Here is a 144,179-nt window from a genome sequence, read left to right as displayed (position 1 = left end):
TTTAATTAAAAATGTGATCACTGATAATTTCAGGATACTTAGACAACATTGAAGGTGTGGTACTGGGAAAGTGTCAATCAACAAACATCTTTTGGGTTGGGACTGTAAGAGATTGGAACTTGGAAGAATATACATGGTGCACATTAAAAACAATTTCACTTTGAAAATACAGATTGAAGTTTCCTCAAGAAATTTAGGTTTCTCAACACCATCATTGCTAGTGATATTTATTACCTTTATTACTAGATTTTTTTAAAGTAACAGACATAAGGGGCAGCTGGGTGGCTCAGTCTGTTAAGCCTCCAACTTCAGTTCCAGTTGTGATCTCACAGTTCATGAGTTCTAGCCCCAGGTAGGGCTCTGTGCTGACAGTTCAGAGCCTGAAGCCTACTTTGAATTCTGTGTCTCCACCTCTCCCTGCCCTGCCCTTCTTACACTCTGCATCTCTCTCTCTCTCTCTCTCTCTCTCTCTCTCTCTCTCTCAAAAATAAACATTAAAAAATTATTTTAAAAAATAGACATAAAACCTTAGGTCTAAGTACAGTGTATATTTTCAAGACCACACCACTAATTTTGAAAATAAAGCTAGAAATCTCAAATAGCATATTACATCAAGTTGCTGAATCTAGTGTAAGCTAAAGCTTGCCTTGTTAGTTATCATTAGCCATTTACAGCCATTAGTTAGCATTAGCCATTTACAATAATCAGCAAGTAAGTGATAAAGGGCTTAGTGTAATAACTAGTCTTTTCTTAGAAATTTAACAAAGATTCTTTATTAAACTGGAAAAACTTGAAAATTGTCATGAAATCAAGAATTAAGAACAAGAGTCCCTAACAGCCTTGTGTTTACAATAGCTTTACAATTAAGTAGGCCTTTCCCTGTTAGTTGCAAGGGTGAATAGCTGTACACTTTTCCCTGGAGAAAAAGAAGGAGATGGGAAAATACTGAGAGCTTCTACCCTGGCAGAATCACCTTCATGGAATTACACTTAATGCTAATAACATAGGCTTATAACTAGAACAGGGTTGGCAAACTACAGCCTGTGTGAATTTGCCTATATCAGGAGATAAGAATGGTTTTTACATGTTTAAAGGGCTGCAACAGAAAAGATAAGAATATACAATAGAGGCCACTTGTGGCCCACAAAACTTAAAATATTTTCTCTCCAGCTCTTTAGAGAAAAATGATACTCCTCCTCTGTAAGTAATAACAACCATACGAAAACTGCATTAAATGATATAAAAAGCAATGGAATTAATGGAATACACCATTTACTTTGTCGCACAACCTTCCTGTAGAAGGCAAGTTCAGATATTTTATTTAGATGCTATTCCAGGAAAGTGTTCCTTTTAAGCTATAGTTCATAGGCTGCGTGTTGAGGTGCTCTGGGGTGCCTCAGGAACTCATGAGGATTCTATGGGAGATTTTAACTTTTTGAGGGAAACACAGTGCCATCTGTTGGACTCTATTAACAACTGTAACTATTAAGCTGACTGGATCTATCTACTTAAATGGAAATTTGGGATATTTCTTTGGGCCTGAGGCACCATGAAAAAGTTATTTAGACAAGAGGTTCTGTGAACCCCTGCCTTTAGTTATGGTTTTCCAAACTTTACTAATAAGGAGAAGCATCTGGTAATGGTTGTAAAAATATGCATTCTTGGTCTCCATCACAGACCTGCCAAATGAGAATCATTAGGGAAGGAGCTAGTGATCTGTATCCAACAAGAATCTCAGGTTAAATGGTGAGACATTTTGAAGAAATACTGATCTTAAGAAATCCGTAAGCTTTCTCCTTTGAAATATAATTGAGTAATTTACCTTTTTTCCCCTTTTTGAATACCAGGACCCAGATCAAATCTGATGCCTGTAGCATTTTTCCTCTTCCATAATCTGATTTTCTATGATGTGCTTAAATTAAGCAAACACACACCGTAGCTAATGTCCTTCATGACCTTTGCACACTGTTTTCTAGGATACCTCACTTAGGCTTATAACTAGAACAGGGTTGGGTTTTCTAGGATACCTCACATAGGCTTATAACTAGTACATATTTACTCGAATCTCCCAAGTTTGAAGGTCTGGGTAAACAGAAGGCATGGGCTATGGTGGAAGGAATTGGTTCAGTGGAGGCAATAGACACACAGCACATAATTGCTATGATATACAATAGGACTTCTGAGTGGTAAAATAGAACTTATTATCAAGTCATATACTTGTACAAACTTTATTTGACAGAGTCAAGGTCAGGAAAAAATGTAATTTTAAAACTGAGTATTAAAAGAACTCAACACCAGACAAAGTGTAGGGGAAAAGAATTGCAGCTAGAAGCAACAGTACACAGAGCACGGAAACATAACGTCTATGATATGCTCAAACACATCCAAAAAGAGGAGATTATAATTTCCCATAGGAAAAAAAAAAAAAAGATGTGCTAGGGGGACTTTAATCCTCCATTCTCAACAATAGCTAAATCATCCAGGCAGAAAATCAATGAGGAAACAGCAGTTGAACAACACCACAGACCAAATAGACCTAACAGACATATACAGAACAGTTCATCCAACAGCAGTAGAATACACATTCTTCTCAAACCCATATGGAACATGAGTCAAGACAGATCATATGTTAGATCACAAAACAAGTCTCAATAAATTCAGGAAGATTCAAAATACATCAAGTATCTTTTCTGACCACAATGGGATAAAATTATAAATCACTAACAGGAGAAATATTGGAAACTGCACAAATACATGGAAATTAAATAGCATACTCTGGAACAAATAACAGATCAAAGAAGAATAAAAAAATCTAAAAAATTATGAGACAAATGAAAATAGAAACAACAGAACAAAACTTCTTAGATGCAGCAAAAGCAATTTTAAGAGGAAAGTTTATAGCTATAAATACCTACTTTAAGAAAAAATAAAAATGTCAAGTAACATTTTAACACCTCAAGTTTGGTTCAAAATATGCAAATCAATAAATTTGATATACCACATTAATAGAATTAAGAATGCAAAAAAAAAAAAAAAAAAGGTGGGGCACCTGGGTGGCTCAGTCAGTTAAGTGTCTGACTTGGGCTCAGGTCATGATCTCAAGGCTTGTGGGTTTCAGTCCCGCATCAGGCTTTGTGCTGACAGTTCAGAGCCTGGAGCCTGCTTTGGATTCTCTGTCTCCCTCTCTCTCTGTCCATACCCTGCTCGTGCTCTCTTTCTCTCAAAAATAAAATAAACATTAAAAAAAAAAAAAGAATGCAAGTCATATGATCACCTCAAAAGATTCAGAAAAAGCATTTGAAAAATTTAACATCCTTTTTGATAAAAACTCTCAATAAACTGAGTATGAAGAAATGTATGTCAGCATAATAAAGGTCATATAAGACAAGCCCACAGATATACCCAATGGTGAAAGGTTCAAAGCTTTTCCTCTTAAAACAGAAACAAGACAAAAGTGCCCACTCCCATTCACCATTGCTATTCAACATAGTACTGGAAGTTCTAGACACAGCAATTAAGCAAGAAAAAGAAATAAAAGTCATCTAAATCAGAAAAGAAGAAATAAAATTGTCACGGTTTGCAGATATGATCTTATATATAGAAAACACTAAAGACTCCAGAAAAAAACCTTGCATCTAATAAGCAAATTCAGTAAAGTTGTAGGATACAAAATCAACATAAAAAATCAGCTGTGTTTTTATACACTAACAAACTATATAAACAAAATAAATAATCCCACTTACAATAACACCAGAAAAATAGAATATGTAGGAATAAATTCAACTAAGAAAGCAAAAGATCTGTACACTGGGCACCTGGATGGCTCAGTCAGTTGAGCATCCAACTCTTTTTTTTTTTTTTTTTAATTTTTTTTCTTTTAGTGTTTATTTATTTTTTTTTTTATTTTTTCAACGTTTATTTATTTTTGGGACAGAGAGAGACAGAGCATGAACGGGGGAGGGGCAGAGAGAGAGGGAGACACAGAATCGGAAACAGGCTCCAGGCTCTGAGCTGTCAGCACAGAGCCGGACGCGGGGCTGAAACTCATGGACCGCGAGATCATGACCTGGGCCGAAGTCGGCCGCTTAACCAAGGCCGCCCAGGCACCCCGAGCATCCAACTCTTGATTCACACTCAGGTCATGATCCCAGGGTCTCATGCATGAGCCCGGCGTTCTGCTAGTGGGCTAGTGTCAGGCTCCACACTGAACATGGAGCCTGCTTAGGATTTTATGTCTCTTCCCCTTTGCCTCTCTCCCCTGCTTGTGTGCTCTGTCTCTAAAATAAAATAGAATAGAATAGAATAGAATAGAATAGAATAAATAGTAAAATAATAAAAAAGATCTATACACTGAAAAGTATAAAGCACTGATGAAAGAAATTAAAGAGGACACAAATAAATGAAAAGATATTCTGTGCCTGTGGATCTCAAGAATTTATATTGTTAAACTGTTCATATTAACCCAAGCAATCAATAGACTGACTGCAATCTCTCCCCAAATTCCAATGATCTTTTTCACAAAAATAGTAAAAATAATCCTAAAATCCATATGAAGCCACAAAAGACCCCAAATAACCAAAGCAATCTTGAGAAAGAACAAAGCTTGAGGCATCACACTTTCTGTCTTCAAAGTATATTATAAAACTATAGTAATTACATGAGTTTGGCAATGCTATGAATACAGACATACAGAACACCTGTATAGAATAGAACTGAGATCCCAGAAATTGTCATGCATATGTGCTCAACTAATCTATGACAGACATGCCAAGAATACTCAATAGGAAAAGGACAGTCTCTTCAACAGAAGGGGATAGGAAAATTGGATATTCATTGGCTAAGAATGAAATTGGACTCCTATCCTTAAAGACTTAAATGTAAGACATGAAACCATGAAACTTCTACAAGAAAATAGAAGAGTCTCCTTGACATTGGTCTTGGCAATAATGTTTTAAATCTGACACTAAAATCACAAGCAACAAAAGCAAATATCAATGAATGGGACTACATCAAACTAAAAAGCCTCAGCACAGAAAAAGAAACAATCAACAAAATGAGAAGAAAACCTATGGAATAAGAGAAAATATTTGAAAAGTATCTATCTGATAATAGATAGACATGTGGTTAATATCCAAAATATATAAAGAACTCATACAACTCAATAGAAAAAACAAAACAAAACAAAACAAACAAACAAAAAACCAAAAACAAACAAAAAAACCCACCATAAAACAATATAAACATTAAATTAAAATTCAATTCAATTAAAAGTGGGTAAAGGACCTGACTGGATATTTTTCCAGAGAAGACACACTAATAGCCAACTGATACACCACAAGGTGCTCAACATCACTAGTCACCAGGGAAATGTAAATCAAACTACAATGAGATATCACCTCACACTTGTTAGAATGGCTATTATGAAGACAAGAGAAAACCTGTTGGTTTGGATGGATAGAAAAGGGAACACTTATGCACTGTTAGTGGGAATGTGAATTGGTGCAGCCACTATGGAAAAGAGTATGGAGGTTCCTCAAAAAATTAAAAATAGAACTATTACATGATCCAGCAATACATTGAAATCACTGTCTTGAAGAGATATCCCCACCCCTATGTTTATTGCAGTATTATTCACAATATTAAGACACGGAAACAACCTAAGTATCGGTTGATGAATGGATAAAGAAAATGTGGTATATGTATACAATTGAATATTATTCATCATAAAAAAAAAAAAAGAAGCAAATTCTGCCATTTGCAACATGAACAAACTTGGTGGGCAATATGCTAAGTGAAATAAACCAGACAGAAAGAAGAATAGTGTATGATACCATTTATCTGTGAATCTTAAAAAGTTGAACCCTACAGGGACTCCTGGGTGGCTCAGTCAGTAGGGTGTCCGACTTCAGCTCAGTCATCTCGCAGTTTGTGAGTTTGAGCTGTGCTGACAGCTCAGAGCCTGAAACCTGCTTCAGATTCTGTATCTCCCTCTCTCTCTGCCCCTCCCCCGCTTGTGCTGTCTCTCTCTCAAAAATAAAAACATTAAAAAAAAAATTTTTAATAAAAAATGTTGAACCATAGAAAAAGAGGGTACAATGGTGGTTGCTAAGCATTGGTAGGAAGGAAAAAAAGGGGAGATATTGGTCAAGGATACAAACTTCTAGTTATAAGTTCTAAGGATCTAATGTACAGCATGGGGACTATAATTAACAATAATGTATTGTTGCTTGAAACATGCTAAGAAAGTAGATCAGAATGTTATTACCACACACACATGCACACACACACAGGAATGGGAACCTTGTGAGATGATGGATATTTTTGCTAACTTTATTGTAGTAATCGTTTCACAATATAACAAAACCATCACATTGTACACATTAAACTTACATGATGCTACCTGTCAATTATATCTCAATAAAGCTGAAGGAAAAAAGATGTGCCAGCAAAAGGATATTTTCCTGAACATCAACTGATAGAATAAAAATGGATACATTTTATGTTTCTAAAGTGTGTCAATATCATTCATATTCATGATAAACTATTCATGTTTCATAACCTTATATCAGAAAGTTTTTTTCAGCTAAACTCCATTTTGAATTGTCTCTTGAACTTCTCTACCAAAGACCCAGAATGTTCAAAACTTAATTATCACCTTATTATTACTGTTGCTGAAATATGACCCTTCTCTTTTCGTCCTTGTTTTGGCTTACAGGAGTTCATTTAAGAGCCGCAAGTAAAATCTCAGAGCCATTTAAAACATTCTCCTTTGTCCCACGTACAATTAGCCACCTGTCTCTTTAATCCATTTCTTTCTTTACATTCCATTTCCAGTACTTACATCTGGTTCTTATAATGTCTCTCCTAACCTAGTTAATTTACCTCCTAACTGATTTTTCGGTTAACAGGCAGTGGCACTGGGATTTGTCCCCTATGTCTGGCACCAGTGTCTTTTCTTCTTCATTATGCTCTAGGGAGTCCTAATTTAGGCTAATTCACTTTGATCCACTACAGCACAAAGCCATGGTACAATTTTGACAAGACTTTAAAAAGAAAATGTCAGAAGTACAACCTCAGATTTACATAGAATGACTCCTAGATAGGAATTCATCAGGCCCATGGGTCCAAAACTCTCCTCATGAACTTCTTTTATGGGCAGCTTCAAGGACGAGTTTCACCAGGTTTTAAGTCATGAGACAGGTTGCCATTTCTTCTGAGAGGGCCATCACATGCCTCTAGACACCTAGTCAAGACCCAGCTGCCCAAAGGCACAGTGGTGGAAAGTTATCATGCCATAACACAAACAAGATCTACTCTCTGTGTCCCTCTGGCCTTGGACCTGTCCCTTTGGGTATGACTGACAGTGAGAATGTCCAGTGTGACAGCACCCCGGTAAGGCCATCACATCAGAACAGATGTGTCCTGATTCTGCTCTTTTTAACAAGCCCTGTGTGTTATATCTGATTTCAACACTCCAGTCCTGTCCAGCCATTTTTACATTTCTACCCTCTGTCATGAGCATTGTGATCCTCTCCGTCACATTCACATTCTCTTGTTGGAACGCTCCAAAGCTCAGTCTTTAGGTAATCTCATCTAGCACCAGGACTTTAAACACCCTTTATTCTGCCAAATTTGTTTCCAACCCGGACCTATTCCCTGAAATCCACAACTGAGATGAATATAAACATCTCAAACAATTCCTAAACCTACTCCTCAGACTGAGCATATCCCACCCTATACATTAGCACCCAATTTACCTACTTTCTCAGAGCAAGGACTTAGGAGTCATCCTCATATACCATATCTAACCCATCCAGGGATATATACATCCTAACCAAATTACTTCATACCACCCCACTGCTGCCTTACCACCCCACACTCCAGTCCATGTCCGGTGTGTTTCTGGTCCTCTCGTGTGGTCTCTCTGCTTCTGGGGGAAGGTTCTCCCCTCAGGCTCAAATGACACCTCCTGAGAAAGGCCATCCCAAATATCTCATGTATCTGCCCAGAACTCCCTTCCATCTCTGCCACCATTTTCTATTCTTTACTCTGCTTTATTTCTTCTTCCTAGAATTTGTATTTGTTTACTGTGTGCCCTCACTATCTGTCCCCTTTTCCATTATAACTTCCCACAGGCAAGGAGAATGTCAATGTCATGTGCCACTCCACCCCTAGTGTCTACTGCAGTGTCTGGCACTTAGTAGGAGGTCAGAATTTATTGAATGAATGTTTCACATCCTAAGAATAATTGCTCAAGCAGGAGCCAGCTGATCTCCATAAAAACAAGTGATAATCTTAAAGGCACAACTCTACACAGAGAAAAAAACAAAACAAATAACTTACACGTACTGATTCTTAATCAGGCAACAGACCCTAGAGAAACAGCTTCGAATGCACCATTATGACAAAACAGAATGCTTAGCTTCCCCATTTAAAATATCTCCATTAAGTTTAGTAGTTACTTCAGTACTCCCGAAACTAGTCACCAGGTACTTGCTGTAACCAATGCAACTCATGGAGCCCTTCCAGTGGTTTTCTCAGTCCCAAGAGCAGGGGGACCCAAAGTAGTGTTCAGATCCTTACAACTTTTGAGGCAGTAACTAATTATGATTTTGAGAATAATAATTTCCTCTACCTTCAAACCATCCGCATTTCAAATATCTTAGCTCAATTTCCAGCCAGATTTTATCTGTTTTCAGCTTTTCCATTTCTTTCTTTTCACCCAGTATTTGCTTCTTTGTTTTGCTAGTGGTAGTTATCCTGTGGTGGGGGTAGGGGGACAGTATCAGAGTGCAGGTGGTCACACTGTGCAGGAACTGTCACACTGTTCCTCTTAGATAAGGAGTAAAAAAACATTATTACCACGAGTCAAGAATGGGCAGATATTCCCCTTTTCAATTCTTCAGAATGTATCCTTACACTTTTAATTTCAAGGACTCATATGTGCCTGGTACAAAATATATGACACTTTTTTTTTTTTACGTTTATTTATTTTTGAGAGACAAAGACAGAGCATGAGCAGGTGGAGGGTCAGACAGAGAGGGAGACACAGAATCTGAAACAGGCTCCAGGCTCTGAGCTGTCAGTACAGAGCCCAATGCGGGGCTCAAACCCACGAGCCATGAGATCATGACCTGAGCCAAAGTCGGACGCTTAACTGACTGAGCCACCCAGGTGCCCCTGTGGCAATCACTCTTAAAATGACTCTTTATTTTATTTAAAATATTTTCTTTTTTAATATTTATGTATTTTTGAGGGATGGGGAGGGGCAGAGAGACGGAGACAGAAGATTTAAAGCAGGATCCGTGCTCTCAGCACAGAGCCCGACATGGGGCCAAACTCATGAGCTGTGAGTACGTGATCTGATCCAAAGTCAGACACTTAGCCGACTGAGACACCCGGGCGCCCCTTGAAATGACTGTTTAGAACAACCATGTATAATTAAAGTGCTTCTCCTTTTGCCAAACACAGAATAAGGGATTTAGATAACTAATTTCAAATTCTCTAATCTAAACTGGACCTCTGTGTAGTTAGGAAAATTAGTTATTACCCAGAATAGAATTGATATCATAGCACTTTGGGGTATTTTAATTAAGACAAAACAACACTTTAATATCTAATGAAAGGATACATAGCAGAAATATTGCCTCATATCCTCCCCCATTATTGAAGAATTCCTAACAGTTTAAGGTATCTTTAAATGAGTTTTATGAATATACATAAAACAAACAATAGATTAGTTCTCTTTGCAAGAAACCATCTAGTAAGTAATTTTATTAGGACAATTTAGAAAAACTATGGCCTAATATCCTAGAGAAAATGAGAAGAGAAAATTCTGTTACATTACTCTTGAGCCCATTTTTATTTGTTTATTAATTCCCTTACTAAAACACCAATTTCATAAACAGTTTTTAGAGCAGTAGTCTAGTACTAGAATAGATATTTAGAAAACCACAGTTGATCTTTGCCCTAATGTGTATGTACGAGTGTGTGTGTGTGTGTGTGTGTGTGTGTGTGCATGTGAGTATATCCGTGTGAGTGTGTGTGAGTGGGTATATGTGAGTTTGTATAACAGCATTAGAGTAGTTGACCGGGTGAGGCAAGTTATAATGTGGAAGGGAGGCAACAAAGAAGTCAAGTAATCAAATATGATTTATAATCCTGAGGAAGGAATGAGTTATTTACGATGCAATTTTTCATTGTCTTACATTTAGCATTTAAGGGAAGATTGAAGTGTGGTTTATTTTAAAATTATAAGTCAAGTAGAATCTTTGCTTCCTTTCTTTGCATTCTCATGTACTAATGAAAAACAAAATGCTTTACTAGGAACTTTGTTGTTGACGGATGAAAAGAAAATATTTTTTAATCAGGAAAAAGATAATGATTGGGGCACCTGGGTGGCTCAGTCAGTTGAGCGGCTGACTTCAGCTTAGGTCATGATCTCATGGTTCATGAGCTGAAGCCATGAGTGGGCTCTGTGCTGACAACTTGGAGCCTGGAGCCTGCTTCAGATTCTGGGTCTCCCTCTGTCTGTGCACCTCTCCCACCTCTGTCTGTCTCTCGAGAATAAAAATAAACATTAAAAACAATTAAATTTCTACTCCCTTTTTTATTTTACATTCCAAGTTTACATTGAGGAAATCTTTGATCACATCTGAGATGTATATTGAATGCTTCCGTGCTACCCTATGTACATCAGTTATTTTACTTTGATGTTCACGTTGCTGAGCATAGAAAACTTTTTTATGGTTTAAAATATAAGTGATGAAAGCTCACTGGTTTAAAATATAAGTGATATAAGCTCAGTCGGTGAAGCGTCTGATTTCGGCTCAGGTCATGATCTCACAGTTCATGGGTTCAAGCCCCGCGTTGGGCTCTGTGCCAATGGCTCAGAGCCTGGAGCCTGCTTCGTATTCTGTGTACCCCTCTCTCTCTGCCCCTCCACCACTCATGCTTTGTCTCTGGCTCTGTCTCTCTTTCAAAAATAAACAAACATTAACAAAAATTTAAACAATATAAGTGATGGCTGATAAAACGACATGTGTACAAAGTACCATGGTTAATCTTTCGAGATGGTATTTTAAGAATAAGTCAATGCAAAATGATAAAATGATACACAATGGATATAAAATGAAGATAATAATCCAATGTAGAAAAAGATAAGGGCTATAGCAGGATACACACAATGTTGTGAGAACGTCTGAAGATGCGGACTTACCTGCAGTCGGGAAGAACTGTCACACACCGCTGAAAAGGTGTTGTTGAAATGGAGTCCCACAAGAAGGCTTTGAGCCTGCATGTGCTGGGGGAGGGCAGGACAGAGAAACAGACCAGGAGAAGGAGCTGTGCTCCCAGAAGAAGAAGGAACAGCATGAGCAAAGGCACCAGAGAGAACTAGGGTGTGTTCCAAGGAAACAGCAAGTAATTTATCAGCTAAGAACAACATAGGGCTCTGTGGCATGAGGCAAATTCAGAAAGTAAAAAAGAAAAAAAAAAAAAAAAGGACCCTGATGGTGGATAGTCTTTACATCTTGGTAAAGGAAGTTGGATTTCAGCCATTGAGGACTCCTTAATATTATCATGCCACACCCAGTCAGTTCCCAAATCTATATACAACACTTAGTAGAGCGAGTGCCTGGCCAGGGCAGTCACTCCTTAAAAGTAGACAATACTGTTCTATTTCTTCATAGTAGTTACATAGATGTGTTCACTTTCTTATAGGTTGCCAAGCTGCACATTTATGATTTTTGTTTTTTCTTGTATGCATTTTATGCTTTTTTAAAAAGTAAGAATGAAAAAGAAAAATGAATATAAGGTGTTACAAAAGAATGATATTGGATTGGGGCAGAACTAAATTGGGGCAGGTACAAAAGTGCCTTTGTACTTTTTATACAATGCCCACAATGTCCCATACCCATCCCCTGCCCAGCCGTGCACTACCCCTTGTCGCCTTGGAGATCTATTTATTGTTCAATACAAGGTTCCAGAGCCTGCACTTTGGTGCGGCTTTCCTCAGTTTCCCAACCAGAGTAACTTGCTGTTCTCTTTGCACCACTTCCATTTCATGTATCTACCCCTACTTAAGCGCCAATCCCTTTGAAATTCTGTTTTCGTGTCTAATTCTCCTGCTAGACTCTTTGATCTCCGATGTCTTGAGCAATGCCGGTACAGAATTTATCACAGCCAGGTGAGCTATTAGACTGATTATTTTTTAAATCCAGACACATCTGCCATATAAAAGTTGCCAGCTGCCTCTCTGACTGGGAGTGAGTGTAAGTCTCATTGAGGCGTATCTTTGGTTGTAAAGAAGCAGCTTAAATGTCCTTTTTAGTTAAATAAATGCGAGGCAATTAGGTAAAGATTGCCTGGGGAAGAAGACAGAATGGGTCCTTTTTTTTTGTAAACAGTACTGCCACCCTGAATGGAATTGCTAGCTAGGAAAAGGTACAAAACCTTGTCTAAAGCCAAGGAACATCTTGGTTGCAGAAGGAATAAAAGACATGTATCTGATTGAATCTTTTTTTTTTTTTTTTTTTTTTTTTTTTTTTAGATTGACATGGCCTCAGCTAAGGTCTATAGCAGGAAGAGGCTTCCAGTGGGAACTTGTGTAAGAGAAGTTAGGGGAAGGTCCGCCCTGGAGACCTGGTCTCAACAACAGGGTTTGAACAGTCGTGGGAGAAAGGCCTGGTTCTGGTGTGTACCATGGATGAGTGCAACAGCCTGCCCTCATCCTGTCTTCCTAGCATGGTGGACTTCTGCCACAGGTAAGCTCACTCTTCCTTTATGTCAGAACTACGGCAGTCTTTGAAGAAATCTCAACCAATCATCACATGATGATAGTAAGTCTTGTTCAGAACGACAACACTACAGGACAGATGGAGATAAAGTGGCTGAAAACCAGGCCACTAGGAGTCTGGTCATATGGTCATATTATCCTCAACTCTATCGTCAAAAAGTATTTAAAAAGAAGGCTGCTTCTTTAAATTCAGTTCCTATGGTTATGAGATCCTTCACGGAAAGGTGAGAGGCCCCAAGAGGAAGATACCGGTCTTCCTGCTAACCTAATATTTGATTCTGAGGTGGTTTTATTTTGTGTATTTATTTTGAGAAAGAGAGAGAGAGAGAGACAAGGAGAGCGAAAGAATTCCAAGCAGGTTCCATGCTGCCAGCACAGAACCTGACATGGACCTCTAATCCATGAACCATGAGATCATGACCTGACACGAAGTTGGACGCTTAAGTGACTGAGCCGCCCAGGTGACTCTGAGGTGGTTTTATTTTGAAAAATAGTTTTTGTGATCTTACTTGTATCCTCAGCTCTTGAGGTGGGTCCTACCAATTACAGAATAAATGGTCAAAGTTGTTTTTGTTTTTTTGTTTTTTTTCATTTGAAGATTGCCAATTTCAGATCTGTGGTCTAGAAAGATTACTCTGACAAAAACTGGTTAAGAATAGAGTGAGGAGGAGGGCTAGTTAGGCAGCTCGGTAAGACTCCTGCTTAGAGGCAATCGAAGTCCGAAGAAAGGTTAGTAGCAGAGAGAATGGATTGATGGGAAAACGGAAGTTAAATAATTTGGAGAGAAGATTGACAGGTCCTAGAAACTGATACCCAAGGTGGGAATAGTGTCATATGGCTCCTGTGTATTAAGCAGAGTAACCAGAAAAATGTTGGAACCATTAACAAAAAATAGGAAGCACAAAGGTGAAATCAGCATGGGAGAATTTAACCGGTCTGAAATAAGAATGCATGCATCACTTGGTGGTGATGTGGGTATACACATACAGAGCAGTCTAGCCCAGCGGTTTTCAAAACTGTTACCAGAATCAGATGGTGAGGGGTGTTTGCTTCTTTACTGCAGAAAGTTCTGTCACAGTTGGAATTTTTAGATTGCAGTTCAATATGTCATGATTGATTAAGCAGGTAACACATTTTGGTTTCCTCACACTGCTACAAACTGCCATTGATTATAATATGACCATGAGCAGAAAGTAGCAGATAAATAATGATTGGAAAACAGCAGCAGACACTAAAATAAAAGGTGTTTTCTTGGGCAACAGCCACTTCGTGTGGCTTTGTGCCTCCCATGTCAGTAACTTAGGTGGCAGGTTGTATCTAAGAATTCCTGTGCTAATAAGAGTTCTGGAAGGGCAGTAATAGGAAACTCTATATAAAATCCTATCCAGATTTGCTTGATTTTGTATCTATTATATAGCCATATTTATTATCATTTAAAAAAACATTGAAGAAAATGTTTTTCTATGTGTCTAAAAATTTTTAGATTCTAATTCTCTTTTTTACTTTTCATTGAGGTATTTGCTTTAATACCACACTTTGTGATAATGCATGGTCTCTTAGGAATGTAACTCTAACGTATGGTCAAAAGATTTTACAATTTTCCCACCCAAATCCACCAAATCAGACCACCTAAGGCTAAGTTCTTAAACAACTTCTAGAATAAGAAGTAGCTGGAAACTACTGACTGAAGTTGAGGACAGAAGTCGGTATGGAATAAATTTCTAGAGTTACTGGCATAGATGCATGGTAGGTGTGATTACTAGAGACAAGGGGAGGACAGAAACTTGGAGGAAAGCCTGTGTGTTCACGTTCATAGAAATTTCTAAAAGTTGCACTACTTTATACAATTGTTCAAACTGTCAGGAGGAGGTCAGACGAGATGGTGCCAGAGGGATGGGAGTCAGAACGGGTGTGTTTGCTCCGGCAGGGGAGCTTTTCCATCAAGCATAGGATCCAGGCCAGAATGTATGAATATTGTGATGTTTTGTGTGCGAACTGAAAGGGGGCGTGGGCAGAGGCCCAGGGGGGAGTTGCTACTGATCGGCTACATTTAATCAACGGTGTTAAGTACTGATGTTGGGTCTTCCTTTCAGAAGGGAATGTAGGTCATCCCCCACCCACAGGCCGTGCTGCCAAAGTAGAATCAAGTTAACAGCAGAGCCCTGAGACAGGAGTGAAAGGGCGCCCTCTGTAGGTGATACCAGATCAGGGGAAGACTCAAACAACCTTCATTCTTACGGATTCTACTAGTCCCATACCTGCCAACTGATAGGCATTTAGAAAATATTCAGAGTGAATAAATAAACAAATTAAGTGTGTCTCAGGATCGATGTGCCTCGTTTCCTCCTCGGCTTGTTTTTGGGCACTGAATAAAGTTACTCTGCATAACGCCAACAATTGTTAGATAAAATAGTACTTTATGTGATTTCATAGCATAAAAATAGTATTTTATTTATGATTACTTTTATTTTTTTAGCTTTCTGAAGAGCACAGAACTTATTAACTAAACAGCATTTTAGTTACAAGTAATTAAGATTTAGAGATTACTCTAGGGGCGCCTGAGTGGCTCAGTCAGTTAAGCGACTGACTTCGGCTCAGGTCATGATGTCACAGTTTTTGAGTTGGAGCCCTGTATTGGGCTCTGTGCTGACAGATCAGAGCATGGAGCCTGCTTCAGATTCTGTGTCTCCCACTCTCTACCCCACTCCCTCCCCTGCTTATATTCCCTCTCTCTCAAAAATAAATAAACATTTAAAAAGATTAAAGATTACTCTAAACTACTGACATTTTTGGCACAAAACAGGCAAACTCAGCAAAGATGCAGCATCGTGTCTGATGTATTGAAAAGAAAAATAAAATTGTTGGCTATTTGCAAGTAATTTAATGAAGAAACTGGGGCCTAGATTTGATATCTGATAAATCGTTAACATTTTACAAAAATCAATTTGTTAATGAATACATGAAGAGCAATTATAATTTACAGACTTATTGTGTTTTCTTAAAGTTTATTTATTTATTTTGAGAAAGAAAGAGGCAGTGCCAGTAGGGGAGGGGCAGAGAGAGGGGAGAAGACAGAATCCCAAGCAGACTACTCTCTGTCACCTGCACAGAGCCTGATGTGGGGCTCGAACTCATGAACCCGTGAGATCATGACCTCAGCCAAGATCAAGAGTCAGACACTTAACTGACTAAGCCACCCAGGTACCCTTACAAGCTTATTTTTAAAATAAGGAGGTTTTTTTTTTTTTAATTTGAAAAGGAGTTTTCCACATTTATCAACTATCCTCCGAACTGCCTTATAAGCAAGAGCTATGTGATTTATCCCAATTTTATAAGTGAAGAAACTGAGGCTCTGTGAGGTTAAGTCATTTATTGGCCAAGGATCACTAAGCCAGTGTTTCAGAGTTGTAATTTGGCTTAGTCCAGGTAGGAGCTCTATGACCATGTGCTGACTTACTTTGGGACGTGGAGAGCAAGGGAGGGAAGAAAGTTATTTCACAAAGTTTCCAGTATAACAGACTAGAGCAGCAAAAAAACAAGGAAGGTCAATAGGTTCTTGTATTGAAAGTACACTTTCTGGTTTTAGCTCATTAATTCGTCAGTATGCTGCGTTTATCATGAAGACATAGCATTTGAGGATTAGTAACTATCAGTCTGGAATCTATTGAGAGTTGGTAGCAAATCTGTGATATTCTCAATCCGAAAGGACTGGCTGGTCTTAAGGCATATCCAGATGTAGTTTCAAAACAGGGGAATGAAATCAAGGTTGAAGCTTACCATTCAGAAACCACGAGCGCTGAGGGACTACCCTGCTTTCTTCTATTTAAAGATAACACTGCCTTTTAGTAGAAAATTGGGGCTTTTCTTGATGCCCCACGTGATCATCAGTTGGTCTTCATGTGTTCTTTAGAATAATAACTCTCTGTGATATAAATTGAAAGTATGCTGGCTGACTTATTAAACAGAGCATCAATATGCTTCTTCAGAATCTAAAAATCATCCTAATTGACTGAGAAATCACTTCTGTTATAACTTACAGCTTAAGACATTGCATAGACATATGGTACCAAGCCAGGTTCTCATTATAATTTCTATGATGCTGAAATTAAACTTATCTCTGTGATATCTCCATACTAAGTAAGTATAATAAAGCAATGTTATGTTTCACAAAAAATCTGAAATATTAGGAAGCTGTGCGTGTGAATAATTACAAAGATAAAGAGTATTCAGTTTGAAATTCTGCTTGTAATATAGAACAAAATAGAATCCAATCCTACCTTTTTTGTCTCATACCGGAAAAAACAAAAACAAAAACAAAAAAAGATTCCATTCTAAAATAGAGGTAAGGGGAAAGTATAAATGATTCACCAAAATCTGTTAATGTCGGACTATATTTGCTAAGCTATTAGCATCAAAAAATCAGTTTAAAATGTAATGTTTTATATCTAGGAGTAGAATTATACTTAGTTCTGTTTATTCATATATATAAATGGTAAATATATCTGGAAAATAACTTTGTATATTCTATTTTAAAAAGGAAGTTATATGTGATGAGTGTGGTTAATATTTTCTACTTTTTGTCAGTAAATGGGATTTCCATTTACTTAGTCAGAGGTTAGTGTAGGGCATTCGATCAGCTTGTAATTCAGGAATGAAAAAGCAGAATGTCATTTGATCTTCTAAGGTTCCTATACAACTTGTAAAGTTATAAAGTATAATTATATGTAAAACAGCCAAAAAAAAAATGGTTACTTTCTTTGAAGAAATGTATATTAAAATGAGGCTTCTAAAATTCAATTACCGTTTAATATTTTATATTCAAAACTCTAATTTCCAAAGAATTAAAAAATTCCATTTGTTTAGACTTTCCTCAAACATTACAGATTATTATATTATTAGGTGCAGAGATTCAAACGTAATGAATTCCAAGAATATGTAAATATTTGGATATTCAAAATCATATGCAACTGCTGATGGGAATACACAATGGGGCAGCTGCTGTGAAAACTCTGGCATCTCCTCCAAAGGCTGAACAGAATTACCGTAGACGCAAGCAGTTCCACTCCGTGGCATATTCTCAAGAGAAACGAAAACACGTTCAAGCAAAAATTTGTATATGGATGTTCAGAGCAGCATTATTCATAATAGCCAAAAAGTGGAAACAACCCAAATGCCCATCAAACGATGAAATGGATAAACAAAATGTGGTGTATCCACACAAAGGAATACTATTTGGCAATAAGAATAAATGAAATATTGTCGCATGCGATGCATGAATGAACCCTGCAGACATGCCAGGGGAAAGAAGTGAGTCACAAAAACCACATATTATATGATTCCCCTGACATGAAATATCCATTATGGGCAAGTCTATAGAGACACAAAGTGTATTTATGGTTGCCTCAGGCTGGAAAGAGAGAGGGATGGGGAAAAAATGGTAAGTGGGTTTCTTTTTCATGGTGATAAAAATGTCCTAAAATTGATCTTGGTGATGATTGTACCACTGTGAATATGCCAAAAACCATTTAATTGTTTTTTTTTTAAAGGAAGGCAATAGTAATCTCTCGAAAACGAACCAGTTTTTCCAAGTAAATCATGTCTTTTAAAAAGACTTCCATGGGGGTGCCTGGGTGGCTCAGTCCGTTAAGCTTCCGACTTCAGCTCAGGTCATAATCTCACGGTTCGTGAGTTCGAGCCCCGCGTCGGGCTCTGTGGTGACAGCTCAGAGCCTGGAGTCTGTTTCAGATTCTGTGTTGTCTCCCTCTCTCTCTTTCTCTGACCCTCCCCCGTTCATGCTCTGTCTCTGTCTCAAAAATAAATAAACGTTAAAAAAAAAATTAAAAAAAAAAAAAAAAGACTTCCATGCCTGTTCAGATACAAGGATATTTAAATCTAGCACAAAGTGGTAAAAAAATAAAATAAAAAAATGCAATACTCCAATTTTTCGGGATGGATGTATAGGCTATCCTTCATGGTGTGTTCAGAAGAACAGACATATGATTGAATTCATTGCAGTTCTTTTACTTCAAAGGGCAAATAGTATCAGGCTTTCATAGATCTTGAGTCTTTGTATCAAAATGTCTAGTCATCTGAGGAGTGATTGGCTGACAAGGAAATAATTAACATGTACCAGTTTCAGTTACATATGCAAGCCTCCGAGAAACAACAGGATGCCTTGGAGGGGTTGAGTTTAGGATTGTGTCTGCTATGTGTTTTCATCTCACAGACAATTCATTCCAAATAAAGTATAAAAACTGCACTGCTACAACATCAAAGAGGACTAAACAAAGATTAAGCAAAGGTATTTGGCAATCCATTGTGCCAGGAGACGGAGACACAAATCTCAGTTTTGGCAGCTGTGTTTGTATACATTCTAATCCAGGCTGAACACTCGGACTCTTTACCAAGCTGAACACGCATGTGACTGGTAAAACTCTGGCATAAACACAGACAGTGTTATGTATATGAATTCCTTTTGCAGCCTGATATTTATGTCTTGGAAATTAAACATGCATGTGTGCAAAGGCAGAGTATAACCATACATATGTACAATATTTATAGTCTCTTCTTGCCAGCACAGTGCTAGGCTCTAGGGAAATAAGATGCATATTGATACCTATTTATGAAAAACATGCACAAAATACAAGATGTTCTTTAGCCACTTATAATAGGTCTCACCACATATTATCTTCCTTCATGATGTTAGTGCTAAACACATTATAAATTATTTGATCAAATACATAGAACACTACAATTTAAATTTGCTTTGTTTCTCCCGTGCCTCTTCTATGTACATAACTTGTGACTAAGTGACTAAAAGGGACCAGGACAACAGATTTCCCTTTTTCCATCCTGAGGAGCTCTGACAACAAATCATTTCACCCATGGAAGAAAGAAACTTTTGGTTCTTTCTTAGATTTTAGAGATATCTGCAATTATCTACCAAAGCAACTCTGGGGATTCTCCTGAGATGATGGAGTTTTCTGCATTATCCGCTGATGTTCTGGAATCACGGCCCTCACTGAGGTAAGAATTAAAGGTGACTGCGTCAGAAAAAAAAAAATTTTTTTTTTTTTCAGGAAACCCTTAACTCCAATACTTTGGTCTCTGTGTAGCAGTTGAGGTTCCAAGCTGCCAACAAATGAAATCAGTTCCAGTTAGTTAAGCAGAAAGGGAACATGTAAAAATGTCAGATAGTTCTTTGAATCTGTGGGAGAGCCAGAGACCCTGGCTTAGGGGCTACACAGCCAAAACCCATGCCAAACTTCTCTTAAGAATTTTTTGTACAAGCTCTTTCAAGGATGTCACCTCACGCTCCCTCCTCAGCCCTTGAGCTCCCATGGTGACTGTTCTCACAGAAGTCAGGAAAGGCGATTAGAGCTGCAGCTGACAGACAACGCTTGCGTTGTATCCTCCTTGATCGCTCAGCCCCTTTGACACCGTAGACACTTCTTTCCCCCAGATTTCTCGGCTATCATGGTCTTGTTTCCCTCTTCCTCTTTCTTTGGCCTCTTCTCTTGGTGTCCTTAGAAGTCTTCGTTTCCCTAATGTCTATTTTTAAATGGTATCATTTCCCAGCCTTTGACCTTGACCTCAACTTTTCCTTCTCCATGTGCCTCCTTGGGCTCCTGCATTTCCTCTCCTGGTTCTGAATATCATCTAAATGATGACAACTCCCAAATCTATATCCTCTACCTAGAGATGTATCCCAAGTTCCTGATCTGTGTTTCCAACACTTTACCTCGCATGGTCTCATGGACATCACAGACTCTGAATGCTCCAAACCAAGCTCATCTTCCTCAAAGCTTGCCTGTTTCCACACTCGGTCTCTCTTTCGTGAAATGATACCACCACCCTCTCAGCTGACTGAGTCAGAAAACTGCCATCACCTTTGCTCATCTATGTGTCTCACCCTTTTTAAAGCAATTTTTTTTTTCAACGTTTATTTATTTTTGGGACAGAGAGAGACAGAGCATGAACGGGGGAGGGGCAGAGAGAGAGGGAGACACAGAATCGGAAACAGGCTCCAGGCTCTGAGCCATCAGCCCAGAGCCTGACGCGGGGCTCGAACTCCCGGACCGCGAGATCGTGACCTGGCTGAAGTCGGACGCTTAACCGACTGCGCCACCCAGGCGCCCCTGTGTCTCACCCTTTAAACCCAGCTATAGCTGGAACTGCAAAGTTCTTCCTACTGATTTACTACTTCAGTATCTCTCAGAACTTTGCACTTCTCTCCATCCCTGCAGCCACTACTCTAGTTTATACTATTACTATCTCAGGTCTGGATGGCTGCCCAGCTTCAGTGGTTTTCTGCCTCCTGTCTTGCCCCTTCCAGTACATTTGCCACACTGCAGCCAAGGGAACTTTCTATTATGCAAATTTTGTTACTGGCTTCTTTATCTAAAATCTTTTAGTGGTATCCCAAAGGCTCCAAGGATAAAGTCCAAACTCTTTAACATGTTTTAAGGTCTTTCATTGATCTTGTTCCTGCGCGCTTGTCAGCCTTAATCTTTTTCTTTTTTTCTTAAAGATTTTATTTTTCAGTAATCTCTACACCCAACGTGAGGCTTGAACTCACAACTCCGAGATCAAGAGTCGCATGCTCTTCTGATGAGCCAGCCAGGCACCCATTGTCAGCCTTAATCTTCACACACAATGCAGCAGCTGTATGGACTACATGAGATTACATCCAGCTGTATGTAAATAGTGACCCAAGTCCCTGAAATTGGGGGTGGGTTCATTATTATCATTTTTTAAATATCAAGAAGTTCAAGGGTAGACAGTTCAGGGCTAGGACACTGGCTCCATGATATCATCAACTGCCCAGTCTCCTTCTTACACCTTTCTACACCACAGCTCACAGCTCGGGCTTTTCTCCTTATGGTTCCTTCTTGGTTTCAAGATGGCTGCTCCACCTCCAGAGACACATCCACACTCCAGACAGGATATGAGGGAGGAAAAATAAGGAAGAAGAGACAGCATGCAGATCAGGAGAGAAATACCTACTCACAAATCCACTAAACATCTGTTTATGTCTCATTGGCCGGAACTCTGCCAAATGGCCCTTAACTATGAGTCAGAAATATGTTGTTTTTTGGGTTTGTTTTTATATCTTTTTAACCTACACGTTTTTCTCCGTTGAACAAAATCTGAGTTCTGTTCATAAGAAAGAAGCAAAAGTTACATATGGGCTAAATAATAGCATTTACCACAGGAGCTTACTCTGAATTCCTGAAATACGAAACATTCTCTGGAAGATCCTTTTGTTATTGTCCCCGTTACTCTTTCCCCTGGAATAGTTTTTCAGAAAACTTATTTGCCTGGCTAACGTCTATTCTTCAGGTCTAGCTTAAATGTCACTCCTGGTAGAGGGTCTTCTTTGAGGTCCTCCTATCCTACCTTCCCTCAAATTCCAGACTACCATGATTGGGGTTTTTATGTACTCTCAGCATGATTGGGATTTTAAAATGTGATATAATTTTCTCTTTAATGGTCCAACTTTTCCACTAGACTGTGCCTATTTTGATTCCTGCTGCATGCTTGTAGCACACAGTATATGTACTCAATATAAATTTTTGAGTAGATATGAAATATACATGAATAGGATAATGATGGTAAGGATATATAGACCATATATACTATAATATATATTTAACACAGTAGAAAGAGATCCACAAAATTAGAACATATTTGAAAATAAATATGGGGTGAATCGTATGAGGTGGATTTTTTTTTTTTATAATTAGGAATATGCCCCTCTGCCCCCCATTATGGTACTGGAATTATCCTTCTCTGGGCTACTTGCTTATTTTTGTCAGAGTTTTCAGACTCCAGTGTTAGTATATTTAAAACAGTTCACTGAGATTTAAAGGAGCTAGTTACTTTGAAGAAATAAACAACTAGTATAAAGATCAAAATTAAAAAATATAGCAGGTAATGGATCAAAGGAGAGATTCTAATACTTTTCTCACCTGGGCAATGAAAGCTTTCTAACTAGACAACATAGTTTTATTTCCACTTTATGAATTCACTCTTTTCTTTCTTTCTTTCTTTCTTTCTTTCTTTCTTTCTTTCTTTCTTTCTTTCTTCTTCTGTCTTTCTATTTTTATTTGAGAGAGAGCACAAGTGGGGGCAAGGGGCAGAGGAGGAGAGAGAATCCCAAGCAGGCTCCATGCTCAGCACAGAGCCCAATGTGGGGCTCGATCCCACGACCCTGGGATCACGACCTCAACTGAAATCAAGAGTCGTTCAACCGACTGAGCCACCCAGGCATCCCTCCACTTTATGAATTCTTATGCATGTTTTAAACTATTAAAATCAACTTTCAAATGTCATTATGAATCTTTTCACACTTCACAAAATCTTAGCAGATACTAAATAAATATTTGTTGGATGAAATATGTACCAGGAACATGGCATTTTCCTCATGTTAGGAGAAAAATAATGAAGATTTGGCAAGACTTAGGTTAGAAATTCTTGTCTAGGGATTTTCATGTTGTATTGTGCAGAAGGCTAAGACTCCATGCAGGTTCCTTAGGCCTAATTTTTTCCTAGGGCATAATTCTGTCCTTCTTTGCTCATCATTCTCTTATGACCTGCACTGATGATTTAATACAGGAATCCTCACGTTTGGCTAAACATGGGCTCACAATCTAGATAAATTACTTATGAAATAATGCTTTCTGAAAATTAAAGAAAAATTAAAATATAAACTGAAAATTAAGACTCAGGATGTGTTTATATTAGCTAATGTCATTCTAAATGGAACAGCCACCAGAGAATATGTTTTGGGAAAACAAGCCTTAGCTCTGAATCAAATATAAAATTTAACTCTAAAGTTTTCACTAATATGAATAAGTGATGACATCTGAGGCAAAGCATTTGTATTTTCAGGGAGTTATCATAAGGTTGTGAACACAGGATGAAAACAATTAAATAACAGGGAACTTGAAGGCATAAGCAAAGTCAAAAGTCAACTTGTAAATAAACCATTGCTTACGCATTCTATTTATCTTTATCTAAATTTCTCACATGCTGTTACATGAGGGGACTTGTGTATTTTTATGAGCAAATGTTTGCTCCAAAACCTAGAACCAGTGTTTCTCCAGTTCTTCTTATTTTCCCCGTAAATTTATTGAGGTATAATTGGCACGTAATATCATGTAAGTTTAAGAGGTACATGTTAACATATCGCAAAATGATTACCACCTTTTTTGTGGTGAGAAAATTTAAGATCTGCTCTCCTAGCAATTTTCAAGTATATACTACAGTATTATTAGTTATAATAATGCTAAATATTAGGTCCTCCGAATTTTCCTTGCTGTTGAGTCCTTTCAGTAGGTTACTGCCAAATCAGCTCAGAGCCCTTACTGGCTCCACTGGCTATTAGGAAGCGTACCTCTATACCTGTCATTGCTTCCCCATAGAACTTGCCAGACTCTGCCGGGGGAATTATTTTTTTGTGCTTTTATTTTTTTTTAATCAACTCTTTGCTGTGGATTCTGCTCTTTGCTCTTAGCTTGTTTTCTATAGCTTTAATTTTAATTTATCCTCTAACGATGCTTATGACACTTCCAACTCAACTTCCATGTTAGGCTGTGCTTCTCAGTTGCTACCAGTTTTCCACTAAGGCATGAAGAACTTCAACTTTAGTTTCCTGTCCTTACCCTATTATATTGCCTGGTATCTTAAAAAGGGTGCAAAGGCTAGCAGAACCTTGCTCTCTATTTGTTAACAGGAGACCAAACTATTGGTACTTTTTCTCTCTCACTATCCAAAATGTTTTACTTCTTTCAGTCCAGATAACCCCCTTCCCTTATAACTGAATCTCCCTCAAAAAAAAAAAAATTGTCCCACTGATAACTGCCCTTCTTCCCCCTTCAGATGTCATTTCATGATAAATACATCACTCAGACTTGTCTCTGGAGGAGTTGGCATGGTTTATGGTAGCCCTGCTTCCTCCAAGCTGATTACTGGCCTCTCAGACTCACTGAGGCCACATTTGGGGAGACATGGACAACAAAGCACTATATGATGCTGAGCCATACTCACTCCTCACCTTATCCAGTATCTTTCCTAAGAAGGTTTCAAGCAACTTTTTTCATGTTCAGCTGTTACAAGGTCATAGTCTTCTTCACTTATGAGAGATAAACATATAGATGGTCCATTGATGTCAGCAGGATTTCTCCATGTGTTTAAGCAAATTCCCTCCTCTCCTGACAGACAGGGATAGGGTAGTGATTCAAACTTTGCCCTGGCAGATAAAAACTATCTTGTTATAGAAAGACCCTCCCATCTTTCAGTTTCTGCTCTGAAATATATTCTGTTTCAACTCTAGAGAAGCTGCTCCAGGGGCACCTGGGTGGCCCCGTCGCTTAAGGGTCCAACTCTTGATTTTGGCTCAGGTCACAATCTCACAATTTGTGTGATCGAGCCCCATGTTGGGCTTTATGATGACAGTGTGGAGCCTGCTTGGGATTCTCTCTTTCCCTCTCTCTCGATCCCTCCCCTGCTCGTGAGGCCTACTCTCTTGCTCTCTCTCAAAATAAATAAATAAACTTAAACAAATTTTCTTAAAAAAAAAAAAAAAAAAGAAAGAAAGAAAAGCTACTCTACGTTCTAGGGTAGGTCTGGGTAGTGGGGAGTTTTCATTGCCAGGTAGACGCTCTTAGACGTTGGCAAGTGTTGGCTAATAATGGGTCATAGAGGCCAAAAGTATATGCTCTGTGTTCAAATCACAGCTCGGCCAATTTTACCAGCTATACTCTGGACAATATCAGGGAAGACAACAGGGAAAGACAGATGTCCTTCTAGGCTTTTACTCTGTGCATAGTTAAACAAGGAAACGAGAGTTGTGGTGTTCATTTGTACCTGTGACTGTGACCTCATTTCGAAAATGGGTTCTTGCTATAATTAAGGCTCTTGAAATTAGATCATCCTGTATTAACTGACAGGACCCTAAATCCAATGACAAGTGTCCTGATAGAAGGAGAAGACACAGTGAAGGAGGCCATCTGAAGGAGTCAGAGCTTGGAGCTGTGTGCGATGAGCCCAGAAACATCTGGAACTTCCTGAATCTAAAAAAGAAGATTCTTGATGATGAAGAGTCTTCATAGTGAACATGACCCAGAGGAAACCTTGATTTTGGATTTCTGGCTTCCAGAATTGTGAGAGAATAAATTTCTGTAGTTTTAAGCCACCAAGTTTGTGGTAATTTGTGATGGCTGCCTTAGGAAACAAACAGTTTGTGACAATAATAAAATAAATACCATTAAATAAGATTTTTAATCCTCCTGACTTCCCCTCCCTTCTAAGGAAACAAGCATTCTTGTGTCGGCTCAGCCCTCTAGTGTTTGTTTTTGTTGTTTTTGTACTTGATCATGGTGAAGGGTGCAAAGGAGAATCACGTTAAGAGCAGGAATCGGGCTGGAAGCTGAGGACAGGGAGGGTGGCAAGAGAATGAGAAAAAGTGGGAAACACGAGCAGCTTCTATGAACAGATTCGGAGGGAGGCCTCCTCTATGTTCTAATATATTAATTCCCTTTTGTAGCCTTCTCAAGAGAACTTCGACAAACACTGGAACTATTTCAGAGGCTTCCTGGAGATAGGTCTTTGTTTCTTTAGGATGCATTGCTATGCTGAGATTAGCGTGGTGGTGAGGGGCACTTAAATTAGGTTACACTTTTATAATCAGAAATTTCTCTTTGACAAAACAAAAGTGTGTGTGTGTGTGTGTGTGTGTGTACACACCAGGGTACTTTTGATACCTTGTATTCAGAGATGGCTACAGGTGTTCAGGAGAAGAAAAGATTCCTCTACTTCCGCCCGGACCAGGGGTGCCCTGACCCATCCAGACGGACACTCCCAGGACCTCTGCCTCCCATTGGACAACAGATGTTTTCCGCTAGTCTTAGGAGCTTCCATCCCTGCATGATTTTCCTGGGAAACTGACCCCCAAAATCCTATTCTCTTATCTAAAAATGGACATTACTTGTCAAATCTGCCTTCTAGGCGCTGTAGCACTAATCTGATTATAATCCGCTGTAGCCTGGAGCAGTTGCACAGCCCCCAGACTCTCCCTCCTTAGGCCCCATAGCCTGCATATCCTAGCACTGCAAACATGCCATAATCTCCATGCAGGGCATCCCCCCAAAACAACAAGAGCAGCACCAGTAGCAATATTATGGAACCCCTTGAACCCCAGCAGTCAATTTATAGACAAGGCCCAAACATAAGAATACTCCTGCTCTGAAAACTTTGCTTTTGTTAATTCCCATTTGATACTGAAGGAGTGAAGCTACTGTGTGTATTGAATACATACAGCAGGCTCTGTATATAAAAATTCCAAGGCTAAGTGTGATGTGATCTGTATAAAGTGGGGGACTGTATATTTGGCACAGGGCAGCCTATGGGCAGGATTTGCCACTGTGCCCTCTTAGCCGAGCACTGTATTAAACATTTTAAATATGTTTAGAATAGGGACAGTGTTTTGTATTATGTCTACTTGTGACATCTGTCTCCAGGTTAAGTAGTAGTAAAATGGATTGTTTAAACCATCTTCTTCTCCTGGATGACCATAGAGACACTTATTCTGGATTTTATCTCCTTCATTAATACAAAGCTATCATGGTGGTATTACGTACCCACACCAAAATGGCACATGGTCTCTAGTACACCTCTTATCTCCACTCCAAATATCACCAGTTCATCTCCTGACTCCATAGACAAGTCTACCTACCGGATGTATGGCTTCTAATTTTTAAAGATGGTGTTGAGATATAGTCAAATCAGTATTTACCTCTCCATCGTTTACCATCCATAAAGAAGTGGATTCAACCCACAGACAAATAGGTCAATAAATGTGCTTTCCAAAAAGCATATGCAGTGGTAGTGTTGTTGACATTCATCCCACTGAATTAAAAAATCTAACAGTTCCACCAGAGTGAGTTATTCTCTATAGCAATTACATTTTCTATTTCTCATATTCCACGAATTCCCCAACTTCATTGTTACCCTGGAGGTAATCTGTATCTAAAAGAAATGATAACATTGATATAAATACCTCCAGAGTTCCTTCCCATACGCAAAGGGCAGGGAGAAGAGATTGTACCAGCTAGAGAGAGCTCTTATGAATGAGCCTTGGTATTACCTTGCATCACAAACACCCTTTCCAAGCATCTGGTTCCTTATAAAATGAGGGAGACAGTCAGCCTCACTTCAATTGCCTGCCTGCCTTTTTTCATCTTATTCCATGAACTCTGTCTGACATGAGCTTCATTATGCATAGCAAACACCTAAAATGTTAGCGAGACTCTATTCCAAAAGACATTGTTACTGAAGACTCCATATTCAGCTATTATTTCCAGTTCATTGGAAAAGGAAGAGGTCAGGAGGGTTTCCACCTGTATGGCATCTTTGGTGGGTCAATGTTCCAGTGAAAACTTGTCCCCATTCGTCGCTTCATTTGATCATTCTAAGGAGTTAAGGTCATCCCCTGTTGCTCCCTTCCAGCCAGAGATCATCAGTCCCCTGAGAGGAAAGACTTTATATACCCCGATACAGATCTAGCACAAGCTAATGCCAATGTCAGATAATTAGGAAAATTGAAATTATCTCATTTTTGTTTATTTGTTTACTTAGGAGTTGACATTAGCCAGAATCATTTGGATAACATCAACATTAATCTTAATTCATGAATTATTAAAACCTTAGACTGTGTCATAGTAAATTTGCAGGAATAATATTTTAATTCAGTAGTGTTTGCAATCAGCATGGAAATGTATTTTATGATCAAGCATTTTTAATAAAGGTATCATTTTTCTCATAATAACATTAAATATAATCCCTGTAAAGAAAATGGACTTTGTCCTATTAGCTAACTCAAAAGGTTACAAAAAACATTATGACTACTGAATTCTTATTCTGGCATCAGGAGAAAAAAATATATTAGAGATCTCTCTGAAGAGATGGAGACCTGATGAAATAAATGCAAATGTTGTACTCAATTAGATACTGAAAATGACAGGACTGATGTTGTCAAATAACAGTCAGCTGCTTTTCACATCGGCATGAAAGAGAAAAAAACAAAACAAGTTGCAAGCACAAGGGAAATAATACCTCTGATTTGCCTTCCACTGATTGCATTATACAAGGAAATTGCTATTCAGTACCTTCATTCCTTTGCCAATGCAAGAAATAAATAAACAAATAAATTTATCACTTATAAATTGGGCTATATCCTTTGGTGCACTTTCATATGCATCTCTGCTGGGTATGTACCACGGAGTGAAATTTCTGGGTCATAGGGTATATGGATGTTCATTTTAATAGAAAGTGAAAGTTTTTCAAAACCAACGTGTCCATTCAAATTTGAACCAGCAGTGGATGAGAGTTCCAGATGCACCATATCCTCACTAGTGTTTTTACCGGTATTGTCAAGTAAAATACTTGATTTTGGCTATTCCTTAATGAGTAATCAAGTTGAACCACTTTTTATAGGTGTAATGGCTTTCTTTATATCGTTTTTCTTTTTTCTTTTTTTCTTTTTTTTGATGAAGTGCATTTATAAGCCTTTCTCCCCGCCTCTCAGGCTGTTTTTCTTCCCCAGGGACAACAGCCAACTGGAATGAATGGTCATTCTACATATGCTGGGCATATGCAGACCTTTAAATTCAAACCCTGTTCAAATGCATCAGGCTTAAAATAAACGTTAGGGCTTTTTTTCTGTTAATTCAAGGTAAGTTTCCAGTTACTATTTTTAGAAGAAGGGCCGGTTTCTCTGTTGCTTTGGGAAATTACTGGCATGAGAATTGTTGTGTGCCTGATTGATGAGCCTGGTAGATAGATGCTTAGTGTTCAAATCTATAGTGGGTTTCTAACCATTAGTGGAAGCCAAATGTTGCTAAAAATACAATGTGGAGGCAATGCTCTTTAGCAAGATTGTTAGAAGTGGGTGGTGTGAAGAATAATTTGATAAACTACTGAGATAGGAGATGGGAATAGTAAGCATTATGTTTGAGTAAATACAGATGATCTCTAAATGGCTCTCCAACACAGAGGGTAATGCAGGACTTCTGATTGGCTGTATTTCTTGTAGGAAAAGTTTGTTCTTTTATGCCTTCTGAGAGCATATGTTTTTGCTGTGATGCATTCAGAAATTATATAACTGTGCTTTCTTCTCTTCTCCTTCTTTTGGGTAGGTTAAAACTCGGCAACCTAACTGAATGATCATTTTAGGCTTTCCAACCGTATCATCTTGCTCCCTATCCCACCTGAGACTGTCATTCAATATGTAGTAACTCAGACCCTACTATAGGCCTACATTCAGAGATAAGAAAGAGCCACTAGAGAAACTACAGAACCATAGTCAAATACAATGTACACTGAATCACTAACCTTGCTCTTTATTAATTTTGCAGAAAAGTACTGTTTAAATATTTCCTTCTCACCAGTCTTAAATAAGTATAATATTAAACTTGCCTCATAAGATGCTCATAAATATATTTTCATTGCTTCTCATATCATTATTATTCCTAGAAATAGTTAAGTGCCTTCCTATCTCATTCTTGTTGAAAGCTCAAGTGCTATCTTTATTAGTATATGGGTCAATGTCTATTAGGTAAATGTCAGTACTGACTCATGTGGCCACAATGAGCTCCAAGGGAGGCTGAGAAATTTCAGTTCTACCTGGTCAGCCAAATATTTGTAAAATTTTGGTTGGTTATATGATAAGAAGGAATTAAGGGATACTGAATACTAGGGGACCTAGTGCTATGGCCTATTTGCAAGGTAGCTCAATTATCTCCTGTCTCTTTCATCCCACACTCTTCTTTTCTGAGGGTAAACAGTGTAGAGTTCAATCCAGTTTAGCTCAAAATCTAATCTCTACATGATGCAAAATTATTTCCATGAACTCTGATGAGGCTTCGTCTGGTCCCGTGATCTACACCAGTGGATATTTTGACTGCCACACTCACAGCCCCCAAGTCCGCACACACAAGTACAAATACCCTGACATACAGGAATGAAATACAACCAGGAAAACTGCAAGAAAAATTCCTACTTGGACATACAAAGAATGGGAAACTTACAGAATCACTTATCTAGAGCAGTGCTGAGATCTTGCTGGGTGGAAATGGTGAAGAGTACCCTCGCCAGTGGTGGAGAAAATTCCTCAATTAAATTCTGCTCTGCTGTCTGGAAAACTCCTTTGCCCATTATCCTTTTGGTCTCCGGGCTTTGTTCTTTGGGAAACTCTCCTCTGTCCATAATCCCCAGCACAGCTACTGTGCATGTTGGAGACCATACCTTCTTTTCCACTTTAGGTGAGATGATAGACAAGGAGTTCTAGGTTTTGAGTAGAATGAAGCACAGGTTTCTGAACTCTTTGCTGAGGGGATCTCAGGAAGTGCTTTCTGATTAAATAATCACAAATATTTGTAGATTAGACTGTAAATTCTTCAGCGATACAATTTGCTCAAAACCAGAATTGACTCCCTGTCTACTTGGTTCCAGGAACTTGTATATGAAAGAAACCACAATCTGAAGATTTATCTGGATATAACACTAACAACGATACCATCCCTCTCTCCCTTGAATTAAGAGCAGCTACACTGGGTAGCTTAATCTGATTTTGGATTGGCTCACATTCCTGGCTGAGAACATTTAAAGGAAGGCTCTTGAACAAACTCCTGAGTGACAACTTTATCTACTGTTATTTTGTTTATAGAAACAGTTGGCTTTTCCAAGTTACTAATCCCTTAGTCAATTTAGATTAAAGGCCACCTGCTGAGAATAGAGCAGATTTAGATCCCCTTTCATCCCTGCTTTAAACTGATTAATTCTTGCCTGACTTCATCTCTCTTACAGCACATTGCTAAAAGCTGCATGGAACAGCCAACACACATTAACATTCTGCATTTTCCCAACCTTAAGAGGCATCTGATCTGCCTTCTTAGTTACCACTGGTAACATTGTATTTAAGGTTTTACCATACGAAGGATTGACAGCATCTCCACCTACAATATGTATTTACTCGCTCTTAGCAAGTCTATCATTAAGGCAGGACGCCATACATTAGAACATATTTTATGAAAAACTACACTTCTGATATCAGTTTTTATATTAATTAGGGTACAGGCTGACCTGCTCTAAAGAGATTCCACAGTACAGTGGCTCAAATATGATAGAATGTTCTTTCTTTTTATTTATCCATCTTAAAATAAGCAGATCCAAGTCAAAGTAGAGATGATCTGTCATTTACCACTGTGGCATCAGTCTCTTGGCCCAGAGTAGGTATTCAAGCTCACATCACTTTCCGGCTAGTGGTAAAGAGAATAGAAAAATGGAAGACAAAGAACTTCCTTTTTAAGGAATTGACTAGAAACCTGCCCTTAAAACTCAAGGAACTTCTGCTCATTGGCCAGAATTTAGTCAGATGACCACACCTTGCTACTGGGAATGAGAAGAATGTGAACTATGAAGGCAAGTAGGTGAGTTTCTATTACTAAAAGGAAAAAGGGAAGAATGGATAAGAGAAATCAAGTAGCAAATACAGATACCACATTAATATGTTTTGTTCCTCCCTTGTTTGTTTGTTTGTTTGTATGACATCACTTTGAGGGAAAAACACACACATATTGAGAAACAATATTTTTTAGCTCCCAAGTTACATACAAAATTATTTCAATGTAGATTTCATATCTTTTGAATATTCAGACTATTTATCAGCACCAAGTCACTATCAATAAAAATATTTTTTATTTTCAATGCATTCTGCTTTTTTTTATTGTTCTTTGTCCTTCAGGATATTCTCATTTTTTTTCCAGAGCTAGAGAGAATGCCTTTCTAAACTTCTACCTTCCACCTTCTGAATGTTCAATATAATTGATGTGCTTGTCGGTAGAAGACTATACCTGGTAAACGCAAAAAGTGAGTGAATATGTCACATGTAGAACTTGAGAAACTTAACACATGATCATAAGGGAAGGGTAGGAAAATAAGATAAAAACAGAGAGGGAGGCAAACCATAAGAGACTCTTAAATTTTTCCTTTTAGTGTTTATGTATTTTTGAGACAGAGAGTGAGCATGAGTGGGGGAGGGGCAGAGAGAGGGGGAGACACAAAATAGGAAACAGGCTCTGAGCTGTCAGCACAGAGCCCAACATGGGGCTCGAACCCACACACCATGAGATCATGAGTTGAGCTTAAGTTAGACACTTAACTGACTGAGCCACCCAGGTGCCCCACAAGAGACTCTTCAATACGGAGAACAAACTGAGGGTTGCTGAAGTCAGTAGGGGAATGGGCTAAATGGGTGATGGGCATTAAGGAGGGCACCTGTTGAGATGAGCACTGGTGGTATATGTAGGTGATGAATCACTAGATTCTAGTCCCAATGCCAAGACTACACTGTATGTTAACATATTTGAGAATAATGACAAAAAAAATTAAGTGAGTGAATACATAAAATGTTTAATCGCATCCCTATAAGAGGTGGATTTTTTCTTCCAAAAAAAGAAGGACTTTTCCCTGCCTTCTGCATAAGTTTTGTTTATTTTATTTTTTTACACCTCACCTCTGCATATATAACAAATCTTGTCAAGCACAAAGTACTAGTAAATTTTCTGGCATTGAGTTTTATTCACTGTCACCCCACCCGCACCACCATTATTATTTTATTTATTCTACTCAATCTTTGAGCTTCTTCCAACATCCCCTCCTTATCCCCAAGGTTTCCATGGATAGTGAACAATTAATCATGCTTATAAATCCCTTCTGTAGCATATCCACTTTTTGACACATTTGTTTATTTTGGTTTGTTCAGACAGGTTTTCTTATCTTTTCATATTCTGTACATCCAAAGACTGGCCATGCTCTTGTTCATGGTCTCCTTCTCTTGTCATTTGGCCTAGCCTGGTGTGGCAGCTCAATGACCTGATTTCTGGCAGTCATGTTGTATTTTTTCCAAAATCCATGCTCATCAGTGAAGACCATCTTATATATGTGGATTGTAAAGTGAGTAGGCAAGCAAATGCATGCTCAACTGTTGGGCAAACTGAGGTTAAAAAGCAGTTAACTGATTCTGGGGCACCTGGGTGGCTCAGTTAGTTATGCATCCCACTTAAGCTCAGGTCACGATCTTGTGGTATGTGAGTTGGAGCCCTGTATTGCGTCCTGTGCTGACAGCTCAGAGCCTGGAGCCTGCTTCTGATTCTGTGTCTCCCTCTCTCTTCCCCTCCCCTGATCACACTCTGTGTCTCTCTTTCTCTCTCAAAAATAAATAAACATTAAAATTTTTTTTAAAAAAGCAACTAAGTGATTTAGCTAATACGTTGATCCCAACTAGTAATGATGGAGCCAGGATCCTTCCCAAGGTCGTTTAGCTAAAGGCCCTATCAAGACACCACACAGGGGCGCCTGGGTGGTGCAGTCGGTTAAGTGTCCGACTTCAGCCAGGTCACGATCTCGCGGTCCGTGAGTTCGAGCCCCGCGTCGGGCTCTGGACTGATGGCTCAGAGCCTGGAGCCTGTTTCCGATTCTGTGTCTCCCTCTCTCTCTGCCCCTCCCCCGTTCATGCTCTGTCTCTCTCTGTCCCAAAAATAAAAAATAAACGTTGAAAAAAAAAAAATTAAAAAAAAAAAAAAAGACACCACACAGTGTTCTTTAGTGTTGTGTTCATATCCTAACCAACTACACTGCTTTCTGACAAAGCAAAACAAGTCCAACACATCAGTAATCTCTCCATTATATTTATATTAGGTGTTATCACAGGGACGTCCAGGAGGGAATCTGGTTCTGCTAAGATTGAGTAGTTTCCTTTCTGTGGCGAAAACCATGCCTGGAATGAAACCTTTTGGGTTTCACTTAATGATTATCCTAAAAATCAGCAAGTACTAAACACACTTAAAAAATAAAAACTCATAGAGCTAGACATTTTAGGAGCATAGACTATTTTAGCTGACTATAGGATGCCTGTAATCCTTATGAGAAACTAGAACATAATAACTCTGTTTATTCATGTCTTTTCATTAAAAGCTGTGGAATCATTATTCTGTGGCTATTTTGGCCTATACAACATTCTGTCAAGCTTGTGACAGTTTGGTACTGGAATGAAGTGATTTGCACCTATGTGCCATTTGTACAATTCCCTGAGAAATATATTGTGTTGGGCAACAGCCTCTTTTCCTAAGGAATATCCTAAAGAAGAGGGTTGTGTGGATTCTATAGGGACAGGTAGACATTATATACATTTTCCGCTTTGAGTAACTGATGACCTCTTGGCGCCTAAAACATGACAAAGGCAAGAATCAAATGCAGCCTTAAATGAGCAGCCGATTCAAGGATTGTAAAACCAGATGTTCTCTGCAGTGCCTTCATAAAGGTTCATGTAAAATAATACTTGACCTGATAAAAACATGACCTTTTTTGAAGTACTTTAGATTCAGAAGTCAAAGTTTCCAATGACGATTCTTCTCATTCAAGCCTGGGTTGAATATTATGCACCATTAGAAGCCTGTTGGCTAACCTCACTGATGACCTGCTGAGAATATTATCATTCTAGCAATGTCTCTACTCTATCTTCAAATACAGGAAGTTCACAGACGTCTGTGCCTGAGAATAGAAAAGTGCCACTCTCAAAAACCAAAGCTCAAAATTATCGTATTAAATTAGATCCTTGGCTGTTCAAAATATTTTGGTTCTGGCTAAACCCAAATAAAATATTGCCCCACTCCCTTGTCTCCGTAATTGTCCCATATTTACTTTTGTCTTTCAAGTAGTGTTACTATAATTGTACACATAATAGCAACTGCCTTATCTAAGACCAGTATGAGCGATTTCTTTCTGCCTCCATTTATAAGATTCTCAGGTTGGAGCAAGAATAGCAACTTTGCAAGAATTAGGAAAGAGATGAAATGCCGAGTAGGTTTCCCCCCCAGCTACAATTATATTTATTTTCTATTTCGGAAATGAGGGTCTAAGCTGAAGGCAGAGGTAGAAGAGAGTAGGAAAAATCTATCAGTTTCTCAGCTTTCACTCAATATGCCAACTGACTATTATACTGGTTTCTTTGTATACCTTTCTACCCGGTATGATAGATGGAATAACAAACCCTCAAAGATGACCACATCTTGTCTGGATGTGGCAAAGGGATACAGATGTGATTAAATTAAGGATTTTGAGATGGGGAGATTATCCAGTAGGATCCAATGTAATGGCAAAGTCCTTATAACTGAAGGAAGGAGAAGAGGTAGGAAAGTCAGAGTCAGAGTAGAAGACACTACTAATGGTCACATAGCAAAGGCCAGCTAAGGAGAGAGAGAGATTTTTGAAGATGCTGCACCGTGAGCTTTGAAGATGGAAGAATGCAGGAGGGTACTAGGAGTTGGAAAAGACAAGGAGAGGGATTCTTCCCCCACAGCCTCCAGAAGAAATGTAACAGTGATGACCCATTTTATGATTCCAAGCTCCAGAACTAGAAGACAATGTATTTGTGTTGTTTTAAGCCACTAAATTTGGGATAACCTGTTACATCAGCAATAGGAAATGAATATACCATGATTCAACAACATCTATTTTAAATATGGAGTATCAAAATTGTAGTGTTGAAAATTTAAAAAACTATACACGTACTTGTATATATTTTAATATCTGCTAAACAATTAAGTCTTAGGGTCTCTATTACATGTTGAGAAGGATGTGGCAAATTTAGTTAATTAATTTGAAGATCTTTGTCCTTTATGTGAAACATCATGTTTTTGTTTGTTTGTGTTTTAAAGCAGCTGTCCTATTGTGTTATAATATCTCATTTTAGCTTATTTCCTTAAAATTTCCCTGTGGTAACACACTATTTTTTTTTTTTTTTCCAATTGAAATGTAGTTTCTCTAGGTTAGGGATTCTCGGCCTTTTGGTCTAGATAATCCTTTGTTGCGAGGGGCTCTCCTGTGCTGTAGGATGGATAGTGACATCCCTGGGTTCAACCCACTAGATGCCAGTAGCACTTGATGTTCCCCAGCTGTGACAACAAAAATGTCAGCAGACATTGCCATGTGTCCCCTGGGGAGCAAATTAGCTCTGTTTGAAAGTCACTGCTTTAGATAATGTACAATTTGGCGATAAGTACCCATTAAGCATCCACTACAACATTCACAAGAATATGGTGATATTATTGGAATATTATCAGAAAGGCACAGGTTGTTGTATGACTAAAGGAGGCTGACATCCTCACTAAAACACTGGCATCATGGACTGCCTTGGATTTCTTCTTGCTGCACTGAGATCCTCTTTGCTGCTCCTCCCCACCTCTCCCGTCTCTCCGTGATGGAACATCCCGAGACTCAGTTATCATCTCAGATGCCTTCTTTATCTACACTCACACCCTTTGTCATCATGCCCACTCTCAGGTCTTTAAATCTATCTATGCACCGACTCATAGCAAATACACGTCCCTGGCCATGAATTCTCTATTGGACTTGAAGAGCCTACCCGACAACTTTCACTGTCCAGTAGGCTAAGCATCTCAAAAATGAACATGTTCAACTCCCATTTCCCAAACTTCTCCCCCACAGCGTTTCCCAGCTCAGTAAATGGCAACTCCTGTGTGAGTCAATTTCTCTCATTTTTCTCACACTCACTATCAAATCCATTATCTTCCTATTGGCTTCATATTCTGAACATGTCTGAATCTAGTCCCTCCTCACCACCACCATGGATCACAACCAGATGCTCTTCGTGGGTCTCTTAAGATCTGAGACAAATCGTGTCATCCCACCGTATCTCATCCGGAGGGAAAATGAAAATACCACAAGTTCTGTATGATTTTGCTTCTACTACCTTTCTGCCTCATCTCTCAGACTTCTCCACCCCCCTCAATCCTCTCTGGCCACACTAGCTTCCTCACAATGCCTTGAACAAGCCAGTTTCTTTTCCCTCTGCATGAAAAACTCTGTCGGATCCACCCAGAGATATGCCCAAGGTGTAAGTCATCAGTCATGGTTCTCCAGGGAAACAAAACCAACAGGAGATGTGTGTGTGTGTATGTGTGTGTGTGTGTGTCTGTCTGTGTGTGAAATGGGAATTACTTTTTTTTTAATATTTTTTTATAACGTTTATTCATTTTTGAGAGACAGAGACAGAGTGCAAGTGGGGGAGGGGCAGAGAGAGAGGGAGACACAGAATTTGAAGCAGGCTCCACTCTCTGAGCTGTCAGCACAGAGCCCGGGCGGGGCTCAAACCCACAGCTGAACCCGAGCTGAAGTTGGCCGCTCAACCGACTGAGCCACCCAGGCACCCCAAATGAGAATTACTTTTAAGAAATTTGCTTACATGATTATGAAGACTGAGAAGTTCCACAATATGCTGTCTACAACCTGGGGATGCAGGAAAGCAGGTGGTATAAATTCTAATTTGAGTACAAAGTCCTGAGAATTGAGAGAGTTGATGGTATAAATCACAGTCCTGGGATGAAAAACTGCCATCTGAGTTCAAAAAGTTAAAAAGAGCCGATTCAACCTTCCACCACCATCTTGTTCTACTCAGGCCCTCCACAGAATGAATGATGCCCACCCATATTGGAGAAGGCCACTTGCTTTACTCAGTCTCCCAGTTCAAATGCTAATCTCTTTGAGAAACTCCACTACAGACACACCCAGAAACAATCTTTAACCAGATATCTGGGCATCCCATGGCCAGGTCAAGGTGACACATAAAATTAACCATCAGAGGATTATATCTTCACTTCCTTTTGTTCTCTGATGAAATGTCACCTTAGAGAGGGCTTTCCTATCCACTCTATCTAAAATAGAATCCTCATCTCACAGATGCTATCCCTCTTTCTAGTCTTCTTTTTCTTTATAACACTTGTTGCTATACAACACAATACATATTGAGTTTTGCTTCTTTTCTCTTTCTGCCTAGTAAAATATAGCTCCATTGAGGGCAGGGCATCCTTAACTATCTGCTCTCTGCTGTATCACCAGTTTATACACACACACACACACACACACACGCACACACACACCAGGATATACACACCAGTATAGGCTGGCATATAGCAAATATATCATAAAATCAATATATGATTGCACTCTGTTGAAGCTTAAATTTAGAAGATAGTATAAAGTATTTTTAGACCGAGAACACAGCCGCATTTGACCTGCCTAGAAGCACTATTCTTTTTCAATCTAAAATAAAAGTGAATACGAATGTTTCTCAGTGTTTTCACAAACTAGCCAAGACTATTAACATGGAGAAAGAGTGCCCTCTACTGTGCTGTTTAGATGTACACAGTTCTGAAGGTTTTTTTTAAAGATGACTTAATTTTGGTTTTAATCAGACAGAACATTGTTTTAATGAATTTGAAGAGATTTCCAAATAGAAAATTTCCATTCTTATAGCTTTAAAGTGAAAATCTCTTTCTGGAATAAACGGAGTAAGTAAATCTTACACGTTGGCATGTAGATTTATTATAATGGAATTTTCACTGCCTTAAATTCGATTTGAGGCTAGAGTAGGACATGGACAGAATTTTTAAGTCAAAAGGATGTTTGCCAGTAAAAAATACTGTGACTGAAAGATAAATAATTATAGTTTTTGAGAGCTGTATTCCATTCACAGAAGGCTCTAGTAGGTCTCTAATTGTGCTGCATATTATAGTCACCTGGGAGCATTTAAAAATTATTAATGTCCAGATCACTTTCACCAGGAGCACTTCTTCTTTTTCAACCTTTGAGCCTTCTAGTTCTTTCTCATATCTTACTGAAGTGGTTCTCCGAGGAGGAACAATTTTGCTTCTCTGTGTCCCCAGGGACATTTGGAAGTATCTGGAGGCATTTTCAGTGGAGGTAGAGGAGAGCACTACTGGTATCTGGTAAGCAGAGATGCTACTAAACATCCTGTAAAGCACAGGACAGCGCCCCCCCCCCCCACCTGCCTCCCCATCCCCAAACAAAGAATTATCAAAATGTCAATAGTGCCAAGGTTTAGAAACCCTGCCTTATGAGGCTGCTTATAACCTCCAGTAAAGTAAGGGATAGAAATGATGAGAACAAACAACTGTATCTTGTTCTAGATCTTAGTGGGAAATATTTGGTTTTCCTTTCTTAAATAGGATCTAAATTTTTTTGCAGATACCCTTTTCAAAATTGAGGAACTTCCATTCTATTCCTAGTTTGTATTATGAATGGTTATTGAATTTTATTAAATGCTTTTCTGCATCTATTCAGATTTTCGTATGGTTTTTCCTTTTAATTCTGATACTACGGAGAATTCTTGACTAATTTTTAAGGATTAAAATGGATTCCATGGATAAACTCCTTTGATTTTTTACATATGGTTGGATTCAATTTGATCTATCTTAAAGGTTTTTATATCTGTGTTTTGAGAAATACTGGTATGTAGTTTTTCTTTATGATCTGTTTCTTTTTGATATCGGGGTAATACTGGTCTTATAAATGAATCAGGAAATGTCTTATTATTTTAATCATCATCTTCTATTATCTGGAAGAGTTCATATAGAACTGATTTTATTACTTTCTTAAATGATAGAAATCACCAGTGAAGTTCAGTTAGGCCTACGCTTTTCTCTGCTAGAAGGTGCAACTAAGAATTCAATTGCTTTAGTATACGTACACATTGCTATTTATGTGGCTCCACTCCTTGAGTTAGCTTTACTAGTTTCTGTCTCCTAAGGAATGTGCCTGGTCATCAATGTCAAATTTACAAGCATAAAATTACGTTTCTTATTTTCTTTTTAGTGTCCAAAGGTCCTGTGGCAATACCCCTCGTTTTCCCCTGATATTAGTAATTTTTCCCTTTTTCTGTGTTAGTCTGTATTCATCATTCCCTTCTCCCTGCTTTCTTTGGATTTAGTCTGCTCTCCTTCTGGTTTCTTAAGGCAGAAGCTTACATCACTGACTCAAGGCCTTTCTATTTCTCTAATGTTAACATTTAATGCTATGTTTCCTTTTAAATACTGAGTCGGCCATATCCTACACCTTTTGATAGGCAGCATTTCAATTTTCACTGAGATAAAAATATTTCCTCATTTCTCTTGTGATTTCCTTTATCCAAGTATTTGGAGACTAGGCAGATATTTCCCTGTCGTTAATATCTAGTTTAATTCCACTGTGGTTAGAGAACATAGTTTATATGATTTTCCAATACCTTAAATTTGTGGAAATTTGTCTTCTGGCCCGGAAGGTATTATTTTCTCTCTTGGTGAATATTTTAAATGCCCTTAAAAAGCACAGAGTTATGTTGCTATTATTGGTGGAGTATTCAGTATATATCAGTGAGATTAAATTAGTTGAGAATGTTGTTTGAGACCCCTGTATCCTTACTGATTTTCTTCTTTTCTACCAGCTACTGAGAGATGATTTCCCTATTACGATGGAACTCTGTGTTTGCTTCATTATTTTCATAGTTTCATTTACACTTTAACTTCTGAACCACACGAAGTTGATCTAGGCACATACAGTAAAATGTGGATCCAACCTCCCCTTTTTCTTCTCCCAGAACCAAAGTAGTTCATCATTAATATTTTTGGTAGTATGGTAAGGATGGTATTTAAGAGAGAAAATTATTTTAGAGAATTTGTAAAATATATAGCATACTTTAAAAAATCTAATGTAAGCCTTTAAAACTAAAGAGAAGAAATCATAGTGGAAAAAAAAGTAAGACAGAGCAAGAAAAAGTTTCAAACATACACTTTTTGAAGTACGACATATGTATCCTCTCTCTCTCTCTCTCTATATATATATATAATAAATACTATTATTCTTTCCTTTATTTTGACTAGAATTCCATCTCTCTGAATAACCTGTACAATACAGAAGTTATTTTCCTGAGGGTTGATGGGGGTGGGGAGAGGGGAAAATGGGTGATGGGCATGGAGGAGGGCACTTGTTGGGATGAGCACTAGATGTTGTATGGAAACCAATTTGACAATAAATTATATTTAAATGTTTTTTTTCCAACGTTTTTTTATTTATTTTTGGGACAGAGAGAGACAGAGCATGAACGGGGGAGGGGCAGAGAGAGAGGGAGACACAGAATCAGAAACAGGCTCCAGGCTCCGAGCCATCAGCCCAGAGCCTGACGCGGGGCTCGAACTCACGGACCGCGAGATCGTGACCTGGCTGAAGTCGGACGCTTAACCGACTGCGCCACCCAGGCGCCCCGACAATAAATTATATTTGAAAAAAAGAAATGGACAAAAAAAAGTTTTTTTAAGCCAATTCTCTAATGGTCTTGCAAAATAAAACAAATACTAACAAAAAACAATAGTTGATTTTCTTTTTTTTTTTTTTTCAACGTTTATTCATTTTTGGGACAGAGAGAGACAGAGCATGAACGGGGGAGGGGCAGAGAGAGAGGGAGACACAGAATCGGAAACAGGCTCCAGGCTCTGAGCCATCAGCCCAGAGCCCGACGCGGGGCTCGAACTCACGGACCGCGAGATCGTGACCTGGCTGAAGTCGGACGCTTAACCGACTGCGCCACCCAGGCGCCCCCAATAGTTGATTTTCTATAGGTTCCTTGTTTCCTTTGTCTTTTACTCAGTTAATACCACAATCTGAATTCTTATTTAAAACTGCTGAGAGGGTCACTTGGGTGGCTCACTCGGTTGAGTGTCCAACTCTTGATTTTAGCTCAGGTCATGATCTCGTGGTTGGTGAGTTTGAGCCCTGCGTTAGGTTCTACACTGACAGTGTGGAGCCTCCTTGGAATTCTTTCTCTCTCTCTCTCTCCTCTCTCCTCTCTCTCTCCGTCTCTTTCTCTCCCTGTCTCTCTGCCCCTCCCCCAGCTCACATGCATGTGTGTGTGCTCTCTCAAAATAAACAAATAAACTTTAAACAAAAATAAAAAGTAAATAAATAATATTCCTAAGATATGCTACTTCTGGCTAGAATACTTATTTCTGGTTAGCACTTTGTTTTACAGCATTCACTAAATTTTGTTTTCTAGTCACATATTTCATACAAAAATGTGTGTGCTATAATATTTGATGCAAAGAAAGGTCTATAAAAGCACTAGTGTCTGAGGGGTGCCTGGGTGGCTCAGTTGGTTAAGCATCCGACCTCAGCTCAGGTCATGATCTCAGGGTTTGTCAGTTCAAGCCCCACTTCAGGCTCTGTGCTGACAGCTTGGAGCCTGCAGCCTGTTTCTGATTCTGTGTTTCCCTCTCTCTCTGCCCCTCCCCCACTTGTGTTCTGTCCCTCTGTCTCTCAAAAATGAATAAATGTAAAAAAAAGGTTTTTTTTTAAAGCACTAGTAGCTGAGGAGTAACTTATATTTGTTTTGGTTTTTCATCCCAAAAATCTTTGAGGAAATTCAAAGAGAAGAAAGAAATCTAAGATTCATATTAAAAATTAATAATAAGTGGGGTGCCTGGGTGGCTCAATCGGTTAAGCGTCTGACTTCGGCTCAGGTCATGATTTCACAGTTCGTGGGTTGGAGCCCCGCATGGGGCTCTGTGCTGACAGCTCAGAGCCTGGAACCTGCTTCTGATTCTGTGTCTCCCTCTCTCTGTCCTTCCCCTGCTTGTACTGTGTCTCTCAAAAAATGAATGTTAAAAAATTTTTTTTAAACAAAAAAATAAAAATAAAAAAATTAATAATAAGCAATAGTTCAAGAGACGCAGAAAATTATGAAACTTTTATAGCTATCAATTTAGGCTATATACAACTGTATTTTAAAGCCAGAAGACTAATTTCTACAGGGCTTTACACATAATTGGAGTTTTAAGACTACACAGCACCATAGATCAATGACCCTTTTATAATCCACCAATCATCTTTTTACAGGTGGACAGGTTCCCCTCCCCTCATAATGACTTTACATGATTTGCAGGTGTTTGTTCAAGCCATATCAGCTTTGGGTATGAAGCTAAAAAAAACAACTCCCTAGCTCAGTCTTTCCAGGTAATTTTTACAAATCCTCTTTTTCCTATCTCGCCACCAGGTGCCCTTCCCTTTACTAAATGTAGAGCTTATAAATCCTGATGTAGCAGCTGTAGTTGCTGGTAACTTCTGTGGCCGCCTCCAGTGTTTTAGCTGGGCACGCTGCTCATTGGATACAACCTCCCCATAGGGCTTGTGCTGATGACGTGTGGCTGTCTCCTTAGGTGTCACCATCTCTGCCTCGGGTACGTGGGTTTAGGATTTAGGAAAGCAATGTTTTCATAGCTCAGGCTTAAAACAGCAGTTCTGCTTAAGATGTATTTATTCTAGTCCAGTGTTGAAAGGAGAGAACCCTGAGGGCTCTCCCTGCTTCTTTAGAACTCAGGCATGAGACAATGCTCCCAGCTCTGCACCTGTGCACTTGGAATTCCTTGTCCCTGGGTGTGACCACAAGATTCATCCCTCCCCGTGTCTATTCCATGTTTGAATATCATCTACTTCACAGGGACTTCCGGAACCACCCTATTAAAATTGCACTCTTCCCCCCCTCACCTAAGATCTCCTGTCCTCCTTCCCTATACATCTTCCCTCCACAGAATTTATATTCTAATATATTTTATAATATACAGTGGCCTCAACCTAGCCACAGGGAATATTCCAAGATCCCCGGTGGATGCCTGAAACTATGGTTAGTACAGAACCCTATATACACTGTTTTTTTCCTATACGTACATAGCTCTGATAAATTTTAATTTATAAATTAGTTCTTGCAAGAGCATACCAACAATAACAGTATAATAGAACAATTATAACAAGATACTGTAATAAAAGTTATGTGAATATGGGCTTTCTTTCCCTCTCTCAAAATACCTTAATGCACTGTACTCACCCTTCATCCTGTGGTGATGTGAGATGATGAAATGCCTACGTGATGCATTGAAGTGAAGTAAAAGGTGTAGCCACTGCGTCGTAGCGTTAGGCTACTATTGACCTCCCGCGTATGCACCAGAAGGAGAATCAGCTGCTTCCTGACCACAGCTGACCTCAGTTAACTGAAACCATGGAAAGCAAGACTGAGCCTAAGTGGGGACTCTGTATCCACTTGTTTTTGTTAGCTTCTTCCCTGGAATATAAACTCTGTGACAGTTTGGACTTTGTTTCATTCATGTTGGATCCAAAGTGCCTAGAATAGTGCCTGACACCAAATAGACGCGTAATAAAATTACGTGCTGAATGAAGGAACAGTGCCTGGAAGCGTGGCTTCTCATTGCTTCCTTAGCACTCGCACAAGCTGCAGGTCCCCACAAGACTATTTACTTTTCAGCCATAATGGTACTGGGCTCACTTCTCCACGCCAACCCACACCAGGACTCAGTCTGAAATGCGCACGCCATTCATTCCGCACAGAGAGAGTGTGAGAATCTTAGATCACTCCTTGGCTCTGATTCCCCTTTCCATGGAAATGTAGCTTCTGCTCCTCAATGAGCCACCTTCTGGCCTACTTCCAAAGTTGGCTTCTACTTTACTGGATCTCCACCTTCTACCCCAACTCCTTTTTTGGGGGTCTGTTAAATGATTTAAACAAGGAGGCCATTAGACTGAGGTGGCTCTAATGCTGTGGAGACCTATGTAAGCAAACCCAAATTCAAGCCTGTAAATGCCTCAAGGTTACAAAATCAAAACCTGAGGACAACCAATCACAAACAGCCAACTGGACTCTAAGCCTAACCAGTCAGTAATATCCTTACTTTGCTTTACTCTTTCTCTATAAAAGTCTCTCCCTGAGTTCCTTCTGGTAGAGTGCTCCTAACTGCTTCTAGTCTGGCACTGCCCAATCTGGATGGATTTTTTGCTCAAATAAACTCTTGAAATGTTTAATATGCCTCAATTTATCTTTTAACAGGGCCCAGGTTTCAGATGCACAATATATTTAAAATCTTTTTTAATTATGTAACTTTAGAAAGGTTGTTTAATTTTGACCACTTAATGAGGATGAATAAGAAATATTAAATTTGAGGAGTGCCTGGGTGGCTGAGTCAGTTAAGTGTCTGACTTCGGTTTAGGTCATGATCTCATGATTTGTGAATTTGAGCCCCGTGTTGGGCTCTGTGCAGACAGCTCAGAGCGTGGAGCCTGCTTTGGATTCTGTGTCCCGCTCTCTCTCTGCCCCTCCCTACTTTGTCTCTCTCTCTCTCAAAAATAAATAAACATTAAAAAAAATTTTTAAGAGAAAGATTAATTTGTATTTATTTGTGAATAAAAGTATTTAACCTTAAAACTAATTGTGTAATTAATTTACATGTCATATTTGAATAAAATGTCACAACAAAAAACCCTTTCAAAGAGGTTATTTTAATGATGAAAGACAGCATGAATAAATTTTTTTGTACATAGCCTTTGTGGTATCAAACAAGCACTGTCAAGTACGTATATCTAGGTAGACTGTTTTGTCATGAAAAAGCTGTGATTTCAAAGTTTTTTAAAAAGGCAAACATGGTAAAGTTACTCTTAGGAAATGACATTTGGGAGTTAATGGTGTCAGAGTCATATTGGCTGAAGAAGCAAAATAACAACAAACTTTTAAACCCCCCCTTAACATCAACCTCACCACAAATATACTATCCTTTTGAACACAACTCATAGGAGAATAGCCTCAAAGGCATTACGGCTACTTCTCTGGCATATTAAAGAAAAAGTTTGGCTAATGGCTCCTGATTTATAAAATTCCCTGATAAACTCCCCTAGATTATGCACAGATTTCATATAAAAAGATATAAATCCCAGTTTCCAGCAGAGCTACTCTTGGTCCATAACAAAAATTCACTTTAGGTTATTTTAAAATACTAACATAAGAAAATTCTAGTTAAAAAGAATTTCAAACCAATATTAGGCACAAAAACAATAGCCATACGGCTGAAGTTAACTTTCTAAAGTCCAACAAACAACAAAAACCTTCCTTCCCCCAAAACAGCAATGGGACAGTTGCGCCATAATATTTGTTTGGTTTTTCCTACAAAAACCAGTTTACCACCGGTGGGAATCCCAGCCCAGGAACCAGCCCGTGAATGTGGGTGGTTCATGGCCCTGTTTTACGATGACAATTGGTGTCCTCTTGTCTCTTCCAGAAGGGTCTGTCTCAAGGTACATTTTGGCTATAAAGAAATGCAGAGACATACACATTCGGTTAGTTTTGATTAACCTAAAATAACGACGGAATGAAAAGTCTTCCAATTAAAGTAATGGATCAAATGTTCATTGCCCCAAAGTAGCCAGATACTGTTCCACATGAACAATTCCTTATTGATTTCTCTCAACTGCTATGGATTGCACATGAGCGTCTCATGACTGCCTAAAAATAAACCAAACTTTAAAGAATAATCCTTACGGCATAATTATTCTTATACTTTTCAATAATAAACAGCAGCTGTGCCTGAAAGAACAGCATTACTCAAAAGGAATTTTAAAAGATCTAGGTTATCACAGTTATAGAGGTTTCAATAGTAGTTCAGTGAATTTAAATAATAATAATAAAATATTATTTCAGTGAATTTAAATTTTTCAGCACAAATTGATGTAACCATATTCTACATTAGCTAACATAACCTATTTTTCTCATTCTGAAATTCTTCAGTTTAAAAAATTTCTATTACTCTTTAGTTGTGAAAGTCAAAGCTTATTAGAGTCTCCTCAGTTTGAATGTGTAGTTTTGAAAACTGTGCTGAGAAGAGCAGTCAGGGACTTAGTCATAACCATTCGGGGTAACAGCCTCCATGGGATCTCACTTACCAGACTTCAGAGATTCTGTTCTCTCGACTTCATTGGCATCTTTGCCAACCCAAATAAAAATCTGAAAAATCGAACAATAATCATATGTAGTGTTTGGGGAGTACTGATTCGGCGCAAGCCCTCAGGAAAGTGCTTCTCACACACCATTCATTTATACTCTTCACCACAAGCCCTGGAGTTAAGGATGTGGACAAGGAGGTGAAGAGAAGTTACACCACTTTCCCAGTGTTTTCCGTGTTAGGAGACACCTAAATGGAGAGCCAGCCAGTTTGACTCCAGATTTCACATCCTGATATTCCGTGTTTACATAGTATTTTCTAGTTTATAGACCTTCTCAGAACAACATATTGGCCATCTTCTGTACCCACTCCTGGAGAAGGTAAGGCAGCCATTATCTCCATTTTAGTATTATCCGGGGAGGACCAGGCTTAGTTTGTTTGTGGGAACCTCAGACTCCCTTTAGGAATATTTGACTTAAGCCTATAGTTTACACCTATAAAACTGTATCCTGTAACACTTTGGTAAAAGTGCTATAATGTTTAGTATTTAAATATTGAGTTTTTTTTTTTTTAAACTGATGTAATTATATATTCCGTACATATTCTTCTTGTCAAATGTGTAGGTTGGGAACTTCAGTGCTGAAGCATTCTCTTGAATTACCTTATACTTAAATCACTTTAGAATAACTTGTTGGCAGAGAAATGTTGGTCAAATTAGTTTTGGTTGTATTCTAATTCATACTGAAAGTACTGAAATATTTGCTTGCAGGGCACAGAACAAACCATGACATCATGGTAATATAAATGAAAAATGTGATTAAAAAAATAAAATGTAGTAAGGGAAATATTCTAAAGTATCCATGACTATAGAATTGACTACAAATGGAGAGAATTAAATTCTTCTGAATAAGGAAATGTCATTCTCATTTTAATTCTTAACACACAAAGGTGTTTTGACATGCGGTTTTAAATTTCGTATCTAGAGCAACCTGGGTGGTTCAGTTGGTTAAACGTCCAACTTTGGCTCAGGTCACAATCTCGCAGTTTGTTGAGTGCAAGCCCTGTGTCGGGCTCTGTGCTGTCAGCTCAAAGCCTGGAGCCTGCTTCGGATTCTGTGTCTTCCTCTCTCTCTCTGTCCCTCCCCCACTCGTGCTCTGTCTCTCTCTGTCTCTCAAAACTAAATAAGCATTAACAAAAAAATTAAAAAAAATAAATTTCATATCTATAAATAAGTGATCCATTCACCTGGGGAGAATCTGTAGTTAGGTGCCAAATTCAAATATGATTATTTCTAGACCAAGAAGCTAAGGTGTGAAATAAACAAATGGCTTTAGCAATTAAGAACAGATCTGAACGTAACAATTAGCAGGGTTCACTCTAAGACTAGGCCTAATTCAGATGCGGGTTTCATAATTGCTGTATACACTTTAATTCCTAATATATTTATTTTTCCCTTTCACTATTTAATCAGTTTACATAAAGGTTTAAAAAAAAAACCCACAAAACCCAACTCTCAGATATGGCATGCCAAATCCCCATTCGTTGTCTCCCAAATAAAGATATATATAACAATAATGTATTTTACTGTGTAGATTCAAAACTATCCTGCATCTGTTTCTTCCCCAGGGGAAAGGTCCCCTATGACTTCATGTCAGATTTCAAGAAAACTTCTGAATCTCTCAGTCTTCCTCTTGGCATTGCACCTCCATGGCATTGTACCCACTAATGCATTTATTAGTTAAATGAAGAGATGAATGCATGAATAAGTTAGGAGTGAAATGAAAAATAGTAGTGGGTTTTTTTTTTCTTTTCCTAAAACTATACAGCCACAGATGGTAGCCATAGAATTATTTCCACATTAGGAAATAAATTTGCTACAAGCACCAGTTTTACCTTTTGCCAGACTGTGTTGGGTCTTTTTCAAACACAGCCTAAATCCATAGGTCCATTTATTATTAGACTTGCCATTTTTCAAAGCTGGTTTTGTGAGTTCCCAGCTATAAGCACACTCTCTTCTTACCATCAAATATAGTTTTACCTGTTCCCAAGCATCCAGTAACATGACATCATCTTCTGCCAAATCATCCTGGGTAAACTCTCCTGGAACTTCTTCAATCTGAAATGTATGAAGAAGCTTTATGATCCAACAGTAGAGCAGTAATTTTTCTAATATATAGGATATGAATGTATTGTATTCTTTTGGAGCACCACAAAAATAAAGTTTGCTAGTTAGTTTTTTTTGTTTTTTGGGGTAATAAAGATTATTTTTTTAATTTTTATTTTTTAATATGAAATTTATTGTCAAATTGGTTTCTATACAACACCCAGTGCTCATCCCAACAGGTGCCCTCCTCAATGCCCATCACCCACCCTCCCCTCCTTCCACCCCCCATCAACCTCAGTTTATTCTCAGTTTTTAAGAGTCTCTTATGGTTTGCCTCCCTCCCTCTTCAACTTTTTTCCCCCTTCTCCTCCCCCATGGTCTTCTGTTAAGTTTCTCAGGATCCACATAAGAGTGAAAACATATGGTATCCGTTTTTTCTGCATGACTTATTTCACTTAGCATAACACTCTCCAGTTCCATCCACATTGCTACAAAAGGCCATATTTCATTCTTTCTCATGGCCACGTACTATTCCATTGTGTTTATAAACCAAAATTCTTTATCCATTCATCAGTTGATGGACACTTAGGCTCTTTCCATAATTTGGCTATTGTTGAAAGAGCTGCTATAAACATTGGGGTGCAAGTGCCCCTATGCATCAGCACTCCTGTATCCCTTGGGTAAATTCCTAGCAGTGCTATTGGTGGGTCATAGGGTAGATCTATTTTTAATTTTTTGAGGAACCTCCACTCTGTTTTCCAGAGTGGCTGCACCAGTTTGCATTCCCACCAACAGTGCAAGAGGGTTCCCGTTTCTCCACATCCTCTCCAGCATCTATAGTCTCCTGATTTGTTCATTTTAGCCACTCTGACTGGCATGATGTGACGTGGGTAATAAAGATTTAAAAAATTGTTTATCTGTTTAGTCATATATCACAAACTGATGGAATCTTGTCTGGGAAGCACAGTACTTAATATCAACACTGCACCTGAATTTCCTAGGTAGGCTACAAACAGTCTGACCACAGCTCTATGACAAGCTCTATGACAGTCCTTGTGACAAGCTGCTTCACGGATTTCTGTCACCTTTGTAGTCCCTAAAGGTATTTGAGTTTATGGTCTAAGTATTAAGCTGTCTTTTATATTGTAGGCCAAGATTATTTTAATAAGATCAGTAGGTCTGGTCATTTTTTAAGTTGACAATTTTTGACAAGATGATACGACATAATATTCTGTAAGCAAAGTTTTATCATTATTATTTTAAATGTGTTAAATTCTGTTCTCTATAGTTAACATCAAAGGATACTCGGGAGGGTTAGTTTAACGCACCCACTACCAGTGGGCAGGTATTAATCTGAAGTTCACAAAGTTTAAAGGATTCTGGATAAAGAACTCTCCTGATATTTAGGAAGGTGTGGTAGATTGGACTCTAGTCCCTCTGCTGTGTGACTTTGTGGTACAGTCCAGTAAGTGGAGGTAACCTTGTCTTTGGCCAAGTCAATTAGTAAATTTGACTCATCAAGGGCCCTCTTGTACTCCTGGGCTGAGTCATGGGAAAAACAGGCATCAATGGAACCACAGCCCAAAGGAGAATCTCCCAGCTGGGCCCAGCCTAAGTAAAGCTGGCCCCAGGCAACCTGGAGCTCTCTGAGCAGAATACACACTTGTCGTAATCTGATGAGATTCTGGACTGTCATATAAAAAACAAACAAAAACTATTTACCAAAAGCAAAAAGTTAGTTTATATTGTTCTTACAGAATTTTTACCAACCACATAATGATTTATAAAAGCAAAAACCTAAAATATCATTTACTCCATGTCAGGCACTATTCTAATCCTTTATATGCAAGAACTGATTTAATATTCACAACAACACTATATAGTAGATACTAGGATTATCCCCATTTTATAGATGAGAAAACTACAGCACAGAGAAGGTAAATAACTAGCCTAAGGTCACACAGCCAGTAAGTAAGTGATACTGTACCTGCAGACTGGTTCTAAAACTTGTGCTTTTAAGCAACATGCTCTGCTATTTTATGCAAATCTAGTCTAAAGCCAGCTTTCAGCTTGTGATGATAAGATCAAAAACTTGCTAGTGACACTACTTTTCCTTAAATTGTGAAGAGAATAGCCAGAGTTCCAAAAATCAAACAAGAAAATGAGTAGGTGTAGAGAAAAAGTATATTTCCTTTAAATATGTTCATGACAAAAAAAAAAAAACCCACAAAAACTAATAGATTTTTTCAAGACTGACTGAGAACAAAGCCTAGATATTATTTTTGTAAAATATATCTTCATTTAATTTTAGCAATGTGAGCATGTTAATTTTAGCTATGTGAGCAAACCATACTAGGAAATTATAGAAGGATTAGTTGAATAAGAAGTTAGTTGGATGCCACATAAAATTAACAGTCAAAAGAGTAAAATAGATTTTTTTCTAACAAGTTTCTAAAATACAGGGATTTCCTAGAAAGTAGGTGAGCAACTATGGTGTCCAACAGCCAAATATTTATCAAAACTCTAATTTTAATTTAAACCTTTAATATTTAGGTCAAATCACTTCACTGTTTCAAGTGAACATGAGCAGTTTCTTCTTCAAAGCACTCTTTCAATAATTTTTTTAATGTCTATTTATTTTTGAGAGAGAGAGAGAGAGAGAGAGAGAGAGAGAGAGAACAAGAGGGGGAGGGGCACAGAGTGGGAAACATAGAATCCGAAGTAGGCTCTAGGTTCTGACTTGTCAGCACAGAGCCTGATGTGGGGCTCAAATTCGTGAACTGTGAGATATGACTGGAGGATAAGTCAGACACTTGACCAACTGAGCCACCCAGGCGCCCCAAAACATTTTATTTCTAGCAAGCAATGTACCTGGGAAAAGACTTAGGCAATTTTCATGTGTGTGTGTGTGTGTGTGTGTGTGTGTGTGTGTGTGTATTGAAAAACAAAGCTTGTATTCACCAGGACATGGTGACCAAACCTTGAGATCAAATTTTATATAGGAAAGAAGTTTGTCCTTTAAATAAAAAATTTACACGAAGCCCTCACATGTCAAACAGAGAAAACCAAATTTTTATGGTTGAAATGAGATGAGGGGCTGCACTCCAAAATATTTTGGAGCCCAGTATAAAATCAGTCTTGTACACAAATACTTTTACTTTGAAACATCTGGAACTTAAAGCCTGTGAATGAAATAAAACATTTTTGCTGATTTCAGTTAATTTGCAGGTGCATGTATAGCTTTCTCTGATTCTGCTCAATGATCATAATATTTCCATAATATTTTTATTCAGTCAATGTGGTGAAACTTTTAATCCCTGGGAAATTGAAGTGCAAAACTGACATAGTCTGATCACAAACCACTATGGTTTCCCACAGAAAGTATCAAATTATTAAATTAGTAAATCCAACCATATGCATATTCGTATCACAACAACCTCATGTTGACACAGGTGCAAAGCAGCTGATATTTTTATGAGCAGTTTGATTTATATAGTACTTTACAGTATTCCTATGCTTTCACATCCATTACATCATTGACTCTTTTTTTTAAGAATGTTTATTTAATAATTTTGAGAGAGAGTGTGTGTGCATGCATGCACATGGGGTAGGGGCAGAGAGAGAGACAGAGACAGAGAGGGAGAGTGAGAATTCCACACAGGCTCTGCACTGTCAGCGCAGAGCCCGACATGGGGCTCTTTCTCACAAACCATGAGATCGTGACCTGAGCCGAAATCAAGAGTCCGAGGCTTAGCCAACTGAGCCACTCCAATGCCCCACATCACTGACTCATTGACTCTTAAAGCGACCCCGCATAGAGCTAAGATTATCACCTGTTTGCAGACAAGCAAGCTAAAACTGAGAATCAGAGCACTAACATGGCTAAAAAGTGTCAGAGCCACACCAGAATGCCTCTCCCAAGGTCGTTCAGTTCTACTCCCATGTTCTGCAAGACACTCACAATGAATCTTCCAGTTTTGTTAGAGCAGCCATAAAGCCGAGGTGGATGGTCTTCTGCCTGGGTTTCTAGCAGTGGAGAAGTCTGGTAGCCTTTTTTCCCTCCAAGGGAATTCCAAAACTCCTCTGTGAAAAATACAATGAGTTACTGAATGCTTTTCCAGGAGCATGGAGTTGGTATTGCTTTACATTAACCTTGACTTTAATGTTAAGAAATTACTTAAATATGACAGGTACCATCACCCACTTTTGCAACTAATGGAAGGATTTTTAATGCCCTGTAACCATTACAAAGGCCCTATTTATCAAAATAAATAAATACATGATTAGCAATGATACCAAATAGAAATGCTGGCTGCTGTCCTTCTCCCCACAGTACACACCTGGTTCCCTGCCTTCCCGAATCCTTGTGGTTCTGCATTTGAGGACACTCACTACATACTCTGCTCCTTTCTCCTCCTCCTGGCTAGCACCTCTTCCTATCCAGATGTAGCCATTGTTTTGCCGCAGTTTCAAGACAAAAACATCATTGGAATTCAAGGAATGTGCATCAACATCTACCTAGAGTATAAAGAAAAATAACACAGTGGTTCAAATTCATTGCTGTTCCCTCAATAAACATGCCTGAGAAGCTGTGACAGGGACAAACCATCCTTTGCCTTTTGTCATGATCCCAGGGTGGCACTAGGACACCACTACGGTATTAGAAACATTGGGGGCAGGTGGGTGGCTTAGTCGCTTGAGTGTCCCGTTTTTGGTTTCCACTCAGGTCATGATCTCACGGTTTGTGAGATCAAGCCCCATGTTGGGCTCTGTGCTGACAGTGAAGAGCCTGCCTGGGATTCTCTCTCTCTCTCTCTCTCTCTCTCTCTCTCTCCCTTTCTCTTTCCCCCTCTCCCGCTAGAGCTCTCTGTCTGCTTCAAAATAAATAAACACTTTTTTAAAAAAAGAAACATTAGTAGCACTTTTCTCTGTGTCCCTTTAGAATGCTTATCTGCCCCCAGACAAGCATAGGGCTCTACAAATAAAATTACCCAAATGTAAGTGATAAGTAACAAAAATGATATTCAAAGAAATCATAAGAACAAGTATAGGCTATAAATGATGGTGGAAAGTGGGTGTAATGTACACAAATGACACACATAAAGCAAAAGATGTTCAGTTTTTCTTTCCCCAACTTAAAGGGGTTTTTCAAATAATCAAAAGGAAACCTTTCCAAAGCAGTCTACAGACTTAATGCAATCCCTATGAAAATACCGACAGCATTTTTCACAGAACTAAAACAGACAATCCTAAAGTTTGTATGGAACCACAAAAGACCCTGAAGAGCCAAAGCAATCTTGGAAAAGAAAAACAAAACTAGAGATATCACAATTCCAGACTTCAAGTTATATTACAAAGCTGCAGCAATCAAAACAGTATGGTACTGGCACATAAATAGACACCTAGATCAACTAACATGGAAAACCCAGAAATGAACCCACAATTATATGGTCACTTAATCTTTGAGAAAGGAGGCAAGAATATGCAATGGGAAAAAGACAGTCTCTTCAACAAATGGTGTTGGGAAAACTGGACAGCAACATGCAAATGATACAAAATAGAAGATGCAGAAATGCATCTAGAATGCAAAATAATGAAACTGGACCACTTTCTTACACCATACACAAAAATTAACTCAAAATGGTTTAAGGATCCAAATGTAAGACCTGAAACTACACAAATCCCAGAAGAGAGCATAGGCAGTCATTTCTCTGACATTGGCAACAGCAACATCTTTCTACATATGTCTCTGAGGCAAGGGAAACAAAAGCAAAACTATTGGCACTACATCAAAATAAAAACTTCTGCACAGCAGAGGACACGACCAACAAAATTAAGACAGCCGACTGAATGGGAGAAGATATTTGCAAGTGACATATCCAATAAAGAGTTAGTGTCAAAAATACATAAAGAACTTATATAACCCAACACCAAAAAATACAAATAATCCAATTAAAAATGAGCAGAAGACATGAACAGACATTTTTCCAAAGAAGACATTTAGGTGGCCAACAGACACATGAAGGAATGCTCCACATCACTCATTATCAGGGAAATGCAAATCAAAACCACGATGAGGTATCACCTCACACCTATCAGAATGGCTAATATCAACAGCACAAGAAAGAACAAATAGTGGCAAGGATGTGGAGAAAGGGGAACCCTCCTGCACTATTGGTGGGAATGCAAACTGGTGCAGCCACTGTGTAGACAGTATGGAGGTTCTTCAAAAACCTGAAAATAGAACTACACTATGATCCAGTAATTGTACTATTGGGTATTCACCCAAAGAACATGAGAAACACAAATTCAAAAGGATATATACATGCCTATATTTACTGAGGCAGCATTTACAATGGCCAGATTATGGAAGCAGCCCAAGTGTCCATCAATAGATGAATGGATAATAAAGAAGTGACTGTGTGTGTGTGTGTGTGTGTGTGTGTGTGTGTGTGTGTATAAAACTTCCAGCTATATATATTACTGAGTCTAAAAAGCAACGAAATCTTGTCATTTGCAACAACATAGATGGAGCTACAGAGTATAATACTAAGTGAAACAAGCCAGTGAGAGAAAGACAAACACCATATAATTCCATTCATAAGTGGATTAAAACAAATGAACAAAGGGAAAAAAGAGACAAACCAAAAAAAACAGACCTTTAACTACAGAGGACAAACTGATTATCACCAGAGGGAAGAGGGGAAGGATGGATAAAATATATAAAGGATATGAAGAGTACACTTATCTTGATGAGCCCTGAGTAATGTATGGAACTGGTGAATCACTATATTGTATACCTGGAATTAATATAACACTGTATGTTAATCATACTGAAATTAAAAAAAAAAAAAAAAAAACACCAAAAACTTACAAAGGACACCTAGGAATCATAAAATCAGAACTGGAGTCCAATGTTGGCAAAGAGATAACAATGCAAATTCACTAAAAGGTTTTCCAGGCTCAGATAAATCATAAGTCAAATTATAAAAGACTATAGCAGATTAAAAACACAGCACTGACATGCCCCTTCCTTTCAACCACAAAGCCATGGCCACTCTCAGGGACTGGCCAGGTGAGCACAGTTGTGCTCCCTATGGCCACAGAGGAGTGAGAAGGACCCAGACGGGCCCAGACTCTCACCTGAGGGTGAGGCTGGACGTGGAACCTCGGGGCAGGGCAAGCATGTGCAGTGTCGGGCCTGCTAGTGAGCCCAAGGGTCCCAGGATGGGTGTTTTCCTGCCTATGACCTTGTGATTCTGGGACTCTGTGTCAGACTCTGTGAGAACCTGTCTGACCGCATGACTGTGTCACTGACAGTATGACTTCCTGCACAACTGTGGGGCTCAATGTGATGAAGAAGAACCAGTGAGAAAGACTGAGATGGAACAACCATGAGAGAGGAAGAACACCCAAGTGTGGTGTTCTCAAGGCCAAGTGCAGAGAGCGTTTCAAGAAGGAGGTGATGCTCAGCTGCCAAATGCTGGCACTTGGCCAACTGCGTTGAAGTGCCATCAACTAACATGGAGAGCTGGATTTCACCAGGTTTGCCAGGGCCCTATCCCCAGAGAGCGCCCCAGAGGAGGAAGGAATCATTGGAAGTTCTGTTTTTTATTTGTTTTTTAATTAAAATATAGTTGACACACAATCTGTTGGAAATGTTAAAGATGTGTTCCAGGGGTTGGTAACATTCAGGGAAGTGGTTATCATTCTTTTTCAGTAGGAACAAGGTCTCTTGGACCAACAGTCAAAGGAATCTATCAGATGTGATGATGGAGATTGATAGGAACCAGGACTTCCAATTTCTCATCCAAATGTCTTTTTATTGGTACAGAAGAAAGAGGTTGGATGACAGACAGGGGGCAACAGGCCCACACAGGGGCTAGTGTGACATCAGGGAGGTAGTTCCAAAATAGAACATTATAAAGCATTAGCGTCCCAGGAGATGAAAACAGAAAGCCTCACAAACATGGTTTTGACTAGCACATTTCAGAGAGCCTAGGAATGTGAAGGCCAGTTTCAGAGGCTGAAAGGACACAAAGGAACCACATCACAGGGAGCTTGCATGTCTCATAAAGATGTGCAAGGAAGAGACCAGGAATGCAAGGATTCTTGTCAACTCTTCTATCTGACATCAGCTGAGTGTACCTATAGATGAGAGCTTAATGGTTAATTAGATAGATTAAAAAAAATAATAATTAGTCATCATTGAACACATCAGAACCCGTATACAGAATGTTCTGGATGAGATCAGTGTACATGATAGCATTTAAATGATATGACTGAATGCGATCGTCATGGAGAGGGCCAAGACTGAGCCTTAGGGGGCTTGGAGGACACACAGCAGAGGAGAAGCAGAAACTGGTTTAGTATGAGAAGTGGAACAAAAACACTCTTTAGAAGTCTGGAAGAAATCTTGTAAGTGGCTTCAGAGGCCTGGTGAAAAAAAATAAAATAAAAATAATAGTGTTTCAAGAAGCCAGGGAAGGGCAACTGTTGCAAAGGCTAATGGAAGGTTAAGTAAAGGGGTCTGAAAAGATGGTGAATGGGGGGCACTGGCAACTGGATAACAGCATAGGCGTGGTGGGAATGGATGCCTGAGGAGAACGGCTTTACAGAGAAGAGGCTTACACGTGTACGGATAGGGAGTGAGCGAGGGCAATGCTTTTGAGGATCTGTGCTCTTAAGGAGGACAGAGAAAGGATACGGTAGCTGGCAGGATCGGGGTCAAAAGATAGTTTTTAAAGGAAGATGGGAGTGTTTTGAAGGTATGCTTGCATTGTGAAGTAAATAATCCAGAAGAGAAGAATACACCGATGACAGAGAAGAGAAAGGAGATTACTGCCAGCCATAATGATGAATGGGAAGTGAGATAAGAACATGGGACAGAGTGGAATCCAAGGAAGCCCGTAGGAAGGCAAGAGGGTGGGAGGTTCTGGACAGAAGCTGGTGGTGACAGGTGGTAAGAATTCAGCCTTAGGACAGAAGTCACATTTTGTTTGTTTATGTAATAAACATGTATTAATTTATTTACCAATATATTACTTTTTACAAACATTAATTTGCATTGTTAATTTATGGATATGGGTATATCAATATCAATTTATAAAATAATTTAGTATTTATATATAAGTAACTGTTATAAAATATCTATGAATTGTTAAATATAAATAAACAAATGTATTCCACAAAACGGGCAAGAAGGAGAAGATATATGAACAGATGCAGGCACAATGGTGAACTTGGGGAGTAGATAAGTGACTCTTGTGTGATTACGTTTATGTTCTCTGAAACTCTGACTCAGTTCTCAAAGGAGAGATCTGGAAAGTGGAGGATATGAAGGGTGTGATGGATGGAGGGGGTGCACGGATTCAGGTTTGAGATTGCTGGGATATGCATCCTAGAGTAAAGGGGCCAAATGACAGCAGATGGTTGTCAGAGATTAGATGTCTGAAACAGATTTCTGAGGTGCTAAAGTGATTGTCAATGGCAAGGTTTAGTACAGGACCACATGAGTGTGAGATAAAAGGGGTCAACAATAAGACTGTTGGATGAGAGAAGCCAGAGTGATGGACATAGTCCAACAATGGCTGAAACCACCAAAGAATAAGAGGGGAAGGACTGGCAGCTCCATGGACAGCAGCACAAGGAAGCTGAGGGAGGGAGAGTCTGATAAGAGGGACAAAAGTCAAACAGCCAAGGCTGAGCAAGGAGGATACTCCAGCCGCCCCCATGTCTGGTAAGAGGGCACTGGGGAAAAACACCTGCCACTTAAGAGGGCTGTATGGGCAATGTCCTCAGAGGACAGCCATAGTGCAAAAAGGGGGAGGGTGATATAGGGAACAGATTGTAATGGGGGGATGCTATGACCCACCTAGCTTCAACGGCTCAGCTGAATGGTTTGTGTGAAGGGGAAGGGTTCGCAGGTGGGTCCAGGTGTGGGGAGTACAGAATGTGCAGGGCAGTTTAGGGCTGACTGGGGAGACTTGGATTTCAATGGTGACTGAAGGGTCTGGATGATGAAAAGTGATGAAAACACCAGCCATGTAAACACCCATGCCTGCCAGCCTTGTCCATACCTGGAGGTCTTCTTGTCTTATGACCTGTGATATGGGGTTTGATTTCTTTCACAGTTGCTGTCAGAGACAGCTTATGTGGCTCGTTGAGTTATGGTTCTGGCCCCATGTGCGATGAAGCTTACCTTCCACAGCTGTTACACCTACACAAACACGGGCTCTCCCTCTTGGATTTCCCCACTATGACCACCTGGCCATTACATGCCATCCATCTTCCTCCAGGCCTTTCAAGACAAAGTTGCAGCTTCCTCGGGCCTTTGACCGTTTGATTTGTTACATTACTCTTAAAATGTATTTGTTTTGGTGAAAAGTGTGACAGGCCTGATATCTGGAGCTAACTTGGTTCTCCTGCTTTTAGCATTTTGTTATTGTGAACAATGGATTAACTATCGAAATAAAAGGAATTTGCCAATTTTTTGAAGACTACTATTTGTTGATAGCTCAGGTCCACCGGGAAGTCTGTAAACGGGGCATGTTTCATTGAATGCGTGACATTACCTCCATGATTCTGGTGATAGATGCCAGGTTTCTCCGGACTTGAAAGAGGCGTATAGGGGGAGCAGGTGCCTGACCTCCTTTCTTTGATGTTCCGTTCTTGTAAATAATGAGCGGTTTGTCTTTGAACAAACTCAGCAGGTGAGCAGGCTCTTTGCCTTGAGAGACTCGGATCTGGGGGGCAGGGGGGATAAAAGAAACGTAATAAAGGGTGCAGTGAAAGAAGGCTGTATTTCCACATGTGTTATTTTCCTTTTTGAAAACAAAACAAAAAACAAATTAAAAATGAAGCACAGAAGGCATGATGATTAACAGAAAATATAGGTTAATGCAAATCAAGCACAGTTTTCCTGCTGACTTAAGAATCTTTTTCTCCAGACACAGCACCCTGAGCAGTTTCTTCTCAGGGGAAACATCACCATACTGTACCACTCTCTGCTTCCAGAAAGTATAAACAGATAAGGCTGTTCATCTACATCTCCAAAAGAGAAAAACACAACAAAGTCCTTGTGTATGCCATCATTTATAAAAATTACTTTTTTCAAAGCACCAACACTACAGATGTTTAGTGATATATTTGTTTCTGAAACGTTTTGGATCTTGTTCAGAAGGTGAAGAGACGTACATTTAAATGCTTCCCAAAATAAGGCAACGCCAAGGCATATTTATTATTTCTACATCTCTACAACTATGAGATGAAAACATTGTGATAATCTGGAGATGAATAGATTTCAATCCAAACATCAAAAGCTGGCAAAAACAAAAATTGAATATATTTTCTACTTCTTATCTATAGAAATGGTAATAGATTTGCTAAATATAACCACTTACAATACGTAATATAAGGACTCTTCAGGATAAAGAAATTGAAGAAAGTAAATAGTAAATCATTTAATTTCACCTAGTAGCTGAACACCAGATATTGGATTAGAAACAAATCTCCTGTTTCTTACATAAATTACTGATGCAATTCCTTACACAAACAGCTCAAATTTTGTGCCAGTTCTATATTTTCTTCAATTATTTTGCTCTATGCTAAAACTGAACTGTCTCAGTCACCCTGGTGTGTCTTTTGTTAGAAGCCAAGTAAATGGGAATGCTGATGTACAAACCACAGCCCGGAGGCCTAGGGAGCACTAAAATAACTAACTTCACAGATATTTTTCTTTTTTCTTTTCTTTTTTATTTACTTATTTATTTTTTAAAGTTAGTTCTACACCCACCATGGAGCTTGAACTCACAACCCTGAGATCAAGAGTTGCATGCTCTACTGACCGAGCCGGCCAGGCACACCCCACAGATATCTTTCAATTAGCAAACATGCAAATAAGCAAGTAGCAACTTATGCAAATGTCTTCTAAGTCACAACTCCAAACTTGGGGTGACATTGAGAAAACCTCAACGGCCAACACACAAAAAAGTGGGCCACTGAATAAGACTCATTTTCCACTGCTAAATTAAGATAAAAGAGATAAAAGGTAAATTGAAAAATCTTCACTACAGTTAATATACTCTGCAAAGGAATGTTTCAAACAGCAGTGCAGGACTGGAGTTGTTTATATATTATTGTAAACTACTGCCATCTAGTGGTTAAACTAAACATTACCATTTCATAGTGAATTTAAGATTCACATTGGCTAACAATGAATGCAAATTCGTTCATTGGGTATATCAAGTATTTTATTATGAAATATAGAATTTATAAAGCACAATGCATATCTTCAAAGTTTTTGCATAACTTGGTAAGGAACACTTTAAAGATCAATTAAATGACTGATGTCAGTTCTTAGCCGGAAATATTTCTTTCTTTGTTAAAAATGTTTATTTTTTTTTGAGAGAGAGAGAGAGAGAGAGAGGGCAGGGGAGGGGCAGAGAGAGAATCTCAAGCAGGCTCCTTGCTGTCAGTGCAAAGTCTGACTTGGTGCTTCACCTCATGAACCATGATCTCATGACCTGAGCTGAAATCAAGAGTCGGATGCTTAACCGACTGGGCTATCCAGGTGCCCCTAGAAGTATTTCATTCAAGAAGTGAATATAATAGTTCATGGGAAAGTAGAGTTAAGTGAATTTAAAGGATTCAGTCATCTTGCTAATTTGTAAAAAATTTAAAAATTGGGTAGCCTGGGTGGATCAGTCAGTTAAGTGTCTAACTCTTGATTTCAGCTCAGGTCATGATCTCACGGTTTGTGGGATGGAGCCCCGCATCGGGCTCTGTGCCGACAGCGGCGTCTTCTTGGGATTCACTTTCTCCGTCTCTCTCACTCTTGCTCACTATCAAAAATGAATAAATAAACTTAAAAAACTAAAAATAAAAACAAGTAAAAAGTTAACATGCACCTTTACATTTAGATTTAACTTGCTTTAAATTTAGGTCTAACTTCCAGGCAAAGATGGAAAAAAAAAAACAGCTAGAAAAACAAATTTGGCCTACACAGCTTAGATTGTCTGTACTAAAGTATCTGACTTACCTCTCTATTTAATTATTATTTTTTAAGAAGTAATGACACATTTACAAAGATTTGAAAGCAGGAAAGTGAGCTGCTGTAAGTAATAACTTGGGTAGAACAGTTTCATGTCAAGTACCTGTCAGTTCATTTGGTTCCTTAGGTCTGTTAATACGTTTTTTTTGTCGTTTTTTTCATTTTGTTTGCCCCTTATTTGCCAGAATCTGAGAGAACTACCATGGCATGAGAATAGGAATATTTAAATTCCAAAATGAAAAAAATGTAGTATTTAGAAAATGTTAAAATTCCCATCCCAACTTGAGACGAAAGCTTTAACTAGTTACTGAGCTAGCCAAACTTCAACTTGTATGAGTTCCGGGAGTAAAAATAGCCCAACCTGCACAGCCTGTCCTCCGAGCGACCTATCCAACTGAACAGTCAGGAATGCAGATGTAGTCAGCTCGTCTCTTGTGGCATTTGCTCCTTGCCTGGAGGAACCAAAGTAAAGTCATTTAGTTTGTATTTGAGTTCTAAGACTTTCTAATGTAGGCATTTCAGAGACTTAAGTCATCATGAAAGATCAAGATGAGACCAACTGTTTTGACATGATATGGCCATAGAAGCTATCGTTTTTTGAACGTACGAACATTAGGCAATGAATTGCCCTGTGTATTGCCTAGAACTATACATGATAATTATTTTTTATCCCCATTTTATAGGAAAATAAATCAAGGCCTGGCTGCTTACATATAACTTAGCTAAGTAAAATATAACTTAGCTAAGTAATCAGGTCTGTCTGACTTCAGGTTGAAGCTACCTATTTTGGGAATCCATCTCTGCAGTAAAAATAACCCATTTGAGTAGAACATCAGCCTAACCTATTAGGCTGGCTATTAGAAGTATCCTATCTTTACATGAACATTTGGTGACCATAGTAACAAATGTCTGGACCCAGGAAAATTAAGGAAATAATCATAAGAAGTAGGCAATGGAGAGGCCCCACCTTGTCTAGGACGACAAGGAATTACTAATAAAACCATAAGCGAGGCTGAACTACCAGCAGCCCAGAAAGGGGTCAATAAATCAGTTCATCCAGTTCATTTGCAGTTTCTCTTCCTAAGGAGCTTGTGCCTAGAACCCCAATCACTAGCTTAACCTGTAAGGCAACCTTTGGGAGATCTGCTTATTTGATGAGTTTGTGAGGGGGAAAAACCAAAGCACTGAGCAATGGTTGTTTCTAGCCAATTCTCCCATCTCTGTCAGGAGATATACTAATTAGAAATACTAATTCTGGAACTGGATTTCAGAAGTTAACCATACACTTCTGAAACTTTAAGAGTGACCTACCTGTCTCATACCCAGAACAGATTACCAATAACTTCCTATACCGGGCAACACACACATATGTACACATATACAAACACATAGCCCAAAACACTGGGTACAGGAAACAAGTTTTGTTTATTTTAGAATGTTTCATGGCACCAGCAGAATCAAATGATATGAAAATATTCTACAAAGGGCAGCAAGAAAGAAAAACAAGGACATGCTCATGTGAGGCACACATTTAAAAGAAAATAAAAAGGTATCCTTAATAAAGACATCATAAAAATGTAGTCCATAGTCTTTTAATGCTAATAGCCTAAATTTTCCAGGAGCCAATAATGTTAACAAAAGCTTCTGTGAGCTACTGACAGCAGAGAGCAGGGAGTAGCACAGAGCTGAGGATAATAGCTGGCTCTCCTAATATCCGTCATTTCTGTCACATCTGCAGTTTCCTAATTATTTCTCCATTTCCTTTTTTTTCCCCCTGCAGGAAAAAACTTCAACTGACTATAGACAATATCACCAAACTTTTGTCTCGATTTCCTGTTTTTTCCCTGCAGTATTTCAACCAGCAAACCTGGAAAGCCTCGCCAAACTTTCACCTTCTGACACTCCTAATAAGTTTTTCACTACTTATCTCCAGCCCTTCTTCCACTTGCTGTCAAAGTGACCCATGCTCCCATCCACAGAGATTAACACTAATTTGTTTTATGGATCTATGACCTAAGGGGTCAAATACTCCACTTGTAAAACCAAGACATAATAAAGTTGCTCTTTTCCCTAGTTTTGAAATCCTTTGCTTGGGGGGTGGAAGGGGAGAGCAATCTCCCTGACATGATTTCTTCTTTATAAACCTTTGGCACTTGTTAGTTGTTGAAAATGAATGCTGCATGGAAATAGAATTTATTGCATCGAGAGATTCATCACTGCCATTGTTCAGTGTTTGTTCAATTTCAATTACCTGACATTCCAGAGAAAAGACCATTGGCAAAGTTATTTTTCTCCTATCATTTTAGAATATAAGTGGTTTTAGAAATTAAAAAGAAACAACAACTTTGTGTATTCAGTAGGTGACAATTCTAGTCCTTCACCTTTTACTGTGCCTCCTGGACTTAAACTACTTATACTCCTGTTTCAAAATGATCACATAAACTGGGAAGTTGTTAGTTTGAAAGCTAATCTTCAGGAGATCTGCTTGTTTTCTAAATGTCTCTTCACTACCACTATAGAAGCGCTTGAAGTCGTGCAAACCATACATTAACACACTTATATTTAACATCTGTGGTATTAAATGGCAAAGACTCTCAAAATAAGGACTCTCAATACCTAATTTATAGTCTTGATATCTCAAAAATCATAATTATCATCACAGAAACCTCGAACACATCAAATTGGAAAGAAGAAAATTAAATGACCACCCCTTCCATCCCAGTCCCATCCCAAAGAGAGGAACTATGAAGAGTGTGGCATCTTCTCACATTTTTCCCTTAGAATTTTTGAGAGAGAGCCAAACCTGTCTTCTTCTCAAGTTTCTTATCTCAGTGAATGAAACACTATGCCTTTGTGCATGGACCAGAAATCTGGGTGGGGGGCACCCTTTATTTGCTCATCTTCCCTACTTCCCATAACTAGTCTTTCAGATGTCAATTCCTTAACACTGTACAAACTTACCTTATGCATTCCCTGTTGCCCTTACGCTGAGTTCTGGCCACATTATCATTCAACTGGGATTATTGCAACACATTCCCAGTGGCCTCCCTGCCACCAATCTCCTCCCATCAGTCCATTCTTTTAGATGTCAACCCAGAATATTTTATTTAATATGAAAGCCAATCATGCTACTCCCCTAAGAAAACTCCTTGACTGACATCTCCAAGGCCCTGACACTAAAGTGTATCCTCCCCAGGACGGTTACAAGGCCATTCACAATTTGACTCCTTATAATTTCTCTGATTTTATCTTTTGCTTCCTAACTTTGCTGCAGCCATATGTCATTACTAGTAGGTTAGAGCACCCTTACCTGCATTGCTTAGAGCAACTTCTCTATTTGCTTGTCTGCCTAGCTGCTACTTCTGCTCCAAGATGTCACTTCTTCTAGGAGCTCTTCCCCAATAGCCTAGAAGGGGGTTTGGGTGTCGGTCTAGAACTCTCCAAAGATCACTCAGCTCGCTTTTCTCTTAAAATCCTCCATACTTCATTGAAATGCTTGTTAATAATCTGCTTCTTCTTTTTTTTTTAAAGTTTATTTATTTTGAAAAAGAGAGAGAGAGGGTGCGTGCATGTGCGCATTTTCAGGGGAAGGGCAGAATGCCAGGGGTAGAGAATTCTGGCAGCGCAGAGCCCAATGTGGGGCTCGATCCCACAAATCACGAGCTCAAACCTGAGCTGAAACCAAGAGCCAGATGCTTCACCAACTGAGGCACCCAGATGCCCCTGATCTGCTTCTTTTTAAAATAAAAATTCTTGGGACACGTTATATAATTTTCTCACCACTGTGTCTTTAGTATCTACCTATCACAGTGCTTGGCATATAGAAAGTGCTCCGTGAATACTTTGAAATGATTTGAGAAATAATAACCGCAATGAATGTTTATAATCTGATTTAGTCTGTTTTAGTTATATTCACATTGTTATTTATGTAGATTGCAAATTGTTAACTTTTCAAAATATTCTCTTGAATTGCTTGTTTATTAGTCTTTCTTGATCTAAGCACCACAATCACATTTTTACATACAAAAGAGAATTAAGAGGCAGACCAAAAAACAATATAGAAGAAAAGCTGACTGGGAATGACTGGTTTATCCCTATAAATGCCATGCTTTGCACAAACACCGTTCTGAATTACACTTGTAGAAGAGGAAACTGCAAAAGAAGAACATAGCTTATACCAGGGGGTAGCCACACTCAGCTGGAGAATTAAAGAGAGCGGTAGATCAAGGTGTGAAATGTTGCTTCACTAGTTACAACAGTTGTGAATTTGGGTTAAGTTACTTAATCTGTTTGATTCCCTCCTCCCTTTTTGTCTTTTGAAAATAACCTGGTTGTGAGGAAGAAACATAATATATGGAAACATCCAGCACTTTGCTGACACAAACATGCTGCTCAAAAAAAAAAAACAAAAACAAAAAAAAGTTGCTACGAAGATGACATCATAAACACTCAGTTAAATAGCTAATGTTAATCTTTAATGGGATATGATGTGACCCATTGCCTAAGGCAGTGACTGTTAATCGCAAAAGGGCATATGAATCATCTGGGGTTCTCATTAAAATGCAGGTTCTGCTTTAGTGGGCCAAAAGCGGGTGGTGGAATTCTCCATTTCCAACTAGCTCCCAGGTGATGCTGATGCTTCTGGTCCCTGGACCACCCTTTGGTACCAAAAGCCTATAGGATAAAGATAGTCATCCGGTCTCCTGAACTTAGTTGGGCTCAATGCACTGGTCAGTGTATGCGATAAGTGGTCACACTGTAGGGATGGAGGTGACTCTCTCATCTGGTGGGACCCTCACCATAGAGAAATGTCACCATATTAGCAGAAACTTGTGTCCATGTATATTCAATACACCCACTGAAGTTTGCCATCACCATGTAGGAACATGCTTCACCCTTGCACCGTCCAGTTTTAAGATCTTTTTTTGAGAACATTTTTCCCAGTCTTCTCAGAAATATTTTACCAGATTTCACTATATTAATAAAAAGTTTGAGAATCCCACATGATTATGATTTGTTATAGAATCCCCATCCCTTTGAAACAACTCAGTCATGGTATGTGCATCTAACTTATCTGATTGGACACTCCCCATTGAACAGGGCCTTGGCATGGAATCTAAGTAAACTTAACCTTCAAATAACTCAAATCATTATGCAAAACTGTATAAAGTATGGACACAATGGCATTTTTTTCTCCTTTACTGCCATGAATTTCATGGGGACCAAGAGTAAAACTGTATCAGTTTTTACTGGAGTATGAATCAGAATCATAAATTCTACATATATTATATAAAATTATTATAAAATTTATAATAATATTATAAGATAATATTATTTATTTTATATAAATTATTTTAAATAAATATATTATTTATTTTAATAATATTAAAATAATATTATAAAATAATATTATAAAATTATATTATATATTATAATAATATAATTATATTATTATTATATAATATTATATATATAATATATATAAACCCTTCCTTAGAGGGTTTGCCTTACTGCAACTCTGCAGTCTCAATCAGGATGGGCCTCTGTGGATTTTAACAATAAGAACACCTGGTAGCCAGTGCTGGCCGGCTAGAGTGTTAGCTTGCACAGAAGATGAGACATTCAACTACATATCTACTAAAAGAACACTACCTCTGGATATCAAAACCTTTTTTCCTAGACTAGAAAGGATGATTTTTATCTAACCCCTACAAAATATAGTTAAAACCATATTGAAAGAAAATATCACATGCATGCTATACAAATCTCACTGGGGTAACTATAGGATAATTCTACCACTCTCCCAAGAAATTTAATGAAATGCAACTTTGGAGCAAAATCTGTCCTCCTTGGAACTTGAGATCTTATGAAAGAGGGAAACCTACCACGTGTAGATAATTTGTCCTCTGGGATAAGTGTAGAGTATAATGTAGCAGTCTCCACCATAGAATTCACCATACGAGTTCTGGTCGATTTCAATTCTACCATTATTTTCTACACGCCAAATCTGAAAGGAATCGAATGTGCATACCAAAATAACATTTTCTTGATATAACAGTACTTATAAGTTAAAATTTTTATTTTGGTTTAGATCTATCGTTAAATAAGTTTATATATATATATATATATATATATATATATATATATATATATATAAATGTTTATTCATTTTTGAGAGAGAACGTGAACAGGGAAGGGCAGAGAGAGAGGGGGACAGAAGATCCAAACTGGGCACTGTGCTTACAGCAGTGAGCCAGATGTAGGGCTCAAACTCAGGAACTGTGAGATCATGACCTGAGCCAAAATTGGACTCTCAACTGACTTAGCCACCCAGATGCCCCAATAACTTTTTTAAAATTTATTTCTTATTTGAGAGAGACAGAAAGAGAGAGAAAACGTGTGCATTCAAGTGGGGGAAAATGGCAGAGGGAGACAAACAGAGAATCCTAAGCAGGCCTAAGGAGCCCTATGTAGGGTTTGATCTCATGACCACAATGTGAGCCAAAATCAAGAAGAGTCAGACTCTTAACTGAGCCACCCAGGCTCCCCTTTTTATTTTTTTACTTTAGAGCCCAATAAAAAATTCATAAATTATTTCTCTAATTAGCTTACAAATTAAGCAATGAGACCAAATTTTATCTATTTGACAATTTGTTTACTGCATTTCTAAGCAATTATATAAATTTTTTGCATCCTCCATAGTACTTAGCTCAGTTCTGAGCCTATTGATTAATACATAACTATTGCTTGATTGACTAGTGAAAACAGCACTAGACTCCAGTGGAATAATGAACTAAAATATTCAGCTCAGAAATATATCTCTTAGTTTGCATCACATTTCTCATCCATTGGGAGATACCTTGTTTGTTTATTTAAAAATATTTTTTCCCTGAATTTTAATGCATGAAACTATTATCTTCTCAGGCAAGAGTGGCAGATGGAGACCACATAATCAAGACACCGATTGCATGATTGTTTTTAAAAGGTGCCATGTAGGCAGAAGACCAAATGCACAAAAGTAGGAGAACCATTTTTTTTTTTTTTTCTAGTTTCTCATCCTCATCACAGATTAAAGACACTCCAAGTTGGAGAAAGCAGAGCTGTAGATGAACCAGGAAAGTAACAGGAGAGAGCCCGCCAGGCACTGTGCGCATGCCCGCCCTCCTGGGCAGGGGCAGGGTACACCCCTCGCTTCGAAATTTAGAGAGATGAGCAGGTGGCAGAGCTCGCAGACAGAAGCCTTCCAGTGCCATCCTGGTGAGCAGAGGAGAAACTCCAGCACTGCCAGGCTAAGCCCAAAAGCCTAGAGAGAGCCCCAGATTTCAGCAGTCCTGGGGTGACTCAGGAGGACATCTCTGAGACGCAGTGACCTGTGACAAATGGAGAATGCAGTGGGAACATAGTTGGTGCTGGGAGCAAAGTCTGCCACGAGACCTGCTGGGCAGGAGACAGACCCAGACCAGAAGCTGAGACCCCTCTGCCATTTCTCCCTTCACTGTTCCCACAACCCTGGACACCTTAGATTCTCACTTCATGCCTTTCAAAAAGAGGAAAAACTGCGCCTTAAATCTCTTTACCCTATACTTTGCTCCAAATATTGGTGGTAAGCCTTGAGAATACGAAGATAAAATATTCAATTCCTGCCCTCAAGGAAATAACAAGAGGTCTAGGAGGAGAACTTTCTAAGTAACTGAACAATTCTGCTTTGTAAGTTTGTAAGTTAATGAACAGTATGATGGGTTCTGTGAAAAATACCGGTTGGTTTGAGCACAGAGAAAGGCTGTTCCAGTATGGGAGGAAAGGCTTCTCCAAGAGATGCAGCTTGTGACTTAACTGAATTACAAAGGAGGAGTGGGGATGTTAGCTCGAGGGAGGAGGGGAAGTGCCCTCAGGCAGTGGAAGGGTGAGGCAGAGAGGACAGCCAGAATCTAGGCACTGAAGGCCTTGTAGGCCCAGCTTAAGATGAATATTCTCAGGAAGACTATGCAGAGCCATTAAAGTATTTTTTTTTATTATTTAAAAAAAATTTTTTTAATGTTTATTTTTGAGACAGAGACAGAGCATGAGTGGGGGAGGGGTAGAGAGAAACAGAGAGAGAGAGAGAGACAAAGAATCCGAATGAGCCTCCAGGCTCTGAGCTGTCAGCACAGAGCCCGATGCAGGGCTTGAACTCACAGACCGTGAGATGATGACCTGAGCTGAAGTCGGATGCTTAACCGACTGAGCCAGCAAGGTGCCCCCTTTTTTTAAATTATTTTTAAAATTTTTTTAACGTTTATTTATTTTTGAGAGATAGAACACAAGTTGGGGGATGGGGGTGGGGCAAGAGAGAGAGAGAGAGAGAGAGAGAGAGAGAGAGAGAATCTGAAGCAGGTCCCAGGTTCCAAGCTGTCAGCACAGAGCCTGATGCGGGGCTCCATCTCACAAACCATGAGATCATGATCTGAGCCAAAGTCGGAGCCATAACAGACTGAGCCACCCAGGCGCCCCACCATTAAAATATTTTATAATAAGATGTGACATTACCCAGTTCTCATTAAGTGAAGTGACTCAAGAGTAGAGTGTGGTGAGAGCTGAGTTAGGGAGAATTATTAGAGGGTTATTAGCATTTTTGTCAAAAAAAAAAAAAAAGGAGTAACATCAAACAATTTGAATGCTCTAAAAATATCTGTGATTTTAGCACATGTCCAATTTGCTTTGGGAATGCCTGTAAGCTACAAGAAAGGACTAACTAATGATATTTGGTACAATATCACCGGACAATCCCAGTTCCAAGAGCTGGAGCGATTCTGGACCAGGAAAAGAGACGGCTGGGTTCCACGTCTCTAAGATGATAATTAGATGATCTTGCACAGATCACCTAACTTCTTGGAATCTCAACATACACATTGTAAAATAGGATTGAAGGTCAGAGATCATCTCTTCCAGCTTTAAATTCCCTGACTTAATATATAGTCATGGGTCACCTTTATTCATAAATAAAATTCACATTTTACAAAGTTTGTCGTTTCCTGAAGTTACATCTCCAAGTGCACTGGCATAAATGGGCTTGGTGAAAACGAAAAACACAAGCAGAAATAGCCAAATACCTCCACTTTGCCAGAACCATCATCCACCATATTGTGCTGGGCTGCCATCTGCGGAGAACTATGTAGTTTTGAGGCATCGAAAGGAATTTGTTTTATTCGAGCCACTTTCTCGGTGACGTACACTTTCCCGAAGCCATCACTCTGATCTTTATCTCTCCAGTCCTTAAAGAACTGTTTGAAGATTGGTGTTTCCCCTCCTTCTGGAAGAACTTGAATCTAAAGTTAAAAAAAAAAGTAATTATGCAGCGGAAAATAAGAGACTGGGGAAAAACATTCAACCAGGAATGGAGAAAAAAAACTAAGGAAACTAAAAAGATTGTCTTGGCACCTGTGATGACAGATGTAAACTTAGAAGCTGGGATTCTTACCGGAATGTAAGATGGAAGGTGACCAAATATGAAAGTAAAACAATCCAATGCTTTTTGTCACAACTACAGTGACTGCCACTGAATTTGGATGTGTGAAATAAGAACAAAGTTCTTTCCTATATTACCATTATAGTCAAACACACTGGACTGTTTTTCTGCATTAGGTTTATAAGAGGTCTGTGACCTGGAAGAAACAATCTCATTGTGTTACTTGTGCTAGGATACAAAAATGAAGAGAAAGGATGAGTCTGAAAGACTCAGAAAAGGAGGAGTAACTAGCAGGTATCTAAGCTCATTTCAGTGAGGCCAAATATTGTCTGGCTATCAGCCCACGTCTGTACAACTTGCTCTAGGGACTAACTGAAAAGTGCTCTCAGTTAACTCAACTGTGGCTGATTATCTTGACTGGAATGCTGTGGAGGAAGCAGATAGGGTCTTATTTTCATCATACAGCCCCACAGAAGGGATGATCTTCAGTTTCTGCAAAATTCCATCCTCTACAAAGTTATGGGCCTAGCTTTGTAGGCCCAACAGGATACCATGTTGCACACACGTAAGTGAAGAGTGACTCCCATGCATATATTACTTTGAACCAAATTCTCTCATGAGTTTTGTGGCAATATGAGGAGCTCCCATGTTCTTTTTTTTTTTTTTCCTAGCCAGTTCATGTCCACACATACTTGGGTATTGGTGGAATAATTCATTTGCTTTAGAAATTCTTCAGCTGTCTTCATTGCAGCCTTTCTCTCCTGGGGATTAGCATCTTTACCTAAAATGGAAGATAAATTAAAAAGACAGAATCTTGGGGTACCAGGGTGGCTCAGTTGGTTAAGTATCCAACTTTTGATTTTGGCTCAGGTCATGATCTTGCAGTTCATGGGTTTGAGCCCTGCATTGGCTCTGCTCTGACAGTGCAGAGTCTGCTTGGGATTCTCTCTCTCTCCCTCTCTCTCTGCCCCTTCCCTACTCTCATTCCCTCGCTCTCTCACTCTCTCAAAATAAAAAAATTAATTAAAAAAAATGAAATATAGCATTAAAAAAAGAATCTCAGAGAGGGAAGATATTATATGATTAACAAATACTTGCACACCAAGCAGTGAGCATAATTATAATTTAAATAGAACACTGAGAATGGTAAAAATTTCCTAGTATGTTAAACATATTTAGAAATATCATAATGATCACTATTTTATATATACATATGTATATATATAAAGATATATATAAATATATATATATATATATATATATATATATATATATATATCTTTTCATGTTTCTCTAATGCTTTCTTTAACCCCATCATTTCTGGCAAATGATACCAGTAGGAAGAAAACATGGTGTCAATGTCTGCATTTTATATGAGCTGTTTACAGGTCAAGTCTCAAAAAGATAGACTTTTTTTAAAATCAGAAAAAGGGGCACCTGGGTGGCTCAGTCAGTTGAGTGTCTGACTTCAGCTCAGGTCGTGATCTCGCAATTAGAGGGTTTGAGTTCCATGTCAGGCTCCGTGCTGACAGCTCAGAGCCTGGAACCTGCTTCAGATTCTGTGTCTCCCCCTTTCTCTGCTCCTTCCCTGCTTGTGCTCTGTCTCTCTCTCTCTCTCTCTCAAAAATAAATAAATGTTAAAAAAAAAATAAAATAAAATCAGAAAAGATGTTTTCTTTATGCTTCTACAGAAATGGCTGTATATCTGAAGCACAGCCACAATGTCAATGGCATTTTTTACCTTTCCATACGAAAATTTGTTTCGCAGCACCGTGGTCCAAAATAAAACATTCTTCAGAAAGTAGCATTGCCATGGAGAAGGGGTTTTCTTCTGCCACCACAGTCACTCTCATGGATCCACTGGCATCTGAAACCTAATATAAAAACCATGAGCTTGTTTGTAGATAATAAAAAATGTTCTAAAATTACATTATGGTGATGGTTTTACAACTCTATAAATGTAATTAAAAACCATTGAACTGAATACCTTAAATGGGCAGGGAATGTAAATTATATCTCAACAAAGCTGTTTAAAAAAACAAACAAAAAAAAATCCACGAGCTCAATTATACCCTAAAAGTCTTTTTAAAAGACTTTAACAAGACTAAAAGATAACCTACTGAATGGGAGAAGATATTTTTGAATGACATATCTGATAAAGGGTTAGTATTCAAAATATATAAAGAACTTCTATAACTCAACACCAAAAAACTCCAAATAATTCAATTAAAAATGGGCAGAAGACATGAACAGACATTTCTCCAATGAAGACATCCAGATGGCCAACAGACACATGAAAAGATGCTCAACATCCCTCATCATCAGGGAAATTAGTAACGGGTCACCTGGGTGGCTCAGTCGATTGGCCATCTGACTCTTGATTTCAGCTCAGTTCTTGATCTCACAATCATGTGAGATCATGAGATCAAGCCCTGCATTGGGCTCTGCACTGACAGTGTAGAGCCTGCCTGGGATTCTCTCTCTCCCTCATTCTCTGCCCCTCTCCCAATTGCTCTGTCTCTGTCTGTCACTCTCTCAAAAATAAACTTAAAAAAATAAATGAATAATACTTTAAAAAATTTTTAAAAGTCTTTTGGGGTAAAAAAAAAAACACTAATAAAAAGCTAAGTTTTGACAGTGGACCTAAAGCATCAGAAAATGATAGTGATAATAAATAATAGCTAAGGTTTGTTGAGATTTCTATATATTATAAGCACCAGGCCACGAAGTTTACATGATTAGTTCCTAAACTGCATAGCAATCATTTCAACTAGGTAATAATCTTACACATTGCACACATGCAAAAGCTAAAGCTTAAACATTCATTCATTTAACATTTACTGAGCATCTGCCATATGCCAAGCATTGTGCTATGGAGGCGCTGGTATATTACAGTCTAAGCTCATAGATTTTTTTTCAAATTAGGTCCTGCAATTTAAGCATACTTTGTGTAAACTGTCAAAGTAAATTTCCTCTATTACAAATACTTATTTACCTAGACTCTTGAAGTTTGGGAATAACCACAAAACATTGTGGGTTTTTTTGTTTTTTTTTAAGGTGGAGGTGGTCTTGCAAAACTGAAAGTGATATTAATGCCCAGGTTGGAAGTCCCTGTTTTTCAAAGGCCAGCTAGTAGACTGTAAGGTAATCCTGGGCACTGGATAAATATGCACATTCCAGGGACTTCCCTAGATCAGTGGTGGGGTTTTGCAGCATTGTGGTGAGGCTTGAATTCTGTTTTTTTTTTGGTTTTTTTTTGTTTTTTTTTTTTGGAAGCTATCCAGGTGATTCTGCTTCCCAGCTTTGTTTTGCAATTCCAAATTAAAGTATTTTCAAAGAGACTTTGCGTTTTATATAAATGCAATACATTACAAATCCACTAGAGGGAGAAATGACACATTTTCACATTTTAAAATATTTCTTTAGTTTATTATAATGCTGTCCAAGAGGGAGAACAGTTTTATTTGATGATGTAGCATAAAAAGTATTTGTTAAGTTGTTGAAAATGGGTTTTAGAAACAGTAATGAAAAAAAGCTGCCACGAAGTCCAGAATAACAATCTTTGTATGGCTTATATTAAAATCATCAGTATTTAGCAGAAGTGGTAACCACATTTTCCTTTGCCTTCTAGGAAGAAAAGACTCCACTTCCCCTTTACAAAATGCAAGTTATAATACACAAGTTAGTAACTTGATCTTCATTCAAAATGAGATTCTGAGCTAGAAGTTCCCTTAAAGAAGAGCAAATGTAACTCCTTCCTGTGATGCCGGATGACTACTTAGCTCTGCAGGAAGATTAACCATCTGCTCCCAATCATGTGCTTGGAAAGTTGTAAGGGGAGGGAACTCTTAAAGGATCCCATCTGAGCAATGTCCTCATCTGGTGCATTTGTGGCTTCTGTTGCCTTCACCAGCAATAAAATCATAAAATGATGGAGTTGGAAAGAACCTGAATAATCTTCTAATGTAATCTGTCTTTTTTTTTTCCAGCTAAGAAAACTGAGGCCCACAATGGTCATCTCTTGCCCAGGGCCACCCAGTGGGTTATCACCACAGAGGTGTCATGGAACTAGGTCTCAAATGCCCAGGACAGGGCTATGTTTACTCTGCTTCCTCCCAGCTGTTTGATTTGATACCTTTTCCCTCCTGCAACAAAGAAAGTTTTTATGATGGCTAAACAGGATATTTAAAGTGATATGAAGATTTTATAATTTATCAAGACTTTATAAGAAAAAGCTTATGACACTTGGTTCTACTCCTGAAACCAATACTACACTGTATGTTAACTAACTTGAATTTAAATAAATAAATTCAAAAAAAAGAAAAAGCTTGCCAAGTATTTTTATCCCATGAAGGAAACATTTTATTAAATGTCATATATCAAAACATATTGTTGCAAACTAGCACAGCAACAATATATAATTTTATTTAAGTTATAGCAATTATTTCACTTATTATTTGGCATTTTTAATAAAAAAAAACAAAAAGCAATAAAAAGAAGAATTTTAATAAGCATACTAGAGCAAAGAATGGATTCTACTTACACATTTCTCTTTCAGGGCAATGATAATTACCAGCTATCCCAGAGAGTCCCTCCCAGAACAGGCCTCCTGGCTGCATCCAGTCCAGTAAAAATCATAAAACTCGCTAACAGTAAACTCACCATGTAGAGTTTAGCCATTTTCCTGTTGGTTATGTCTGCTATGGTGTCGTCATCATCGTCTCCATCCCTAATCTCTGGCTTTGTCCCTAAAACCTGGAAAACAGTGAACAGATAAAAGATAAAGACCTCTCATTAAAGGATGCAGAGTTAAAAAAAGAAAAAAAAAAGTAAAACTTCTTAGATTTCTAAAAACAGAGATTATAAAATATTTGCCATTAAAACGACCAGGCTCAAACATTTCTCACCAATCATATTGCATTGGCCTTTTCCCATGGATCAAATAAATCAATCGCATTAAGTAAACCAACACTGAGTTTGCTCATCCTGGGAACTTCCAAGGAAATAAAATCCTACACTCGAAAGCAAAGATGTTCATATTATTGAAGACGAGCAGGAATCAATTAAAATATGAAGTCTAAATTCACTTCCATAACAATTTCTTCTTGTGACCTCTGCTTCTAGAATCAATCTATAGGATTAATTACAAAGACTTGGATCAAATTACTGTTTGAGGGTGGAGTACCATTATCATTACTGACATATTATAGGGTAGATAAAGGACCAGTTCTTGACCACATGATACTATATTTCCTACTGTGTATTTGGCACTTAGAACAGTGTCTGGGGCATAAGAGATGTTCGATAAGTAGTTGCCAAATGAATAAATGAATGTATTTATTCTTTGCATATATAAAATAATCTAAAAATTCAAGGACATAAAACATTCAGCAGAAGGTACATTTGAATCTGCTTTGAGTTTCTACACACTTAAAATCACAAAAAAATAGGTGTATAAAGCAACTTAATTAAACCAATCAACACAAATGTCATAGAATGTTAAGGACAGGATAAAAATATAAACTTACTCTAAGCAATGTGACTTTCATAACAACATACACATAAATTCAAGTTTAGAACATGCAAAGGAGGTATTCACTTAGATTCAGTAATATTTCATATGCAACGAAATTCCTTGCATACTGTGTTTTATATTCATTAAAAATAGGTTGCGTGAAAATACCTACTGCCAAATACCAAGCAACAATAAAATGTACATAAATTCTAATCCTTGTTGGAGTATGGGCACTGCCTGGCGTTTAGAAAATCACTAGAGAACTTATTTTCTCTGGGAACGTGCTCATCTTTTTGTTGACACAACGATCAATAAAACACTTCAATTATTGTACATACTAAATGATTACAATACAGTTTTTAGTTTTTGTTAATAGTAGGATCAAAACAAAAATTACAACACTTGCAATCAAAGGCACTTTTTAAAAATGGCTTTACTGTGCTAGATGTTTGTACAGTTTATAAGAAAAAGAAAGGGCTCTTCAAATACCCTTTTGTGATTCTACTCCAACCAAGAGAGTGGTTTTGAACCAACAGTTTAAGTTGAGGACTTACTAATACTTGGAAGTTTCCCAGTGGGTCACGTGAGTCTGAGATTTAGAGCACACTCTAACTTTTAATTTTTAGACAACAATCCCCATATGAGCCAAGGATCTTAATTAGCTTCTCAAAGGACTGTAGCACATTTGGGAATTGAACTCACAGGATTTACCAGAAACAGGCTTAACTCCAGGGGTAGGCAGATGCTGTACATTGTCAGGTATCCTCAGGAATCATTTTAAAATTCAGTTCAATAACTAAGCATTTACCAAATACCTCACTGGGATATACAAATGAGTTTCTAACCACCTTCCTAAATCTTAAGGGCTTTACATCTTGTCTAGAAAGAGGAAAATAATTAAACATGTTCACCTTCTCAACTATGCCTTAGGTTTTCATCTTTAAAGTAAACTATAAATACAGCTTTACTTTTTCTCTATAGATAGGATAATACATAAATTTTAAACACTCACAGGGATTAGCATTTAACTCATGAAATCCTTTGTGTGTGAAATAACATATATTTTGACAATTTAAAGAGGAAGGGAAACAGAGAAGACTTAACTGAAGATATTCCTTAAAAATTTCATCTATTGTTCTAGCCAAGACCTGTCACTCAAGCTTGGAGTCTCTCCATCCCTCCCCTTCCTTCAATCATTTTCCATAAATTTCCACTTAAGAGTATCTTCATCCTTTTACATGCCCCAAACTGAACTTAGCTTTCCACGAAACTGACCATTCTCAATTCTCAATTTGTGTCAATGAATCTCTATTCTATTTACCTGGACTTAAAATCATTTTAAATACTTGTGGTCCTCCATTTTGAATCTCCTACCAACTTAGTCATTAAAGTCTACTTCTTTATAATAATGTTTGGAGTCACTGATTCCTGTCTCTTCCTTAATTTCCACCTTAGTGCAATCCCTCATCACCTCAGGGATAGGTTCCACCTACACCTGCCAGTTCCCTCCTGCCTTCAGGCTCACCTCATCTTTTCATTCAGACATTATCCTGTACGTACACTGGCTGGAAGGTCCCTTACTTCACTTTATTCCTAAGTTTCAAGAATGACTCCAGATAAAGGTTTATATCTTATATTTGCATCAGTGATTCTTAAAGTTCCAATATGCTAAAGCAACACTGGTAACTGGGTAACCTGATAAAATACACATTCTCAACTGCCAGCCATTAAGTCATTATGTCTGGGGTGAGGCCCAGGAATCTGCACTCCAGATGCTGCTTAATTGGCTGCTTCCTGACGGCCAAAACTTCTGACTGGATTCCAAAGCCTCTTCAGACACTGGATGCTACCTACACTGCGTTATTTCTCAGTATTCTCTACCAACCTCCCTCCCCATGCTGATGTTTTCAGTGTCCCCTGTGGGAGCCACACAATTTCATTCCCCAGGGCTTTACCAAATACTGCACATAACTTCTACCTAGGCTGACTGCATGTGGTAGAATCAAAAGTGAGCAATTATTCTTTGGTTGGTTCAGCTCATCATAATTAGGACAGTAATAGCTACTGCTTATTCAATATCTACTATGAGTCGCATGCTGTATTAGGATCTTTGGACACATATTGTTTCGTTTTATAAGAGATTCCAGGAACGAGACACACTTATCCTCCTTTTACAGAAAAGGTCACTGATGCTCAAAGTCGTGAAGTGATTGTTTCACAGAACTGTTCAGTGCTTGAGGCTTCAATTCTGTCAAAGTCCCTTTAATGCCCTAATTTCAATAATTTTTAGAATAATTAGTTGTCTACTTCCCTAAATCAAGGGAAAATAGGAAAGTCTTTGAAATGGACCAAAAGATTTTTTCCAAGGATGGTGTCGAGGGGCTCCTTCTGGTGATCTGATACCATAATGTTATTTTCTTTCCTTTTCTTTGAGTGACCTTCCAATCCAGTAAAGACTGATAGCAGCAAATGATTTTGTCCACAGAGATGCACAGGAATTTTGTCTGGGGAGACGAAAGTAATGTCTGCCCTGTGTAAGAGGCCAGCTTTGCATTTGTCAGCAAATTCATCTCAATGGGGATCACCCATTCATTCACTTGTCTGTTCTTTGGATCCTTCTTTGAACTAATTATAATATCTTATTGTTCTCTTAAATGAATTAAAAAGCTCTTTGATATGGGTTATTTTATATTTGTATGAGATTCATGATTTCATTTGTTTGAAAACTATCCCTTAACACCCAGTACCCCTCTTGTCTAAACCACATGTACTGAAACCTGTTTGTCTATGTATTGCCTTTTATTGCATATTACATGTATTCAGCTAACACTTCTCAAGTGCTGCTATGGGCCATGCCAGGTTCTTTATAAATTTTGTTTACAAGACACTTACATATCACTACTTACCAGACACCAGTCTAAGACTTTTAGGTCTATCAAGTCATTTCTCCTTTATGTCAACCTGTCACTGCTATTTTCCCATTTTATGCCTCAAGAAACAGATTAAGTAACTTGTCCACCGTCATGCAGCTTATGGTAAATGCCAAAGTCAGGGTTTGAACTCTGGCCCCAGAGTATGTGCTCGTAACTAGTGTGCTGTGCTGCCTCTACAGGCATTTCAAAAAGGTTGACACTTAACTGTTTAGATCTTGTCTCTGAAGATAAGTAAGAAGCTATTTCATGGCAGAAACTGCACGGGGACCACTCTCCATTCTCTTGTTCCAGTTAGAGCCATAATAGCACATGTACCATGCAAAATACACACTAGTTATGAGGGGGATGGTTTCTGTCCTCCTCTCCCCACAGCTGTTTTCATTTCTCTCCAAAACCTCTGTCCACTACCCTTTCTTTCGATTCTGCCTATGAAGTGGGTCTTAAAGGGAAGTTCTTCCTTCACATCAGAGTGTGATGTGAGCAAACAGCCCTTAAAACAAGATAGGACAGTGTTCAACAAACAAGAAAGAGCTACCAAAGAATGTAAAATAAAACAATAGTACTCTGTTACCCATAAAATTGTCAAAGGTTAGGAAGCAGCTGACAACATCAGATGCTGGGAAAGATTCTGTATTCTACCAAGCACTCTCTGGTGAGCAGGAAAATTCTTAGGAATTTTCTAGGAAGTGCCTAGAAGTAGGTAACAAAAACCCAAGAAACAGACCAATCATTTAACCGAATAATTCTCTTCTAGTGGTTTATTATAAAGAAATAATTGAAATACATACAAACAATTCAACCTAATAAATATTCATAGCAGCATTTCACATGTTAAAAAAACAAAAACCTCCTAGATGCCCAACACGAAAGTGATTAAACAAATTAGGCTGTATCTGTGGAATGGAAAACTATACAGACATTAACATATTATACAAACTGATGGTCAGGAAAATGTTCATAATGTTTCAAGTAAAAAAGTTATATTGCAAAGCATTGTCTGCAGTCTCAAGAAAGAGTTTCTTGAGAAACTCTTGTTTCTTGTCTCAAGAAAGAGTTCTTGAGAAAGCACAGGGATACACAGATGAAAAGAAAGATTACGAAGAATTTGGTTATTTTTTCCTCAAAGATGGGACTTGGGGATATATTTCTTCTCTATTATGACTATCTACATTTGCTAAAATTTCAGTAATAAACAGGTATTTTTCTTTAATAAAACTGTAAAAGCTTTTATTAAGCAAAAAATAATGACTTCTTTGTTCTGTATTTATTTTCTCTCCCTGTGGAATAAATAGTTGGCACTTCATTACTTCAAATGGAGTAATTATAACTTCCTTTTAACTTACAATCTACCTTAAGCTTCTACTTCAGTCTTTCTCAATCAATTCATCAAAGGATAGTAACTATTCTTGATGAATTCCTAAAGGCTCTAGGTGTTTTGATCATAGAAACTTTTGTTAATGTAAAGAAGGGGCCACCAGTGGCACAGGGGCCTTAATTTTTCAACTAGGAATTAAGTGGTTCCAAAGGTCACAGGTACCATTTTTGTTATAGATGTGATATGAATAGAAAAATGGGAATACCTCTATCTTCTCCTCTCTGTTTGTCAGTATCATAATGGAAATGTTTAACAATTTAAGACATGACTTTAAGTAGAGAGGTTGGAAATTTGTGGAAATACAATTTTGTTCTTGCCTAAGCAGACCTTCTGTTCTGCTGTTCACTCCTTACCTTCAACAGGAGTTGAATCCAAAATAAATCAGAAGATATTTACGTTAAATCATGGCAGCAAATACACCATCTCGCTTTAAATTCACAATCTCCTAGCTTCAGATTTCCTGGGTTCTCATGACATGGGCCAAGACCTCCTCAGTGTCTTGTGTTTTTTCTCTATGACCCATTGTGACTTGTTCTTTTAAACATAAACAGGCCTATGTGTAAATTTGTTTTAGAAAAGAAGGACCAGCTCTGGGCTGATGGCTCGGAGCCTGGAGCCTGTTTCCGATTCTGTGTCTCCCTCTCTCTCTGCCCCTCCCCCATTCATGCTCTGTCTCTCTCTGACCCAAAAAAAAATAAAAACGTTGAAAAAAAAAAAATTAAAAAAAAAAAAAAAAAAAAAAAAAAGAAAAGAAGGACCAGGAAGTTAAGAAAAATGTTTCTATATCTTCATAATCTTTACTTAATTTTCACATTTACATCTGCCTTTGTTTATTTTGAATCTTTTAGCCAGCCCCACCTATTTGGGATATGAAATTCCAACATTTACGATCTTGCTCCCTTAGGATGTGCTTTCTCTGTCTTCTACAGAAAAGTCAGGATGTTTGGACAATGTGCAATAAGTATTTGGAGTGAATAGTAGGAAAAGAAGGGATAATGTGTGGTCTGGAGGAAGGACAATACCTAACTCAAGACTCTAAATCACTTTGGATGAAAATGTTCCAAGTTAGTGTCAAGACCTAAAAGCATTTAACATAGAGGGTCTTCTATGTTTCTTAACTCTGATTTCAGTTTGGCAGATTAGGGAAATGAGGATGAGAGAAGTTAGGAATTTTGCCTTTGGTCCAAGTCTTACAAATAGTAAAGCAAAGGATGCAAACCAGACTTCGGGACTCCTTCCGTAGTGCTCACCACAGCAAAGGAGGCATCATGGTCTTCATAATCACTTTAGTACAAATGGCTGTTTCTACTCTCACCAAAAATGAAGGAGGCTCTCAGGTCCTAAGGGCTAACCTTTTAATTACCCAGAAATTCTCCTGTCTTATTTTCTTTCCCCAACTGGAAAAAAAAAAATCAATCGATTCCTAACCTATGGTAAATACAAATAAATTATAAAGATGAAATATAGCCTAGTTGTTATGGTATATTTACTTGCTTTGTGGCATTTTATGGCTTAAGTCAGATAAACATTTGATAACAGGGAAGACAGAGATATAAAATTACAGGCAATTCTGAGAAATGATGTGACCCCATTTAGCTGGCTCCACCTAATCTGATATGAGGTTCCAACATTTGCTGTTCCCAGTGATGTGTTTCTCTGCCCCTGAAATACCTTTATCCCTTTATGGAGAAATCAAATAAAAAGGGTAATTTAATATATCAAATAGTGGTTAAAGTTATTTTAAACTGAGATAAAGCATGTGAAGTACATGTTTGGATAAAAGGATAAAGTAAATTGCAAGTCTGCAAGAGATGTCTGGTTATTTAATAATCTGGGCCAGGACTGCCCAGTGGAATTTTCTGTAATTGAAATATTCCATATCTCTGCTGTCCAATATGGTAGTCATTAGCTACATGCAGCTACCGAGCACCTGAAATGTGGTTAGTATGACCATTTAACTGGGTTTTTAATTTCATTTAATCTTAATTAATTTAAATCAGAACTGTAATAGCCATATGTGTCAATGCTGTATTTGACAGTGTAGTTCTAGAGAAGTCAGGGAATCCTGTGGCCTTGGGGAACTCACCCTGATACAGGTCTGATTCTCAGTGTTACAGTAACATCACCAGATTAGATATTAGATTTAGAAGGTCCAACTCACAAGAAAGTTAACTCGTAAGTTATAATGTAGAGAGCAAATTCACAAGTTACCATACTATGGAAACCTACTTACAAGACGCCATCATGGAAAGCTAACTCACAAATTATTAAAATACATAAGCCAGAATGCCAACTGATTAAATTAGAGCAGTTGTTTTAACTGGCTACATTCTAGAACCATCTGGGTAGTTATGATAAACAGTACGAAAGTATGAATCTGAGCCCAAGATTCTGATTGAAGCCTGGTACTGTTGCGGGTTTTCAAAGCCCTCTGGGCCTGTTTCTATGGTATACTCAAGGGTTTAGTGACATCAGCTCTGTTAACTTGGTTCATCCATCTCAACCATCAGGACAGGTCTGCCAAGCATTCCTGATATTAAAATAGCTTCCCAGGGAACTCTTCCCCTGGACAAATTACCATGGCCTGGCAGTCAGGAAGCTGTCCTGGAGCAAATCTCAGGTAAAGATGTTTAGTCCTTCTGCCCTTTCTGGGAATCATTAAACTTTTTTTTTTTGTGGGGGGGGGCGTAAGACCTCAAACTCATTTGGGCATTTCTACCTGATTAGTGCTTGAATAGAAACTTCCATTGTTTGCCTCTGGCATTCCTGATGTGTATGTTTCACAATGAGCATTCCCCCTTGTCTTCTTGACAATCCCTTCACCTGGCAGGCTCTCGCACTCTGAGCTGGGAGGACCCACTACTGAGTGACTCTGCGATTCTGTTCCCACACTTCAAATGGTCTGATAATTAATACCACTCATAATCATCACGATGAAATAATGTACGTGAAGTGACTGTCGCCATACTTGGCACATAGTGAAAATGCCACAAAAGTCAGATCTTGCCTCCTTTATCCACCCTTATATACACTGAATCAAATTTGCCTTGGTCAAAGGGTCATTCTCTCTCTTTGATTATGACCTTGCATACCACCACTTTGATTCTTTGTGCGATGATTTTCACCACTGAACTTCTTGCTACACATCTCCCTGCGACTTACATTTATTCACTTATTACTTGTTCATGTCTTAATCTAATGATGTCACTAAGTAGTCTAGGTCTTGATAGCATACCTTTGTCAAAGTCTTACATTTTAGATTTAAAATTATAACCAGTAGATCTAAATATCCCTCTTCAAGCAAAACCTAAAGAATAGTCTCCTCTGCATCAGCAAATGAATAGTTAATAATGCTGAGAAAGAAAATAAGACCTAGTAATCCTTGGTTATAAAACTGATTCTCTGATCTTCCCATGTGGTTCAATCGTACGTCCCCATTTCATTTAGTCCTGTACATATGACCTTATTTTGGTGAGTCAGAATACATCAGTTACAGTTTATTTGTCAGTAAGGCTTATTTGTGGAGTGTCTATGATATATCAGCACCAAAGGAAAGGGCTGTGGCTATAACGGCTAATACGTTAGCTGTGGTCCCTTGTCAGTGAGCTGACTTTCAGCGCAGGGATGCTACATAGGTTTCACCTGGCTAACCCTCACTACAGACAGCGGCTGCAGGAGCAGTCTGCAGAGAAAGATTCTGAGGTTGCTGCCAAATTTAGTGAGAAGATTTAACATGATCCACCAGTCATTTCCCTCCTGGAAAGGCAGGAGAAGTGGCAGCACACATTCCACTTGTTTTTAACCCTAAATATATGAAAATAGCCTGTAAGGATTCTCAAATTCAGAAATGTTTAGGAAGTAAATCTAGTCCAGAGAGGATCACTTTCCTCCTCTCAAGGTTGGCTCTCTATCATAATGCCTCTGAGCTTCTCCCCTTGTAACTTACTGCTTATTTTCACCAACTTTGGAGATTATCAGAGGAAAAACTATCGGTTGGATGAAGGGTGGAATGGAGAAGAAGAAAGTGCATTTCTTCTCCAGTTTCTTCTTTTGGGGCAGACAAGGAGACAAAGAGCTACACAGGGCATCCCAGTATGATAGCATGAGCTCAATAAACCTCTAGGAGCACTGTTTTCACTGTTCCTTTTCACCACATACACATATGCACATATTGACATAAATTTATTGTGTTTTACCTCCTTCTATCCCCTTAGGAAGAGGTCAATAAATATGATTTACATATTATATTTGATCAGACTAAGTCACGTTTTATGGCAAGAGTGTTGTGAACGCTTCCTCTCTAGCTCCGTAATTCAGAAAATTTCCAAGCACTGAAATTTAACTGAGCAAACTCAAAATGGCTTTCATATACTCTGAGGTACCTGAAAAAATGTTTCCGTGCTTTTTATATTACATTAAAAAAATGTATTTTCTTTCCAAGAAAATGTCTACCCCAATTATCCTGTATGACCTTCCATAGTAAAGATGAAAGGTTTTATGCTGACAGTAAGAGATATGAAACAAATGTACTGAGTACAAACATTATGTTACCAAAGGTATTACTTATGATATGGAATACATAAAATAGGTATGACTGTCAAAAGTGTGCGGCAGGGGCCCCTGGGTGTCTCACTGGGTTGAGAGACCGCCTCTTGATTTCAGCTCAGGTCATGATCTCACGATTTGTGTGTTTGAGCCCCATGTTGAGTTCTGTGATGAAAGTTTGGAGCCTGCTTGGGATTTTCTGTCTCCTTCTTTCTCTGATCCTCTCCCTCTCTCTCTCTCTCTCAAACATAATAAACATTTTTTTTAAATGTGTGTGGCATAATTTTTGGAAGTTATGAAAGAACTTGGCAGCAGATGGGATTCCCATCTGTCCGTATGTTTAAGACCATTGCTCTGGGAGTGCCTGGGCGGCTCAGTCTGTTAAGCAACCAACTTTGGTTCAGATCATGATCTCGTGGTTTGTGAGTTAGAGCCCCGAATAGGGCTCTGTGCTGACAGCTCAGAGCCTGGAGCCTGCTTCGGGTTCTGTGTCTCCCCATCTCCAACTTGTGCTCTCTCTCTCTCTCCCTCTCTCTCTCAAAATTAAACATTAATAATTTTTTTTAATAAAAGGAAAAAAACCATTGCTCTGCAATGAAGACTGTCTGCACGTGAGTTGCAGCTCTCCCATTCCCATTCTCACTTGAACAAGTTAGGCAGCCTCTCTATGACTTACTTCCTTCACCTGTCAAGTAAGGGTATAGAGAGATGCTCTTGGTGCTCTGCCCATCTCACTTTGGTCGACTTTGGAGGTCATTTGTAGGTGATTTCTTAAAAGTCAAAGCCTTCTGCTCTGTCTCATGGTATTATCTGGCCATCGAGCTGTACTGTATCCATACACAAGGCAGGATGGAGTTCTGGGGAGTTAACACCCAGAGTGACCCTCAACTAATGAAAGATGGGAATTACTACCTAAATCCTACAGCCTCCTCAGCCTCCTGTGGGCTGATTCCAAAGTGTGTTCCATACAATTTCTCATAGGGTCCCTCTGGGACTAAGCCCCTGTTCCCCGTAGCGGTAAACCACATACTCACAAAGTATTGCCTCACTTTACTCCTCCTTGGTGTTTCCAGGATCATCTTCAGATAACTACCTGCCCCCAAGTCCTTGTACAGAGTTGTTTTTTTGGAGGAACACAAACCAAGACAGTGGATAACAAATATATCCACTTTCTAGGGCCATTGTAAGAATTAAATGAGTTCATCCTTGTAACACCCATAGAAGGATTGTAGGCTCTGGATGTTTGCCGTGATGGTGGCTGTTGTTACCTCCTCTGCAGCAAAAATAAATCCATCACAAATTTGTTTCTTAGATTATGGAATTTCTGTGTTAATATTAAGTAGTACTTGTTTGATATAAAGAAAAGCGCAACTTGAAAGATTAAGGAACACATAACAAAATTGAGTTTGTCCGTGAGCCACTTGCCCTTACCCCCACAGGACAACAAGATGAGAGAAATTATGCCATCACATAGCAATAAAGCTCCATGATGGCAAATATCACAAAAACGGATATTTAATTGTAGTACATTTGCTGCTTAGTTTGAAATAGTGTTTAATTAATGTATTTGTCTTGTCCACATGCACTTTGTCAGACTTCATTAAAATCTATTTTCAGTTTTGGTTTGTTTTTTAGTTGCTGGAATTCATTGAAATCGGGCATTGATATTTCATTTCTCCATTATGCATGGCATAGGACTTCATTTCCCAGTATATTTTGCATAGCTCTTGTTTGTTTGCATTAAGGTACTCATATATTTTAATATTTTTTAACAGTGTGTTGGTAACTCTTTCCTGATTAGTAAAATGTTATGAAATACCAGAACTGAGGATTGCCTCTTGGTTTCCACTAAAAATATACCATATTTACGTGAACAAACCATGCTTTCCTGAAAAAGTCACTTTAAAATCCTTTTTCATATATAAATATATATAATGTAAATAATATATAAAAATTAAAAATAAACAATAAGTATATTTTTAAAAAATATATTATATATAATAAATAAAATATAAAATATAAATATATAATATATAAATAAATATAAATTATATATATGTATATATATAATGATTGGATATATATGTATATGTATATATCCACAATAATATAACTGTAGAATTGTACTGGATACCCTTGCAAACACAACAGCATTTCTTTTTTTTTTTAAATTTTTTTTTTTTTCAACGTTTATTTATTTTTGGGACAGAGAGAGACACAGCATGAACGGGGGAGGGGCAGAGAGAGAGGGAGACACAGAATTGGAAACAGGCTCCAGGCTCTGAGCCATCAGCCCAGAGCCTGACGCGGGGCTCGAACTCCCGGACCGCGAGATCGTGACCTGGCTGAAGTCGGACGCTTAACCGACTACGCCATCCAGGCGCCCCACAACAGCATTTCTAATAGCAATTACTGGTTTTTCATTTGCCCAAGGACTGCCAATATAACACAGTTCCACCACAGTGTGATCCTTGGCTTTCGATAACAGGATTTAGAAACACAATTTAAATGGGTCTCCATTTTAGGGAGTTCTTTCCAATACATGAATACATTTCCTCACGATATTAAACAAATATTCACTACAAAATAAATACTGGGGAATTATGAATTGCTGAATCTTGGAGAGTCACCTTTTAATGTCTGGACTTAGCCCATTCTTAGCACAAGATATAAGAGGAAACTGATATAAAATTATTAATACTGTGGCACCTGGTTGGCTCAGTTGGTTAAGCATCTGACTTGATTTCAGCTCAGGTCATGATCTCACAGTTCATGAGTTTGAGCCCCATATCGAGCTCTGTGCTGGCAGTACATAGCCTGCTTAAGATTCTCTCTCTCTCTCTCTCTCTCTCTCTCTCTCTCTCTCTCTCTCTGCCCCTCCCTGCTTGCTCTCTCTCTCTTTCTCTCTCTTTCTCAAAAATAAATAAAATAAACATTGGGGCGCCTGGGTGCTCACTCATTTAAGCACAGGACTCTTGATTTCAACTCAAGTCATGATCTCATGGTTCGTGAGTTCGAGCCCCACGTGAGGCTTTGTGCTGGCACTGCAGAGCTTGCTTGAGATTCTCTCTCCCTCTCTTTTATGCCCCTCCCTACTTTTGCTCTCAAAATAAATAAATAAACTTCAAAAAAACTTAAAAAAGTAAAATAAACATTTAAAAAATTAGTATTACTGTTAATAAATATTAATAAATAACTGAAAAACAAATTTATAAAATGAATGCCAAGGAATTATGAATCGCTGAATCTTAGAGATCTGGTTCTTTGATATCTGAGTTTGGTTCATTCTTAGCACAAGGAATAAGATGAAATTGACCTAAAACTGCTGATAGAAAATAGTCTTACTGTTAGTTTTATAAAATTATATACTATCACTAATATTATAACAAACACGAGGAATGATATAAATAAAGAAAATGAAACCTGCCATTATAGTTCAATATTTATATTGGTTTATTGATGCAGATATAGACTTTGTAAGGTAAGGATCTATCCTTCTATATAGCCCATCTGTCCTAGAATCACACTATCTTATTTACAGGTCCTATCACACACTAGATCCCACTTCAGCTGCCAACTAAATGAAACGTTACCTCCTTCAAAAATGATTGCCAAATAGTATTAATTTGGGTTCATTATACAAAAGTGACACCTGATCAATAAGGTCATAAGCCTTCATTTGACCTTTAGTGTGACAAAGTGGAAGATTATTTGAACTATTATATTGCAGCATATGGTTAACTACATTATTGCTGTATTTCTTAATGACTCAGCTGCCCAGGTGTCCAGTGCGCTGTATTTCTTATCTTTGATCAGAATATTTCAACTTCCCACACTGGATAATTGAGTACCTAAATTAAATGAGTACCTGAATTCATATTAGAAATCCAAATAAAAGACTCATTAAAATAAATAGCAACAATGAATGGTGCCTTGAACAGTGCCTGGCACATAGTGAACTATCAATAAATGGTAGATAAAAATAGCTATAGCAAAAAAAAAAAAAATCTATAGCAACCGCAGTGTTCCTTGAAAGCATTACAACTCTGCAGCATGTGCTACTTGTCACTATAATTCACATACATATGATTATATATGAATATATATGAATACATATGATTATATATGAATATATATTCATATTCATGTGAATCCCCAGAAAATAGTTTCTCCCACTCTCTATAGCAAAATTTATTGTCAAGTTGGCTAACATACAATGTATACACTGTGTTCTTGGTTTTGGGGGTAGAGTCCCATGATTCATTGCTTACATATAACACCCAGTGGTCATCCCAACAAGTGCCCTCCTCAACGCCCATCACCCATTTTGGGATTTGAGTATGTACTGAGTATCATGGCTATAAAGCAAAATGGAAAAAAAATGATTTAATTATAATGCAACAGAGAGAAGAAAAGGAAAGATTCCCATTTCAGGGTACCTCTGATGCTTTCTCTCCTCAGGACTAAACTAGAGAGGTTGGCAAATACTTTGGATCCTGGCAAGTTAAAAATCTTTGAATGGTTAAGGCCATAAACGGGCCTCCTCTTTCCACACGGCTCTCTTAATATTATTTCAGGCAATGAATACTGATGAACACCTATGTGCCAGACAATGTGCTACAAGAATGGGAAATTACAAAACATTTAAGACAATGTTCAATTTCCCAAGAATTTACAAGAAGACCCTGGAAAATAATGGAGGGATAAATAAGGAAGCTAAAGCTACTTGCACAGCACTCATGAAGTGTTGATCTGACGAAACTTTTGTCTCCTACTGTCTAAGTGTTTACTGTGTCCATGGACCAAATTATTATCTCAGGCAGCTCAAATTTCCACCCTTACAAAGTACACAGTTGTGACTAACAATGAAATCAGTAAGAAGGCAACAGAAATAGTTTACTGAGGGATGGGTGGGGGGTGCTATTACAAACCCAAAAAAACAACCTTAAGTCTTACTTTTAAGAAGCTCAAAATACCCATGTTTGTTCCCAGATGCTGAAAAGCAATGTGAGTTTTATTTTTATATTACTTTTCTATAAATCTTTAGAACCTTTAAAAAATACTATATACTCCTTGTTCCAAAATGGTCATGAGGGGATTTTCAAAACAGCTCCCTATTTCTTTCTTTCTTTTTTTAATGTTTATTTATTTATTTTGAGAAAAAGAGAGAAAGGGGTGGGGGGGGGGAGAGGGAGACAAAGAATTCCAAGCAGGCTCCACACTGTCAGCACAAAGCCTGACGTGGGGCTCGATCTCATGAACCAGGAGATCCTGACCCGAGCCAAAATCAAGAGTCAGATGCTCAACCGACTGAGCCACCCAGGCACCCCTAGCTCCCTATTTCTATTTTTGGTATCATTTGATACTATTCTACAAAGATAAATGGGGACTGATCTATCTAACCAAAGGTCATCCCCAGAAAATAGTCTGTCCCACTCTCTATATAGCAACATTTTCAAAATGATCATGCTTAATTTAAACATACAATATTTTAGTTAAAAGATTGAATTGTGATCCCATGGAAATTCAATAAGCCCAACATTATGTTATGAAACAAACATTTCCACAGAGAAACTTTGACAGAATTATAAATTTCCAAATTTCCAAGTATTTCCAACTTTTTCTTTCTTAATCTTCTACTTTGCATGCTAAATAAAATATATGACTATTCCAATATCCAGGTTACTAGCTGTTCAAAATCACTCCAAGTTTTACCTCTCTGTAAATTTAGATTATATAAGAACTTAGGAAGCATTAATAATATGCAATTCCTTTTGATGTTAACTTTGGGGGAAGAATAACACAAATATATCAGGTGATTTTAAAAATAAAGCTCTACACTTGTATAGTTCCTTGGAGTTCATGGGGTATATTCACTTTTAATCTAGCGATGAGAAGAGGCAGCACCAGCACTGTGGGCCACAGCCAAGCAAAGTAGTCAAGGTCAGTGGACAGCAGTGTTGTGTGTTAGAGAGAGAGAGAAGTGGGTTTTTGTGGTAGCTGGACACTAAGTGGGGAGGTGAGCTGACCTGGAAGGAAGCACTCTACAGATAAGAGTATCCAACTACAGCTCCTGGAAACATGCATTTTTATCATAGGATGAAAAGTTTTAGATACCAGCTACTTGTTTCTTTTTTTTAATTTTTTTAATGTTTATTTATTTTTGAGAGAGAGAGGACAGAGTGAGAGCGAGAGCGGGGAAGGGGCAGGCAGAGATGGAGAATCTGAAGCAGACTCCAGGCTCTGAGCTGAGAGCACAGGGCCCAAGGTGGGGATTGAACCCATGAGCCATGAGACCACGACCTGAGCTGAAGTCAGAGTTTAGCCAACTGAGCCATCCAGGTGTCCCAACATACCAGTTACTTTAAAAAAAAAAAAATTTAATGTTTTATTTATTTTTGAGACAGACAAAGACAGAAAATGAGCAGGGGAGGGGCAGAGAGAGAGGGAGACACAGAATCTGAAGCAGGCTCCAGGCTCTGAGCTGTCAGCACAGAAGCCAATGCGGGGCTCGAACTCACAAACCGTGAGATCATGACCTGAGCCGAAGTCGGAGGCCAAACCGACTGAGCCACCCAGGCGCCCCTTCCAGTTACTTATTTTTAATGTGCTACATGCTTTCACCTGAAGTACACGCTGACACATGGGAAGGTATTGTAGTCAATATAAACAAGCCCAAGACTCAGCTATTACTTTCCAAAAGGTTAGTTGTTAACTATCCACCTGCAGATAGAAGACTAGTAGAATATATGAATTGTACTTATCTAAATTTCAACTGCTCTTTTGTAAATGCAGTTGATTTTAAAACAATCAACAGTACACCTTTTTCATATCTTCACCAACACTATTATCTAAAACATAGAAGAGTTTTTTTAAGAGATACTACTATCCTTTAGAAAATAGAAAAACAAATGTAATGGGTTTCTGGTACCATGTAGTTCACAGTTAATTGTATTAATTATCCAAATACGAATGATCAAGGAGTTAGAGCTATAAAGGCAACACAGATCTAAAGGCAGTTTAGTGTCTTCCCTCAAGGAACTTAGCCTGGCAAATGATAACACATAAATTTTATTTGGCAAAATACTTGGGAAAAATAGAACTAAATTTTTATTCTTAGCTTAAACAGACATCTCTAAAGAGTAATTTAAGAAATACTTACACTATTTAACTCTAGATTTTACTCACAAGATACCCAGAGGAGCACATCATACATATCCAACCAACTTGCCAAGAGAATGACTGAAAACGCTATTTTATTTTCAAGTTGTCAACTATGACTTAGAATAAGATGAACACAAGTCCTATATTGGGAGATCCTTCAGAGGTTAATTTAGCCTATATGCTATTATCATATAGCCTAAAATACACGAATTTCATCATGAGAAGGCTTCCAATCGTGGTGGTATGCTTTCTGGTATTTGTGGACCCTCACAATCTGCTCCCATTTTCTGACTCTGTCTTAGATCTAGTGTGTGCTTTTCTTCTCAGACAATAAAATAAGTAATTTCTGAGCTTCACTGGGAATGAACAGAGGGCTCAATAAATACTTATTAACTGACACATAACATGATATGCCAATTTTCTTTCTTGTCCAGAACCTGAAAAATGATTGCACTGACTTCCCAGGGAGCCTTAGTATTTTTATAAAAGCAAGAAATCTAACGGTTCGGCAATATAGCACTTGCTTACAATTTCCTTATAGCATGGTTACTGCCAGTATTCTTCAGCTAGCATTTACAATGATGATAGACTTAATAAGCTCATTAAATTATATTGAAAAGAAGTCTTTTGAGGTTAAGGCAAATTAGTTGATTTCTGTTGTTATTTCAAAAAATTTTGCCCCTTCGACATTCTATTTTTGATATCTAGCAGATGGTGCTTTTTAAAAAATGAGTCTATAAAACTGATAAATTATCAACCTTGCAATTTTTCCTCAGGGCACTCTTTTAGCTTCCCTCCTAACGTTTAGAGGATGAATAGGACCAATGAAGAAAGTTTCGAACCTTAGGGTTAGTGGCATATTTAATTTTCCTTTACATTCATTGATTGTTGCTTTTAAATAGGAAAAGAAGAAAGAGCCAGAAAAAAGCTTTCCATAATTTATGGGCAGTTTTTCCTGGTAAATACATTTACAGTGATGAAAAAATATGGGTGAGATGTGACTTTACCTACAGGCTTTACTTTAGTTCCATGGACAGAATAATTTTCATATTTAGGCAGATGAGTTTTTAAAAGTGCTAAAGATACAAGAAAGAAGCTGAACATATACCCTATTTCCCCAGACAGTCTTGTTAATACATGTTGTCTCTTAGTGCTGTCTAATGTGGGCCCCCCTTAATTACTCCCCCAAGTATTTTGGTTTGAAGGGTAAATTTATGATCATCATAGAATTAAATCATATTAAAATTATATGAATGGTATGGTATGAACAGATAGCAGAAATCTCTAAAAATAAAGATGAATTCTTTAAAAAACTCTCAAAGTTTTTTTCACTATTTATTGTGTTTAGCACTTTGATGTGTTTTCACTATTTATTCTGTTTAGCACTTTGATATTCCAAATACTCAGCATCCAATATAGAGTAATGATAACAGAATCATTTAAATAGCTTAGAAGTCTTTGATTTTAAGTCATTACTAATCATATACTTTCAAAGTTTCTGAAGACAAATAACTTGAAAAGAATATCATTAAAAATGAATCACTTAAAAGGACCATTTTAAAAGACATTTTGAAAGATTTTTAGATTTTTAGAATCCTTTTCTAGCAATATCAATAGTTGCATTAGAGTCTCAGAAAAAGAAATGACATTCCATTGTCTTCAACAAGGAAACCTTTTGTGTGTGTGTGTGTGTGTGTGTGTGTGTGCACGCGCGTGCGCATGCGTGCGCTATAAACCACTTTGGATAACTTCTGAATCCTATAACCGTCTTCTAAGAAAAAAACTTTTTAATCACATAAAATAGAATACAAAGTACTACAATGGAAACCTATTATATTGGGATACAACTATCAAAATGTATTATCTAAATGTGATAAAGTAATATATAAGAGTTTTCATTTACTCATTAAATAACAATATTGAACAGCAGGTCTAATAACTATCATAATTACCAAGAAGTGACCAACAGCAATGATATTTTAAAGTTATCTGCAATAACATGACCTGAGAAGTCACAGATGCTGCTTATGCTACTGTTTCGTCAACTATATTCACACTTGGAGAAGGTTTTCATGAAAAGGTTAGTAGAAATAAGGTAATTTTCTCCTAACCTAGTTAATGAGCTCTTTGAATTTTATCATTGTGGGTACAATATTAAGAAAGCCTAGAAAGTCAAACTAGTTTATTATAGGTGCATGATTTATTCATCAAACAACTATTTACCCTTGTAATCAGGCTACAAAACAACATTTGTGAAAACAAAAAGCCCAACAAATTCTTTTAAAATGAAAATTCATTGGGTAACTGAGACCTATGAAATATAATGCAGTATATACTGAATGAACTGAGTAGAAAGCAAAGTAGATGTTTTCTAGAATATTTTAAAAACCAAAAAATGAAAATCTCCTTTAAAAAAGACATCACATTTTATATTAAGCATTATGTCCTTTATCTCTATCATTAATATTTTAAAATCAAAGTTATATTTTTACAATTTTTTTCTTCAGGTTTGCACTTCCTTTACAAATTTAACAGTGTAATGGTTACACTTTTTTTCTCTCAAAACTCTGAAAGAAATCCAATAAGCAAGTGTATCAAATGTATATATGCATAATTCAGGCCCTCAACCTCAGTGGTTTCACTTCCTGGAAGAGAGTAGAAATGATTTGGTAATTAAACACAGAAACTGCCTAAGAGACAAGGTGGAATGACAGACACTGGACCCTAAAGGGACCAGAAGCCACCCTGTCCAACCCTTTACTTCACAAATGAGGAATCAGAGACAACAGAAGCTAAGGGACTTGGCTTGGGACCCAAGATGACAGTAGAAAAGCTCATCAGATAGTTAACACAGCCCCTCCTCCACTACTCCACTGGGGCAAATCTTGGACCTGGGTCCACACCTACCAAAGCATACTTACTGAAACAAGAGGTTACAATCAAGTAGAAGTACATCCTACTTATAAATTTTTGCTTCCAAATATGAAACTTGGAAGCCTTAAGTGGTGATTACATTTTACAACAGAGGCCTTTAAAGAATATTAAAAGTTCAAGAAGTTGTTTTGAATAGCTTCCAAAGTCTAATTTATTAGCCATGTTATTATGACTATTGAAAAGCCAGTTAACCTCTAATTTTACTTTGTTTTGTTGGATATCCATTTTTCCCTGATTATAAAATGAAAACACACATCTATTACACTATTACAATAAACTTTGAAAATAGAAAGACAAAAACAGAAAAAAAATAACAAGCAGCCAAGAGCCAAAGGCAAAATTAGTAATATTGCCAATATTTCAGCATATTTCTTTCCAGATATATATGTATATATGAATATATAGCTATATACCTACATATAAACTTATATATAATTATTATATGTAAAATTTTATATCCTGCCTTTTCTCTTAGCATTTAACCATGAACATTTTCCCAGTGAATAAAAGTCACTTCTCAGAAATCACTAACATGAATATCTGTGTTTGGTGGTTATTAAAATAGTAAAGTTTAAAGATATTACAATAAAAGGGGTGCTTGGGTGGCTCAGTCGGTTGAGCATCCAACTTCGGCTCAGGTCACGATCTAGTGGTTGGTGAGTTCGAACCCCACATCAGCCTTTGTGCTGACAGCTCGGAGCCTGGAGCCTGCTTCAGATTCTTTCACTCCCTCTCTCTCTGCCCCTTCCCTGCTCACATTCTGTCTGTCTCTCTCTCTCAAAGATAAATAAACATTAAAAAAAAAGACATTACAATAATAAAATTAATCTCACAGTTAATTTTTGATCAGCGGATTATGGAGGCTATTGCTACATCAAGTGACTCTCATGTATAAAAGCGCTGTAAATCAAAATTGTTAAAAACGTGTACAAGATAGTCATTAGAAAAATTTAAGTGCAAATAGCTAAAATCATTGAAGAAAATGTGTAATATCCCAGGAAATGAGAAAAATGAGAACTCAAAGAGATATCACCTTTATATGCAGGAGGATTCAAGACAATATTATTATAACAGTAAATGTTGATGGGGTTCTGTAAAGTCAAGAGGGAACAAACATTGGTACAAACATTTTAGTGCTTGACATACCACAGGGGTTCAATAAATATTGTTTATTGAACAAATGGGAATCAATGTAGCAATATATATCAAGAAACATGAATATGATTATACCCTTGACCCATAATTGTAAGGGAAAATATAAAATATATACACTTTGGCACTCACTGCAGTTTTCTTTAAGGAGTAACATTGTTCACAACTAAACGTCTAAGACTGCTAAAATCGTTAAGTAAATAACGTAGGTATAAAGAGCCATGGAGATAATTTTCAAATTAATTTAACCACTATACTATAATCATAAGTGTCTTGCCTATAATTCGTGGTTTAAAATGATTGAAGTATTTAAAATATTGGTATATTTAATCTTTTGGAATAAGATTTTATTTCATTCTTTTAGTATAATAATTAACTTTAAAATTGAAAAATATCCCTGCATTAAAAATATATATATTTTACTTCCAAAATATATTACTATAGCCAATCTCAGAACTGTTCCCTGTTTGTCCTGTGTGACAGACGATGAAGTCAGAGCCTCCTCTGGTGGTCATACCAAGGGTGAAAGAAAACAGTTCATGACTTTCTATTTTCTCTATACCATCACTTAGACAACCTTGATGTTTCCTCTTACCTAATCTTGGCCTAGACTTAGTTTTAGAGAATTAGCTTAAATTAACACACACACACACACACACACACACACACACACACACGACTTAGAGTGGTAAACCTTTAAAAAACAAGTCACAACACCTTTGTGAGTACTGATGGTTCACTTCCGTCTTCCACCACAATTAGTTGTGATCTTCCTTTCCTTTCATTGTCCCGAATGCCAATGGCAACTTGGCTTGCCTTCAGACGCTCGTATTTGTTACATGAGGAACCACACCACTGGTAAATTTCCTAAAAGAAAGAGACAGATCCTTTGACCACAGAAATACGTGGAGGACATTCAGCCCTGTTGTAATACTCACTGTGATTAATTAGGAAAAAAATAAAAAGATATAAAAAATGAAATTAAAGTTATCTACTGTTGAAGTATATACATGATTTTATACTTCATTCTGTATCCTGTTGCTTTGAGTTAGCATCATAACATAACCACTTTTTAAACATGGGAAACATAAATATTTACTCACCATTTTTATATATCCACTAATTACAATTTATGAAAGAAGAGTTGTATATACTACTCAAATTTAAAATAAAAATTTACCATATTTCAGAAAGGTAGTCGAGAGTCTGTTGTAGTAATGTGTTCTTGATTTATAAAAATTGATCTAACACTTTTCTAAAGCAACCTAATGAATCTTACCAAGAGCCATAAGAATAATTAAAACCTTTGACCCAGTCATAACACTACCTGGAATTCATTTTAATAAATTATTCATAAAGATTAGGAAAAACCATGTGTACAAGGGTTTTCATTGCCATATAACTAGTAAGGCATTGGGAAGACATTAAATGCTCAGTAATAAGATAACAGTTATATATAATTATGATCCATAGAAAAAACAGATACTTAATATCAAAGTTATATTTTAACACAGAAATTTATAAAAATAAAAATAGAATGACAGTTTTGATGTATTATACAGTAAGTAGATTATATTAGCTGCCATTTAGATTAAAACATTGTATGATTTTGACTCAGGTACAGTGTTTAGAAGGTATAGATACAAATGTAAAATAGCCAAATAAAATTTTCTCCATTAAATGTGGTTTAATGAAAGAAAGAAAAATATAATGGTACCTAGGTTTGGTGGGGGTGTGGGAATGGGCATTATCACTCTCTATTTGGGTTGTATAAACTGACACAATCATTTTATGAGGGAAGTTTGACATTGTATCAAAAAATTATACGTGTTTTTAGAATCAGGAAATTCCATTTCTAGTTATATTACAGAAATATTCGGACATGGTTTACAGCAAAACAAAACAAAAAAGCCACAAATGCCCATCAATAGGGAGATGGCTGTATAAATGTTGTTCTATGGATATTGCAGACTATTCCTCAATGGCTTAAAACTGAGGAAAATGTTTAAGTACTGACATAGACAATTATTCAAGTTATACCATCCAAAATAAAATAAAGACACAGAATAATATAATTATATTTAAGTGGAAACAAAATCATAAGCTCTGTTTCTGGGTTTGCAGAAAAATACTTCTATTTATTTTTTTTTTAATTTTTTTAATGTTTATTTATTTTTGAGACAGAGAGAGACAGGGTGGCGAGTAGGGAAGGGGCAGAGAGAGAGGGAGACACAGAATCGGAAGCAGGCTCCAGGATGAGCTGTCAGCACAGAGCCTGACGCGGGGCTCGAACTCACGAACCGCGAGATCATGACCTGAGCCAAAGTCGGACACTCAACCGACTGAGCCACCCAGGCGCCCCAGAAAAATACTTTTAAAGATACACAGTTTTACCAGATGGATAGAGGCATGTATACACAGAAAGAAAGCCTTCAACTTTCACTGTATCTAAGTTAAAAGGTTTTTGTTTTGTTTTGTTTTCTTTTTTAAAGTCACTCACATTTATTAGGTGCCTATTATGAGCTAGAGGCTGAGGATAGAGAGAAGAATGAGAAAGCTAGCAAGGAGGGATTGATATGTAAACAACGAATGCTAATATATTTGCACTACACTCGGTTTTCAAAAGGGTTCCACACAGGGTTCTTCTAGTTAGTCTTAGAGAGCTGGTTACCACAGTGGTTAGTGTGAAGGAGACAGATCCCGGTGGCAACTTACCATCTATATGACCTTGGGTTTACAATTTTCAAAAGAGCACATCAATTAACAACGTCAAAGAATGCCCAAGCATTCAGAGAGATTGGCTCTTTTCTCTGATGATAAGACATTTCCAGCTCAGAGTCTTTTCTTTATTTAAAATTAGTTTACTGATTGGCTAAAATAGGCAAGCTGTCTTCTGGGCCCTAGGGGCCAACTTTGAATCGCAAAGGCCTGGGACAGTCTCTCTGATCCCTCACCCAGCCATGTTCCTGATGCACCTATTCCATATTCCTCTTCAAGAATAAAATACACGTTTTAGGAATTCAAGCCTTTATAAGAAGTAAAATAAAAAAGACTATGTCTTGCAACTCCTTTCACTCTAGAATCTGAACTAGTCTACGTGGTCAAGGAGCATTTCTTTTCTGTTTTTAAAAGAATGGTACACTGCTATTGTTTCCTGTCTATTTTCTTTTCTACATCTAGGTATCTGAATATAGAGAATCACATTTGGAGTCAATTTGAATACCATGCCCAGGTCAGCAGTTAACAGAGTATAAACAAATGGTCGTCAACAGTTAGTCAGTGCCTATCACTGAGCATTAAAATCAGGTGATGGGGTAGGAAAGGTGATTTTGAAAAATACAGATACTTGAGCGATACCTTAGGGACTCTCAGGTGTGTTCTGGGCAGCCCTGTTTTTTGAACGCACCTTAGATGGTTCTAGCATTCAACAAATGCTGAGAACCCCTCAGCCCTGCTGGTGCCCTAGCACATTGCACCTGGCAGGCTTTTACAAAGAATCTGTAACATCTAATTACTCAATGCAGCCAAGCAGGCTTCTCTGCGAAGTACATCTAGCCTCTTGGCTCAGATTTCTTTCCTATGCTATTCCATGAGACTTTGTAAATGATTCTTTTCTCAGTATGTTTGAGAAAACAAACTTCTAATATTTACATTACAGGGAAATATAGGGCATAGATCAGAAGATCAGATCTCTAGATTTCTCAGACTTATTAGCAACTTTCACTACTGACTTGTATTTATATACTTGTCCAACAGGTGTTTATTTTCTCCCTACCTTACTTCAAAGAGATGATATAAATCATACTAAATTTCATTAGCTTCTGTAAAGCATTATGGAAGCTTGGCAAAATGTGTTTCAAAAAGAATTGTAGATAATAATTTAATATAATTATTATTTAATGTAGAATTTTACCACGTTCCATGAAACCCAATATATTTTCTACGATATTACCTTGGGCTGAGAGTTTCTATGTGTAGTATCAGTTCACAGATAAATTTAGTTATAGAAAATATTCCTCACCATTACTGATAGGCCTCAGTTTCCACTTTGAAAATAGCAAAAAGAAAAAAGCTGGAGATATCACAATCCATGATTTCAAGATATACTACAAAGCTACAGTGATCAAAACAATATGGTACAAGTGCAAAAGCAGACACTTAGAATAGAGAACCCAGAAATACACCCATTCCTATCTAATCACTTAATCTATGACAAAGGATGCAAGCATTTGTAATGAGGAAAAAACAGTCTTTTCAATATATGGTGTTGGGAAAACTGGACGGCTACATGAAAATGAGTGACACTAGAACGCTTTCTTTCACCACACACAAAAATAAACCCAAAATAGACTAAATACCTAAATGTAAGACCTGAAACCATAAATTCCTAAAGGAAATTATAGGCAGTAATCTCCTGGACATTAGCCCTAGCAACATTTTTCTGGATGTGTCTCCTCAGGCAAGAGAAATAAAAATGAAAATGAACAATTGAGACTACGTCAAAGTAAAAAGCATCTGTGCAGTGAAGGAAACTATCAACATAATGAAAAGGCAAACTACTGAATAGGAGAAAATATTTGCAAATGATATATCCAATAAGGAGTTAATATCCAAAATATATAAAGAACTCATACAACTCAACACCAAAAAAAACATACCAAAATTAAAAAAAATGGGCAGAGCACCCGAATAGACATGTTTTCAAAGAAGACATACAGACAGATGGCCAAGAGACACAGGAAAACATGCTCAACATCACTGATCATCAGAGAAGTCCAGACCAAAGCCACAATGAGATATCATCTTACCCCTGTCAGAATGGCTAGAATCAAAAAGACAAGAGATCACAAGTGTTGGTGAGGATGTGGCAAAAAGGGAACTCTTATGCACTGTGGATGGGGTCGTAAATTGGTGCAACCACTGTGGAAAACAGTATGGATGTTCTCAAAAATTAAAAATAGAACTACCCTATGATCCACTAATTCCGCTCTTGGAATAAAGAAAATGAAAACACTAACTTGAAAAAGTATATGCACTCGATGTTCACTACAGCATTATTTATAATAGCCAAGCTGTGTAAGCAACCTATACATCCACCTGATAAATAAATGGATAAAGAAGACACACACATACACACACCTGATATTACTCAGGCATAAGAAAGAATAGGATTATATCATTTGTGACAACATGGATAGACCTAAAGGGTAATATGGTAAGTAAAATGAGTCATACAGAGAAAGACAAACAACAAGATTTCACTTAAATGTGGAATCTAAAAAATAAAACAGACAAAAACCAGAAACAGAATCATAAATACAGAGAACAAACTAGTGGTTGCCAGAGGGGAGAAGGGTGGATGAAATAGGTTACTGGGATTAAGAGATACAAACTTCTAGTTATAAGATAAATGAGTCACAGGGATGAAAAGTACAGCATAAGAAATATAATCAACAACATTGTAATAACATTATATGGTGATAGATGGTGACCACACTTATCGTGGTGAATGCTGTGTAATGTATGGAACTGTCAAATCCCTATGTTGTACACCTGAAACTAATACAACATTGTATGGCAACTATACTTCAATAAAAAAATTTTTAAATAGTGAAATCTTATGTAGGAAATGCTCATAAAAATAACAAAACTTTTAAGAGTAGAATTTTCCTTTTAACTCAAGATGACCAAATCACTAAAGAAAGCGTGACAAAATTTCTAATTGGACATGAAAATGAATGCTTTGTGTTATGCTTACTCTTTTGTCATTTATTTTGTGCTGCTATTTCTATAAAAGCAACAGATCATCTTATTTACTAGACTTAATTTTCCATGGTTAATTCAGACATGAAATACAATGAAATATACACTGCACTTATAAAATGCCAAAAGCCAGAACTGTTTAAAGAGTTATATTATTAAAAAACCCTTTTCTTTCAAAGTTGCTTAAGTTTTTCTGCAAAATATATTTCATTTGATCATGGCAGCAATGCATTAAAACATGCTTTACATTTTAAACAGAAAAATCTATTTAAATTTTAAACGGAATCTTAGCAATCCATTAAATTTGAGCAATTTAAATTCTATCACGGGTGGATGATGTGTTTAGGACATCGCATTTTAACAAAGCTCTACTGTACTGAAATAAATGTGTGCAGTACTATTAATAAGTTGTACTGACAACACTTACTTTATTCAGAGGTAGCTGGTTAAGACCACTTCACTCTGTGCACAAGGAAACTCTGTACTCAATTGGCCTTGTGCTTGTAATTTAACTCACCCTATTTTTTGGAAGGAGTGAGCTAAAAAAAAAAAAAAAAAAAAAAAAAAAACAAACCAAAAATGCTACACAGAGCTAAAAAATCCCTGAACTGATGTAATAGATTGATATGTATTACTACAACAAAAAGTTTTCATTATAATTTAAATTGTTTTATTTACAATACTTTAATGGGATTTATTTAAAAAGCCTGTTGTAAATCTGATTTAAGTAGACTCAACATTGAAAATTACAAAGCAAACATGGTTTCAGGGGTAACTATTTACCCTCTAGGATCCTAAGGAATTTGACAACTCAACACTAAATGTTATACTTCTTTGGGAGAAGGGACATAAAACCCTTTGTCAATATGGAAGCATCCATTTGCTTCAGAATGAAATGCGCTTAAATTCTGGCAAATATTTGCTGATGTACATATTGCTTCTGGACACCCTACAGTTGAAGTTTGTGAAATTACAATTAACTCTTAATATACAAACTATTAAAGGAAAACAAAATTACTCTGGATAACTGGAAAAGTACATAAGACAGTAAATATAAATCTGTTACAGGCAATTCATTTGGACCACCAATAATAAGAAATAGAAGGAACTGAGTGAAATTTATGGAAACAACCACACCAAGGACAAAGTAGACGTTTCCAAAATTTCCTTTAAACTACGTGGTCAGAGTTAACAAAACATAAAAGTGCAGTCAAACCTCATTTGAGGACAGGAACTAAGAGCAGAAATAAAACAATGCTCAGTGATGTCCTTGAAGGGAAACAAGATTTCAGAAGCTGAGTTTAAGGAGCACCCACAACTGCCCATGTGATGTTGACTCATAACATGCAAGGAATTCATCACAGACTCATTATTCTTTTGTCTTTTACTAAGTTTTTTATTCTAAATACATCTATAATTTTATAAAAGGAAAAGAGGGGCCAGACCTCTTCCTTTCCCTTGCCTCTACTGGCTTTATTTTTACTGTGTGTAGTTTTCCCTTAGATCTAGTTAACTAAATATAAAAGTTTATTCAGATATCCCTTTCTGCTGGAGGCTCTCTAAGCATAACTTAAACATGGTAATGACTTGTGAGATACCTCCTGTTTCTATTTCAAAACTTTAAACCATGACTTTATTTTTTTTTTAGCTTTTAGACGAACAAGTATTTATTTACATCCTATTTTGTTGTTCAAACCCAAACAAGGCCAATATCATTCACTGACCCATATGTGTATTTTTAAAAACACCTCTGATTGAAGAATGGAAGATGAATGGATTGTGTGTGTATGGCCACTAAAGGCTTGGTGACAAGAAAGGAAGGGATTGCAATATGAACTAGGGCACAGCAATGGTGATGGAGAAGAGAAGAATCGAGCAATAGCTAAAAGTTTAAAGCCTACAGGATTGGTCTACAATGCCCTTTGGATGTATCCTGTAAGACCGGGAGACGGGGACATGACTTGCGCCCTTCTAGACTGGCTGCTGGTAGTGATGTCACGAGGTGACAGCTTTGGGATCATTCCTTTCACAACGATAGTGGGAGGTGGTGAAATTATGTTCTTTATACTCTTCAGACTACTTGGAAAATGAAACAAGTTTTATCGTCACTTTTCATCAAAATAATTTCTGCCAGCCATGTAAGTTGGTGACTTAACTATTTTTAATTCTGTTTACTGGTTTTTCAGACACATAACCCTGAATTTTCCAGCACCTTTAGATATTTGCCATATTGAAATGGTTTTCAATGTTAACTGTACAATAAAATGACCCAGGTTGAGGCCCAAAAACTACTTACACCAAAGTCCCGTCCCAAACCACTAAAATCAGAATCTTTAGGGGTCAATTCATATAGGCATCGGTATTTTAAAAAACTTTTCCTAGTGATGGGGCAACTGGGTGGCTCAGTCAGTTAAGGGTCCGACTTTGGCTCAGGTCATGACATCATGGCTAGTGAGTTCAAGTCTGGCCATCCAGCTCTGGGCTCAGAGCTCAGAGCCTGGAGCCTGCTAAGGATTCTGTGTCTCCCCCTCTCTCTGCCCCTCACCTGCTCACAGTCTCTCTCTCTTTCAAAAATAAATAAACATTAAAAAAATTATTCAAATCTCTTCCTAGTGATTCTAACGTGAAACTGAGAATTAAAACATAAATCATTTTACCTTGGGAGTTGTCTTTCCTAGGGCCCTTGTAATGTGTCTGTGTCTGCATTCTAGCACTTCTCACCTTCTACCTTGTCATACCCCAAGCCTTGTATGTGTCTGTGCCTCTCACCATTTGAGAGCACCTGGAGGCCAAAGGTTAGCTGGTTTCCATCGTTACACTCGGGTACCCAGTGCACACTAAGTGCACAATAACTATCATTCATCCCTACTTTTGTTGCAGGGTAAATTTTAGAAATTTAACAATAGGTTTATCTTTCCCATTATCTTCTCTTGCTGCCTCAAGGCTTTCCCCTTATCAGTCTAATGGAATACATTATTTTTGGGTAATGACAAATTTATTCAGAACAAAGATTTTGTCCATTTTTTTGTTCTAAGGTAAACATTTTTAAGTGATAGCAGACACAAAGTCTGAAAGCCAACATAGGTTTCATTTAAAAGAGCTTTGATTTTGTTAAAGTTCTCTGAGGGAAGGAGTGAGGAAGCAACCAATAGAAATTTGGTTTTGCAAAGCAAGAACCAGAGTCTTGGCCTTAGGGGCCAGAGTGTACTGCAGGAACCAGGGAGCAGGCAGCGCGGTGAAATGGTGTAAGGCTGACTTGTCAGGTCCAGGGAGAGAAAAGTAGATTACAGGAGAACTAGAATCAGATGCAATGAATCTTTGAGAAGAGCTCAGTACATTCCCCTCCAACATATTTGTCATATATTCATCCATGACCCTGAGCATTAGAGTAGAAACACCTGTGGGCAGTGTCCAGGCAATCAGACCAATGTCTACTGGTACAATGTGGGTACAGTGTCCCCACAACTGCATGTGGCAAAAATAAGGGGAAAATATGTATGGGAAAAATAAGGCAGAATTCCTGAGGGGCTTCTGGAATGACTGACAAAACCAGAAAGGGTCTTGCGGTGGATATGTGGACATATCAGATCAAATAAGGCCATAGATATTTTTCCAGCAAAAATCTTGGGACAGAGACCAAAGCCCAAAGCTTAAAACCCAAGCTCAAGAATGAATGAAAGGGCCAACACTCAATGAATGATAGAGAGGAGTGAGAGCTAAAGCCTGCAAACCAGATTCACTTCCGATGTCAATCTCGTCCCCCATCCCCAGTCCATAATATTACACAAACATCCCCTGTACCTGATGGATGGAAAAGAGAATTGGTGAGATAAGTATGATTTGCTTTAATGATAAACAAAGCTCACCTTAATAGGGCAAGATTATTTTATTTTTAACCCTTCTGTAGCAATAGAAGCTTAACTATAAAGTCAAGCTGAACTATAGATAAAAAAAGAGAATTACATCTCTATATACATGACTGCATGAGACTACACGCTTTATGTTGGACAGATGTACATTTGTTGAAACATTTCTTGAGTGACTGTACTTTCTGGGCCTTATAGACAAAGTGAGTGAGTGAGGCTAATAAGTGAGTGGAGAAGCAATATGGAAAACTCTCAAAGTAAGTGTGCATGGTAACAGGAAATATGAGACAAAGGATTGCCTAATTTTACAGGAGTGTGATGTGGGACAGGGGAAGAAGGGAGGAAGAGGTCAAGGAGTACATTATAAAGAAGCAATATCACAGTTGAATATTAAGGATGAGATGATAATGGGATGCTTACCAAAGAAAAGTGTTGCAGAGGAAAAGTGGATTCTAGGCAAAGGAAATAATGTGTGTAAAAGCAAAAACATGGTGACTTGAGGGGAAGTCTCATGCCCAGCACAATGAGATAGTACCATGGTGATGAAGAACACGGGAAGGATTCAGGAGACACTCAGGAAGTAGAAGAGAGTAGACCTAGTGACTGAATGTGCAGCCCCTGGGAGAAGTCATCTGGATGACTTCTGGATTTGGGGTTGGAGGTCTAAATGACTGGTAGCTTCATTCAACTCATAAGAACAAGAAAATACAAAATCATTTTGGAATCAGAGGGTGAGGTTGTAGGTTCCATTTTTAGACTTGTCCAGTGAGGTTCTTATGATATACACAAGAAATATCTGGGAGGTAGTGTGAAATACTGACACAGAGCTCAGGCAGATTTACCAGTGGGTGAGTAGTTGAAGCTTTGGGTGAGGATATGTTTGCTCAGTAAGAATGAGTAAAGAGACAATGATAAAAGTGGAATCCTTTAAGGTCAGGAACAAGACAGGGATGTCCACTCACACCACTGTTATTCAACATAGTATTGGAAGTCTTAGCCTCTGCAATCAGACAACACAAAGAAATAAAAGGCATCCAAATCGGCCAGGAGGAGGTCAAACTTTCACTCTTCGCAGATGACATGATACTCTATATGGAAAACCCAAAAGATTCCACCAAAAAACTGCTAGAATTGATTCGTTAATTCAGTAAAGTTGCAGGATATAAAATCAATGCACAGAAATTGGTTGCATTCCTATACACCAACAATGGAGTGACAGAGAAATCAAGGAATTGATCCCATATACAGTTGCACAAAAAACCATAAAATACCTAGGAATAAATTTAACCAAAGAGGTGAAAAATCTATACACTGAAAATTATAGAAAGCTTATGAAAGAAATTGAAGAAGACACACACAAAAAAAAAAAAAAAAAATAGAAAAAGATTCCATGCTCCTGGATAGGAAGAACAAATATTGTTAAAATGCCAATACTACCCAAAGCAATCTACATATTCAATGCAATCCCCATCAAAGTAACACCAGCATTCTTCACAGAGCTAGAACAAACAATCCTAAAATTTGTATGGAACCAGAAAAGACCCCGAATAGCCAAAGCAATCTTGAAAAAGAAATCCAAAGCAGGAGGCATCACAATCCCAGACTTTAAGCTATACTACAAAGCTGTAATCATCAAGACAGTATGGTACTGGCACAAGAACAGACACTCAGATCAATGGAACAGAATAGAGAACCCAGAAATGGACCCACAAATGTATGGCCAACTAATCTCTGACAAAGCAGGAAAGAATATCCAGTGGAATACAGACAGCCTCTTCAGAAGTGGTGCTGGGAAAACTGGACAGAGACATGCAGAAGAATGAACCTGGACCACTTTCTTACACCATACACAAAAATAAACTCAAAATGGATGAAAGACCTCAATGTAAGACAGGAAGCCATCAAAATTCTCGAAGAGAAAGCAGGCAAAAACCTCTTTGATCTTGCCCGCAGCAACTTCTTACTCAACACATCTCTGGAGGCAAGAGAAACAAAAGCAAAAATGAACTACTGGGACCTCATCAAAATAAAAAGCTTCTGCACAGCGAAGGAAACAATCAGCAAAACTAAAAGGCAACTGACAGAATGGGAGAAGATATTTGCAAACGACATATCAGATAAAGGGTTAGTATCCAAAATCTATACAGAACTTATCAAACTCCACACCCAAAAAACAAATAATCCAGTGAAGAAATGGGCAAAAGACATGAATAGACACTTCTCCAAGGAAGACATCCAGATGGCCAACTGACACATGAAAAAATGCTCCACATCACTCATCATCAGGGAAATACAAATCAAACCACAATACCACCTTACACCTGTCAGAATGGCTAACATGAACAACTCAGGCAACAACAGATGTTGGCGAGCATGAGGAGAGAGAGGATCTCTTTTGCGTTGTTGGTGGCAATGCAAGCTGGTGCAGCCACTCTGGAAAACAGTATGGAGGTTCCTCAAAAAACTAAAAATAGAACTACCCAACAACCCAGCAATTGCACTACTAGGCATTTATCCACAGGATACAGGTGTGCTGTTTCGAAGGGATACATGCACCGCCATGTTTATAGCAGCACTATCAACAATAGCCAAAGTATGGAAAGAGCCCAAATGTCCATGGAGGGATGAATGGATAAAGAAGATGTGGTGTGTGTATATATATATATATATATATATATATATATATATATATAATGGAGTATTACTCGGCAATCAAAAAGAATGAAATCTTGCCATTTGCAACTACGTGAATGGAACTGGAGGGTATTATGCTAAGTGCAATTACTCAGAGAAAGACAAAAATCATATGACTTCACTCATATGAGGACTTTAAGAGACAAAACAGATGAACATAAGGGAAGATAAAAATAATATAAAAACAGGGTGGGGACAAAACAGAAGAGACTCATAAATATGGAGAACAAACAGGGTTGCTGGAGGGATTGCGGGAGGGGGGGATGGGCTAAATGGGTAAGGGGAATTAAGGAATCTACTCCTGAAATCATTATTTCACTATATGCTAACTAATTTGGATATAAATTTTAAAAAATTAAAAATTAAATTAAAAAAAAAAAACAAAGACTCATGGGGGTGGGCAGACCAGGCAAAGAAGAATGAGAAAGAATGGCTTGAAAGGGAACAGCAGCAGGGAGCCAGGGGAGGGGTGATGCTGAAGAAAAGGAGGTGACAACAGTGTCAACTGCGGCCCAGGAACAGAGTGGGTACTGTGCAAAGTGTCCACTGGATTTAGCAGAAGGCATTGCTGATCATAAGATGAACGGATTCAAAGAAATGGTGGGAGTGAAAGTCAGGAAGCGTGGGTTGCAGACTGACTGGTAGATGAGGAAGTGAAGACTGACGTTTCAAGTAGCAGGAGGGAACAATGAGAGAGGGGGTGATAGGTTATAAATAGCAAGGCGAGTGGGACAAAACTGACCAAACAAGTTAACAAGGAAACAGAACATGCCCAACAGCACAATTAGTAACTCACCACAGAAATTCCTCCTCCTATGAAATCCGACTCTCCCCTAGTGGCTGATGCTGACACATATTTCTGAAAGAATTAGATCCAGATCCCAAACTTTGGGAATATGGACTTTTTTCATTATCACTCACCTTCTGTAGTTGCTGATGGCTTTGTTGCAATATATTTAGGTGTGATTTTGTTAGTCATCTACAAGTACCTCAACTACCTCATAGCTTTAAAAATAGTGGGGAAATGATGATTAATAAATTCACCAACATTAAAATACAGTTCAAAAGCCCTTCTCCAAAGATTCAGTACATTCCAGGTTCCTAAGATCTAGCCATGTTCCATATTATTTTCTGAAAATACATTAAATATAAGAGCTATTCTAAATCATCTTCTAAAATGCTGATGATTTTCTTAACTTTCAAAGTGATTAAATTGATTGAGGTGGTTACACTGTCATATCTAGGAAATATTTACTGTAGTCTCATATCCTATAACAGCAAATATATGGCATATCATATTAATGATAGTGATTGTTTATCAAAAAGGTTGGTTTCCCTCAAACACAATCAAAATATAGGATTTAGATAATATCCATAACCTTAGTCTTGGCCAGCTGGCTCTAGTTAGATGAGAGCTTTAGATGTCTAACCTACTTTTTTCATACCTGTATAATAAAACAAACTTGAAGAAATTGCACTGGCTTCTTTTTGTACTCTCTAATGCAGAAAGTGGCTATGAAATTGTGAACTCAGTTACTCCTATTAAAATATTATAATAGAGAAAATTTTGTTCTGATGTCCTTCTTTGTTGACTGTGACACACCTCAAAACTAAAGTCCCCAAGGTAATTGCAAGATCTTATCACCGTTTAGAAATTATTGGCAACATACCAACTGGTTAAAGGTTAGTAACATAAAAAGAGATCATGTGAGTAAAAGAGAATGTATGTAGTACTCCAATGCTTGATTCTTACGAGGGTATCCCTTTGGGATGTAGAATATTTCTACAAATAAGAGATAATCCAACCCAATGACCTCCACAACAAAATTACTCCAAACGTCTCTAACCAGGCATGAAAGCAGGAGACAACTTGGAAGTCATTACAGGTAATTAACTATATAAATGAAATGTAATTTACTAATAAACGAATAACACGAATGTCCTTGAATCTCATAATACAGGCTCTGCCCCTATTTTATGAGCCTATATTTATGGGTCATACTCTTCCATGGCAGATATTACCCATGGGAAGAGAAAATATGTCATTGGAACTACAATCTTCCTACCACAGCACCCACCTATCTACCCACTGTGGAAGCTCAATACTTGCTCAAGAAAATAATAGATGATTTCATTAATAACACTACTTTCAGTAGATTTTAAGGTAGATTAGACATAATTCTGAATTCAGCAGATTCTGTTATAGAGCCACACCATCTTATATCCTACCAAGTTAGCTTAGTATAGTGAAAAGAATATAAATTAAGACTAGAAAACCCCAGGTCACACCCAGGTCACCACCCAACCTGTATCAATGCAAGTGACTTGCTCACACCCTGTATGACCTTTTTTCTCTAGTGAAACCACAAGGACAACTGTCATTTCCAGATGTGACTCTGTGTCAGAGGAGACTGAATCATAGTCAGCAAAGGTTAGACGTACCATCAGAAACCAGAGTCCAGACGGAAACAATAAATGAAGAAGTTAGGGCTTGAAGAGGTTAACGACTTGCTCTAGATGAAAGAGTAGGTAGTTGGAAAGCTGAACTGGAAGCCATTCATGGTAATTAAACAGATTACTGCATGTATGGAGCAATTACATTACACATACAAAGTTATGTTAAGAAAAATATTTTCAAGTAATGGCAGTAATGAATTACATTATCAACGGGAAATGCTCTTCCGTTTAGGGGCCCCAAAGATTATCTAATCAAATACCCAGCTTTTATCGATGAATCTGAGGTTAAAGTCAATTTGGACGAAGACTGAAGTCTTTTTTTTCTATGAAAAATAGTATCTTTTTTTAAAACATTTATTTATTTTGAGAAAGAGAGAACACACGCAAGCAGGGGAGGGGCAGAGAGAAAGGGAGAGCGCGAATACCATGCAGGCTCCTTGCTGTCACTGTGGAGTCCGATGCAGGGCTCGATCCAATGAATGGTGAAATCATGACATGAGCCGAAATCAAGAGTCGGACGCTTAACTGACTGAATTACCCAGATGCCCCGAAAAATACTATCTTATATGTTAAAACACTTTATGAATTATCAGAAGATAAAGGGCTAGAAAATGTAAGTGGTGAGATGAATGTTGAGGTAGACAATTTATTATGTATAGGCTTGAGAGACTCTGAATGTTTTAACTGGCTTTGGAACTGTGTGGCTTGATGATACATGTGGGCATACATTTGTGTAAGTTATGGTGTTGGCCTCAGAGAAACAGAGGGATGCAACAGTGTCTGTTTTCTGCCTTGACCCAAGGGTCAGGACTTGAGGTGGTTAGAATGGGTTAGCATTTAAAGTTGAAAAGGACTTTTCCAAGAAATTCATGGTGCGATTCAGGGAAGCAGTACTGCCATTTTGGGTGCATATGTCTAAGTGTGACACTGAGAATTGTACTTTGGGCATTAATATTATGATCTCAACTGTGTACACAAGCTGGTGTGATCGAAGGCAGTTGAATTACACACTAGCAGTAAAACAAAACAAAACAAAACAAAACAAAAAACAACTATAGGTGTCTCCTTAGAGAAACCCATGAAGTTTACAGCTTGGGGCCATTTTCCAAACAATTTATAACCTTAGCACACTTAATCTCTGTGCTGTCACCAAATTAATACTGCTTAAACAGAACCTTGACTTTGTAGCTCATTTTCAAAATCCTTAGTGTCCCTTCTCCGTGCATGTGGAATAAACACTTTGGGCTTTTGTCTGATGCTTTCAACACCCCCCCCCCCCAAAATACTGCCCAAGGAGAGGTAGTAAAGTAAAACACGCAGGTGGGAATCTGACATCCTGAGGGTCCAATCTTGGCTTCACCATTCCCTGGCTGTACAACCTTGAGCAAATTCCACAGCCAGTGCAAGCCTCAGGCTAACCGAAGCAGTACAGGTCAGAGCCAGAAATGCTCAGCCCAGAAATGTTAGGAACAGTGAGTAGGATGCTGATGTCCATGGTGTAGTGAGAATTATGATCATGAGGAGGATGCGAAGGGCATCATAAATGTGCTCGTGTCTTCCCGCCTTCTCAACTTTGCCCATGGGTTTTCAATGGCAGGGAATGCCTTTTATTTCTACTTTATTGTATTTCCACCTTACAAAGTTTAAAAGCCCCAACTTCAATCCCACCTTCTAGAGGCCACACAAGACCCTGCAATACTACTTCTTTTCAAGGTAACAATGATTAATAAGTATACCCAAACTTAGAGGGGCCTCTCTTCCTGGAAGAAAAAATAAGTCAGATGTTGCCCATCCCATTAAGATGATACTTGATATTTTACTTGTGCCTTTTAATTTAAAATAATAAAAAAGTATGAAATAATATAGTGTAGGGTACGAGTGATATATATACTAAAATACCTCCTAAAACCCCTCAGGCAGGCTGTTTAGACTCATCCTGTATCCATTTGAAATTCTAGAAACTTTGCTTTCTGGGGAGATCAATTTTCCCCTCACATAATGTTTCCACACCCAGTTAAGGACAAAAATAATTAGCGGAAGCTCTGTTCAGACAGAAGGGTAAATATATTAAAAATTATTCAATGTGTGTTCTATGGTAGGAAGAACTAAATCACTACTCCATTCTAAACCTATCAGAGAAAATAAAAACTTTGAAGTCCCACTTTGTGTTATTTAAATACTTGCCAATTTGTCATATGATATGATTGCCTCTCACATAAACATGACCTCTTTCTAGTGTGTAGAAAAGGGGATTATCCTCCATGGCAGGTACATTGGATTTGATCTGATGACAATTCACTTTCCTTTAGATGTCTGCATGTATATATAAGACTTACCGTGCCAAGGTCAATGATGAAGCAGTCACCCTTGTTGAAACTGTCCCAGCTAAGAGGAACTTCTGTGGCCCTGACCACTCTTCGACCCTTCACATGCAGGAGCCTCTTAGCGGTCAAGTCATTCGTGAGAACATGATTCAGCCCAGATGCCACACCTCCAGCCTGATCAGTGGGAGGAAGAGAGAAAACAAAACAAAAACAGATGAGGCTTCTAACTAAATACAAAAACATATAAAACCAAGGTGAACAAGCCAAAACTGCCTGTCAGACCAAAATAAAACTGCACCTAAGAACATGTGAAAAATTAAGTATGCAGAGGAGAATGACTTGGCAAGTCAACACTTTTTTTTTTTTTTTTTTTTACTTCTTTTTGTTTAAGGCCTTTTGTCTTTCCTGTTTTAACCATTCAATTTAACATTGCAAGTTTTTACTTCAGTGCATAAAACCTGGTACATAAATGAGAGGAAGCAGTAGCTCTTATCCTTTGGGAACTAATGATTCTCAAGTCACTGAGTGAGAAGGCAAATAAATTTCAGGGAAGAAAGAGACAGGCAGATGGGGAAGACTCACAGGTAACAAGAACAAGAGAGGAGAGAACTAGACACCCCCAAATTCCCATGACACACACAGTGATAGGACAGAGAAGGGGGGGATGAATACTGGCTAGGTATATAAGTGGATCCTATTTATGGTCTCTGTTATAACATTATTAAAAAATCTTTCTTCCTTTTGTTTCTTAATATGCAGGCCTGAGTATTTATACCCTAAATTTGGTTGCACATCCCAAAACAAAACAAAATGAAACTATGTTCAATCAAAAAAATGTTAAAAGACAGGGTCACCTGGGTGGCTCAGTCAGTTAAGCGTCCAACCTCAGCTCAGGTCATGATCTCACAGTTTGTGAGTTCGAGCCCCGCATCAGGCTGTGTGTTGACAGCTCAGAGCCTGGAGCCTGCTTCAGATTCTGTGTCTCCCTCTCTCTCTGCCCCTCCCCTCCTTGCGTTCGGTCTCGCTCTCTCAAAAATAAATAAACATTAAAAAAATTTGTTTAAATAAAAATTGTTAAAGAAAATAATCAGATCAAGTACATCTTCTTACCCTATTTGAAATCAGGCTTTACCTTTTCATTGTTTTCTACAATTAAATGTTAGAAATAATATTTATTTATTTCCATAATTAATTATGAGGCAATATGCATAATAAATATGTAGTGTAAGCAAATCACTTTTATTGCTCAAGCCTCCTACAATAATATGGTAAGAAAATCAGCAGTATAGGAAACCTGTAAAATAATCTAATTTTCAACTTTATTACATAAACATACAGAGTACATCCAAAGAAAGAAGTTAAGTTGCCTATGTAACTGTCAGCACATTCTTGAAATTTCCACTGACTTTAAATTTCCACCATTCTCCAAGAAAAGACCCTCATAAATAGAAAGGTTTTATTAGTATAGGCTAAATGTTGACTTTGAGACAATTGTAACCACAAATTTTAAGAAATACCTAATAATTCCTCAGCCCATAATTTTACAAAGAATGCCATAAATGAACAAACTAGGTATTATACAATAAAAATAAATATGTTTTCATCTATATACTACTGTTCTTGGCCATTTCACTTTTTAAAAAATAAGTACATTATCACCTGATAAACAGTGTAAGAACACTGTTATTTGAAAAAAGTTATAAAATACAAAACAGACTTAGACCAAGGATACTTACATAACATTTAACCTAATGTCATATAGTGAACCATCAGAGTGATAACCAGTCTGAACATTTAACAGTATTTTAAAAATTAATTTTGTCTTTAATATTTGATGTGAGAAAGGCACAAAAGAAAAACTGTAAGCTTCTATATGTTTGTATTTGATAGTAAGTAGTTCTGTAATAATGTTTGAATTAACCCTAGAAACTCCCAGTCTCTTTCTGCTTTCACAAGGCAGAATGAAAGCAAGGTACATGGGGGCGCCTGGGTGGCACAGTCGGTTAAGCGTCCGATTTCAGCCAGGTCGCGATCTCGCTGTCCGTGAGTTCGAGCCCCTCGTCGGGCTCTGGGCTGATGGCTCAGAGCCTGGAGCCTGTTTCCGATTCTGTGTCTCCCTCTCTCTCTGCCCCTCCCCCGTTCATGCTCTGTCTCTCTCTGTCCCAAAAATAAATAAATGTTGAAAAAAAAAATTAAAAAAAAAAAAAAAAAGAAAGCAAGGTACATGATCCTCTAAGTCAGTGGCACCATAAAGTTTTGCTGACTGATGGATGTTTCAAGGTCGCTATTACAATCACGGCTGAGAGCTGGTCTTGAGCTTGGGAAAGGTGTGATTAACCAGAGATTTAATATAAGGGAGTAGTGGCAAATAACAGTCATCTATAACCCCCTAATCCCCTTAAAAACCTCATTAAAAAAAAAAAAAAACCCTCACATCATTTAAATGACATGAGGAGATGGTCTTAATGTTGCCTAGCTGAATCTTTACATTATACATGGTAACTAAACATGGCTGTTGTTGGCTTGGTAATGGTAGGCTTTGCCAAATTGTGTCTGTTCCAAACAGACACAATCCTGTTTCATAGGGTAATCTTAAGTAAGAAATTCATGCCAATATTTGAACCATTTATTTATGTTTAGAGCATCATAGTATAATGATTACCAGCTTAGGCACTGAAGTCAGATGGGGGCCTAGTCACTTAACAGCTATTAGATCTTGGCAAGTTACATAGTTCCTCAACAAGTTTGCTTAGTTACCTTAATAGGGTGGCAATTCTGGAAACTGCAGCATGGGGCACTACTTGGATTACATGAGATAATACCCACGAAGGGCTTAGCACATTCTTGGAAGCATAAAATTAAGTATAACATAATAGTCTTTGCTATTCTGGGTAGCAAGTTATCTTTGCTTCCACGTTTCCTATCAAGTACTTTGCAACTGTACGCATTGTCATCTGCTCAATGTCACTGATGATAAGACAGTGAATTGATTTTTTTCCTGATAAATTTGACCTCCATTGGCAAATATCTTATTTCTAAAATATGCTGATTTGTGGCGGTTTTGACATTGATAATTAGAAGATAATTATCTTATAACTGTAAAAGGGCTTTTTCATGTCCACTTTTAAATATGTATCCAGAAGTTTGATTTCAGTAGTCCTGCTAATAGCCAGAAGGATTAATAATACCACAAGTTCTTACTGATTGCATATGCACTATATATGTATTTTATTATTTAATTTAATCTTTAATCCTTACAACACCTATTTGAGGAAGCTTTTTTTTATACCCATTATATATTTGGGGAAACTGAGCACAGTTGCCCTGAGGCAAACAAGTTATATGTAGCAGAAATGGGTTTATCACCAAGATGATGTCACAGTAAATGCTTTTAGTAACTACAAGACCCAGCTTATTCAAAATGTTGAGCTCACTGACAAAGGAAGTTTCAGGATCATTTGACAAAAACTGTCGGAACTCATGTGAATTAAATAAAATTGGAGGCAATGGTTTCATATTTAGGGTTGTTCACATCCTAGAGTGAAAAGAATGATTTTAAGAGAGAAGAGAACTTATGAAGTATTTATTCTCATCTCCATGGCATCACAAAATATTCATTAAGGCTCTGACCAGGTAAAAGTAGAAACAAACCCCGTCACTGTAGTAGACAAATTTAATATATATTCAGAATTCTGGTTTAGCTCTGAGGTTTTAGGTCTTCAGTAGGCTAATATGCTCAGAGGGTGAGGGTCAGCAGAACACCTGTTAGAGCAGGTTTGATTTTGAATAAGATTGCTTCCAAACGGTTTGTCTAGGGAGGTATTTCTGACACTTTCACTCAACACTCTTGGGGGAAGGGGGGATTGTGAAGGGTGGCCAGTCTGCAAGAGTCATGGAGAGAATTCCAGAAAAAAGGTGGTCCTTCGTTAAAGGTTGCCTTAAAAGGAGAAAACCATTTAACTTGTTTTTGTTTTTGTTTTCCCTCAAAACAAAGCCAGTTGATGATTAGTGTTTCAGGCCAAAACACATAAATGGGGCACATATGTGTGTGTGTGTGGTAGTATATGTATATTTGACTTTGTGAGGCTGAACCACACATATATTCAACACAGTGTTGTTTCATTTGTATCATTTCCAAGATCAAACCACACTATTTGGGAAATGTGTGTATAGCTCTTGCTATTAACTGGAATAACAACTGTTATAAATATTGTATTAACCTGTTCCAGAAAAACTGAGATTCCCAAGTCCTGGGTTATTTGCAGTAAATTCAGATGTTCTCTAGAATAGCATTAAAAAAAAAAAAAAAAAAATTAATACCTAAGTTGCCAACACTTAATTTGTGAAATAACTCCACAAAATTTTTAAGGGCTTTCCTGTGACAACATGCCTGAGAGCTCTTAACTTCATTAAAAATTGACCTGTTAAATGAAATTAAGTCAGAATTTTTCCCATATTATACCCACATTCCACAAGCGTTTAATGAGCACCTACTGTGTGTCCAGCAGGCACTGGTATAAATTAGTAAACAAAACAGACTGAAGCAAAAGCAAAGCAAAAACCCTGTCCTTCATGAACATTCATCCTGTGAAGACATGAGGTGTGAATGCATGGGAAGAGAAAGGGGGTCATAATGGAAACAATTCGAGAGAACTGCTTACCTTGTATTTCAGACCTCCTTTGAAGTAGCCAACAAAGTCAGTAGATTCATGGCCTTGAAGTTCTCTACTCTGTACCGGCTTGCCACCCAAATAGTCATCCATCTGAACAGTGAAGATGGCAGCAGCTGTGCCTTCATCCTGAGTACACTCCTTTCCTGAAATTGCACAGGACAGCACGTCACTACTCGAGCAAGGCAAAGGACTAAGGCAGAACTTGTGATAAGAAAAAGCTCAGATATTTTCTTTGAGTTACACAGCAATATAATAAATGGTCTTGGGCGGAACAGTCTTTTAGCAGAAATGGTGTAATATAAAAATACTACTTTGCTAATATCTAAAAGAATTTTGCTCTTGCTTTCCAATTCTCTTTAAAAATTTTTCTAAAAGAAATACTGATGTCTGTATACGCTTAAGAAGATATAACACTTGGGGCGCCTGGGTGGCGCAGTCGGTTAAGCGTCCGACTTCAGCCAGGTCACGATCTCGCGGTCCGTGAGTTCGAGCCCCGCGTCGGGCTCTGGGCTGATGGCTCAGAGCCTGGAGCCTGCTTCCAATTCTGTGTCTCCCTCTCTCTCTGCCCCTCCCCCGTTCATGCTCTGTCTCTCTCTGTCCCCAAAAAAATAAATAAAAACGTTGAAAAAAAAAAGAAAAAAAAATAAGATATTAACACTATATTCTAGTAGGATTCAGATTCATTTGGTAACCAGATCAGACTATGAGAATGTTTTCCAATTGTTTCAGCCTTTATTACCGTCGATCTTCAGGCTTCCAATAAGTCACTATGTTAATATTTGTAAGGAATATGAACATCATAGGCCATAGATAAATAGCTTTAAAAAAGCAAGTGGTTTGTAGAATGGGAAAATGAGTGTAACCTGACCTTACCCCTCTTTTCAAGTACCACAGTCCGCACTTCATTATCTTATTGGTGTAAGATCCTATTCTCTGAGGGGAAAGGGAGAGTAAAGGAAATAGACGCTAACATCTGTTGAATGTGAATGTATGTACTATTATCCCAGGAATTTAACACACAACACACACTTAGTTTTCACAATTCTAGTACAGATCCCATCTAGCCAACCTCACTGAGGTCAAAACACTAATTCAAGGGGCGCCTGGGTGGCGCAGTCGGTTAAGCGTCCGACTTCAGCCAGATCACGATCTCGCTGTCCGTGAGTTCGAGCCCCGCGTCGGGCTCTGGGCTGATGGCTCGGAGCCTGGAGCCTGTTTCCGATTCTGTGTCTCCCTCTCTCTCTGCCCCTCCCCCGTTCATGCTCTGTCTCTCTCTGTCCCAAAAATAAATAAAAACGTTGAAAAAAAAAATTTAAAAATTAAAAAAAAAAAAACAAAACAAAACAAAAAACACTAATTCACATCCTTCAGTGTACACAAGGACCAGAGCTGGGACAGTCCTGAGAGGAACTCAAATTTTATAAAAGACATTCCAAAACCCTTGCTATATTTGAGCTGTGTGCAAGTCATAAATGATTTTAGAAATAACAATAGCTAACATGTATACATTTATAGTATCCTTGCACTGGGCCAGATACTGTGCTAGTGCTTTACATGGATGATCTCATTTAATCTTCAAGCAACTGCATGCAGCAGAAATCTTTCCCACCATGTCACAACAAAAGAAATGGAGGCTTAGAAAGGCCAAGTAGCTTCCCTGAGGTCATAAAGTTGACCTTTGGTAGAACACAACCCAGAAGCGGGTTTCCGTGATTCTGAAGCACAGGCTTTTAGAAACCACAACACCAATAGAGAGTTTTTATACTCAGATTCTCACAGCAGAAACATTCTGTGATATCTGGGGTAGTTATTTTCCTCCAGGTGTAACTGATGTAGAAAAGTGTAGAAGTTATAACAATACTATAGTTCACCTGAAACCCCCATATGGTGAGTATTCACTAAAATTGAAGAAAGGAAAACAGTCAGCTATATTAATTTAAGAAGAGTATTTATTTACATTCCTCCCTTACTCTCAAAGGGGACCTGTATAGCTAGTTATCTTCTCAGGAAAAAAAAAATCCACTAGCTAGAAGAATATTTGCCATGGTATCAATTTTGTGAACTTCTTGTGGTCAAAGGAAAAAAAACACATGAAAGTTTACAGTCCAAAAGAATACTAGTATCATTCTTCTGCCCACTTTCCCATCCATAAATGAGAATACTAATAAAGGCAAAGATGTAGATTTGCACTGAGATGTTTTAAGAGGGAAGCTTAAATCAAGGTTAATATCAGAAGTTATCAATATCAAAATTTTTATCAAAGTTTTAATATCAAAATTTAAAAAAAAAGCACAAATACATAAGTACAGCACAGCACAGAATGCAGACACCAGGATACAGACATTGATACAACCCACTTATCTTTGTCATATTTCCCCAATTTCACTTGTGCTGATCTGTGTGTTTGTACATTTAGTTCTCTAAAATTTGATCACATGTGCAAATTCATGTATTCGTCATCCCTGTAAAAAAAAACTGTGCAGTTAGATCACCAAAAAATCCCTTAAATGTTGCCCTTTCATAACTACCACCACCTCCCACCTGCACCGCCCCCTTCCCACCCCATCCCTAACCCCTGATAACAACGAATGTAAAATTCTATAATTTCAAGAATGTTTTATGTACACGGAATCATACACCAGGGAACCTTTTGGCATTGCTTTTTCTTTCACTCAGCAAAATTTCCCAAGGATTCATCTGAGTTGTGCGTATTGTTAGTTTTGTTCCTTTTTATTGCTCCGTAGTGTTCTCTGGTATAGATATACCACAGTTTGTTTAACCAGTCACCTGTGGAAGGATATCTGGGCTAATTCAAGTTTTTGTCTATCCAAATAAAGCTGCTATGGACACCTGTGCGTAGGTTTTTACATGAATCTAAATTTTCATTCCTCTGGAAGAAATACCCATGAATGCAATTGCTGGGTCATATGGCAGCTCCAAGTTTAGTTTTATAAGAAAGTGTCAAACTCTTCTTCATAATGGTTGCACCATTTTATACTCCCCCCTAAGCAATGTATAAAAATCCAGTTTCTCAGCATCCTCACCAGCCCGTGTATAGTCTAAGTTCCTTGTATTGTACACTGCATACTGCAATCCAATTCTTTGGATTTTCAGTGCCTCGCAGACAGCCAAGCACAGACTAGATATACTACAAATGTTTGCTACTCTCAAATACATTTATGTAAAGTTTAAAACTGGAAAGAGAAAGGATAGGGGTGAGCGGATGTTTGTAGTGTAGGCCCAGGATGTGACAGAGTAGCTTTATTACCCAGTCATGCCCATAGTCATGATGCTCTAAGGAACTAGAAGCAGAAGGTGGATGCATTTAAACTGCTAGGTGCAAAGCTAAAAATATTTTTTAGGAAGGACCAATGCAACAACTTTTAAGTTATAGGCAATAAATTATTATTTTGTAAAGTAAATAAAGAAACAATAATAAAAGGGAATAATCTAAGATATGCAAGGGCATCGCAGAAAGCCAAGGAGGGAGAGAGCAGGGAAGAGGGCTCTTCCTCTATTCTTCCATTCTGGGTCCTGCTTCTCCTTGTTTCCCCTTTCCTCCTCTCACTTGGCCTGTTTCTTTTTTCTCTCCAATGCACCTTTTCCATCCCAACCTGGTTCTAATTTCAGTGTCTTTCATTCTCCTTCCAAATGATTTACAGTCAAACCTCCTTTCCTCCCGAACTTTCAGCTCTCCCTCTTGGAACTTTTTCTCAGTCTGTCTCTCTGATTAACCCTCATGAACTCATACAAATTCAGGTCCTGGGTAGAATATTTTGGATGAAATACAGCTAGCTTCAGGGAACTAAAGGAGGAAGAACTGCTAAACAATTCCATCTAAAGGCCCTGGTTACTATTTTACTCTAAACTTTTCCATGCTCCTCATGATTTTCTCTTGGAGTCGATCCCTCCCAATTATCCTCATTTTCCTTTTTTCCGTCAAAGCTTCTCTACTTCCCTGCGTCCCAGAAATACAGACACTCTCTTTTTCATGGTGTTTAGCACATTTTATCTGTGTTGGATCACTGTTCATCTTATTGTATCTTTGAAGTTATAAACTTTAAGGGAAGGCTCATAAATTATTCACATGCAAAAATGCCTTACACAATGTTGGACATACTGAGTAATTACTGAATTCACTTATTACTTAACATATAACTTCAGCTTTAGCAAGTCTTTAAAATCATGAAGTGTTTCTGCCCAAGGCATTTTCTATTACAATTTTTGAAATTGGTGACACCTAAATGAATAATGTGAATAATGAGTTAATGTGAATCTGTAAACCCTAAAAAACAATTTGCTTAATGAGCTTCTTTGGATAAGAAAGAATCTATAAAATAAGAAAAACAAAAACCAAAAAAAATTAAAAAAAAAAAACACCTGTATTCACAGCCCTCTTACAGTCTCCCAACAAAGTCAAACTTAACTGTTGTCTACAGCAGGATACAAAGTCCTTTCACACCTTAATTGACCAAAATTTCAAATGTGGTATTTCAGACACTCTTATTCATTCCAGATCCAAGTTCTGAATACATAAACCAAGATGAGAACATTACTATTCTCTCTGGCATCATTCATTCATGAACATGGTTTTATATTAAGGTTTCAGTGACTTCTGGTGTAAAATTTAAATCAATCAATGTCTAATATGATAGGAATAGTGACACTACACTAGGAAACCACAATGTGCTTGGAACTCAGCTTGCACTCCACCAAGTAAGCACAAAATTGTAATATCGAATGCTATAATAAAAACAGCCCTTTTCCCTCATTATAGTTCTCATTTGGAGTGTCTGCTGAGGTGTTCACTACCACTGAGAGCATCCTTTCTCAATGTTTTCTGCCATTCTATTTCTTAAAAGCTTCAAACGTTAGAAATAAAAATGATGGTTTTTCAAGGACTTCAAAGTGTGTGTGTGGTTTCGTGTTCTCCCACAGGCTCAGGAATAAAGCTAAAAATATAGAAACAGAAGTCTAGGGGAGGCAATCTAGTCTAAAAAGAAGGCAGTAAGTCTCAGATAATCAGCACGTTGTTAGAAGGGGTGTGCCCACTGGCACAGGATCTTACGGGGAGAGGTTGGACATTCAGGATGTTTACGAGTAAAAGTAGAAGGTGGAAAAAGTGGAACACACAAGGCCCAGTATTCTGACATCCTGGCACGAATGCAGCCCAAAATAATTACTACTGCTGAAGGAGCTGTTTTGTTTCGCACGGTGCCCTTGTTCAAGTAAATAATAATATTTTTAAAAATAATTATCATAGTAGAGCAACTCATCTATATGCCATATAAAGCTATTTATTTATATTGACGATGTCTGTATTTTTTTTTCCTCTCTTCCATCCAGGGTCGCCAACACCTGATCAACAAGAATTTCTGTTAGCAGAACGCGTGAGCAAGTTGGTCTTGATTTAAAGCCACCCAGAGCATTAACCGCCGGCATTTGTGGACAAACAGAAGCTGGGGCCTAAAGGCAAAAACTAAAAATAAATTAATTAGAGAAAAGGGAGGGGGGGCGGTTAGTTCTCGCCAGCTGCGGCGGACGCCTGCAAACTTGTTTGACTGCATCTCCTCCCAGACAGGGAAACCAGGACTGAACTTGTCGCAAGGAGAGCGGGACTTGGCCAGAGCCGGGGTGCGCTAAGCAGCGGCCCTGGGCGGGCGCGGGTTTGCAGAATGGAAGGTGAAAGGGGGAGAATCTGGGGGAACCAGTCTCCAAACCCGGGTGATGCGCCTGACAAAGGTCAAAGTCCATAGGATAAGATTGCTCCCACCTCGTCGCGCCCCGCGTTTCCTGCCGCGTTCGCACGAGCGGGCTCTGGCGGGGAGAAGGCGGCCAGTCCAAAGGGGGCGGTCGGGAGGGGGCGCGACAGGCGCGACGGGTCTCCGGGCCCGCCCGGTTTGCGACTCCCCTCTCCCCTAACTTCACCTGCACCTCACCCGCCCCCCCCCCCCAACCTCCAGCCTGCAAATCTCAGCTTAGCCGCCTCGCCCCACCCCGACCTGGGCGCGTCGTGGTCTCGCAGCCTGCACCCCCTTACCTAGCCAGAAGTGCAGGCGGTAGGAGAAGCCCCGGCTCGCCCTGGCCGTGTGCAGCACCAGGTACGCATCCCCGACGTAGAAGTCGCCGTAAGCGCTCTCGGGCACCGGCACGAGCTCCAGTTTCTCGACCCTCCAGACCTGCAGCCCCGCCTGCTGGCCCGCTCGGGCGAACTCCTCGTGGTACAGCCCGTGGGCCATTGCTCCTGCAGGCAGCGCTCTGGGCAAGGGGCGGGGCACCTCGTCGGTCTTGGAGTCGGACTAATCCGAGATGGGCAGAAGAGACTGTGCTCCGCGACTTTATAGGGCTCGCCTTGCGGGGAGGCGGGGCTCGGAAGCGGGAGGGGCTAAATACCCTAGGCGGGGTTGCTCGGGTAGCAGGGGATTCCCTCTCAATCTGAGCGATGCGCCTAGCACCCACCGCCTCCGCCCTAGTGTGAGTTAGCAGCAGATTCACAATCTCAGAAATCGTGAGATCCGAGAGGAATTTACAGACACTCCTGGAAATGCCTCCTAGTCTAAGGAAGGACATTTTTTTTCGATATCAGATGGAGGAGATTAACAATTGAAACTCTGACGGGTGCAACGTTCTTTTAAAAAGAAAAATGACTATCCAGGTAACAATCATAATCACCAACTCCATCATTTCACTTGCCAGTCGCTCCATCTCTGGTAGCCGAAATTTCCGTCTTGATCTTTCCAGTTCGAAAGTGCCGTGAAAAACAAAAATGTCAGGTTTCTTGGAAAGGACGAAAACCTAGTAGGCTGGTGGTCCTACGCAGAAGACAGAGCTCTCTGTAAATCCCCCGGGGTTCAGAAGCAGTGGTTAAGCTCTTTGCTTTTTTTGTCCAGGAAAGTTGTTGAAAAGAGTGCAGCCCTCCTCCTGGGGTGTTCTCAAGACTGGGTTGTTTGTGGTGTTATGCGCAGCTTGCCTTGTGAGTTACCTGTTACCTGGCTTCAAGGGATTGATTTCTCATTATTTACCCTATAGTTTTTGCTTTTGCAGCACTGTAACACGAGTGTGTGGAAGCTTACGTTTTATTGTGCATTCTTTTAACAGAAGCGGGTATGGCAAAGGCTTTTTTTCTGAAAAAGCCAGTCACTAGGGATCTAAAGATTTAGAAAACTGATGTTTATGCAGGTGCATTTTCTTTCACTGTTTCCCAAATTACAAGAGTCCCCAGAAGATCACTAATAATATGCAATTCGATTTTTCCTTAATTAATTTATGTTTTTAAACAGGTATTACATGACTATGGGAAAAATTAAAAAGTGCAAATGAGATGACACAAGTAAATCATTTGTGTCTGTTACGTAGAAAATATTCACTAATTAGCTATTATTTTGTGACAGACTTGATTTTGCTCCTCTAATTACCTTCTCCATCCTTCTGCATCCTGTGGTCTTCCCTTAGGGCTGACTTGCATGGACTAAAGCAACTGGTCTTTGATGATCTCTAGCTTAGGGTTGGTTGGAAATCAGAGAGAGAGAGGAGAGTGAGGTCAGAATATTTATTTACTTGGTCCCTTCTACCAAAAGTCACTGTACCTTTAAAGACAAATAACTCTATGTTGCTTTTTCTGTTTTGAGGGGGGGGGTGCTTATGTGTGTGTTCGGTTTTTTTCTTTTTTCTTTTTTCAGTTTCTAGCAACTACCCCCTTGGATGCATTTTCCTTCTTGGCTTTTCTGTCCTTCAACTTCTGTATATAGCCTATTAAAAAAAAAAAAACTCTAGGAATTTTCCTATTTTGTGAATGTCATGTATTTATAGGTTGAGATACTGATTGATAAATATTATTATCTATATTCTCTGTCTTTCCTCCTCCTAACCAAAACAATAAAAAGTGAATATAATGAGGCTCATTTTACAGATGACAAAACCGAGACTTTGCAACTGTGCATGGCCAAGAAGAAATTCAAGCCCACTGAGTCTCATTCAAAACACATGATGTTTACCAAAACTCGTTCTTTCAGTCCAATTATTTGGCTAAGATTTGCTCACATAAATATACTTTATATTTTTATTTCTTCTAACTTATCCCCAGAGAAGCTTCCTCTCTAGCATGTCCCATGCAACACCAGGAAGTTTAGTTTTAACATTGTCACCGAGGCATTATATGTCTTAGTTTCCTTAATCTGTAAAGTAGAAATCATTTGTTCTCTTCCATCTTCTAGTTAAAAATTATAAGAACCAGTGATCTGGACACAAGATAACTTAAAAATCAGAGTGATCACTTAAGCTTAGTTTCAGTTTTAGCAATAATTTCTTTCCTGTTAGTGAAGAAATAAAAATAAAAGGAAATAATTTCCTTCTAGTTGAAGAAGTAAGAAAGAACTTTGATATGGACAAGTGGAATTTCCTCTTGCTTAGGCCAGGACATTTATCTGCTTTCTTTTGTCTATAATAATGAAATAATGCATTTAAAAATACATTTGTTTAGGGGCACTGAAGTGGTTTAGTCAGTAGAACATCCGACTTCAGCTCAGGTCATGATCTCAGGGTTCATGGGTTTGAGCCCTACATTGGGCTCTGTGCTGACAGCTCAGAGCCTAGAGCCTGCTTCAGATTCTGTGTCTCCCTCTCTCTCTGCCCTTCCTCTGTTCACACTCTGACTCTCTCTCTTTCTCAAAAATAAATAAACATTAAAAACAATTTTTTAAATACATTTGTTTTACTGGTAGTCCTGCTAAATAGTAATAACTCTTGTTTGATTTCCCCAGTGATTTGAGGGTGTACACATGGAGCCTGGATTCAGGAGACCTGAGGGTCATGAGGATCAAAAGAGATAATTGTTCCAGAGCTGTGAGAACCAATCAATAAACACAGTTAATAATTAGCAAGGGCCCTTAGCCCTAGTACCTATCAAAGCTGTGTGATTAGTGAAAGTGAAAATGCACTTTCTAGGGAAGTGTATTTAAATTCTTCTTGACCATACTAGAAAAACTAGAACTTAAAAAAAAAAAAAAAAAATTCACCTTTTTTTTTTTTTTAATTTCAGTCAGGATCTATGACTTTCCCTTTCATTAATTTAAAATTACACATAATACTATAAAGACATAGTCATGGCCGAATACTATGGTGAAGGTTTTATTGGTCTTGAATGTGTGCTATTTTGATAAATAATTCATTTCTTGTAAACCTACTTGACACAGTGGGTTGATTCAGCAACTTTCTTCGTAATATTTTCATTATATATAAAACTCATTTATTATTTTTATTACATAGTAAATAGCAGCCCCCTGCCAGATTATTGAGAGAAAACACCATCATTATTTTAGGCCTTTACATATTAAAGAATGCATATGACAGAAGGAAAGGTTGAGGATCCAAAGTCTCATGGAGATTTCTGATTTGAAATGATAAATTTTGCTTTAAGCTTGTGCTGATGCAAATAGAGATCTGAAGATAATTCTGGTTTTAAAATATGATAAAATTGAGGCTAAAGCCCTGAGACTGTAGCAACTTTTTCTCTTTGCCTGGTTTTTCTAAATGTATCTATTTACTAATTATCCCAGTTAACATTCCATTCAGTTTTGTGTGTTTGTAGCCCTGACTTTACCAGCCTGTGAGAAATAACTTCAGATTTTTCAAGGACTATGTCAACAACTACTTACAATATTTGAATGTCAGAACTGTATGACCATAGAGAATGATGGAAATCAGACATGATCAGATCATCATTTTGTGTGCAGGTACTTAACAAAAATAAGGTTAATTAATTCACCTAAACCCAATGGCAACTTGTTTAAAACAGCCTAAGGACTTGAAGATACTCTTCTCACTGATCAAAAATCACTTCCTTTAGCAAATTCTCTTCTTGACTCAACATCTTTTTTTACGAGTCTAAATTAAGCAATTTGGTATTCCTTTTACTCTTAGCTTCCTCTTGTCTTGATATTTTGAGGTTTCCCTAAAATCACAGGCTTCTATAGACTATTTAAATTGACTGGAAGGATTTTTGAAATATTTTTTTTTAAACGTATTTCAGAGGACACTGTTCTGAATCTGGCATGATCACTCCCATGTCTACTCAGTCCCTCTCCTGAAATGACAAGGATTAAAAATAAGCTGTTCAATGACTATCGTCTGGACCCTTGGTATTCATGCTTCCAGCTGAGGCCCACTGAAGAAAAATGGAAGACAGTTTATTTCACCAAAGAAAGTGTGGAGCCCTGGCGTGCTTGGGAGACTTTTCAAAAGCAAGAACCCTTTTGACTTTTTCCCATGATTTTTTATGCTAATATTTATCATGAATATTTCTGATTACAATAGTTACAATCACTAAAGACAATTTTGGAAGTCTTTATGAATAAAACTATGAATAAGATTCAAATTATGACACAACCTATAAATAAGTTCTGATAACATTTTTAAAAAATTAAGATCATGATATGAAACTCTATCTTCTGATTTGTAATTTGTTTTGTCACCTATAGTACACAGGTCTTTTCACTGAGTAGGTAGGGCTGTAAACAATGTAGAATTTACAAAAGTTCCACCCTCCCCACCAAGAAATCCTGACTTGCTGGGCGTGAACAAATCCCAAGTCCCATACTTTGAAAGTATGTCATAATTTTAACTTTTATTTTTATTTGAAAAATTATAAAGGAATCATACTCACACATAACCACATCTTTCTTGCTCTCCATTTTGACAAAAATGTTATTATTCAAGAAGTGAATACCTGTTTTTGGTCCATTGAAGTCTATCTTTGAGAGGGTGCAACATTTTACCAAAGGTGCATATCCTTTCCAAATGTTTGAGTTGATACAGACATATTCATGCATCTTCTTTCTGTCTTTCCCTCTGTCTATCTCTGTGTATCCATCCATCCAGCTCTAGCCACAGTGGTGGGTAAAGAACACAGGCATTGGAGCCAACTGTCCTGGGATCACTTTCCTGCTCTGCCAGTTCTAGCTGTGCAGCCTGCGGTGGGTTACTCGGAAGCTCAGTTTTCTTGTCTCTGAAGTGGAGACATTTGGGGTGCCTGGATTGCTAAGTCGTTAAACATCCGACTTCCACTCAGGTCATGATCTCACAGTTCGTGAGTTCAAGCCTGGATTGGGTGAACACAAGCCCCGCTTCTCTCTCTCTCTCTCTCTCTCTCTCTCTCTCTGCCCCCCCTGGGATTCTCTCTGTCTCTCTCTCTCTGCCTCTTGTTCACTTGTGCCCTCTCTCTCTCTAAAAAAAAAACAAGAAAGTGGAGACATTTGATATGATATGATTGTTGTTGATTAAATGAGTTAACACAGATAAAGTGCTTGAAAGAATCTTGCCGGAGATTAAGATTCTCAATAAATGAACATTATTATTCACACACAAATACATACATAAGCACACACATTTCAACCTAAATGGAGTGCACATTCATAGGTGGCTTGCTTTTAAAAAATTAATAGATTATGAATACTTTTCATGTAAGTATATGTAGATTTACCTCATTAAAAATAATAACCTCATTGCATTAATATACAATTTTTCTAAGTAATTAATTTTGGTAGTTTTAAATTGCACCAATTCAAATAATGTATCAATAAACAAACTTCCATGCATATTGTACTTTTTATGTATATGTCACTATTTCTGTAGGAAGAATTTCTAAAACTAGAATTTCTGGGTCCAATGATTTCTACATTTTAAAAAATGTTAAGATGTTAAGTTATTATCAAATTATATTCTCTAAAATAGTGTATAAAAATATCCATTTTCCCATACCTTTGCATTAAATGTTAATCTTTCATTAAAAAACAAATTGCTTCCAATCTGATGCGTGAAAATTTTATCTCATTTTTTGAAAATTTGTATTCCTGTGATATTAATGCGGTTAAGCCCATTTGCAGTATTTATAACATACTTGTATATCTTATGAGAATTGCATATTTATATTATTTGCATATGTATCTTCTGAATTACACATTTTCAATAGTTTGTAAGTAAAGAACATTTTTCCTCTCACATGCGTTACAAATATATCATTTATTTCCCTCCTTTATTTTCTCCTTAAGAAGTCCTTTCTAACCTGATGTTAAATACCGCATAATATGCTATACTGTAATAATTTGGAAGCTTTGTATTTCCTCTTTACCTCTTCTTAGTTCATGTGAAATATACTTTGTATTATCATATAATGTAGAAATGTAAATTTTTTCTTCATAAGTGATATCCACATTTCTGAAAATGATTTGTTTTATAACAAATAGTAGGTATTGATTCAAAATATATTTATCATACATAAAATTATTATTTCTTAGGTTTCTACTTAATCTACTTATTTATTCATTTATCTGTAGCATACTTCTTTTATCATGATAGTTTTTCCTTTTAATTTCTGCTATGGCAGATCTTCACTAAATATTTTTTTTTCAAAATTTTCTTACCAATTCTTACATGCTTTTCCATGTGAAATTAAAAATAAGTTGAACATTAGAAAATTTTTTTAATGTTTATTTATTTTTGAGACCGAGAGAGACAGAGCGCAAGCAGGGGAGGGACAGAGAGAGAGGAAGACAGAATCCAAAGGAGGTTTCTAGGCTCCAGCTGTCAACACAGAGCCCCATGTGGGGCTCAAACTCATGAGCCATGAGATCGTGACCTGAGCCGAAGTAGGACACTCAACCGACTGAGCCACCCAGGAGCCCCAAAACAGTTGAGCATTAAATTTTAACATAAGGTTAGTCTACTATTCTGGGACTTGATATAATCTTGGCATTTGGTCATGTCTTGGTTTATGTAAGTCAATAATATTTCAGAATTAAAAAAATTATTATTCATTGACTTTTTATAATTGACTATATGATACATTTGTGTCTCCCCATGTGTGCTTGTGTGTATGTAACTATAACTGTATATATATATACATATGTGTATATATATATATATAAATGTATTTTGTATATTGCTATTCCAATAATAAGCTCTTCTTCAAAATTAAAGGAGTACAAACTACACAATTACATCAATGGATGGTACAAAAAGGTTTGATAATGTTTGGAAGTTACTAAACGTTATATTTTAGAAAAATATGGAGTTATTGGAAAATTTTTCATAATAACATTGAATGAAAGAAAAAATGCAAGATAGAAACTGGTATATTCATGTTTGGTTAAATTATAAATAAACATAGATTACTTTTGAATATCTTGTGTGTGCTATATACTGTGTTTTCATACGTATTACCAGTTTAATCACACAAAAATCATACAATGTGGACAGTGCTATTATCATCTCCATTTTCAAGAAAGGAAAACTGAAGTACAGATCAGATAAGAAACTTCACAAAGTTATGTTTGTACTCAGTGCTGAGCTGGTATCTGAATCCAGGTAATCTGAGTCATGAGCTCACCATCTAAACCATAGGGAACATCCAAACATCTATATGCCTCAGTAGGAACGTAGCTAGGCCCTAAGCAGGTGAGGTGGCCTGATTTATGAGGAATAGTAAATTGATTTGACATGAATTTAGATTTATCTCAGCGAGACTGTTGTTCTTTAAATTCGAAACCAAAGACAGAAGTTGAGAGATAATGGGACCCTAGGGAATATATAGTTCTTGATTCCAGCAATTACATAAATATTTTAAAAATCAAAAATAATATTCTAAATAAATAAATGCCAGTAAATTTGATACTGAAAGCAAAATGGATATATTTCTGGAAAATGCAAAATGCCAAAATTAACACAAGAAGAAATAGAAAATATTAATTGAACAATGTATTTTAAATAAACAACATTGCTCTAAAACATTTTCCTTCTAGGAAGTTTTACAGGTGAGTTTTGCCATGTATGTTTCTTATTTTATAGTAGTTTGTCTAGACAACAGAAAAAACAGCTGCTAAAATTATTTTAATGATGCTATGATAGCATTCTAATTCCAATATAGGTAGTTCAAGAAAATACAAATATGGTTCAGTTTCATTTATGAACATCAATACTAATATCATAAATAAAATTTTATCCAACCAAAAACTGTTTTCTTTAAAATAATAGTAATAATAATAATAATCTCAATATATTAGTAAGATAAAAAATCTCCTCCTGTTTACCATTCTTAGAAAACTAGGCAAAAGGGGACTTTCTTACTTTAATGACAAAATAATAAACTATAGCAATAACATATCAAATGAAAAAAATTTAGAAGGATTTCATTTAACATTGAAAAAAATAGAAAACCAGCTATTTCACTGCTATTCAACAGGACACGGAGTCTTAGACAATACAAGAAGACTGGGAAAGGAAATAAAATGTATTAGGAGCTGCTAGGAAGAATCAAAACTACTTGCAGTTAATAATACGAAAATCCCTAAAAATCTAAAGGAATCTACTGGGGAGCCTGGGTGGCTCAGTTGGTCGAGCATCCGACTCTTGATTTCGGCTCAGGTCATGATCTTAGGGTCGAGGGATTGAGCCCCCGTCAGGCTCCATGCTGGAGCCTGGTATCCAGCATGGAGCCTGCTTGGAATTCTCTCTCTCTGCCCCCACCCCAGTTCGTGTGCACAGGCATGTACATTCTATCTCTCTCTCAAAAATAAATAAATATTTTTTTATAAAAAGAATCTAATGACAGATTAAAGTAGTAAGAAAATTCAACAAGATTATAAAATGATTAGAAGAATGTGAATGATATAAATGATATAAAATGACATAATGACATAAAACTAAATACAAATTCAAAAGAATTAAAATAATATAATTATTATAAATAATTTTAATAAATATTTCTATAAATTTTATAAGTGTAAAATTGGATGTGTCTATGATTTCAGAATAGAAAGAGACTTTTTAAACAATACTAAAAATAACATGAAATATAAAGGGAAAAATTGATAGCTTTACTACATTGAACTAAAGATGTGCCCTCAAAATAGGACAGCAAATAGAAGATTAAATCATCAACAGTAGATTGTGTGAAAATCCTTTCAATTTCTATAAAAAATTAAGGATGTTGAGAGTATATGCAAAGAAAAGGGACACAGAAAGAATAATGTCAAACAACCTTATAGAAAAGTAATATAAAGCTGTGGAGTAATTTGAATGGCTACTAAATATATGAAGAATGCTCACTGACTTGAGCCTTATGTTCATTGGAGGAACCACATAAACTGACAATATTTGAGTGCTTACTATGGTCAGGCACTATTCTAAGGGCTTTTAAAATATAAGTGTCCTGATTCACACACCTAATCTCTACAACCACTGTGATTCTACTACTTCTGTCATACAATGTTAGAGTCGTCAGGTTGCTAAAAATTTGAGAGAGAATGGCAAAGTCTGGTGAAGATGTGGGGAAATGTGAAATCTCACATAATAGTGAGAGACACAGCTCTAACACAATGTAGCCATTTAGAAAACACTCTGGCAATATTTAGTGAAAATTGTAGGCGCATACTTTGTGCCCCCAAATCTCACTCTTGGTCCTACACTCCAGAGATGCTCTTCGCAGATGCACCAGAAGACACGTACAATGATGTACCCTTTAGCATATGGTGGTAGAAAGCAGTTGAAGGCAACCTAGGAATTCAAAAATAGGCATCTGCAGACACACATAAAATGTGGCATATGGAAAGATGAAGTCAAGCTTTCGCTTTTTGCAGATGACATGATATTATACATGGAAAATCCGATAGACTCCACCAAAAGTCTGCTAGAACTGATACATGAATTCAGCAAAGTTGCAGGATACAAAATCAATGTACAGAAATCAGTTGCATTCTTATACACTAACAATGAAGCAACAGAAAGACAAATAAAGAAACTGATCCCATTCACAATTGCACCAAGAAGCATAAAATACCTAGGAATAAATCTAACCAAAGATGTAAAGGATCTGTATGCTGAAAACTATAGAAAGCTTATGAAGGTAATTGAAGAAGATTTAAAGAAATGGAAAGACATTCCCTGCTCATGGATTGGAAAAATAAATATTGTCAAAATGTCAATACTACCCAAAGCTATCTACACATTCAATGCAATCCCAATCAAAACTGCACCAGCATTCTTCTCGAAACTAGAACAAGCAATCCTAAAATTCATATGGAACCACAAAAGGCCCCGAATAGCCAAAGGAATTTTGAAGAAGAAGACCAAAGCAGGAGGCATCACAATCCCAGACTTTAGCCTCTACTACAAAGCTGTCATCATCAAGACAGCATGGTATTGGCACAAAAACAGACACACAGACCAATGGAATAGAATAGAAACCCCAGAACTAGACCCACAAACGTATGGCCAACTAATCTTTGACAAAGCAGGAAAGAACATCCAATGGAAAAAAGACAGCCTCTTTAACAAATGGTGCTGGGAGAACTGGACAGCAACATGCAGAAGGTTGAAACTAGACCACTTTCTCACACCATTTACAAAAATAAACTCAAAATGGATAAAGGACCTAAATGTGAGACAGGAAACCATCAAAACCTTAGAGGAGAAAGCAGGAAAAGACCTCTCTGACCTCAGCCGTAGCAATCTCTTCCTCGACACATCCCCAAAGGCAAGGGAATTAAAAGCAAAAGTGAATTACTAGGACCTTATGAAGATAAAAAGCTTCTGCACAGCAAAGGAAACAACCAACAAAACTAAAAGGCAACCAACGGAATGGGAAAAGATATTTGCAAATGACATATCGGACAAAGGGCTAGTATCTAAAATCTATAAAGAGCTCACCAAACTCCACACCCGAAAAACAAATAACCCAGTGAAGAAATGGGCAGAAAACATGAATAGACACTTCTCTAAAGAAGACATCCAGATGGCCAACAGGCACATGAAAAGATGCTCAGCGTCGCTCCTTATCAGGGAAATACAAATCAAAACCACACTCAGATATCACCTCACGCCAGTCAGAGTGGCCAAAATGAACAAATCAGGAGACTATAGATGCTGGAGAGGATGTGGAGAAACGGGAACCCTCTTGCACTGTTGGTGGGAATGCAAATTGCAGCCGCTCTGGAAAGCAGTGTGGAGGTTCCTCAGAAAATTAAAAATAGACCTACCCTATGACCCAGCAATAGCACTGCTAGGAATTTATCCAAGGGATACAGGAGTACTGATACATAGGGGCACTTGTACCCCAATGTTCATAGCAGCACTCTCAACAATAGCCAAATTATGGAAAGAGCCTAAATGTCCATCAACTGATGAATGGATAAAGAAATTGTGGTATATATACACAATGGAATACTACGTGGCAATGAGAAAAAATGAAATATGGCCTTTTGTAGCAACGTGGATGGAACTGGAGAGTGTAATGCTAAGTGAAATAAGCCATACAGAGAAAGACAGATACCATATGGTTTCACTCTTATGTGGATCCTGAGAAACTTAACAGGAACCCATGGGGGAGGGGAAGGAAAAAAAAAAAAAAAAGAGGTTAGAGTGGGAGAGAGCCAAAGCATAAGAGACTGTTAAAAACTGAGAACAAACTGAGGGTTGATGGGGGGTGGGAGGGAGGGGAGGGTGGGTGATGGGTATTGAGGAGGGCACCTTTTGGGATGAGCACTGGGTGTTGTATGGAAACCAATTTGTCAATAAATTTCATATATATATATTAAAAAAATGTGGCATATGGATAAGCATGTGAGGAATACTGTACAGTGTAAGAGCCAATGAGTCACATGGAAAAAACAGCTGTGTGACTGCATTGTAAAACTAAACAACTGAATAAAACAGTAAGAAATAGGATGTGACACCTTTTATGCCATGAAAGGCATACCTATGTTAGAAATAAATTTCATGGACGTGCATATTTGCAAATGACCATGAACTATGAGGAATGTTGATTGAAAGAGTGCAAGCCTGTGAGTGGGTGCTAGGTGGGTGTGGGAAGGGGCTAGATGATGGCAGAATGAATGGGAAGGATCATCAAATAAAACACTGGTTGACAATAAAAATTTGCCATGACCCAAGGAGCACAATCAATTCAATTCTGAAATCCCAACGCAAATAAAATAAATAGATAAATTGAAACACCAACAAAAATTAAAAAATCTATCTGATTTATATATTTTTAATGTTGGCATGTCAATATATAAAAGTTATATAGACCTTAGACCTATTATAATAAAAATTATGTAGTGATCTAAAGAAATTAGGGGGACCTGTAGAATTATTGGAGATGAATATAGTGGTTCTAATTCTCATTTTCCCTATATATTCTTTTAACTGTGTGACAAAAAGAAAAACCTTTAAGTCAGGAAGTGTTTCACATGAATTGTAAAACCTGGGTTACTAATTTACTATTTTATTACCGTCTGGCTTAACAGTGTGTAGAAAAATACTTGTTTCTATGACCTGAAATCTTGCAGCCTTATGAACTATCACTACAAAACATTCAATGATTGTTAAGGAAAATATGCTTTATGTTGCATATATTAGCTTTTCTTTTGGTCTAGTTTCAAAACTTATAATGACCCCCAAAATGTATCTACTTATTGAATCAAGAGAACAGCAAAGAGGAAAAAGCTCAGTGAGTACTTAAGGTAAGAGAAGGCAAAAAAAAAGAGGAAAGTGTTTCTTCCCTTTCAGCTATATTCTGATGGTCCTAATTACTATCCTTTTGCATAAATAGCCTTTATTATGTGACTGCAGTATTTAATTATTTAGGCAATGGCAAAAATGCAATATATACATTATATATTATACATATAATATTATATATACCTTATATATTATATATAATAAATAATATAAATATTCATATACTCTCATATACTCATATAATAAGTAATATAAATACTTTACATATGTAAATATATAATAAATAATAACATAATATAATATAATAATATATTACACATATAATATATTATATAATAATATCATAAATAAGTAATGATAATAAATAATATATAATATGTAATAATATAATATACATTAATATATGTTATAATAATATATTATATTATTATATGGTAAATATAATGTATGATTACAATTATATAGGAATATATATTATATATTATATATTCCTTATATATTATATATCATGTATATTATATTATTTGTATACATTCCTTAAAGATAAAGGTATAAACATCTTATTTTCCTTTGGATATATAGTAAAATATTTATGAACAAAATGACACAATGTCTGGAATTTACTTTGAAATACTCCAGGAAGGAAGCAGGGGAGTGAGAGATAAAATGAAATTAGTAAAGTGATACTAGTTTTTGATGTCGAGTGACTGCATATAGGGGTTCACTATTAGGTGAACTTTTGTGTAAGATTACAATTCTCCATTTTTAAAATGTTTTTCTTAAAAAATAATAATCTTGGGCTTTGTGTGGTTTTAGAAATGATTTTGCTATAAATGCCTTCTGAAATACTTATGAGATGAATGAAGCTCCTAGAGCTGTGTGGCTGGATGCATTTGGAAGAGTTTATGATGCCATCCAAAAGGCCAGCCACATTCAGGAAGAGGTATGGCCTGACACTTGTCTCTCATTTCCGAAACTGGCAGGTGTGGGCTGCTTTTCCTTATGTGTGGTAATAACCATTGGCGAGTTTTCTTCCTCTCTGAGTTTGTGTCTACAGATCTTGCTTTCCATCTCACTGAGCAACTCCCAAATTAAACTGGGAAGTAATGAATATTTATTATAATCAAGTAACCTTGTAAAGGAAGAGACAGGTTTCTTGGGCTTGGTTTGGATTTTTTTTTTTTTTTTTTTTGCAATTTCCAAAACACACTACAGAAAACAATTACCCAAAAGGAGATTAGTGAATGAAATTGTTAATGTTATTCACACAGTTTAAACCAAGTCATTGTATTTATTTATTTTTTAAGTTTATTTTTTTTTATTTTTGAGAGAGAGACAGAAAGAGCGAGAGGGGAAGGGGCAGGGAGAGAGGGAGACACTGACACTGTCAGTGCAGAGCCTGGTGCGGGGCTCAAACCCACGAACCACAGATCATGACCTGAGCTGAAACCAAGAATCAGACACCTAACCGACTGAGCCGCCCAGGGGACCCCCCACGTCATTTGCTTTAAGGAGGATTTTCTATATTAAAATACAAGTTGAAAATCAGTAACACGTATTTTGAAGTTTATGACAATTCAAACATTTTAAATTATGAGTACTAAAATCTGAAGGAAAATGTCGAAAGGCTGACAACAGCTCTGGAGGTTGTGCCACACAGGATTCCCAATATGACCATGTACCTAGCTGGCTTCTTCCACTTGTCATATCAGGTAAACCAAGATCATTCTTTTTTTTTTTTAATTTTTTTTTTTCAACGTTTATTTATTTTTGGGACAGAGAGAGACAGAGCATGAACGGGGGAGGGGCAGAGAGAGAGGGAGACACAGAATCGGAAACCGGCTCCAGGCTCCGAGCCATCAGCCCAGAGCCTGACGCGGGACTCGAACTCACGGACCGCGAGATCGTGACCTGGCTGAAGTCGGACGCTTAACCGACTGCGCCACCCAGGCGCCCCAAGATCATTCTTTAGAAAAGGATCACATCTTTCAAAAGGTCATCAGGAAGTTAAGTTTTTTGTGTCATTTGGATGACCAAGTTGCATACCCTTCACTTTTCCCTCTTGGGATTATGAGACTATAAAAGTGAATGTTTTCTGCAGAAAGTGCTCTGTCCATCTGTTAAGAAAAAATTTAAAGTTTTTGATGAAATGGTAATTTTAAAGTTTAAAGTTCTAGCTCCATAAAAGGAAACTACTCTGACATTTGAGTATTTTTACTTTGTATTTCAACCAGTGAAAAGATTGAATGTTCCTCTACAGTCATTAAAAAAATGACAGTTATCTTTGCTTTAAGTTTTATGTCCTATCCTAGAAAACACAAAAAAGAGATTGTTCAACTTAAAGAGAAGAATAAAAAGCCATTTTTGTGCATGTGTGTCAAATTTTATAGACAAACAAATATGTCAAATACTTTATAGTAGTTTAGGAGGTAGTTTAATAAAGTTGATATTCCAGATAAAATTAGAGATGAAAAGACACTTGAAGGCCATTTCCTGCCCTGGTTATAACTCTTAGAGGCACTGAGTATAGTGGTTTGGAATATGGACTTTGCATTAAAAAAGAAAAAAAACCACTTGGGTTTGATTTCCAGAGGCTCCATTTACAAACAGCGTGGCCAAACTCAGTGACCTCCTCAACATCTCCATCTGTAAAATGGTGATAATGAATATATGCTGAACACATGTATATGAAGTCCATATGCACACTGTTGTGAAGGTTAAATGAGATTGTGCTTACAAGGTACGTGACAAGTAACTAGAACATATATAGAATGTGCCTGGTAAACATTAATTCTTATTGGCTCTGGGATAGCATTTACATTTCATGTAAAATACACAGCAATGGATATGTACAACTGGCAAAATAATTGCTTTGAAAAGAAGTTTAAAAAAACACATTTATTGTACAGAATGAGGCAAAACTGCAGCATATATCTGCACACTTGAATGATTCTGCATTGCCCTGAAATTCCCTGAAAGAGTCAGTTTGCTCAATGGAAAATACTTAGACTTTCAAATTGCATCTGGTTTGAATTAGCCTTGGAAATCACTGCTCCTTTTTTCTAAAATAAGTGCTTGATAATCTCCACATAACCCTGACAATGACATCATTTAATGCTTTGTTTTGTTTGGATAGTCACTCGATTGCTCAAATATAAGCAGCAGGTTATACTTGAGCCTTTATCGATTGTTAATGCAATTGTCTGACTTTAAGAATGTGAACAGGCTCATCCCTTGCTCACCACTGTCGTGCAAATGTACTCAAATATAGAACATTTTTCCTCAGTGCTTTCAATTCTTAATTATTAATATTCCCACCTACCTCAGAATTAAATCAATATTACTGTGTCTCCAATAAAATGCTTCTCATCAGACAAGTGCCAGTATTTTCCCCCAAAGCTATTCTTTATCTAATAGGAACTTAATGTATTATACTCATTGACTTTCCATTTTATTCCCTAGAAGTATAAATTGAGACTTCCAAGGTAGAACCCAACTACCTATTGTTGGAGAAGAAAAGGAGCCCAGGTCTTTACAAAAATCACAAGAGTTCTCCACATGCTCCTGGATGGCTCAGAGGAAAATCCAGGATCCCTGGAATTCTGAGAGCTTGACAACACTAACCAGGCTGGATGGTTTGCTGTTCTTTTTCAGTCTGGACCTGTTTAGAGAATTTCAATGAAAAGTTTAAGAGATGCAGATTCTGGAGACAAACTGTTGAAATCACTTTTAGTTCTGTCACCTACTATGTGTCTTAGGTAAGTTGTTTGTGGTTTTTCAAAATGGGGAGATACTAATCCCTAGCTGGTAGGGTAGTTCTGAGGATCAGTTGAGTCAATCCATGTAACGTGTTTAGGATAGGACTTAGCGCAAAGTAAGTGCCTACTACATGTTAGCTATATCATCATCAATATCATCATCATCATTGTTATAAGCATACATATAAATACATATATACACACATGCACACACATACATATAAATATGCATATGTGAACCAAACGCCTTTTGGTTTTACCCTGCAATTTTTGCTTAACATACACTAAATTTTTTAAGGAAGTAAAAAAGATTTATCTCATTTAAAAATTGCTGTCTTGGGGCGCCTGGGTGGCTCAGTCCGTAGGCATCCAACTTCGGTTCAGGTCATGATCTCACAGTTCATGGGTTCGAGCCCCACTCCAGGCTCTGCACTCTCTCTGCCTCTCTCTCCCTCTCTCTTTGCTCCTGAAGGGATTGTCTCTCCCTCTCTTTGCCCCTTGCTCACTCACGTGCTCTCTCTCTCTCTCTCTCTCAAAAATACTTAATTAATTAGTTAAATTAAAAAATAAAAATTGCTGTCTTATATAGCACATTATATTGATGTACTAAACTTACATTGGTGTACCTTTAGTTTTTCTTTCTAGGCTTTTTGCTTTACAAATAATACTTAAAGCTACAGGTTTTTATATGCAACTTCACATATGAATACACTATTTCTGAAGAATACATTCATAGAAGTGACAATGATGGATCAAATTATATTTCTATTTTAAAAATTTGATAGATACTTTACAGTGTTATTCAAGTATATCATGCCCATTTTATTTTTCTAAAAGCCATTCATGAAAATGAAATGAAAATGAAAATTCATGAAAATGAAAGACTATTCATTTTCACAGGCCCTACTCAGCACTTAATGCTCTTAATTTAAGTATTGCAAATCCAATGGGTATGAAATTGTATTGCATTTGGTTTTAATTTGCATTTCCTGGTTAGCAGTGAAGTTGAGCACATTTTTAAAAATAATTTTTGACTGCCTATAGGTATGCTATAACTTTTATTTTTATCTTATTTATATATTTTATTTTGTGTGGGTTCTTTTTCTCATCTTTCTTTAATCATTGTGTATGTTCATAGTATTAACTCATTTTCTCATGTAGGTGTTACAAATATTTTATCCCAGCATGTTGGTGGTTGTGTCTAGATTTTTTTTTAAGTGGGTCTTTCCAAATTGAAAATATTCTTTCATATTGTCTTCTATCCAATTTATAGCTTCATTTTTGCTCTTTAGGTATTTAGTCTGCATATAAAATACTTTGATATAGGGTGTTGTGAGTATAGAGCTTTATATATATTGGGAGCCAATTTCCTCATAGTGAAATACATGTGAAATCCAAGCTAGAAATTGAGAGATGGATAAGACTTTAAATATTACTCCATCCATAGTCGCATCTTGCCATTCAGATGACTAAGTCCCCCAAAAAGAAAACCAAAAAGCTTGCCTCAGCCTACAGTAATTTGATGTGAATGTTAGACTTGATGGTTGGTCTGATATTGCTTTAGTTGGCCAGACTGCCTCTTGCCATGACATTTCCTGCCACATGGGTCTGTCTTAAGCAATTTGGCTGGTACTATTTTCATGTTTATCTTCCTCTTCTAGATATTTTTTCCCTTCCCTGAAATCACAGGGTTTACAGAATTATTTCAGATAGATAGGAATGATTTTTGCACCCTTTTTAACAAATATAGATTTTTCAAAGCGCTGAGTTTCTTCAACTTTTGGTTTGGTTCCACCCTTCTCCTGAAAATAAAAAGTTTAATATTCCGTGTGTAAGTATCTACCAGACACAAAGATGCTCAGTTTTGCAGGCCAGGCTCAAGCAAGAAAATATGCAATTTGATTCCTAAAATACACATATATTGGCACACTTGACAATAATCTCAAAAGGATAATCTGTGGTACAAGTTTGTTTTCAGAGGAAAGATTTTAACATGGTTTTAATTAGCATTTAATTACTTTATTAGCATTTATTGTTTCTTTTCTACTTGCTAAAGTAACACATAAAAATTGAAGGAAACTTAGATAATACATAAAAATATAAAGAAAAGTTCCATTCTGATATAATCACTTTATTTATATATATTTTTTTAATTTTTTTAAACGTTTATTTATTTTTGAGACAGAGAGAGACAGAGCATGAACGGGGAAGGGTCAGAGAGAGGGAGACACAGAATCTGAAACAGGCTCCAGGCTCTGAGCTGTCAGCACAGAGCCCGACGCGGGGCTCGAACTCACGGACCGTGAGATCATGACCTGAGCCGAAGTCGGCCGCTTAACCAACAGACCCACCCAGGCACCCCTTTATTTTTAATCTTTATATGTACACATAAGTGATTTTTAAACAGAATTAGTATATTGAACATGATTTTTCAT

General features: G+C 37.7%; 1 protein-coding gene across 1 annotated transcript; it reads right to left on the bottom strand.

Moving 5' to 3' along the window:
* Positions 1–46,021: 46,021 nt before the first annotated feature.
* On the bottom strand, positions 46,022–125,816 carry SCIN (scinderin). The gene is made up of 16 exons (XM_030308033.2): positions 125,517–125,816; positions 119,465–119,619; positions 114,816–114,977; positions 98,417–98,566; positions 76,744–76,836; positions 73,823–73,955; positions 72,774–72,862; positions 71,726–71,941; positions 68,522–68,643; positions 62,998–63,088; positions 60,160–60,330; positions 53,926–54,103; positions 53,547–53,668; positions 49,520–49,597; positions 47,483–47,543; positions 46,022–46,848 (listed from the first exon to the last, which is right to left on the bottom strand). Exons 1-16 carry the CDS (start codon positions 125,713–125,715, stop codon positions 46,721–46,723), a joined length of 2,148 nt encoding a protein of 715 aa, XP_030163893.1. The 5' UTR covers positions 125,716–125,816; the 3' UTR covers positions 46,022–46,720.
* Between the last annotated feature and the right edge of the window lie 18,363 nt (positions 125,817–144,179).

Source organism: Lynx canadensis, chromosome A2, assembly GCF_007474595.2.
Source record: "Lynx canadensis isolate LIC74 chromosome A2, mLynCan4.pri.v2, whole genome shotgun sequence".
In the NCBI taxonomy this organism is placed as follows: domain Eukaryota; kingdom Metazoa; phylum Chordata; class Mammalia; order Carnivora; family Felidae; genus Lynx; species Lynx canadensis.
This window is presented reverse-complemented; position numbering and strand designations above follow the sequence as displayed.

Coding starts and splice junctions, on each gene's coding strand:
- SCIN (XM_030308033.2), bottom strand. CDS start 125,715: ATGGCCCACGGGCTGTACCACGAGGAGTTCGCCCGAGCGGGCCAGCAG. Junction 60,331..62,997: donor TCGGAGGACAGGCTGTGCAG/GTTGGGCTATTT, acceptor CCTGCCCCCCAG/ATCCGAGTCTCTCAAGGCAA. Junction 49,598..53,546: donor ACAAAACTGGAAGATTCATT/GTGAGTGTCTTG, acceptor CATACATTTCAG/ATTGAAGAAGTTCCAGGAGA.